At 36.8% G+C, this 105,393-nt stretch overlaps 5 protein-coding genes across 7 annotated transcripts in view; 2 read left to right on the forward strand and 3 right to left on the reverse strand.

The window, feature by feature from the left end:
• Positions 1 to 1,117, forward strand: part of xrcc3 (X-ray repair complementing defective repair in Chinese hamster cells 3) — a 3,581-nt gene extending 2,464 nt beyond the window's left edge. Inside the window, exons 6-7 of the mRNA XM_026291230.1 lie at positions 75 to 121; positions 553 to 1,117. Coding sequence (XP_026147015.1) covers positions 75 to 121; positions 553 to 799 — 294 coding nt within the window. The 3' untranslated portion in view covers positions 800 to 1,117. The remainder of the gene's footprint in view (positions 1 to 74; positions 122 to 552) is intronic.
• A 30,688-nt stretch (positions 1,118 to 31,805) lies between these two features.
• Positions 31,806 to 36,431, forward strand: ckbb (creatine kinase, brain b). Its single transcript, XM_026291235.1, has 8 exons — positions 31,806 to 31,917; positions 32,686 to 32,890; positions 33,771 to 33,925; positions 34,006 to 34,138; positions 34,270 to 34,441; positions 35,550 to 35,673; positions 35,763 to 35,952; positions 36,026 to 36,431. The coding sequence occupies exons 2-8, from the start codon at positions 32,698 to 32,700 to the stop codon at positions 36,202 to 36,204; spliced, it is 1,146 nt and encodes a 381-aa protein (XP_026147020.1). The 5' UTR covers positions 31,806 to 31,917; positions 32,686 to 32,697; the 3' UTR covers positions 36,205 to 36,431.
• A 1,600-nt stretch (positions 36,432 to 38,031) lies between these two features.
• Positions 38,032 to 88,946, reverse strand: ppp1r13bb (protein phosphatase 1, regulatory subunit 13Bb). 3 transcript variants are annotated; one of them, XM_026291232.1, is made up of 19 exons: positions 88,610 to 88,946; positions 87,997 to 88,092; positions 72,120 to 72,267; positions 68,435 to 68,554; positions 67,143 to 67,213; positions 57,222 to 57,323; positions 53,079 to 53,253; positions 52,351 to 52,547; positions 51,918 to 52,082; positions 51,178 to 51,367; positions 49,539 to 49,688; positions 46,664 to 46,788; positions 46,106 to 46,586; positions 42,637 to 43,373; positions 41,363 to 41,500; positions 41,141 to 41,274; positions 40,870 to 41,036; positions 39,644 to 39,843; positions 38,032 to 39,306 (listed from the first exon to the last, which is right to left on the reverse strand). In XM_026291232.1, exons 2-19 carry the CDS (start codon positions 88,003 to 88,005, stop codon positions 39,265 to 39,267), a joined length of 3,351 nt encoding a protein of 1,116 aa, XP_026147017.1. In that variant the 5' UTR covers positions 88,006 to 88,092; positions 88,610 to 88,946; the 3' UTR covers positions 38,032 to 39,264. The 3 variants fall into 3 exon arrangements, with proteins under 3 accessions (XP_026147017.1, XP_026147018.1, XP_026147019.1); XM_026291233.1 differs by lacking the exon at positions 49,539 to 49,688 and having other exon boundaries at positions 88,610 to 88,945; XM_026291234.1 differs by lacking the exons at positions 87,997 to 88,092; positions 88,610 to 88,946 and adding an exon at positions 77,401 to 77,556.
• Positions 88,947 to 94,715: 5,769 nt separating this feature from the next.
• On the reverse strand, positions 94,716 to 96,558 carry atp5mj (ATP synthase membrane subunit j). The gene is made up of 4 exons (XM_026291236.1): positions 96,506 to 96,558; positions 95,804 to 95,927; positions 95,496 to 95,519; positions 94,716 to 94,971 (listed from the first exon to the last, which is right to left on the reverse strand). Exons 2-4 carry the CDS (start codon positions 95,925 to 95,927, stop codon positions 94,958 to 94,960), a joined length of 162 nt encoding a protein of 53 aa, XP_026147021.1. The 5' UTR covers positions 96,506 to 96,558; the 3' UTR covers positions 94,716 to 94,957.
• A 1,294-nt stretch (positions 96,559 to 97,852) lies between these two features.
• rd3l (RD3 like) lies at positions 97,853 to 100,744 on the reverse strand. The gene is made up of 3 exons (XM_026195188.1): positions 100,456 to 100,744; positions 99,171 to 99,443; positions 97,853 to 98,681 (listed from the first exon to the last, which is right to left on the reverse strand). Exons 1-3 carry the CDS (start codon positions 100,497 to 100,499, stop codon positions 98,315 to 98,317), a joined length of 684 nt encoding a protein of 227 aa, XP_026050973.1. The 5' UTR covers positions 100,500 to 100,744; the 3' UTR covers positions 97,853 to 98,314.
• Positions 100,745 to 105,393: the final 4,649 nt, after the last annotated feature.

The raw sequence follows: 105,393 nt of genomic DNA on the forward strand, positions 1-105,393 counted from the left end.
ATCAGAAAGACTACACAATATGCTCTGAATGTAAATAACATGCAAATTGTTCTTATGCTATTTCTCTGCTCCAGGTTACAGATGTTGTGGATGGACCAAATCCAGGAAGATGTGACTATGGGTGAGTGTGTTTGTGTCAGTTTAGCCGGCAGCAAAACCGACCGTATACAGTGGCGAGAAAAAGTATGTGAACCCATTAGAATTTGGTTGGTTTTCTGCATTATTAATATCATCTGATCTTCATTCAATTCCCAAGCTAACGACACGTGAAGTACAACTAAACTAAAATGTTTCATGTCATTTATTGAATGCATCCCAGTAAATATTCAGCATATTATGCTATATAAACTTGAGAATTTGATAAAGATTAGATAAAAATTTTTTTGCCAATTAATGCATAATACTAACCACTTCCAATGGGTTCACATAATTCTTGCCACTGTATAAAAGCTTAGCTCATTTCAGAAGGTTTGGTGTATTTACAACACTGGGCCAATCATATTTTGAGCTTCTGGTGCTCTATAATGAGTTGTTTTAACTGATTATACACAGGCTGGTGGGGAGTAAGGTGCTTCCTGCATTGGGCATTGCTTGGGCTAACCAGGTGATGGTGAGACTCATGCTCAGGAGACTGCCAGGGCAAGTTCAGTCAGACGGCCGAAGCAGTGCTCCGCGGAAATTAGAAGTGGTTTTTGCTCCACACCTCCCTCGAGCGAGCTGTCTGTGTGGAGTTTGGGAAGAAGGAGTGAGAGGGATCCCTGATGACCACTCAGACCTGCAGCCACAGGGCTCTTCATGATGAACCATCGGCAAAAGGAGCAGATGGACAGGACTACTTAAAACACGTTGTTAAAACATGGCAGTTAAAAGCTGCTAATGGACATAAATGTTTATAAAGGACATTTAAAACAAATGCACATTATTTTTAATACACGATTCTTACAGGTATTACATGCAAATAGTTAATCCTATTTTTATAATCATTTTAATTTTTATTATTATTATTTTGCCTTTGGTACAGAATAAATGTTTTCCTCAGATATGTGTTGTCACAGTTTTCAGACATATAGTTCCAAGCAGCAATAAGTAAAGTGAATAAAGCCCAATTGTTACCTCACACCTGCCTTTGAAAGAGAACCGGTTATTTTGTTCTCTCATATAAGAAAACAAAGCAAAGTAATTCAATTTGCTCTAGAACCATTTGTAGTCCAGTCAGTCTTCGATCGATCTACCGACCTACAACACTCAAAACAAGGACAGATCGCATCAGTTGAGATTAGGCTTTGGTATTTCAAACAGAAAGGCAAATAGACATTTTTCAGAAAAGCTGTTGTTTTCATGCCATGGTGTGCCCCAGTGGTAAACCCTAACTGTGCAGCAAAAATGATCATGTGACAATGTAAAATTCTAATTTATTTAATGTTGCACATGTTCCTTCTTACCATGAAATCAGTTTTTCTGTTTGGGGGAAGTTCAATGTATATTTAGAGAGCTTAAGAGCAAAAGAGAAAAAATACATATTTAGTGATCCCCTGTTTTATAGCAATTATCGTTTTACCTTAATATCTTTTTGGGACATTTTATGAGTCACTATTTAGGATGTGTTGGAAGCCATCTGCTCCAGCAGAGGGAGCTGAGATCCAACAAAACTCATCGCCTACATGCCACATGGGATTGCCCTGTGGATAGAAATCATTGACAGTCTGCTTTGCCACAGAAGTGGAGGGACCATGATATCAATGTCTGATCCACAGCAAATTAAGCTTTCTAGTCTATATAACAGATGGCAAAAAATGAGCTGGTTAAAATTGTTTTAGAAAAAAAAACCTGTAAAGGAATGGCAGTGATCTCTGTGGTTGCTGTGAGACAAGGACGAATGAAGGACATGATGTAAAATTGCATTATTTTACTCAGTGGGCCAAGGTTTAGCTGTTTAGGATAGCCTCGTTAGCTATGCTAACCCGTTAAAATAATTAACACCAATGGCCACTCACAATTTGATCTGTATTCACACTACCTTTCTGAAGTTTTTGAAAGAAGTCTCTTCTGCTCACCACAACAGTGTATACAACAGATATTTTGTTATATTAGATGTTTTAAGTACCCAGTTTGTTTAAAGAGCTCCTAGTTTTTTCCTCTCTGCTGCCTTTCACATCAGATCAATTGATTTATGAGACATGCTGGGTCTACTACTGCGGACCAAACCATATTGCAGATCTGTGAAAAACCCCTGAGTCACTCCACTCTATTTCACACTGTTTTTCACAGTACATTTAAAACAGGATTTTGCGGCGTACATACACTTCAGTTTCACATTTCAAGATGGTCTCTCCAAACAAACGTGCAAACCAGCAGAAAAATGCCTGGCAGCGATTAAAGTCCAGCTACACAGGAAGGGTTTGTGAATAGGCCTATAATCCTGTGGAGCTATACTTACACTGAGCTTGTCTCTTTATCAACATCAAAATATAACGAATGCTAGTGCACGTAAACAAACACACTCGTGTGCAACTCAAATGCTCAAATGTGCCTTTGAGCTCTTACTGTCACCATGGAGACGATCACATTGGCTGTCTGTCCCAGACTGTAAGACCACCCCCACCCTCAGCATCCATCGCACTGCAACCCTTAACTTATCCCCCCCTCCATCCCCTCCTGCAAACACACACACACTGTGCTCCTTCCACTCAGCTGTTTACTGCCGCGCTGATGAAAACCTTGTTATGTAACTCCACCGGTCTTAACGGGCTACACACAGACGGGCTTTCAGAATACATGCATAACCGCCCACATCTGCCACCCTCTTCAAAATGACTGCCGGGCTTTGAGAGCTCCTCACACACCGAGCAGTCACAACCCGGACCCTGGTTAGTCAGGCAGGAGTCTGTTAGTATGCATCCCACGTCTGCTCGTCTCAGTCAGAGCATCAGAGAGACGGATGCAGTGACTGCAGTAGTGATGGGATTTATGGCTCTTTGAGGGGATCCGGATCTTCGCGATCCGTTCCTTTCAAAGAGCCGTTCAAAAGAATGGCTCTTTTGGCTCTTTTTAAATATTTAGTCAGTTTTAAGAAGCCAGCTTGGGAGCATCTCAGTTTATCCTGGAAATAATCACTGGGAGGTATTATGAGGTGAGATTTGTAGTCAAATAATTAAAGCTCAGATATCACACACCAATATCTGAGTTTGAATTATTCTGAAATATTGATTATTACCTAATTTCTCATGTGTCGACTATATTCCATAGGGTTGCACAAATCCCTCTGCTTAGACAGTGACATCATTATTTTGATTTACCTTTAGTACAAAGTGTGTGTGTGTGTGTGTGTGTGTGTGTGTGTGTGTGTAAAACTACGTTGACTTATGTTATTCATACAATACCTACTCACAAATAAACATAAAAAACAAAGCCGGCTGCAATGAATTTCTGTGCAAAACAGCTTTTACTACAAACACTTCCACACAAGAACATTGTTATCACACAAGAACATTTTGATAGAAAACTAATTTTTTTTTAAGCAGATAAAATTAGAATAAATAAAATGGTATCTACATACTACATACTATTACTACTGTAAACTTTGCAAATAAGACATCAGCCCCTTCAAGTCAATGAACAATAACAAAGTGGGCTGCAATGAATGTCTGTGGAAAACAGCTTTTAGTGAAACATTTCTATACAAGTACAGTATCACAAAAGAACATTTTTAATGATTTTAAAATAAGTTTTAAATGAACACAAAATGCAATGTAAATGCATGCACAACTAATAACTAATATCATCACGCTATAAAGGGTTGGCCTGCGCTGGGTGCGCCCCTCCCCTATAACTGTTCTGTCTCCTGGAGGAGCTCATTTGTATGAATCTGTATGAACACGCATAGGAAAAAAGAACGATAGAAAGAACGGCTCCTCTCCAGTCGCGACTCGGCTCCCATCGTTCATGTTTATGAGCCGTTCAAAAGAATCGGTTCGTTCGCGAACGTCACAACTCTAGACTGCAGGCTGCAACACCCTCTCTCTCTCTCGTACAAACATGCATATACGGCCATCTTGGAGAAGAGGAGGAGGAAAATTGATTCTTGTGTTGAGCCCTGAGGAGAAATGTGGAGCATGTGTATGTGGAAATATATTCTGAATATTATATCAAAGAAAGACGAGGAGCACAGCTGTGAAAACATAACAGTTTCACACCATGACATCTTTACAGACACTCACTTACCCACTTTTAGTTTCTATCTTAAATGTTAGACTATACTTTTCCTATCTGTTTATCGATCTATCTATCTATCGGTTTTATGTCATTTTATTTTAATTAAATCTGACTTATTCCTATTGCAGAATATTATCACGTCCCAGCTCCTATCAAATGAGAAACAGCTGCACTCCAATATCTCTCCAAAACACCGAATTGCAAGAATAAAGGCATAAAGTATATATGTGTGATGAATATAAAAAGACAGTGATTTATAATAAAAGTCAAAAGAGAGATGATAGTCTGAATGGCTTTTGTGGCGAGAGACAGGGAGCAGCTGGGCGGTTGCTAAGACAACCAGGATTAGTCCTGCGCCATTGGCCCTCGGCTGCACCGCAGACTCTTTCTCCAGGAGGTCCGAACTCCATCCCACCTGGACTACAACACATCTGGCTCAAATCATCATTTATATCGTAGCAGTTTGGTCCAAATATACACGTTTCACATGATAGTGCACACTATACCTATAACCAGTTTGTTAATAATATTGATCTACAGAAACCAATATCAATGTCTGGCATGAGAAGAAGAAAAAAAGTGATTGTGGTTTAATATATCAATCATTTATGAAAATGTAAAAGGAAAAAGCAAATGTAAACAAACAAGGAGAGGGAGGGACACAAGAGAATGACATCATCAGTACTGATACAGAAGGGTGCAGTAGCAGAACACCACCACAGGGGGAGCAGTGCGTAACGTACAAATAAATAAAGCTTCCAAATAAGTGTCAGATCCTTTTCTAAGAGTGTATTTTCATCCTAAACATATTATGTTACGTGTTAGAGGCTTTTAAAGTGCTGAAAAAAGCAGTCTCTAGTAAACTTACTATTGCCTACATACAGTATCTGTCCTTGAGACAGCATGACTAGCATGGCTAAAACATTTATGACATGACAAACAAGCAATTCCAGCCCACTGTGTCAATCCAGACAAGATTCGAGCGGACTAAAATTGAGCTGTTCTGCTGCTTTCTTTTTTCTTATTAGAAAGCAAACAAATAAACTGGTTCCGGATCAGCTCACATGCCAGCATGTGAACGACTGACTGAGAGTATTGTCCAGCGGCAGATGGAAAAGATTCAGATACACAGTAGTTTTATTCAGAAAAAGCAGGCTGGGTCGACCCATTATGCAGATTTTGTAGAACGGGGGGTCTGCTCTCTCTGAGACCTTCTTTACTGAACTAGGTCACACTTTGTCATGAAAGCAAAGAATTTCATTGAATAGAAAAGAGAATTTAACAAACAATGCTGTCAGCAATTTGTGCATGTTGGAGAAATCATTGATTTAGCTAAAGCTGAGTACCAGCACTGATCGATAGTCCAGAATAGATTGAATACTCTCTGCTTGGTTTAGCATAGCCTTCTATCTTGTTCTCTATCACACACTCACATTGTCAGGAAAGACCAAACATCACTTCCAGGACCTTTGGGAAGAATCCGTAATGAGACAGAGGCATTGTGGCAGGGAGGCGTCTCCATGGTGACAGGAAGCCAAGCTGGAAAAAGCACACAATAGTCAGCAGCAGTGGGAGGTTAATGTGAGAATACGTAGAGAAGGGTTTGTTGGTGTGCTTCAGAATTTCTTACATTATGTAATTATAATAACTGTAAATAGCTTCAAGATTATCATTGCTTCTGGGTCAATTAGGGCCCTATGAAATAAGTTTTATTTTTCCCAAATTCCTTTTTTTATTATTATTATTATTCATTTTCTTTCCATTAGAAGTTTTCTGGATTCCATTTTTTTCCACTTCTGGACTCCTTTATAATGGTTAAGTAAAATGTTATTAAGTAAAAAGAATGTCAGTCAAAATCATAAAACTTATACAATTTCACCTTAATTTTTTTAAGTTTAACAAAAATGTTTAGGGCCCTATGAAATGAAAATTTGTAATTCATCTGAAACCGAAACAGAAAGAGTAATATGCACTCTGCATTAAAGACTAATTCTCAAGTTTCAGATTTAAAATGATTTTAGTTATTTCTGTGGGACATAAAGCTAAATGTGATGGTGATACAACTGTCCTGATAACACACTGAAGACAAAATAAGCCTCATTAAATGATTGAAATTCATGAAAACGAACAATGTTAACGCTCTAACACTTGCGAGAGCAACACATGCTGCTCATCTGTGGAAACTTGACTATGCAGACGACAATTAAAGCAGAGGGTGGAAGTACATTTCAGATCAGTGTCTGTTTTTAGCAACGCCAGCGTTGTCCTAGACTGACTGACTGTTCCCAATAGTGTTATGTAATCCGGCAAAATGGACCGATTTTGCAATTTTATTAGACTCACATATCAAAACGGCATTAGGAGGGAGGGATGTCAGTAATCCTGACATTTAAATATTTGGAGCTACCCAAAGAGTAGCCGTCTGGAGGAATACACCTCAGGACAATGAACACTCACACTCAGCCCATTCAACATGATTAATGCCAAAAGTAAACAGTATGGTTTTGGAATTTAATTATCATATATAATTCCACTGGTTCTACTGCACAGAGGCCATTTCAGGAACACAAAGGTCATTTCATTACTGAAAGACAATCACTTGGGGTGCCATATACTACAACATGATGACTGATGTGCTGCATGAGCTAAAAAGGGCTGCAAATTAAACGGCCAGCATCCTTTATGTTTTTATTGGACTGTCCATGATTGATTATTCTCTGTGGACCCATCATGCTTTATATTCATTTGTCCTGAGGTAACCTTGGAGAATATTTACTCCAGTGTTATGTAATTTCTTCTGACAATTTTTTTTTTTCTTTTTTTTGTACCCACTTTGTCCTTCTTCTGTTCTCTCTTCCTTAGATAATACCTTCTGTTCTAAATGACCTGGGGACGAAGCACAATAACTGCAAACACAACAGAGGCCATCTGGGATGTCTGAGTCCCATGTATATTATTATGCGTGGTGAAGGTTATAGTTAGAGGATAAGGTCCTGTTAAAGGAATAGTTATCTCAAAAATGAAAATTCTAACATCATTTATTCACCCTCATGTCATTTGAAAACCTTTCTTTATTACATTTTTGAAAAATAAAGGTTACAAAGGTTTTTTTTTTTTTCACAGGGATCCCATAATTTGGGTTCCCCAAAAAAGCTTTCAGTGAACAATTCTGAAAAGAACCATTTTTAAAAGGACCCCATTGGCACAAAATCAGCTATTTGGCAGAATGTTCAAGCTGCTCTTTTCCATGCAGTAAAAATGAAAGGTGACCACAGCTCAGACATTCTGCTGAATGTTTCTTTTTTGTCTAATGAAAGAATTGCGTTTGATTACGCAACTCTACGCTAAATCAAAGTGCCACATGCCAGACGAGGAAGAATTACTGCTGCAGTAAAACACTTCCTAACCTAGTCAACACGATTAGACATTGATTCAGGCTTATCCCATCTGCGTAAATGCTTGTCTCAGATCCCCAAATAGAATGACATGCCACCAAACTAACTGCAAAGACTTTAAGTACATCTGACCATCAACCGAATGTATACATGCACTGGTCATCCTCCCCATAATTACGCTATCTTTGAGAGTAAGTGTTTCTCATAATCCTAATTACACACAATTACTATCAGACAACAGACACAATATTTCAGTCTGCTACATCCTGTGAGAGAGAAGGACACAGTGATGACTGCAAGTCCTGACTCAGGAATAAACCACCAATTCTCCCCTAGCAGCATTTCAGATTTGCAGTAATGGGTTAAACTAATGTCAGACTCAGGCTCCGATATTAGCACATGCCAAGCACCCAGTAACAACTGTTTTTAGTGAAAAATTAAGTTACTTGCCATATTTATTAATTAATTAATTTATTTATTTATTTATTTATTATTGCAAAAAATAAATAAATACATAAACTGGTAAACTGTTTCATTTTCTATTGGCTGTAGATATATGCAGTACCGCTGCTCACTATACGCAGACTACGAGAGTAATGTTTAAGTAGGGCACCAACTCCTTTAAAAAAAATAAATAATTAATTAATATTACAATATACATATACATAAATAAAAATATAAACATGAACATATATAATATATTTATAATTATTTAAAAAATGCATTTTATGATGAATGCAGTATAAACACATGTGACACGCAGTTCTGGATCTGCGCTTGCGCCCACTCTTCATGTTTACGGCTGAATACAATTGATCATCAAAATTCATTATTTTAAATTGTAGTAAAATTTCAAATTTTAATGTTTTTACAGTATTTTTCAATCAAATAAATGCAGTCTTGTTGAAGTCATTTAAGTCATTTTTAAAATATAAAACATTCTCACAGACCTTTTGAACAATAGTTTTCAGTCCTAAAACCACAGTGGCCATAATAAATGCATTCTCCCATTTAACTGTGTTAATTAGCCCAGGCAGACAAACCAAACAGAGCAACCAGTCACTCATCAGTCATCCTGGGTGTAATCAATACCAGTCCGGTGGGGATGACAGTGTACCAGTCTACATTATTACGGCCCATTTAGCAGGGGTCAAATGAGGGTGTTTGCTATACAGTGTGTCTGGTTTAGCACTAGTTGCAGGACCAAATGCAGATTAGGGAGACATTAAAGCTATTCATTGACTGAACACTAGGAGTCTTAAGCATAAAGATTCAGGCAAAAAACAAAAAGCTGATTTTATTTCCTATTTTTTTCCATCACATAGTGTTCACACACTCGCAGGCTCAAAATCTGTTCTTCAGCTCACATCTATCAGTTTATTCATGCGTGTGGAGAGGTATCAAAAAGCTGTTAGAAAAAGTGAGAGAAATCCTTTGTGTCTGGAGTGAGAGCCACAGGGGGGAGTGAAGCAGACAGTCTGGACATCACAATCAGGAGCAGACTGGTCTGTATCGTTCTGTGTGATATTATTAAGCATGCACCAATCATCTACAATAGTTTGAAAATAGTAAGAGATTTATTCCACTTCAGGACATTTTGAAAATATTGACTTATAAGACTGACTTATAAGAACAGAGACATGATTGAGTAATATGGTTTTAAAGGGGTCATCAGATGCCCATATCCCATAAGTCTCTATGATTCCTAAGGGTCTTTATAAAAAGTCTATAACATACTTTGGTTAAAAATGTTCAATGCTAGTGTAAAACAACACCCTTTTTACCTTTTAAAAATTAGCTCTGTAGGTCTAAGGTAAAACAGTAGTGTCAGTCAACAATTGTGGGAGGGGCCTGGTTCTGTGATGTCACACAGACAGGCATCTGAATGGCTTGTTATGAGAAAGAGGAAATGATTTAAAGAGATTAAAAAAAAAACACTTGGTGGATCTTTATCATTACACTATTATAGGGAGGTTGTGTACACACACTGCCAACACACATTTATGTTCAAACAACTTGTAAAAGTGCATGTTGCATCCAAAGACCCCTTAAAGGCAAAGATAAAGTCATACACTGCACTTTCCCTGAAGTGCTATAAAGAGTTAATCGAATCAGTGGTTTATTTTTTACCACACTGCACTGGGATTAAGAAATGTTAGAGACATTTAGATGAGGAGAGTAAAAAGGGAAGGGAACTGGAGGAAAAAAAAGTGGATGTTGAGTTACTGTATGTTTATTTTTAACAACAGAGCATTTAGGTCAACATGATATCTCTCTTATGTTTGACTGAAGCGTTGATAAGGGGTATGTGGGTATTGATATTATGCAACTGTGTCTGATTCACTGTTTTGCCTCAAGTGTTTAAAACTCAGCGAAAGCTCTGCTATAGAATACTGAACAAAATACAGATGTATGTTCTTAGATACAATATATAGAAAATATATAAAAAACCAGAAATATATAGAAAACCAGATATATATCTCCAAATATATTTTGAATATATGACCATGGGTTCCTTTCCTGATGCTAGCATCTCACCTCTATCTGTGAGAATGGAGAACTGGGACTCTGTGTACTGACCCCTGAGACTGATAAACACAGTCCAGATGGGGACAGAGGGGCCGACAGAGGGAGCCCAGCAGGACAGGACAGGCCCGCACACCCTCAGTCAAGGATCCATCCTTCCCCCTGCAGATACCTCTCCAGTGTCCTCTATAACCTCTCTCCACTTTCCTCATCCACAGTCTATGGACATAACGGTTTGTGAAGAATAATAAACATTAAAAATATTATATATGTGTTAATTTCTCAAGAGGAGAACGTTTTGGAAGGTTCAGAGAAATGTGTAGATGGAGAGCAGCAGCTATCAGTATTGTCCTGATAAAGGCGAGAATTGATAAGAGCTCTTTAGGAGGAGGATAAAATGCTCTCTTTGTTTGAGAAGTATGTGATGAGTGCCAATTGCAGCCGTCAGAGCATTCAAAGTCAAGTGTGCAGTTTAACATTTCATTTACATTTATTTTCTTAACAATGGTTCTTCCAAACAAGTCAAGTTAGAGATTGGATTAAAAAAATAAATAAAAAAATAAATAAATAAATATATATATATATATATATATATATATATATATATATATATATATATATATTATTGTTATCAATATAAAAATCATGGTCAATAAAATGATGTGCTTTTAATTTTGATCTTGGTTTATGGATATAGGCTTAAGAAACATTACTGATTCTCAAACTAGCTTCAGATTTAATAAAAAGTAGACCATGGTAGTGTCTGCATTGGTGCTTCCCGGTGTGATGATTTATGAATAACCTCATGCCAATTTGACAAACCACCCCACTGCCAGTCCATCTGTACACATAGTATTAAAGCAGTATTCTGTGATCTTTAGACGTACACCGACCATCTGTCCATCATATACAGCCCATTTTCAATCTTTTTCCCCCACTCATGTGAAAGACTGCAAACATCCATTTGATGTGTGGAAGGGAGCTATAGTGTTATATAAGCCCTTGAAGTCTTGAGAAGCGTGTGTAGTATCCATCTGTACCATTAAAGAAGAGTGCTGTCTCTCTGTGGATGAATGTGCTGTTTCAGCTGGCTGGAAACTAAGGCAAGCTTCACAGCGCTGCATCCAGGGAGCTATTTCTGGCATTGCTAACACGCATCGCTGATGACTCTTTAATATGTCCTGTCACTTAGCCCTTTCCAGGAAGCTTTCTGAATCTTAGTCTTTAAAGGAAGAAAAGGCAGGTTTCACTATTCTATTCTATTCTATTCTATAAAGTAGCCTAAAGAAAAGCTCTTAATAGTCATATTTAGACTTTAATAGCTTGATATTATATACATATAGATGGAACATAAGATATCTATAAAAATCATACTGATTTATATTAATTCATACACACACACACACATATATATATATATATAGTTAATATGAACCAGTATGATTTTTTATGATTTTGTTTTAATGCAGCCTATACATTCTATATATATATATATTACCATTATATAGAGAGAGAGATAGACAGATAGACAGAAATCAGTTTCATGCTTCTTATACATGCGTCCAGTTTATAGAGTACATATATTTAATTTAAATGTTAATGTAATTAATTATAATTATGAATAATAAGTGTTTCTCAAATTATGTTTTATATTATGAAGTTTATTTAGGCCATTGTAGCCTATGTTTATGTGTAAGAAATTCTGTTGAATAAAACATTTCTTTCTAAAGCAACTTTTTGTAATGTCTATTTGATGCTATGTCTATTTGATTGATTTTCTCATTTAACACTACAATGGCTGTAAATTACCATCTATCTATCTATACACACACACACACAGTATACTGTGCATAAGTCTTAGGCCACTAGTATTTTCACCATCAAATTCAGTTATTTCTATCTTTTGCTGTAGTGTGTCAATAGTAAATATCAGTTTACATTTCAAACATTATTTTTACCATTAATTGTAATAATCCAGTGAGATTTTTTGTTTGCACAAGTACACAGAGAGATCTGATCCTACATCATCCAGTCTGTCTGGAATAACATGAAGAAACAGAACAAACTGTGACAGACTAAATCCAGAAGAACTGTGGCAATGTCTCCAAAACGCTTCAAAAAACCTGCAAAGCTACAGTACTGTGCAAAGTTTTAGGCACTTGTGTAAAATGCTGTAAAGTGAGGATGCCGTCAAAAATAATGCCATAAATAGATTTGATTAATTAACTTCTATTAACTTAACTAAATTAAACGTAACATTTGGTGTGACTACATTATGCATTAAAAAAGCTTTTGTCCTAGCTGCACTTGCGCATTGTTTTTCAGGTAGCTTTGCGTGTAGGTATCTTGAAGTGTCTTGCAGACATTGCCAAACATGAATAAAACAGACAGAGGCAGAATTTGAATAAAACTAATGCATAATTTAAGATGATATTTCCAGTCACGACATCAGCTCATAGATTAACCTGAACAAAGTGCAGTGTCACCTTTCATCGCGTGCCCGACGGCAAGCCACATTTGTGCCAACAGTTGAATCCCTGCAGCTCCCTCTGCAACCTCCACAAAAGCAGCTTATGGATTACAGCGAAAACTGTGCTGTGTCATGTGACATGGACTCTGTTTGACAAAACACTGTGTCTTAAAACAAAAACACTGTAGGCCAAGAAAATAATCACAGTGGTCATGTCATTACTCAGCGTGCATCTGAAATATATGCAGTTTTCATATATAGTATGTTGTGCTGTTTTAGCGTGTGTGTCTCCACTGATCGTGCAAGGCTTTATATAAGAAGATAAGGAAAGGTGAACGGGTGCAAAGCAGCCTGACAGAACAGTGTTTTGTCTCTTGGCTGCACTGCAGACATCCCGATCCACTTTACTCTCACCTGAACACTACCGTGTCACTTATCAAAGTGACTGAGATCAGGTGTGACCAACTTGCCACACGCTATCCGTCGATTAACCATTATATGTGACTGAGAGGTTGTTTACATCATTGTGAGAGAGTGTGTAGGAAAGAGAAGTGGTGTGAATGCATTCTTTCTAATCCTATGATCCAACAGCTTGATGCAAGCTAATCGGCAATTAAATACTAACGACAATGCCCTGTCCTAAAGTCAAGATTAAATGAAAATCTATTTTCTAAATGCATTTTACAGATTTTTTTTTTTTCACCAAGCCCTCTCTTTGGTAATAATGTACATTCATGACTTTTCCAATCATTTAGTTTGCTTAAACCCTGCTCCATAGCCCCTGAGCTACTTTTTTTGTTTCTTGATAATCCCGTGCACACTATATATAATACGCTTTACAAAAAAAAAAAAAAACAAATAAATAATCATTATATTAAGATAAATCAAGTCACCTCATGGAGGCAGTGTTGTTATCATTGACCTGAACTAAAGTGTTTTTGGTAATTAAAATAATTCTGAAATAAGAATTAAATACTGGTTAGTAGTGCAAAGCGATTTATTGTTAACTGCACGTTGTTATTCCCCTGATTATTTACCTATAGCAGCTAATGAACCGTAAGTCTTCTTACCCATAGGCTTACTTCCACATTGAAGAAAAAGGTGGAAAGTGCATTTCCACACTGTCATTGGTAAAGAAAACTTTTGCGTGGCGCTACATTCACAACTCTAGGTGTCAGTTTATATAGCTCAAGAACACCGTTTTTTTCTGCCAGCTCAATTACACAAACACAGTTGAAGACCCTACGCTATCATGTCCATTTAAGATAGGAAGTATGTCTCAGACAGACAGGGAAGTGAAAAGGGTAGGTGCTGAGTGAGGATAAGAGTCAGAATTAGACTGATGTAACGCATGCATTCCCAGACCCTTAATTCCATTATTGCAACATTAGATCAGTTCTCTGTTCCACTTGTATAAAACATGCATGCCTGAAAGCCCCAATGAATGCCAAGTTCTTTCATGAAACTCTAGATGACGCAAACTGATCAGTTGTTAGCACAAACTGATATTTACAGTGTTAAACTACTTGGCACAAGCTTATTGGTTCATGTTGCATAAGCAGCCAATGAGAGTTTGTCTGAAATCCTCCACCTTCCCCAGCTCCACCTGTATAGATCTGCTAAAGGTTATTATATACTTGTGCAGCAGCAGTATGTCTTAATATTCATAGCACCATATCGGCATATGTATTGGCAGTTGCAAGTTTCTGTAAGTACTTTGCAGCAACAGCAGAAGCAATAATCTATAATAACAGCAATTCAGCAGCAGCGGTGTAACAGATTTACTGAATACATTAAAGTTGTCATATCCATTACATGCTAAAATCTTCAGAGTTGTCATAACAGAGATATGGTAACACATATGTAGAAATAGATATATGATCAAAAGCATACATTCTGTCGCAAACATGCATTTTCATGTATCAGCATATCATATGTCTTGTCCTTTTCTGAGAAAAAATGTTGTTGCATGATGATCGCATGCTATTGATAATCTTTCTGCTCTAAAGGACTGTGTGTCTGTTTAGTGGGAAACACACACACAACATTCGATAAATCAAAGTCTCTAACAAATCACTTTGAAAAACTAGAAAGGAAATGAGTAGGCTGGAAATAAAACAGCAGGGGCCTTGATTGGAGGATGTGAACATGCTGGTGTTTACAGTAATGACATAAAAACATAATTACAGATTTGTCTTTGTTTAAGCTATGTTTACTGCAGGCCTCACCTAGTATGAGGCACATTAACTTTTATTAGATTAATATGAAATATTTCAGGATATTATCTTGTGACTTCTAATTATGTTTTATAGTAAAATGCCCTGGGATAAAACTGTTTTGGTGAGATCAATTTATAGACAAGCAGGTGGAGGGCAGCCAGAGGACTGGGACAGCATCACGCTGCACAGAACAGACATGGAGCATATGTTTAATATGTCCCTTGGTTTTCTGTCATAGTGTTTTCCACTTTTCCATTGTTAAAATCATTTATTCTATCAAAATTAATATGCAAATTAGTCAACCGTAAGTAATTAAGTAGTAGGTTGATTTACCTAAAAAGTGTAAATACCGTGTTGTTTTTAATACATTGCTCTGTTTGAGAATCCCAATCAGGGGCCTGTACTATGATGGTAGTTGAGCAAATTCAGAGTTACAGGATTATTTTCGAGTTTTTGAAACTAAACCACTCCAATCCAGCTTTGTTTGTACCATGATACTGGTCATCAATTTTCTTTTTCAACTCAGGCTTTGACCCTCATGAAAGTGCAACATTAGCGGGCGAACAGCCAATCACATGACTTGTAACACAGAGCAAGTGTGATTCACTTCTCATGAGAGATCCAGCGAGATTCCACTTCCTTCTTTATAAGCTGGGGCTATTTGTTTGACTGATGGCAGGCTAAAGGCTAGATGTTTGGGGAACTTGTTGGAAAACTATCACTGTTTTTGCAATTGATGTGGTAATGACACAAAAAGGACAAACCTTGGTGTTACTTTGCTGATACTCAGCTAAAAAAGAAAAGAAAAAGAAAGTATCTAAATTCAGAGCAAATGCAAGTATAAAAGCAAGATCATGGAAATTCTCAAATTAGTATGCAGAAAAGAGTTCATCTTAAAAGAATAGTTCATATAAAAATTAAAATTTGTTGAAATTTAAGTATTTATATACTTGCTGGAGGAAGCGTTACTATGGATTATGGATTGGATTTTGACCTGAAATGACAGTTTAAAGTCACAATTTCTTTAAGTTATTATTATTATTACAGACAGCTTTTTGCTTCATAAAAACATATTTGATGGACTGAAGTTGTGTGGATTACTTGCAGATTATTGTGATGTTTTTATTGACTGTTTGGACTCTCATTCTGATGGCACCCATTCACTGCAAAATTGATTAGCAAGTGATGTTATGCTACATTTTTCCAAATCTATTCTCATTAAGAAACAAACTCATGTTCATCTTGAATGGGCCTCAAGGTGAGTACATTTTCAAATTTTCAGAACTATTCCCTTAAGAACCTATTTTATACTCAATTCACTGCAAAATACACGCAGAATATCTGTTTATGCTTTAAAAAGTAGTAGCCTATTTGCTGAAAAGATACTAAATGAACTAAACAGAGGAAACCAAGCAGCTTTATCTGAAACACTGGCCCACGAGTCCTCGCAGCACAACACGACCTGTCTGGTGTTAAAGGCTGGAAGATGAGAGATGACGTTGGTGTGGGACCTGCATCTGCCGTTTTCAGTGGCTGTGAAATACTGAATGACAGTGACAGAGACACTGAGCCTGTTGCCGCGGTAACAGGGCAGCTTTGGAAAGGGGCCTGACAGCGTACTCAATGCAGACATAGCCATGGGCTGCAGGTTGCTTTGCAACGGACCCTAAAGTATGAGGAGACCTGATGAGACCCTGTGTTCTCTTCAGATACACCGGCGCCTCAGCAAAGAGACAGCACAGCAAAGCATTTAATAAACAGAAAACCTTCTCTGGGCATTCAGATCAAGACAGAAACTCATTTAATTCATACCAAAAACAAATGAAAACACCAAACCTAGTCTTATTTACACTTATATTTTAAGAAAGAAAATGAGCATTTTGTGGATTTTAGGATATTTTATGTTTACACAGCAACAATTATACTAAAACTGGAAAAGTATTTCCTTTCAAGTTTCAAAGAATTTCTCAAAACAATCCCCATTTACATGGATCCATGAAAACGACTGCTCTATTATGCATGCTATAAATACATTTATTTCATGCTAAGTATACTGCAAATGCATATTTTTTTATGAAATTCATACCTTAATAAAAATGTTTAATAATATGCTTAATAAAAATACCCTGCAACTTTTAGTATACTAAACTGTACTATACTTAAAATCTGCTAAATTGTACTTAATGCACTTTAATTGTGAGAAAGTAGTGCTGAAGTCCAACTAAAGGTATAATTAAATATATTTGATTTTGCTATAGTGGAACTACTGCATTGCTAGTATACTTCAGGTACACTTTAAATATCTTGCAAATTATTATTATATACAATATACTATATTACTCAAGGTTCATACAATCTTAATCAATAGTGACATTATAAATTATAACACATTTTAGGCTTAAAATTAAGAAACGTGCATTGTGCATAAGTAGTACTCCGAATCAATTTTAATTATAATGTTTGTATGCATATGTCAGCATGTTAATACTTTCATCTTGACAGTATTCACTTGTTTCAAGTAAATATTTGAAATGTATAGTCTTTTTCTTCTAGGGGAATAAAAAAACTATTGACTCAATACGCAGATATACAGATTTTTGACCAATCAGATGTTTTCTACGATGAGACTCACTCCCCCAGGACCAGAAAATACAGGAAATATAAAAATAGGAATTTGTACCGTGTACTTTTGTCTTAAATATACAATACACACACACACAAGTATACACAAATTCTGTACTAACAATATTATCACAATCTATTTTTACAAGGCTAAAGGGTAAAGCTCCTCTGAACACAAGCCGTTCCTGTTCAGTTTTTTTTATGTGAGGTAATAATTCAGAGCTGTAGGTGACCCCTCGACTGAGGTGAGGCTGTGTGGAGCACACACCCCTCCCGCTCTGGATGTGCTGCTCCATCCACATGCTTCCATTTTGCTGCTAAGGCTTTTTCTCGTGAATTAATGAGCTTTGCAGTGCGGCAGTGAGGCCACAATGTGCTGCAATGACTCTCAGAGACCTGCCGCAACCGGACAGCAATTCAGTTACACCATAAACTACATAAACTAGCAGCACTACATTCATTTCGATTAACAAGCCTGACTCAACTCCAGCTCCACTGCAAGAACTCACTGAATTTTCACAGGATTGAATCTAACCTTTATCTTTAAATACACTCTGTGTTTCTATTTGAAGATATGTTGAATGAAAGGAAGGCGAAGGAAGATAAAGTCTTGTTAAGATTATTCACAGTGCTGATTTGTGCAACAGAATTAAAAAGTACCTTTTTGAAGCTAAGGATTTAAGCTTTAGGGGTACATTTGCTAACGGTTATGAAGCTTAATGTAATATCAGCCACTGTATAACACCACATGTCAAGTCAATGGGTATCGAAATATTCTTCAAAATACCTTCTTCAGAGAAATCCATACAGATTTGTAATGGCGTGAGGGTGGGTAAATGATGACTGGATTTCCCTTTAAAGGAATAGATCACCTGAAAATGCAAAGAGGGAGAGATTTAAGACAGATCAAAAGATGTAGAGCAGATGTGAGTCGATGAAGAGGATATACTGGAGGAAGGGTTATATGTGTAACGGGATAGTGGCTGCAGCACTTCTCTTGCTTGTCACATTGCTGTTAAACTTTAATGTAATCAGAGTGGCGTGGCTGGCAGTGAATGGCCTTAGACCCAGGCATGCATCGGAGATGAGTCTGATAAAACAGAGTAATACAGGAAAAGGTAGTGCAGAAGAAAAATGACACCATGTCTCCTCTTTCACTCTCTCTGTTCCTCTTTAATGCTGACTTGCGTCCAGTGGCTCTTTCAAATGTGACAAGGTTGTTTTGACCCTGAACTTCTCAGACTGGAAAAAAGCTTTCCACTGCCTATATCATGAGAACTGTGGATCATCTCTCTTTTATTTTAACGTGCAGTCTGTAATTTCTGATGTTTTCAACTAATGTTACCAAATGGAGCTGTTTTCAGGAATATTTTCTGAACACTCCCAACACCTTCATAACATACATCGGCTTTGTATTATAAGATTGAGATGTAATACTTTAATAAATACTCATGCACCAAATTATTTTTGAGTATTAACTGAAATGTTAGCATAACATACATTTTAAGATTATTATATGATCATATATTTTGTAATGTTTTTCCAAAGCATGTTATATTAACCATCTCTGTGTCAAGCTTATATACAGACACCGTACGGCAACAAGCATCTTCCTTCATCTACAGTGAAACAGTGTGTGGAGTGACAGAACAACCGTTTGAAGAAAGGAGAAGAGGGTAAAGGACAGGTGAATAAAAGTCATAACAGGAGCGTGAGATGCCCAGGTGCATCATGGGAGACTGCAGCATTGCAGCAGTAACTGCAGTGACTCCTCCTCCTAGTGTCTTAAACACACACACACACAAAGATTTGCACACACTTATCAGCTTTGCACATTCACAAGGACAGGAAAACATCACAGAAGGAGGAGTCTGAAAGGCACGTGGAAACGGCATGAGTGGACAGCGACACACTCTTAATGTACAAATCCCTCATGCAACATAGTAAATGAGATGTTAAATCATTCATAACTCAAGGCAGACTGCGCCTAATTGCTGTTTCTATCTTCTGCTCTGAAGAAAAAAGCCTGTGTCATGCAGTGCCTCAACCCATTCAGCAAATAGAGCTATCAGACATAAAACTGAATGAAAAAAGAGAGTCTTTAGCTCCTTTCCAAAAATGAATGAAAATTTTAGTACAGCACTGTGACATGCTCAGCGAAAAAAAAAAAAATATATATCCAAGATGATGGACAGAGTGGAAACAGAACTAATAGGGCCTAATTTAATTAATTACTAAAAAGTATTGATAAAAAATATTTCAGTATAATTAGTATGGGCAGTAAAAGTACATGTGTAATGCAATTAGCTTAGCAGCATGCAAATGTCAAACTCTATTGGAAACTGTGCGCTTTGTGCAAAACTGATTTTTTTAAATAAATATTGTGGTCAATATAAATATATGAGAAATAAATAACTAAAAATATCAAAAAATAATTATTTAAATAATAGTTAATATTTCTAACTAAAATGTAAACATTTTTGATTACTGAAACAAAATGAAAATGTTTTAAATGTTGTCTTAAAAACTAAATAAGTTTAAGATACATTAAAACCTAATCTTAACTCCAATTTCTAACCCTAAAATTACAAACTAACTTTATTAAATTTTTTTATATTTCCTACTTGCTGAAGGGTACAGGTAAATATGAAAAGAAAAAGTTATTTGGGAACCCAGTGCTGGGTAAATATTGGGCAGAACACAAGTTGGGTTATTTTGACCGAGCTGGTTGGGATAAATGTACCCAAAATGCTGGGTTGTTTTGTTTAAAGTCAACTTGTTTAAAAAATATTATTAAAGGTGCCATAGAATGCAAAAATCACTATTATACATAAAAACCTATACTTTGTGCTAACATTTTACAACGGACTCCACTGCCTCACAAACAAGGGTCAGTTCAGTGCTGGAGTCGTGCTAAGATTGCTTCCGAGAGAGGGATCGTGCACAAACGTCCAGACACCAGACAAAGTTAGCATCAAGCATCATATTTAGTTTTCCAAAAGAGCTTATTGGCTCTATGTTAGGCTAATGTTGCTACAGTTACCATTGTCTCTGCCTGTTTTCACTAATGCTGCCTTGCGTGCTACCAAAATGATTGTGAATGTGGTATAGTTAAAAATTGCATTTGGAAGCAATGTTTGAGGTCAGTAACATGGTCACAGTAACACCAGTGTGCCCGCGAGCATAAGCTCTTACAGCTCTGCACTGGTCTGAGAATGAAGCAGGGTTGTCAGGTTATCGCAACGGACATGAAAAGCAAACCGCTGTAACAGTGTTAAAGTGTGGGAAAACCGTGGACTTGGCAACACTGAAAGGGAGACGGGAGCACCAGCTCATTCTCATTTAAAAGGGACATAAACTTGTCACTTGTCATGGCTCATTCCCTAAAAGTGGCAATTTCAACAAGCTATAAAAAATTATTTGTGGGGTATTTTGAAAGAAAACTTTGTATACACACTCTTGGGACATCAGAGAACAATTTTAAATATTATAACAAACCATTCTATTGCAACTTTAAGCAAGCACACCCATGAACAATATACAAGACATTATTTGAATTTAATAGATTTTGGGGTTAAATATTACATACATTTAAACTCGTTTAAGAAGCATTTTACTAATAAAAAATTTAACATTTAAAAGTAGCATTTTAGTTTAAGTGTATTCAACTGTTCTCTGTTATTGTTTTTTACCAAAATAGAGCTAATTTTCATGCTGGTGTGTCGCCGAAATCTGAGCCGGTGAAGGGCTGCTGTTCACGGGGGAACTTCAGACTGCGGCCTTGCATTTCACTTATAGCTGAAAGATGCCATAACGGACTCCATAACCTGCCCATAAACAAACAGTACTGAGATTAGAGAACATAATTTAACATCAGATTAAATTAAACCCAGTATTATAAAATCCATTTCTGTTTTGGAAGGCAAAATGCGTTCCAAGCTCGAAACGGCTGCTGCTGAGGCAGCTCACTGACACCTCGTCTTTATGTTGGGTTGTGTAAGATTATACATTTCACAACACAGTAAAGACTTTATAAATTTAATAAAATGTATAGAAAATATATTTTAAAAAACATCTAAAACCTTGCATCTTACATGTATTTTGAATCTCACACTGGATTGCATTGTGTTTTAGAGTTAACAGAAATGTCTGTAAAATGTATGGATATTGTCCAGGTAACTACCAGTACTGTTTCTGTTACCTTACGGATATATTTTTTACAGTGCTGTAATGCACTAAATATAGTCTGTAATGCAGCAAAGCTTACAGCTGAAGCTGTGAGAATGCTTGTAGGTGGAAAATGAGCAAAGACACTCAATCTTTCAGACACAGGTGGGCTGCAACCTCCCCTCCTCTGTCCCAGTTCCCTCCATCCTCATGGCCTGTTATCCAGAGAGAGATAGGTGAGGGTGTGCAGGTTTGAACACAAGCACCAAACGAGACCAAACTATTATGCAAGAGGATAATTACAGTCAGCAGACATGCTCCCCATGTCCCTGAAACACTTTGCAAACCTTTGTGAATGCATCTTGTCAACGGTGCTTTGAAATCCTCTGCATTTCCCATGGCTCGGTGGCAGACACAGGTGTCAGATGAGAGAGGTTTAATGAATATCTTGCTTTGAAAAGAAAACAGGACGACACTGTCACATGGACTTTTGATGTGGGCATGAAAGCCACAGTACCGTGTTCCTGTGTGTTAAGCAATGCCAACAGGGGAAGCGGGAGGTCCAAAGATCTCTGAAAACTAAAGACAGGTGCCAAGCCAAACAATGTTGATCAAGTTTAATAGTTTGGCTAGATGCCCATGGCTTTATTTATTTATAATACCATAAATCATGATCATAACCCAATCAAGATGCTGCATTACAATCAATTAAACCATAGTGATGTTGGCTGGGATGAAAAGTTAAGTATGGATGCAGTTGGAGGGGCTGGAAAAGGGCCAATTGAAACCATCTGAACACATATTATTATTCATTTTTCATTCCATTTAAAGCAGACATAACTCCAACACAAGAAGCTTAGGTCAATATACTACTAACGTTTAAAAAATAAAGTATTTTAAAAGTCTGGGGTCAGTAAAAAAAATTTAAGCAGTAAATCAGCATATTAGAATGATTTCTAAAGGATCATGTGACACTGAAAAAATTCAGACCTCTCTAACTCAAATGTTTCTACTGGCTGATCATATCTAAATGTTTCAATTGGCCAAACTGAATGAATGTGCGTTGATATTTATAAATTCAGTAAGGCCAGTTGAAAATTGTTGAATATTTTGGAATAATGGAATATTTTGGGGTTTTATTTTTTAGTAATGATGCTGAAAATGCTGCTTTGTCATCACAGGAATAAATTAGTTTCAAATATGTTAAAACAGAAAACAGTTATTTTAAGTTAATATTACAGTTTTTAAAGTATTTTTAATATGATTTTTTACTGTATGTTTGAGCATGAGAGACTTACTGACCCCAGACATTTGAACAGTAGTTTAAGTCAACTTGCTTTTAATTTGATTTTCATAGAGACAAGATACATCATTCACACTTGCTGTGAAAAAATAAATGAAGGTACACCGGAGAACCAATCAAAGTTGTGTTTTTTTAATAGAAGGAAGTTTAGGAGGAGGATGCTTCTGACAGTGATGGATTCTTGGTAATGTCCTAGAAGTTGTTAGACAAGTAGAGATTGCTTAAAGACATGAAGGGAATGAAACTATGGAGGTGATAGTGGGGGTTATGACATATAGCCCTGCCCTTCAAAAGATAAACAGAAAAGCATCTTAGAGCATAAAGAATATGGCTTTTTTTTATCTTTTGAACAATTTTCTGAAGATTAATTGATCATGTAATACAGATAAAATGAAACATTTTGAAGCTGTTTGCATGTTATGCAGATTATCTGCTGTTAGCATTTTAGCATTGGGTTGGCAAAGAGCTCTGAGCTCGTTCAGTACCGAGATGAAGGACACTGGCATTAAACATGATTATATAACACTTTAATGGATGTGAAATTCACTGTACGATGGGATTAGAGAGATAATGGGGAGAATGATAGAATAAGTAAAAGATAAACCCAAGCTTCACACTGCACATTCACTGATGTGGAAGAAATGCTCAAAACTGCCCAAACCCCCAGAGATGTGCTGCTTTTGTAAAGCCAGTGTGGCTGTCTTCATTATGGTCTGCTCTCAAGCAGTTTTCTGAAACTATAAACGCACCAATATCAAAATTCTGTCTGATAATTATATTTCAATCCAACATGGTCATTAACCGATAATTGGCCAATATTACATTTAATTAACATTACTCAATCTAAATCAAGGAATCCCAAACTCTCTTTTGTCAGCTAAGCCCTTTAGACATAAAATACGCAACAATTTAGTATAGAGACCAATTCTCACTATTAACTAGTTGCTAATTAGCATGCCTATTATTAACATACTGGCTGTTTACTATGAAGCACATATTCTCCATGACCATATTCATCTCTAATACCCAATACCTAAACTTAACAACTATCTTGCTATTAATAAGCAGCAAATTAGGAGTTTATTGAGGCAAAAGTAATAGTTAATGGTTCGTTAATAGCAAAAAAGTGAAAAGCACCTTTGAGATTATGACATAATGACGACACATTAACGACACATTCAAGGTTCTCTGATGATAGATTATGGCCTTATAATATGCACGTAAACGTTTTTCTTTATTTTTTAAAAGAACTTAAATTATTATTATCATTTCATTTTTTCACAAATTTTAAAAGCTGAAAACAAAAATATTTTAAAAATCATATTTTTACTGGGAAGTAGAAAAAATTATATTAATTTTAACAATAATTTATTTTTCAATTCACAATACTGTTTATCTTAAACTATTTCCTTTCATTCAAACAGTAGAGCTTATGCCAAAACCTTGGAAACTTCTCTCCACAAAAATGTTAGAAATTACGTAAAAATGTATAATGTTTATCTATTTTAATTTTACATTTAATTTGACAGATTATTAGCTTTTCGTCAACTCATAAATGCCTACACAAACCTCCAGGATTTCATGTAAATAAATAAAAATGAAACACTACACTAAAATCTATGGTTTTCACAACATTATTATATACATTATGAAAAATTGATATTCTTTTTGAGATTTGCTAAAAATTACATTTAACAGTGTTATTAGATTGTTCAAATGAGTTAAAGTCTCAAAAATGAGACTCAAGAAGTGTTAGATGATAAAGGTAATCTAAATGTTAAAACAGTTGAAACATACATGAAAAATCAGATTCCAATCACCAATAAAATTTCATTAAATTAGACTAAATAAATTCAGTAAATAGTCCTAAATAAATAAAACAACATTAATACAAACATCTAAATGACATTGAATAACCAATTTGCTTCAAGTACATTACACCAGCATCCCTCATTTGCATAAAGTTGCAACCTCCAAAAGCATTTCAGTCTTGTACAACTGCAAGAAAACTCTATAAAGGAATGAAAACATCTAATCAGGGCAATCAGCAGGGCAACCAAGCCAAAAAGCTTCTATATCACATGCCTTTTCAAGACCTTTTGAACAATGACATGAATCGGTTGAATGTGGCATTTTCCACCATTCTGCTGAACGGTTGGCAGGGAGACTGTGTGGGCATCCAGTCAGTGCAGAGGCTGGGAACCATGCCTTCACTCATAATGAGCCACTCCACACAGCCTGCTGTGTCCTCTCAGCTAATCTTCCAGTGCGGAGAGGTGAAAGGAGCGCCATGACATCATCGCCGCTTTTGTTCTCATAGCAACAATGGAGGCAATGTTTCATTAATACAGTAGCCATGGCGTTCATATGCAAATGAGCCTCTGTGAATGAACGTCCAGCAGGTGGAGAAGGAAGGAGAGCTCTATTCTGCACTGGTCTAATGATAGCTCGTCTGCAGCAGACTGCGAGAACCATGATGACATGTAGGTCCAATTTTGTCTCCTAACTCAAAAATCAATTACAGCGCAGAGAACGGGGGAAAAATAGGCCAACACGGCCACAGGGCAAAACCAAACGAGAAGCAGACAGATGAAGGTTACTGGGTTCTTCCCTCTCCATCATTCTCTCTAATAAGTGGTTTTGGGGAACAGGAGGCTGTACACAGTATTTAAAGATGTATTAAGGGAGAAATGAGCCTTTCCCTTACTCCCACTCCAGATTAGACAAACCCACTGGAGCTGGAGGAGGGGGATAGAGAGAGAGAGAGAGAGAGAGAGAGGAGAGGCCAATGTTAGACCTGCTCCATTCCAATGATGAAATGAGAACATTACACCCATGATAGAATAGAATAAAGAAACAAAAGATAAACTCATCATTATTTAATTATATACTATTTTGTCTAAATGAATTAAATAATAACATCAAATGAAAACTAAAATCAAGTTTTTTTTAATTTAGGCATCACAACATCATAATGTACAGGATGAGCTAATGTGAACTATTAACAAAGATTACAAAAAACTGCAACAAATGCATTGCTCATTGTTAGTTCATGCTAATGCATTGACTAATGTTAACTGATCAGACTTCATTGTAAAGTGTAACTGATTCAGTGTTAGATGACAGCAAAAATGATCTACATGTAAAAATTTACAATATTTACAAAAATGTACAAACATTTTCAATATCTAAATTCAAAATAACTGATTTTTTAAAATAAACAATTAAAAAAGAAAAAAAAGAAAAAAAAAGAAAACAGAACATTGCAAAACAATACAGAAGCAACACTTACTCTACAAACACAGATTTAACTTAAAAGGAAAAAAACAGAAAAAAATCCCACACAAAAAAACAATGTTCCAGAAAACGTCAAGGTATTCATTAGACTTAGATCAAAAAAAAAAAAAAAAAACAATGTCAACCAAAACTGGGGAAAAACAGAACTACAATTAGTTATAAAAATGTAATTTAAAAGTGTACTTGTGTACTTTATGCTTGTTAGAGTTTAGTGTTGTTAGCATAGCCACAACTCAATTGATATTACTCAAGTCTCCTAAAAGGTTTTTTTTTTTTTTTTTTTGTGATGGACACAGTCACACACAAAATGCAGATTGTTCCAAAACAGTCACAGCTTGAGATTTCTGCTGTATATAATGCCAGCACTAAATGCTACACAGTAGAGCAAGTCAGCTGAGCTGTCATGTAGCATCATGTGCATGCCTCCACACGTGACCAGCTAAGACACCAGCAGAAGAAAGAGAGAAAGAGAAAGAAAGACCCCACCCACTCCACTCCTTATGAAATTCAAAACACGATTAGAGTGATCCATATAGATTTTGTGGAGAGCGGTTGTTCCATATCATATAAACCTGCTACAGAAATGATATTCTCTGATACAAACACCAAGCCCTCTGCACAGCCCATGCACATCACTGTGACGTCGCATGCTGTGTGAGAAACAGTGTGTGTGTAATGTAAGTGAATTAGACAATATGTGAGTGTGTTATGTAATGCAGTGTGTTTGTTGCAGCTCCATCCCATCTGCAGCTGAGAGCTGTTTTTCTGTGAGTCAGCTAAGTGCACTACATTAAGCAAAATATGTCTTACTCTAAACAACGTACATGTTATGGACCTTGAAACAAGGAATCATAACCGCAGCATGACACAGAAAGGCTGAAAGTCTTACTTTCACTTGAGATCCATTATAAGAGTGCTTCTGAGTGCTTAATGGTTTAATATGCGAGTCTGGTACTAAAGAGACCAACACCCAGCAAAGCATGTTGTTACACTGTGCTTTAATCAATCCCATCTTTAAGGAATATTCCAGGTTTTTCATCTTTAAAAGTTGTATCTCTAAAGAAACTAATAGTTTTTAAAGGGGTCATATGATGTTACTAAAAAGAACATTATTTTGTGTAATGAAATGTGTTTATATAGTTTAAAGAGGTCATCTATGATGCTTTTTTTAAAGATCATTATTTTGTGTGTTTAGTGTAAAAGAATATGCTGACATGCTTTAATGTTTAAAAAAAACATTATTTTTCAAATACTATACATTATTGTAGGCCCTCTTTGCCCTGCCTCTTTCAAACATGAGGTTTTCCACGAAGTCCCTCCTTCCGACAAGAGCAGTCTGTTCTGATTGGCCAGCTGAACCAGTGCATTGTGATTGGCCAAACACCGCAACCACTAGTCAGAAATGTAACGGCCCTTTCAGCTCGGTCGCTGTGATTTTGCCAAGTAACACATGTTCCGGGATCAACATTATTGTCCAAAAATATAGACTTAACTAAACGTCTACCCCTAAACCTAACCTTCCCCATAATTTGTTATAAAATCAGTGGGAAATGATTAACAAGGGTGTAGAAGCACCTAACCCAGATTGGATACAGAATAATAAATTGTTAAAGATGTGCAGAACTAGTGCATGGTGTAATGTAATACTAGAAAACAACTGTACAACCATGACAGATTGCCCAAATCTTTCAAGCAAAATGGCAGGCGCTATTGTACCCAACAGCTTGATGCAACCAATTTTCCAGCTCCTCCATTCAATGCTCAGTAAGGATTGGCTTTGCCCTTGCTCCCGACCTATTGTGGTCACAGAGGCTGGCAATGGTAGAGGCCATTTAAATTTTAACCAGTCAAATGAATGTAGGTCAGCATCGGCTTTCATAAGAGCTCAATTATCTTGAATAATAAATCTAGACTGCTGTCCCTCCTGCAGTGACAGAGCCCAATCATGAGTGGAGAGCCTGCCCTTCAGACGCTGCACCAAACAACAGTGTATTCAGCTGAGAGACTGAAGCTGGACAAGAACACACTGTAGAGTGCAGCACTCAACTGTATATGGGGCTGCTTTAAACTTTCATGGGTTTTGGTTCAGGACTGTATATATGGTATGGCTGTTCAAAGGCTTTGCATGATTGTTAACACTTGCTGGTGTGATCTTGAATGAATATTTATGTTTATTAAATTATGATAATTTTATCATAATTTGTATATTTGTCATTTGTTTGTAGTCATATTGTAGTCATACTTATTTAATAATTATGATTTTTTTTTAAATCATAATTTGTACTTTATCAAATAATTGTTTTAATATCTGATAATTTTTTTTACTTAGTTATTTTTTTTCCATAATTTGTACTTTTGATCTCATAATTAGGACTTAGTATTTCGTAATTTTCACTGTAATTATTACGATTTTGTTTTCATAGTGTTTTAATCTTTTATGTCCTAAATATGAATTATGAGTATTTCATAATTTTGACTTTTTTTCATAATTTTGACTTTTTTATAATTTTGACTTTTATGTATTTTAGTATCTCATAATTTTATTTTGGCATAACTTTGACTTTATCATAATTTTTACCTTTCTTATGTAATTATGTCACCACTGGATGCAACAAATGCCTCGTTTGTAATAGGTTTTATTTGGTTTTGTTTGGTCATGCTGGGAAACGGCATCACAGTATAGTAAGGGGCGTAACATTTCCGTCTCACACTTGAGGTATTCAGCCAATCACAACACACTGGATAGCTGGCCAATCAGAGCACACCTTGCTCTTCAGAACGATGAGTTTTGTAAAAATTATGCATTTCAGAAAGGTGGGGCATTGAGGAGCAACAATATACTATAATTTGTTTTTTTAAACCGCATAAAAACATAGCATTACACCAAATACACAGCAAAATGTTCTTTTTAGCAACATCATATGACCCCGTTAACATTTTTGTGGAAACCATGATAAAAAAAAATCAGGATTTGTTACATAATAAATGTCTTCAATATGTTCTTGCTAAATAAAAGTATTAATTTCCTTTTAAAATCTTACTGACCTCAGAGTTTTGAATGGTGGTCATAAGCTTAGCACTGAGGTGCGGTTATATTAAAATCACCTTCCAAAGGAGTTTTGAATAAGTAATAGATTTAAATACATTTGAATAATTTTTGGTTTCCTGTGTGCAGTTATTAAATAGTGCTGATTTGTTCTTTACACAGAGCTTCAGAGACGTGACTGATGAAGAGGAGGAGGGGAGAAAAAAGGATTAAACGCGCTCAAGAGCAATGCAAATGAGACATTTCAAAAGAAGGACAGGGTGATCTTGACAGCTCCCTGTCAGGAGGGCTTGACAGACAATGCGGATGGGGAGAAACTTTGTAGGCTGTTAGCCTTCTGTATAATAAAAAAAATGATCTGAGAAAAGGATTTCATTATTCTAGTAGTGCTTTGTGAGCTTCTCAAGGTGACAATTAGCATGACATGCTGTTCTAGCTGCTCTTTTGTTCTGCATTAGCATGCATGCGGTGTTGTTTTTCAACCATCAGTATTCTGCCCAATGCTTTGCAACTATAAAACCAGCAAGCTAAAGGCAAAATATCCTGCCCTAGACCCTCCATGACATCAGCGTTTGTCTCACCCTGTCAAAATGTGATTGCTGCACACTACGGTGCACTCCCTGAACCGGGAAGAAAAAAAACAGTCCACAGGGTTGACGGGGTAAAACACTGCCATCATGAATACTCATCAGATGCAGACTTAGGCTTCATTCGGAGACATGTTCTCTCTTTCTCAAATCAAACTTTCTTCGTAAAAGAATTCGAAGAAAATTTCACAGTGCCTTCATTTGCAAGCATACCAGTTGTTATGCTAATGCTAATGCTAAATTGAAATCTAGTCATCATGGGACGTGTGTCATACCTTCAGTGAAGCTGAAAAAATGGGTGTGGTCGGGCTTGGCCTTCTGGGATAGACTACTACAAACAAACAGAAAGATACAGGTTAACATGACACAAACAGCAGTACGTTGTGTGATTTCTGACAAAGCATCTAACAGCATTGAACTACACTAGAAATCAAGCACTATGGAGATGGCAGTATCTACTCAGCATGGATGTCTCTCCGTGAGCCCACGGTTAAGCTCCTCGGTGAGCTTACTGTGCGCAGGACACTATAGTTAAAGCTGTGTCTCTAGTAAAAATACACAGCTCAGACTTACAATGGCAACAACCTCACACTTACAGGAGCAGTATATTATTTCCTTCACAGCAGGTGGTCCCTTAAATCCAGGAAATCCAGAAGGTTCTCATTAGCAATATACAGAGACAGAGACAAAACAAGGAGCAACATCCAAATTATAGCAACATATTCATGCAAAATCCTTACAGGTTTGGCTACTATAAATATATGGTAGATAACACACTATTGTTTAAATGTGTGGTGTCAGTAAGATTTTTTACTAAAAAATGTAAAGTATCTTATGCTGAGACACACTTTTATTTATTTGATTAAAAATACAGTAAAACAGTACTACTGTAAAATATCATTACAATTCACATTTTAAAAAGCTATTTATTGAAGGCAACGCTTCATTTTCAGCAGCCATTACTTCAATGTAAATAACAAATATAACACATTATAAATCTCTTTACTGTCACTACTGATCAATTTAAATGGTCCTTGCTGAATAAAAGTTGATTTAACCAAAAAAGTGTGTATATACAATATACCAATGATACAATGAACTGAACTGAATATTGGGTTACTGAAAGATTTGATTTAGGGTTGAGTTACACTGAAATCTAAAGCACAGCAGACTGATGACTTTGTTTAGAGACTAAAGCATTTTGTTAATTCATATTCATTTGTATACATATACTGCCAAATGTATCATGTAACGGAGCAAAATTGGAGAATGCTTCAAATGAGACGGAAGCATATAAACACTGATCTGCTTCAGAAGGTAATTTACAAGACGACAATATGAAACCAGCAATAAACTCGAACCAAAATTAATTTCCTGGGAAAACAAAACCACTTCAACACTACATCAAAGTAATGGTGCATTATGGTGATATATAGCTAAACAAACACAAACAGACAGACAGTTATAAAGACTTGGTGTGGCATAATTATTCAGCCAGAACAATAAAGCAGAATATGGGGTCCCTCAAAGTTTTCCAGGGGATCTGTGAAGAAGACTACAGCAATAAATAAATAAATACTCACACAATCTGATAAGCATTTTATAATGTAACCTACTAATATAAGTTGGTTTTCTTAATACAAATAAATAAAATAAAAATAGGCTTAATAAATCTAACTGAATTTATAAACACCTAGCTAATATTGGGAACTCGGTTCATAGTAGGTCCAGGTTAGACATTTTTATGATCACGCAGTTGTTTAGATGCTAGACAAGAGAGTCTGATAAATACATGCGATCGAATTCCACATTGTTCAGTTTTGTTGTCAATCATGACAAGAGCCGTCAAGGAAAAACATCATGTGACCAATGTAAGCAAATACTGGATGCTGTGCATGTGATTGTCCAATAGAATGAATGGACTCAAATAGCGTCCAATCAGAGGAGAGCTCGGGCTTGATATAAAAACCCCACAAAGCTGCTTATTTCTGGACACCATTATCAGTCTTTGTGTGGGTTCTGGTGGATTTTAGGAAGGATTAATAACGCTTTCCCAAAGAAAATCAGTATAAGGTATGGATTTTGTTTGAGATCACTAAATCAAGCCTTTATTGATATTATAATATTCAGAAAATATGACGTGATAACGCTGCCAGATAAATTTACAAAAACATGATAAATTTGTTAGTTGTATTAATCATTCAAGTATAAGGAGTAACGCATCAATATTAAAAGAGAAATCGTGTGTTTAAGCTCTGTTGGCAATTTTGCAATGCGCTGTTTATGTTTTCCTAAATTATTTAAACGTGTTGAGAGCATAGTAATGTCAATTTAAACGCTTTAAATGGTATGCTGGCCAAAAGAATGCGGATACATGCATGACAAGGTGCTTTTGTCCCAAACATCAGCAACGACCTTGCAGTCAGCCTCCTTCTCTGCAAGGTCTTTGGAGACGTTGCGCATTACGCATGCTTCAAATAATAAATGATTCCCATACAAGACCTTCGTAATGCATAGGAGGCCTTACATAACGTGCCATATCTGCATGCATTTGAATGCACTTTGTAATGATGCGTCACTTATCGGTCGCGCGCTCTACATTCCATCATATTTTCTGCGCTGCATGATATAACACGTCACCGGGCACATTTGTCGTCATCCCACGACCGTTTGATGCTGTAACCGTTCAAGCGAATTTAAACGAATTCCTCCGTTTCAGAAAATGCGCTTTAATGCTGTTACGTCACTGTTAATTCAGCTGAGGGGCTGGCTTTGTGCTTGTGCTCGAATCGGATTTGAATTCGCCTTTAACGCGTCCTTGTTTCCAAATATCTGCACCAGGTAGACGCAACCATGCCTTTCGGTAACACTCACAATCAGCTGAAGATGAACTACACCGCGGAGCAGGAGTATCCCGACCTCAGCCAGCACAACAACCACATGGCGAAGGTGCTGACGCTCGAGATGTACGAAAGCCTTCGGGACAAACAGACCCCCAGCGGATTTACCGTGGATGACGTCATTCAAACCGGGGTGGACAACCCAGGTAAACGACACGTCTTCAAAATGCCAGATTAGCTTCGTATCAACCGGTGCTTGGGTGCAGGGTGACCAAATGTCGAAGGATTTGTTTTGCTGCTAATAATCCATAGGTTTTAACGTGTCCAAAAATGTGGTGACTCATCGGGCACTAATGTATTTGACCAATCATGTTCTCTAGAATGAGAATGTCCCTCCCCCTAATAGCACCTGCAGCCAACTGGCAAGTAAAAAAAAAAAAAAAAAAAAAAAAAAAAAAATCAATCTATCTCACGAATAACGAACAAATGCAATTTTCAGAAAAAATCATGATTCCTGGCTGCGCTGTAATGAAGTCGTTTGCTACTAATAGGCATAATTCAGTGGGTCTCTAAATACTTTACTAATGCATTTAACAAATTGTGTAATGGAATTTACAATATTCATTGTCATGTGGTAATTGCATAGCTTAATGAGTCCAGGGACTCTTGCCCTTTTAGGCTTGGTGCTTTCAAAACGCATGCACGTAATAGTCCTATTCAAAGCTTTCTTGGGCCTGATGTGTCAAATGAAGAGCCACTGAACCTAGCTGTGGTCTACTGTACTAACATTCTGATTGGCACCCTTTGCTGCTTCCTCATGCCTCCTGATGACTAGTGCAAAGGTTTTTTTTTTTTTTTTTAACCCCCCATGCATTTGACTAAAAGGAAGTGAGAAAGCTAGGGTGAGTGTCTTAGGTGTTATATTTGAAGTCCAACAAAAAAGGAATTGTCTCCAATCTCATGATTGCTGCAAGACCAACCATGTGAGAAGCATGATGTGTGGTTACATTAAGCCTTTGTGTGTGACGATCCGTTTTATGTGAAAGTTTCCGAAAATGGTCACCATGCTGATCTTTTGTGTTCCAGGTCATCCTTTCATCATGACTGTGGGCTGTGTTGCTGGGGATGAGGAGACGTATGAAGTGTTCAAAGATCTCCTGGACCCCATCATTGAGGACCGCCATGGGGGATACAAACCCACAGACAAACACAAGACTGATCTGAACCCAGACAACCTCCAGGTACACCACGACTGTCTGGTGCATCTAATTGGGTTTAACGTTTTAAAATGGTCGCCTGTTAATTTGGTGCTTTTTAATAGGGTGGAGATGACCTTGACCCCAACTACGTCCTGAGCTCCAGAGTGCGAACTGGCAGGAGCATCCGTGGCTTCTGCCTCCCTCCTCACTGCAGCCGTGGGGAGAGACGGGCCATCGAGGGTCTGTCCGTTGAGGGTGAGCTCGTCTAGGCATCTGTTTTCACAGGATGCACGTGATTCATAATTAGTGGTTTGAGAGCAGTGGGCAGAAATGGATGACTGAAGCATCCACTCTGTATGATGCAGTTGTATTGTGGTTTTTCACAGCTCTGGGAGCCCTTGATGGCGATCTTAAAGGAAAGTACTATGCCCTCAAGGACATGACAGAGGAGGAGCAGCAGCAGCTGATTGATGACCACTTCCTGTTTGATAAGCCGGTGTCCCCACTGCTGCTGGCCTCTGGGATGGCCCGTGACTGGCCCGATGCCAGAGGGATCTGGTGAGTAAGACCGAGCTTTTGGGCCCATTACTCTTCTCGTTATTTTTTAAAAGGATTGTTTTCCTTCCTTACTAAATGGATACATTTAGGTGTCATCATATAATATTTATTACGGTATATAAATTAAGTATTTACCGTATTTTCCGGACTACTTTTTTTTTTTTTTTTTTTTTTTTTTTTTTTAAATTGTTTGGCTGGTCCTGCGACTTCTAGTCAGGTGCGACTTATTTATCAAAATTAATTTGAAATGAACTAAAAATGAATCAAGAGAAAACATAACCTTCTACAGCCGCGAGAGGGCGCCCTATACTGCTCATTGCTCCTGTAGCCTACACTAAGCAGCATAGGGCGCCCTCTGGCGGCTGTAGACGTTAATGTTTTCTCTTGGTTCTAAATAAATGCGACTTATACTAGAGTGCGTTTTTTGTATTTTTTTTTTTTTTTTTTTTTTTTTTTTCTCCATTACGTATTTTTGGATTGCGACTTATACTCAGGTGTGATTTATAGTCCAAAAAATACGGTACTAACGTTTTTAATGGGTAATTCCAGCTTGATATGAAAAGTTATGTTGGCCTTTTTTATGCATTTTAGGTTATCTTTTAATATTATAAAGTTATAAATTTTTCTCTTACCTATTAAGATTGTTTTTTTTTTATTTTTTTTTTTATAATGCATTAGAATTTTCATTTAATGTTTAAGTGAGAGGTCTAAGAAAACATCCATGTTGGTGCTAATATTATAGTTAATATTTTGTGTATTTTGTTAAATAAATGTGTATTAGAAAATGGATGCGTTTGGGTGCCATCTTAATATAATAAAACATTTTTAAAGAATTGATTTATTGCAGTATAAAGATTATTTGGTTTTTCCTTTTTATTACGAACAACAATTTAATGAGTGACTTCAACTGAACATGAACATTTTGGTGCTTTAAAAAAAAAAAAAAAACTAGATCTGATCGTACAGATTCAACATTGTAAGTGTATCAAAAGTTCAAAGTTGTCTTAAGACAAGAACACATTTGTTTAGGGACAACGCTGAACGGTTTTGATCCACTTCAAAAGTTTGTTTTTAAATGACTAAAGTGATTCTTCATAATGCTGTATAGGCACAATGACAACAAGACATTCCTGGTCTGGGTGAATGAGGAAGACCACCTTCGTGTTATTTCCATGCAGAAAGGTGGCAACATGAAGGAAGTCTTTAATCGCTTCTGCACAGGCCTCACGAAGGTTGGGTTTTTAATCAATCTGAGCTCTTCGGCATTACCAGCATCTCCAGTGTTGGCACACTGTTAAATCCTAACTGGTTTGTCCTGCAGATCGAGGAGCTGTTCAAAGAGAAGGGCCATGAGTTCATGTGGAACGAGCACTTGGGCTACGTCCTAACCTGCCCCTCCAACCTGGGCACAGGGTTGCGTGGCGGCGTTCATGTCAAACTTCCTAACCTTAGCAAGCATGAGAAGTTTGGTGAGGTCCTCAAGCGACTGAGGCTCCAAAAGCGTGGAACAGGTACATGTTCACCTGCGGTTCTGTTACCTGTACAGCATGTAATCTCCAGTACTAAACTTGTTCTCATCTCCAGGTGGAGTTGACACTGCTGCAGTAGGTGGTGTCTTTGACATCTCCAACGCAGACCGTCTGGGCTTCTCTGAGGTTGAGCTGGTTCAGATGGTAGTGGATGGAGTTAAGCTGCTTGTAGAGATGGAGAAACGCTTGGAGGCAGGCCAGTCGATTGATGACCTTATGCCTGAGCAGAAGTGAACACTTCGTGACTCCTAACTTAACTCCTTCCCTGCCTCCACCAGTCCTCCCTTTTCCTCCAGTACCAATAATCTTAACTACGTCAAGGAACATACACTCCACCCAAACGGTAGTGGCACTAAAGTTAGACGAGTCTTCCATCAGTGTGAAGGATTTTGTATCTCAAACGTCCTGCAATGTTGAAGATGGAGCTTAACACCAGAAATAAAGTCTCTTTGGCCCATGGAGTTTGTGTGCATGTGTCATTGCTAAAAGATCAGATAAATCTTTATTTTAATGTAGTCTAATACTTTGATTCTGCTTGTGTCCAGTTGCCAGAAACAAAGGCACTGTTTAGGTGGTGTTCTAGGTTGTGGGGTTTTTTTGTGGGGGGGGGGGGGGGGGGGCTGTTTGTATTTACAGACTTGTTAAATGTGGTTTTTAATTTGGTGTTTTTGTAACCTGTAGGATAATCCCTACACTAAGGTTATTTCATAGGTGGACGAAGATCCTTATTTGCTCTAGAGAACCCATAATCTCAATTATTTTGCATTTTATAAAGTAATCTAGGCTTTTTTTCATTTTGAATGACTTCTTCGCTTTTATAAATGGCGTAGGCTTGAAGAAAAATACCACCCTTTTAAGAAGTTGCTGTCAAAACGGTCTTGCACTGCCATCTAGTGTCTGAGAGATGCATCCAAAATAACAATGCAGGTACGCATCTTTTAAGTTGAAACAATTTTGCAGAAACCATTAATGCAGCCTACCATACAAACATTCATTAACATTCTTCCCGACACGTTTAGTCAACGCTGGAAGAAAGTGTAATTTTTTTTTCTGAGACGTTTAAACCACGAAGGTAAACTTCGATATTTTAATTGTGTATATACTATTTTGGGTTGTTGGGTAACCCCAACATTGAATAACGGCTCAATCTCTATGAAATTAGCCTTGACCAGTAAAAAATTAAAAAGAAACTTCTGTGATTGGCCAGACTAAGTAACACGCACCATGTGACCTAAATACAACTTCAGCAACCAATATATATATATTAGCTGAATGATAAAATTTAGCTATTTAATTTAAAATACACAAAGTTAATTGCCAGATTATTAGTTCGAACCTATTACGGCTAATGTAAGAACATCCGGGCCAAATAATTTCGAACTTTGTATGCATTCTATGCATTTTCTTCAATGCACATTAGCTCAGATTCTTCCGGATTGGATAGATGATTAAATCGAGGGGTTTTGTCATTCAAGTAAATTAATCTTTGCTCTAAATGCATCTCAATTTGTATTCTCTATTAGGGATTTTCAGTATTTTACTCGTGACCCATCATAACAACCTACAGCAGTTGTGTCCAATTCTGTTCCTGGAGATCTACCTTCCTACAAAGTTCAGCTCCTAGCTAATTAACATATTCAGGAACACTTGATAATTGCAGAAGGATAAGCATTGAAACGGAACTCTTCAGTTGGTAGATCTACAGCATGATGTTCCTCAGTATGAGATCTGGGGTGCAGGTGCGTTTCCCCTAAGCATTGGTTCCACTGAACTCTAAAGTAATGATGGTACTAGTGTCCATAGTTGCATTTGAGTACAGGGCTGAATTTGTTGTGCCCCAAATACTGTGCTTTGGTTTTAGCTAAAAAACTTTCTATCTGATGATCTTACCTCAATATATACTTTCCATCAACTGTCAATTGCTTCTTGCAACCAGATACGACTACAACGTTGGCTGTTTTAGGCCACTGAAAAAGCATAAAACTGGATTCTAAAATCGATTTCCAAAGCAAAAGCAGAGAGGGAGAGACTGAGCAATAAGCACAACACAAAGTGACACAATTTCTTGCTACGACTCATGTCTTTTTATTGTGTTGTCATGTATAGAACACAAGGTGCGAGTCACTGTATTTCACAGAAGCCCACACAGACAGTTTAATCAAACAGCATTGAGTCAAGCATGTCTCCTCTCCTGTCCTCATCAGTATTTACAAGGTTAAACTACACAATAAAGCTCTTCACTGCCTTAACGGCAGAATATAAAAATCATTTCACATGACTAAAAACTGGAGTGGAGTGGAATGGGCTGGTATAACATAAAGAAACATTTAAAAACAAAACAAGTTTAAAATAAATGTAAATGCAGAGAAAATGTTCAGCTTAATTCATCGGAGCTGTGACACTAGCCAAAGCGTCTACAGCCAACAAACTGAAAAAACGAACAGTGTAAGACACCGTAAGCTAAATAAATACTTACTGTTTTTTTTTTTTTTATATAAATGATGGTTATGATTGTTCATCTCAGTCTTTCTAACACTTTACACACTCTTATACTGTGAAAAACTCTTCTCAGCACTTCACACTTCTTTATGATGCTCACTGCAGTTGGAAAAAAAATAACACTCATACATAAATCCCTCACACAACACATCCACTCTCACTTATATGCACCTTTATGAATCATATATATGCCCATCAGTTTATGGGATTCCTCAGTCATCGATCAGAATAATCGCACACTATTTATATTTTGTTCTCTGCTCTCATATACTTCCAGTTTATACACTCGTTTTTTTGTAAATGAGCTATAAAATCACATACAAGTCCTTTGTTTTAAGCTTACATGACCTCAGCTCTCATTCATCCAGTTCAATTCCAAGTATACAGAATCTCTCTCTGACAAAGAGCACTGCCCGCCCTGGTCTTCTCAGCAAAGCATGATGGGTAAGGAACTACAAATAAAGAAAAGCTCTTGTCAAAGTGATTAATGCTTGATCCCCAAGGTGTGACGTACAGCTATAATACATATTACATGGATACAAGAGAGTATGTGAGGAGTGGAGTAGGAGATACGGAGGCCTGGAGGCTGAGCTGATGGGGGCAGACCGAGAAACCTGAGGCTGCTTGTTTGGCCTGGTGTTCGCTGTAGAGTGTGTTTGAGGAGTGCGGTTAATAGTGCCTCCTGGTTCAGGGTTTAGCAGCTTCACCCCTTCTGTGGTCCAAGTGGCACATAGAGGTGAAAGACGGAGGTTCAACACCTAGAGACATCAGTCCGGTCGGTCACCCACGAGACAGTTACGCCAGAGACCTCTGACATGGTTTTATTCTGGGGTAAAGCTACAGAGAATCAAATAATAAAAAATCATTAAAAAAACAAATTCAAGAAGGATTCATTAAATTAATCAAAAGTGTAAAATTCTTATATTGTTACAAAAGATTTCTATTTCAGATAAATGCTGTTCTTTTCAACTTCATAAAAAAAAAACTTTATGGTTTCCACTAAAATATTTAGCAGCACAAATGTTAATACGAAGAAATGTTTCTTGAGCAGCAAATAATCATATAAGAATAATTTCTGAAGGATTATGTGACAGTGAAAATAAAGTAATGGCTGTTGAACATTCAGGTTTGCATTAAAGGACTACTCTAAAGCTATATCCGTGTGTGCACCTACCCCTAATAGGTTCCGTGGCACATAGCCCTCTTTGTCATTGAGTTTACTCCACCACCAATCGGTCTCGGTATCGTCCTTCCTGCGCAGGACAGTAATGGCATCACCCTCCTGAAAGGAAAGCTCATCTGCGCTCTGAGCCTCATACTCCCACAGCGCGTACACAACTCCCTTATTCATCACTCCCAGCTTCTCCTGCACACCTATAAACACAGAGGAAAAGGACTTAATAAAGCAAGAAAAATCTCATTCAGTATGATATCACAGCATTAACATATGCACTACACAAAAAAACAATGACATCTAATTATATTGGTGAGAACGGAGTAATACTATTTATCAATTTACATTACTCTTTAAAAGAAAATGTCGGTCATTTTTTTTATATTTATAAAAGAATCTCACCATGTCTGTATTTATCAGATCAAAATAGTGTCACATTTTTGAAATATGAATATATTTTTAAATGGAATGTATTCCTGCGACGGTAAAGCTGAATTTTAAACTCCAGTCTTCAGTGTCACGTGCTCCTGCAGAAATCATTCTAATACAGTGATTTGATGCTCAATGAATTTCCTATGAGTGAAAAGAGCTTTGCTGCTTGATATTTATATAGAAAATCTGATACTTTTTTCCAGAACAGGAAGTTCAAAAGAACAGGATTTATTTGATATAGAAATCTTTTGTAAAATTGTCTCTAATGTCACTTTTTATAAATGTAATTGTGTCCTTGTTGAATAAAAGTATGTATTTCTTATATATACACTGACTCAAAACATTTGAGTGAATGGTAGTGAATGTGATATGTTAATGGGATTTCTGGAGAATTCTTACATTAATTATGCCTCAAAGCTGAACAATTGGCAAGTAGTGATGAAAAAAGAGGCTTTTTACATTTTTGAATCAGGTGATTTCAATTTCTAAGCGCTCTAAACTCTGTACTCTGAGGACATCTAGTGGTTAAAGCAGTGTAAATACAATGAGAACTTTCAATGACATTTATACAAAATAGATCTATAATATCAGTAAATATCAAAGTGAAGTTTATTTGTGTTTGCATTTTAGTTTCTTTTTTTGGTTTGACATTGTCATCTTATACAGAGATTTTCATAAACAGAGTTAAGTCTCTCAAACTTATGTAGAGTAACCAGCATTTATATTTAATCCTAAAAACATTAGATTCAACAGAGATCTCAATATGAGCCCCAGAGCGGTAAAGGCACTCTTACCATAGAGAAACTGTGAGCACTGTATGTAACCCTCCTCCATCTCCTCACATTTGTCTGCTGCCGTCTCCACATCACTGATAGTGGTGGCAAAGATGGCAGAACCAGACTCCACCAGCAGCTTACACAGGTGCACGCTGTTACAAGAGGCGGCACAATGCAAGGGCGTCCTACACACACAAACACACGTCAGTGGGTGTCTACTCAACACCTGTTAGTTTGAACAGACCGATCAAGCTCTTTCACACTGAGAGACCCATCAAAGTGTCCTCACCAGCCATCACTGTCAGCTGCATTCACATTAACACCAAAGTCCAGCAGGAACTTGACGATGTGGTGGTGCCCGGCACACACTGCGTTATGGAGGGGTGTGATGCCCTCATCATTAGGGGTGCTGGGATTGTCAACCTTTAAAATGAGAGGAATTCAATAAGAATTTGTTAATTAAACATGGGCAAAATGAAGCAGCGTGTAAAGTGTGTTCAACATGGCATACCTCATAGATAATCCTTTGGACAAGGTCAAACTCGCCCTCCAGTGAGGCATCCAGCAGCAGAGCGAGTGGGTTGAACTTCACTCTAAGGCCGTGACCCGTCCGCTCCGAGTCGGGTTTCTTTAGGTTTGTGCGTTTGCCCTGTTCAGGACATGGATCATTAGGCTTTGTTCACACAGCACAAAATCTGATTTGCTTTTCAAATCTGCTCTTTAGGACTGATCACATCCTCCACACTGTTGCAAGCAATATGATCTCAATGGTTTGTTCAGACACTGCTGTAGATATCTTGTGCATCTAACGTGTATCAACTTAACAAGGCCTTATTGTAAAACTTAATGGGGCTTTCTGATACAGCAAATGAGAGCAATGTCATTGTAAGAGGAGATGGAAACTAGAAAGGGAAATGTGAACATAAGTGATATTTCATATATTTATACTGAGGTCAAAATGAGTGTATTTAGACATAGACGTTGTAGCAAACTTATACCATGTTCAAAAGTGTGGGTTGATTTTTTTCATGTTTTTGAAAGAAAGCTTATGATAACCAAGACCATTTGATCAAAAACAGTAATGTGAATTATTACAATAAATTATTATTTAGTTAACCATGATACATTTTTTCAGGTTTTTTTGATAGAACATTTAAAAGAACAACATTTATTAAAAATAGAAATCTTTTGTAACATTATAAATGTATTTAGAGCCAATGTTCCTCAGCTTAATGCATCCTAGCTGAATAAAAGTATTATTTTCAATTACTGACCCCAAACTTTCGAACAGTAGTGTAGTATGTCTGTAACATTTGCATTGTTACCCAAATGATGCGGAAACAACTAGATGTGGCAAAAATAGGCAAAGTTAACAAAACATTTTTTAATTTGATCAGATACTTTCTCATTTGTAATTTGAAATGGGTTAGTAAATATTTAACTAATGGTTTTAAATGAAGTTTTTACACACAAAAAAGCGATTACAAATAACTGATGATGTAATTGAAGATTTGAGAGATAAGAAAGAGGTGACATTCTGATTTCTATTTTAAGTCACCAAATTTAAAAAGATAAATATACACACATACATATATAAAAATATATGAAATCTTTAGATTGAATAGTTAAATACCATCTTAAAAACAATATATTATTATGCAATAATAATGATTATTATATTTGCCAAAAGGCTAAAACTGCAGTGCAGAAAAGGAAAGGAGATCTAAATGGGTTTAGAACTAAAGACGGTTGAGTTTGTTTGAGGCTGTGTATCAGTAAACTGACCGTGGGCTGGGATGAGGGACAGGTGTCCGCTTCTTCAGGTGTGCTGGCCTCAGCTACAGGACTCGGCAAAATTGCTAATGTTTCTGCAGGATTATTGTTATTGTCTTCTGACGGTTCTGGTGCAGGAGGGTTCAGCGTCTCAGCTGCTTGCTCTGGGGGCTCATTATCGTTGGCATCAGCTTGCGGGACAACATCCTCAGCAACAGCGCCCTCCGAGGGTATGATGGGTGTTTCTGAAGGTTGATTCCCATTGTCTGCATCAAAGAGCATTTCACCTGTGGCCACGGAGGGCTGGTAGAATGGAGGCGCTCCTCCACTTCCACTCACACCATCCATTCCTCCTTCTATCCCTCCAGCCAGGGTGTTGAACCGCTGATAGAGAAGTTTCTGGATGTTGGGCCCATTGGGACCCTCTGGTTCTGTAATCGAGCTGCGTTTCTTAAGCGGTCGTGGAGCATTGGCCAGTTTCTTGCGCAAGGCCTCCAGCTCAGCATCGCTCTGGTAGCGCATAGGGGAGTGCACCATGGGTGTGAGTTTAGTGGGGCTGAGAGGTCGTGGGATGTGGTCCACATTGGGTGGGGGTGGCTCAGGAATACCCAACATTTGACCATCAAGGTCTAGCTCACCATCCAACATGTCTCCTCCTGGACCCTGTAGGGCAGGAAAGGCCCCAGAGCCTCCAAAAAGTAAGGGAGATGGGGGCGTAGAGCTGGGAGGCAGGACTGGCTTACCATATACTGGAGAGAAAAAGAAGAACAAAATAGTCTATTACACTGCACTCACAAATAAAACACACTTAAGAAATAAACCACTTCATTCACATATTGTAGTATACTCTATTGTATCTGTCTGTGCGGTTTTTGAATTATTTTTGCTACAAGGGCATTGTTGACCGCTGCAATGTTTCTAGCTGTTTTTTCTATTTTTCTGCTGTGAGTGGTGCATTTCTAAAGATGTTGTGTCAAGTTAAAATGCGCTGTGAGACACCAGCATTCTGCTCCATTCTGTCGCACTGCATCTAGCCTTTTTTTAAAAACACAAGATGGGTCCAAAATAAACATTGCCTGTGTAAAAACACTGATTTTTTTATTTTATTGTATTTCTGCATGAATAATACTTTCTTAGAATCCCAAGAGCGACCTTTTACTCTAGGCATATTACTTTATAGGTGCATGCAGAACCCTTTCTCTACTATAGTTTTCATGTGTTTATTTTAGTTTTTAATTTTAATTTCATACATTATTATAAACTGTTTTAAACACAATTATAACTGCCTTCATTTGTTATCTGCAGAGCTCTGTTTATGCTGAGGACTTTATCTGTTGAACTGCAGTTCTTTTCTTTCTTTTTTTCTTTCACAATCATATATCTATAATTACATAAATATAGAATTATATATTTTAAATAAATATTATATTAAAAAATAAAAATGTACTGTAAATTAATTTACAATTAAAGTAAAATAAAAAAATATATTTATATAACATTTATAATGTAAATTGTATCATTCATTTAAATGAATTATTTTTTAGATGAGGCAATATTTTAGATTAGGGAACACATATTCACTAATAACTATTAAATGTCAATTAAGTTAAACATTAAACTCCTAATTTACTGCTCATTAATAGTTGGTAACACAATTGTTAAGTTTAGTTTCAAAGTTTTTGTTGGGGCAGAATTAAAGTCTAGAATAAGGTCATACAGAATAAGGCATTAATATAAGCTTTATAATTATTTAAAAACAGCCAAGCATAAGCAACTAGTTAATAGTGAGAATTGGTCTTTAAAACAAAGTGTTATCTAATATTTTTACCAAGTACCAAGTTATAATTTAACATTTACAGGGTTTATACAGAGATTCTTAAAATGAATTTACTACCTTTTTACCACCTATTTTACTACCATCACAATATTTTTACTACCAACACGGCTTCCAACTACAACTGTAGCAGTGTTAAGTGTTAAGTAAAGTGACAAGTAAAGACATGAAATATCTTTCCAAAATTAATTAATAACATATTTAATCACAATTTAATGAGGCAATTATAACTTAATTTCAACACTGGAAGGGAGAGAAAGAGAACCAGAGAGAGCGAGAAAGAGAAAGTCAGGAGAGGTTCTGTAGGTGTATGTGAGTGTGCATGTGTGTTAGGGCAAGTGAGTGAGCTACATTCAAGTAAGAGGGAACTCTACCATAGGATTTGGTTTAATCAAGATATCACAACAGGCCTAGGTCCATAGGATTTACTCAATATGTCAAAGAGTAACAATTACATAAAAATTAGAAGACAGACTGGACCTTTAGAATGAACAGCTACACAATGTGTAATAATAAAGTGCAATTGTACACTATAATAACAGTATTTCATTAATAAACAAATAACTTCAACACTGGACATAAGCCAAGAACTGTCCAACACACAGAGAGAGAGAGAGAGAGAGAGAAAAGAGAGAAAACATCAAACAGAAAACACAAAGCCTCTCTTTGAAACGAATTTCATTTTGTATTAATTTTATCTTAATTTTAATCCATGTTTCATTATGTTTCATCATATCCATGTCTCACAGACCTAAATAAATTAGAAATATCCTATATCTATTATATACAGAAAGCTTGAAATTTCTACTTTTTAAACAGAACCATTCAAAACTAAATAAAAGTAGGCTATAGGCTAATCCGTAAGAAATGCATTTTTCTCCGGCGCGTTCACTACTGCGAAGATCGCGAGTCAGTGTCAACTTCATCTTTGCAGCTGACAAAGAAACACTTGTTTATTAATAAACAATTAAAATGTCATAATATTTTTTTTACAGCGTTTAGGTGCCGTTTATATGAACGCGTCACCACTACATGAGAGAGAGAGAGAGAGACACGCACACACGCAAGGTCTCTCCCTCTCTGCCGTGCGCTTGCTACAAGGTTTGCATGCAAGCTTTGGCTCACTCGCTCTAGATTCGCAGGAGATTTGAACTAATTTTCAGGCATCATAACATTACAAAAGGCAATTGTTATATTTTGTATCAAAATTTTGGTATGATGAACATTCACCCGCCAGTGTGGCGGATAGCCTTTTAAGATTTACTCACCAAGCGGAAAATCTAACCGCACTTGGCGCTTGGCGGGTGTTAATTTCGTACCCTGGCAGCGGGCCAATAAGCAGTTGGCCCGCGGGCCGTAGTTTGGACACCCATGATATAGACCCAGTTAGATGGGGCTTCAAAAACTCACTACCTCATCAGATGACGTTTACTACTTTTTACTGGCCTTAATTTGGCATAATTTAATTTACTACCTTTTACAACCCCGCATAAACCCTAATTTAAGATCTGTATCAATACCCAATCCTGATGTGATCTCCCTGAAACAAAAGACTGAAGGTTCTTTTAACTTCTTTTTAACTGAGCATATACTGTCAGGATAAGTAGAAATGTGAAGTTTAATATTAAATCATTTTCTGATATGTACCTGCTTTGACTGCGGGCTTGATGTTCAGAGGGTAGTTCTTGGGGGCTGCTTGTTGTAGGTACATATGATAGATGGAGCTTGAGTTCATAGTAGCTGGGCCTTTTCTGGGTGACTGCGGTCTGGAGCCCTTATCGGGGATGAACGGCCTTACTGCTACAGCCAGAGGAGGGTCTGGCCTCTCACTGGGGGGAAAAAAGGGTGGGCTGGGCTGGAAGGTGGGACTGGGGGGCACAGAAATGCGCTGCTGGATCTGCTGAGAGGAAGAGCCGGTGGGTGCAGGGGGAACGCGGGGCCAGGCCGGCTGCTGCAGTGGGTTGGTGGGTAGGCTGGGCACCGGTCTGAGAGGGACATCCTTGCGTCGGTCCAAAGAGCTGGTGGAACCAGAGTTGGCAGACGAGAGGGGATGGTTGATGGTATGGGCTCCGTAAGGGGGAGGCTGGGGCTTATTGAGAGGAGGAGCCAAGCCCATTTTACTGGAATCCTGAAATTAAAACATTAAAATCACATTTAATTTGTAAGACATCGACTTATTTGTGTTTGGTTTTAAGTTAGACGTACTTTATCTCCAGGAGTGCCTGCAGGTGATGCTGTTTTACTGATCGTGTCTGTTCCAGACTCCTTCCAGTCAGGTGCTTTGACTGATGTGTTGCTCTTGTTGAGGGTGGGCCAACCGGCATCATTCGCTGAAAATGGAAAGAAAGGAAGCATTGATACGAGATCAAACATGACCGAACCCCTAACAAGACCATTTACTAGTAGAACAATGACAAACTGGATTGCTAATATACTAGACATGACTTCTAAAGATGTCTAGGTATGTTCTTGAGTTAGGAGACAAAGTATAACAGTCTTGCATATGAAAAACAAGTTTGTCTGGAATTTGTCTCACATCTACAACAACAGCTCAAATTACTTCTATTTTTTTTTTTTTATATTCTAAGCTCAGTCAACTGCATGATTTCTTGACTTCAACAGAGCATAAAAAAGTCAGTTCAAATAAAACTCAAGCCAAACAAAGAGAAAAACTGATTAAAGTAAACTGACTGAGCCATCACTCTACAGACTTAACTTCTCTGTCTACTATGTGTGTGCATTTTGTGTTAAGACAACAAGTTAGCTCAATGTTAGAGAATGATGAAATGGAGCTAGTAATTTAGTGAGTTTAAATGTACAGAGGAAGAGGTAGAGAGCCCAGTGAACCTTATCAGGGTAGAGGAGTTTCTCATCCCAGCACACAGATTCACTCTCACTCATGAGACCTCACACAATCTACCTCATTACATTCTTACACACACAATCATATACACGCATGCTTCCAAAAGACAGGATCAGCAGCTTTTGACTCGTATTGAATTGCAGTAAAGAGCAAATACACAAGGGTGAATGTAATTGATCAAACAGAGGGATCTAGTACAGTGGGGAAAATATTTATTTGACCCCCTGCTGATTTTGTTAGTTTGCCTACTAAGAAAGGGCCTGTAATATTTATGGTAGGATTATTTTAATGGACAGACACAGAATACAAACCAAAAAAATCTAGAAAACACAATATATAAAAGGTTAGAAATTGATTTGCATTTCAGTGAGTGAAATAAGTATTTGATCCTCAAGCAAAACATGACTTAGTACTTGGTGCAGAAACCCTTTTTTCGTAGTTGGTCACCAGGTTTGCACACATCTCAGGAGGGATTTTGGTCCACTCGTCTTCACAGATCCTCTCTAAATCCTAAAGGTTTCTTGGCTTTTGTTTGGCAACTCAAAGTTTCAGGTCCCTCCACAGATTTTCTATAGGATTGACCTCCATGACCTTAATGTGATTCTTCCTGAGCCACTCCTTTGTTGTCTATGTTTTAGGTCTTTGTAATCCTTATCAATGACCCATCTTCAGTGTTCTGGCTGAGGAAAGGAGGTCCTCATCCCTCAATACAGTGAAGTCATCCTGTACCCTTTAGCAAAAAACAGCCCCAAAGCATAATGTTTCCACCTCTGTGCTTGACTGTAGGGATGGTGTTCTTGGGGTCAGAGTCAGCATTTCTCTCCCTCCAAACACGTCGAGTGGAGTTAATGCCAGAGAGCTCAATTTTGGTCTCATCTGACCACAGCACATTCTCCCAAGCCTTCTCTGAATCATTCAGATGTTCTTTGGCAAACTTTAAACGGGCCTGTACATGTGCCTTCTTGAGCAGACCTCACAGGTACTGAAGAATTTCAGTCCATAGTGGCACAGTGTGTTAACAGTGTTTTGCTTGGTGACTGTCGTCCCGACTTTAGATCTTAAGTGCACATCTACAATCTTGTCTCTGACATCCTTTGACAGCTCTTTGGTCTTGCCCAGGTGGTGGGAGAGGTTGGAATGGAAGATACAGATTGTGTCTTATACTGTACACCTAACCAGCTGAAATCTTGCTGGTTGTTAGAGGATACAATGCTTCTTTCAATCACTGAAATTCAAATACATATCTAACCTTTATATAATGTGTTTTTTCTGGATTTTTTGGTTGATATTCTGTGTCTATCCGTTAAAATAAACCTACCATAAAATTACAGATCCTTAATTTCTTTGTGAGTGGGCAAACTTACAAAATCAGCAGGGGATCAAATAAATATTTCCAACACTGTATAAGGCTCCACTGCTCATGAAAAACATATAATTTTGACTTCTGCCTTAAGCCATGTTTTGTCTGGAAAACTGACACTGTGCAATTTAAAAAAAGTGGATAGGAACTTTAACAGAATTACTCCAACTGCTCAGTTAAAGTTAATTAAATAACCTCTGTAAGAGTCCCACAACTAATTTCCATTTCAGAAACAAGCTGCTTTTTTGAATATTAAATCAACTATTGAAAACTGAAAAACATGGCATGGTTTCCACAAAAAAGTGGTATAATTATTTTTTAATAATAATTATAATAATAATGTTTCTTAGTGCCAAATCAGCATATAAGAATTATTTCTAAAGAATCATGTGAAACTGAAAACTTTAAATATATAACAGTTTTTATGTTGTAATATTAACAATATTACTGGTTTTGTTGATTAAATAAATGCAGCATGGTAATGAGCAAAAAAAAAAAAAATCTTGCCAACCCAAATTTCTGAACGGTACTGCATATTATCCACATAACAATAGAGTAAAATAAAAAAATGAACTTTTTCATTCAAATGAAAAAAACAAACAAACATGAATTTCAAAATGTCTTAGTATTTGGATTGCTTTAATGACAGCAGCAATCCAGCTGCATGAACTTTACAATTTTGTGTTAAACCTGATAATCATGTTCTCCAGCATGATTTGAGATGATCGAAGGAGCATATTGAACTCCAATGGGTGACAGTAACAAGCCACACTAAGACTGCTTTGATCCTTCTCAATACACTGATTAAGGTTCATAGGCGGTTCCTCCTGCCCTCTATCAGACACCTTCCCACTCACGAGAGGCGCCGTCCGACCCTGCCGCAGAGCCGGTGACTGGGGGTGGAGCCCCAGGGCCTGGGCGGGGCTCTGAAGGGGGTGGAGCAATCGGGTCCACTATGATGTCTAAATCAGATACCTTCCAGGGGCCGGGAGGCTTTCTCACTCCATCTAATCCCCCCACAAATCCCACAACATCAAAGTACAGGGACAGGAAAGAGAAAAGAGATACACACACATACACGTATGCACAGCACAGAGCAGAAACAACACAAGAGGTTAGAAGTGAAGAAAATGAGAAATCAACTTCATAAACAAACAGCAGTTGAAGAGAAGGAACTCACGCAGGAAGTGATAGGATACATGCTGTGGTCTTTAAGAGAAGTACCAAACCACTTTATTTACATTTATGTATTCAGCAGATGCTTTTTTCCTATGTGACTTTCTTTCTAGGTATATATTTAATTAGATTATGCATTCCTTGGGAATATAGTCCATGACCCTGGAGTTGTTAGCAAAATTCTCTGCTGTTTGAGCAATAGAAATGCTGTAGCACTCAACAGAACATCATTGTAGGAGCTAGTCTCAGTCTTATTAAGCCCAAATTATACTTTGGTTTTAACTCAAACACTAGTTAGCATGCATGACGTAAATTTGATCATCAGCATAGTATGTATGTGCATACACTCTTTTTTAGTTGGTCCACAAGGTGGCAACACTAGCAATGGCCATTGTTTCAGTCAAAACAGAAATGAAAGAGTCAGTACAACAACAAACTATTTAAGACTACAACAACAGATGCCCGTGTTGATGAACGCTTGTCTGAAGGAGCAAAGAGAGACCTGCAATTTTAGTACAAAGACATTTATTCAGTCATAACTCCTTGAGAGAAACGGGGCAGACAAAGTACCTATGTTCATATAAGGATACTAAACGCAGTATATGCCGTTCAGATTTACGCAGACATTAAGTGTTTATGTCAAAACTTAAGTAAACTTTGGGCTTTAGACATGCTTTCAAACTGAATACTGCCAGTCCATCACAAAATTACTGACATGAGACTAGTGGATGGATTATTTTTGTATTTATATATATATATATATATATATATATATATATATATATATATATATATATATATATATATATATATATATATATATAGATCATCAGATCCTTCAAAACGTTTTTTTTTTTGTTTGAGGCAAGCTATGGCAAGCATAACTATTGCTTTATAAGTTGTGTCTGTCAAATAACTGGTGCTTGTTACTTTTGGGTGATCAAACGCTCTAAGATCATTGCAGCATTATCTGAATACACTTCATTGCTTGCTGGTCTATTAACAATTAATTGAACAAACATCAAGTGAGAAAAAAAAAAAGTGGTTGTTTACTTTAAATGGCTAAGTGAGCATTATTGGCAGAAATCAGCTGACTTGGCTGATAAGTCTGGATGTGCAAGACTAAATGTAGACCTAAATAAAGACTGATCAAAGCAGCGATATTTGCAAATAAAGTGTTACTATACTGCAGATTTTGTATGATGACTCACAATGTAGGATTGAAATACATAGGCAAAGAGTGTACCATTTATTTGGTACAATCTCATTCCAAATAAATGTATGACGTTATCATGTAGACATCAGTGTTTATGGACTGACCTGATTTGGAGCGGGCATGGTTGGGTGGGGTGTTAACACCCAGTGACTGAGGTTTGAGAGGTTCAGGGGGCACTACATAACCCTCCTGCCTGCCTGGCATCGGGACTTGGATGTAAGGTCCCACAGCAGCCACACGGCCGGTGTTTCCGGGAGCCGGCTGGGGAGAGGGAGGACCATTTACTCTGTTCAGCTACAGGAAGTGGGGAAAGGAAAAATGGGAAAAAATTAAACAAATGGAAAAAAGGAAATTAGCTTATCTGAAATGTAAAATCTTTCCGAAGCTCCAGGTTTGGTCTCCAGATGTCTGGTTTCTGAACAAGATTCTAAGCAAATTAACCCTTTAACTGCCTGCTCAACCAAATGGTTGATTTGTCACTTTATGGTAAACGTAGAAAAGCTAAGCTAATGTTTTCAGATAATCCTTTTTGCTGTCAGAATGTACTATTTGCTGATAAATATAACTTTCTGATCATTATATATATAGTTCATATTTTCTGATTTCCATAGTATGTGTATGAATTCCGATAATTTTGCCATAAAGTGACATATCAACCATTTGGTAGAGGCCGATATTTTAAAAATTATGGGACGTGTTGAAAAAAAATACATTGAGTGTGGTATCTAATGACATAAGGAGATAAGAAATGCAAACAAAAAAAATTTCAAATGCTTTTTTCTTGGTGGGGCAGTTAAAGGGTTACTAGGAAGCGTGAATGAGTGATCCAATCTCTTGGCCTTACTGGAAGGTTTTCTTTTTGACGTGCATCAGCTTTTCTCTTGTAAAGTCGATCTCTGAGCTCATTGATACGCTTGTCCATCAGTGTCACCTCCATGTTTCTCTTATTCAACAGCTCTTTCTGCTGCTGAAGTTTACTATTCTGCTCCTGATTCAGCTTATTGCGTATCTGATTGGGAAAAAAACAGCAAAGTAATGACCAGTATTATAATTGATAGAAATGACAGGCACATAGTAGTAACACAGACATACACAGAATAATAAATGACCATTTATACATTTCACTCCCTATTTGCAGAAAACTTTGTTGCAAAAAAAAAGAAAAGAAAATGCATTATTAAAAGTGGTCTAGGTTCTTTGAATATTTTATGGTGAAAAATCACCACAACAAATCTCTTGAATGAAATTAAACTCTTGATTTGAGTGTGTGGTCATACCTGCAGCTCCTGGTACAGTTTGCGGAGCTCCAGGGCAGCGGTGCCGGTGACCTGACCCCCGAGGGTCTGCAGGCCATTTAGTTTGCCTTTCCTCAGATCCTCCAGCTGCTGGCTGAGCTGATCCACCCTCAAGACGGCTGCCTGCAGCTCTGCCTGCTTGTCCTGGAACAGCCCGCTGATGTGCTCGATCTCTGCGGCTAACAGACCACAGCTGAGTTACACACATGTACACTTGCATGCAAACACAGGCATACATGAGCCGACATACTTTCTCCATTACTATGGGGTTACTATTTAATGTTCAATAAATATGCAATGTGTGACTGCACATGTTGTACAGGAGCTCTTGCATAATGCAAAACTAGCAGGCTAAACAGATATATTCTATACAGTAAAACTGACTTTTATTGTCTTCATTTGTCAACAACATAATATAGCCTAAATGCTGGCACAACATGAATAAACAACCCAGCTGTGGGTTAAAACTAAAAAAAAAAGTAGAAAATCTATACCATACAGCAATAAAAGACTCATCCCATCCCATCTGGAGCTGTGTATGTGGGAGAATTTGGCATTATGCGAGATCATTACAATTCACAAACTAGCAAAGACCTAATCCTGACCCTACATGTGATTGCAGTTGCAATTGGAAGCTTAGTGCTCTCTCACATGCAGAAGCTAACATGAAGCAATCTGTCAGTCAGTTGTCAAGCAAGTACTGCACATACACAGGTTGCCATTGATGACTTTGCTGTAGTCCACTTGGCCCCTCATGGCACGGATCTTCTTGAGTTTGGCTTCCTGACTCTCCACCCTCTCCTTTAACCGCTGTAGTTTCTCGGTCTCAGACACCGCCTGCTGTTGCCGTCTTTCCTGCTGCTTCAAATAGCGCAACCGTTGCTCCTATGGGCAGAATACATACAGAACATGAGCAAACAAAAAAGATCAGTGGAAAATGTAAATAAAACATTGCCAGGGACATTTAAACAATCTATAGTATCTCTTTATTTTACACCTCCGTGATGTTTTCTTCATTAAATGCAAAAACGACGTTTCCATTACACATTTTTCCTTTGTTAGTATTTATGATATGTTGATTGTGTCACTTGGGTAGATGTGTTGTGTGTGGTTAAGTAATTTTTGTCATAAGGTTGATGCCATTGGACTTTCTACAGGGATGCAAACTCATCGTGAGTGAAAAAGGCGACAAAGACCCGCAACCACGCCAACACCTCTGACTGGCCATTGCTTTCAACTGAAATGCCTGTGATTGGCTACAATACTCAATGCTGCAAAAACGCATAAATAAACTTGTGGTTTTGTAATTCGAAACCAGAGCATGCAAAAACACACAGGACTGTTTAAAAGTGGTTGACTACAAGTACTGGTACTAATGGTACTGTAAAAAGACCCTACACCCACTACCGCCAAAAACACTTTCTCATTGGATCTACACAAATCTTATAGGTGACATATATGGATCTCAGAATGGTGAGTTTTCACTGATAAGTGAGGAGTTTGCATCTTTGCATCTTATTGGGCTTACATATAAAGAGCCTGTAAGGTCAGTGCCATTAGTTGAGCACAGCTTGTTTAAGCCCGGGGCATCAGCAGTTCCCTAACTGAGTAAAGTGCATTCAGGACCACATGATACGATCCTGTCTTTTTGTCGAAATACAGCACAAGATAGACAACCTAGTGATTTACTGTCAATGTCAAGCATGGAGACATTTGCTACAAAGAGCAACAGTAGTCCTTCAGGAAAAGATGCTGCTTACAACGCTGACTTAAGTGAAACTAAGTGAAAATAATAGCAATTAGGCTTTTTTTGTTTTGTTTGAATCATTAAAAAAAAAAAAAAGGCATCTTCAGGGAACACAAACAGATGCAGTGAAATGGAAACAGTGTCTCAGAGTGAGTGAGAAAACTAAAAATAGCACATGGTGGACTTTCAATGACTGGAGGCTCAGAGTCATCACAGCACATCGACTCACAGCAATATTAATCCAAACAGCTCTGAGATCTGCGTTCTCATTGGGGCTGATCCCAGAACAGTCTGTAAGTGTGACTAGTTCTAGATTCCACACGTTGTTTTTTGTTGAATGAAGAAACAAAGCAATTTAGTGCTAGAATGGAGGGAAAATGCCTGCCACGGCATACAAAGCATGTCAGAGTAGTCTGCTACATAATTGCCATTTTTTGGTTCAGCTTCCCACCTCAGCCTGTGGTTGGCATAACTAACGCCCCTATAATGGTCAGAACAACCTGCTGTAATGACCTATAAATGGCACTGAGGAAAACAAAGATGAGGTCAGTAACTTAAAACATCTAATAACACTGCACAATGATATAAACAAAGTTAGAGGTTTACCCAACAAGCAGCTGTTTTGAATAATTACAGGGATACTTAACCCATTAATACACTTTGTTTTTTCTCAGAAAAAATGACCTAATTAGTTATTTGCATATCACAAATATGAACAAACATTTCACTTTTAAAATATATTTAAGTGTAACAAAAACGGTTAATAAACAGAACTGCTTGCGTCTTGCGGAAGAACATCGTAGCCGGAACTACTTCTCTCTGTTTATGTCTATGAAGAATCACAAAGGTACTGGGTTACTCCGCCGAGGTACCCCCGAAGCAATCTAAAATAGTCCGAATATAAACACTTATTATAGGTGCACCCTAGTGATTCAGGACAAGCTAAAAACACGGTTTGGAAAATGGATTCATGGTGTACTCGCTTATTATATACATTTTTCTACATTTTGAACACAAACAAAGTTACGGACCACAGCTCTGATTGGTTGTTTCTTAACGGGAGCGATATATTTCTGCAAATGGCAAAAGGACCACTGGGAGGAGCCAGAGGAGCTTGATTATTTATTATTACCTGGACGGAAGACCTCCTGGGAAAAACTAGGTTGCTGTTTGAGGAGGTGTTAGTGAGGCCAGCAGGAGGTGCTCACCCTGTGGTCTGTGTGGGTTCTAATGCCCCAGTGTCTAACTACACTGTAAAAAAGCACCGTCTTTTGGATGAGACGTTTAACTGTGTTTTGATTTCTTTAATTGTTCGGTCAATTTACATTAGGCTTCATTAGTTAACATGAGTTAATTCATTAGTTAACAAATTGCCAATTAAAAAATCTTCTAAACATTTATTAATATTAGATAATTCCGATATTTAATAACACATTCTTAAAATCAAAAGTTGCAGCTGTGTTATGAGCTGACATGAACTAAGAGTATATATATATATATATATATATATATATATATATATATATATATATATATATATATATAAAAAGGATTAGTAACTTCTGTTACAAATGTAGGTATTGCTCATTGTGAATGCTGATCCATTAACTAAGGTTAACTAATGAGACTTTATTGTAAAGGGATACCTATTAGTTTTTATAATTATTTTTGACTTTAATATGTATAACATTTTTAATTTATCCAATACATTTGTTGTGTATAGCTTTATTTTAGGCCTATTTAAATGTTCAGTTATTTTTGTTTTGAAAAAAAATCATTAAACCTGTTATACTGTATTATGATAACACTTTTTTTTTTTTTTCTTGCAACTAAAATTTCAATATCATGATAATATCTTATATCATGATAAAAGCATTAGCAATTAATCACAACATGAAAATTTGTTATCGGCATATCCCTAGAATGAATAGTGGAAGACCCTCTGGCAATTTTAGTTGCCTGCTGGCTCAAATTAATAAAAGTAGGTTTACGCTTCACCCTTTAATGGTTACGGACTTAAACCATTTTTTAAGTGAAAAGAATTAATAATTACATTCTATCTGAAAAATAACACCAACACATACATATATATATATATATAGTACTCAAGCACCTTTCCCAAAGATATAACCCTACTATTTACCTGCTAGCTATTCTGACATCACACAAGTGAAGCATGGTTCTAGAGAGGACAAATTTACAGTAGATTGATAATGATTTGCCAATTTCTGGTAAAAGCAACCATGTAATCAAAATAAATGATCACTATGCTTAAAGGCTAAATAAATTATGCTGAACATCCACAATACCCAAAATAGAAACATACAATGTCAATGTATTAACACCAATGTTTGATTTGATAACAACCGGAGAAAATATTCATATCTATAGTTGGAGTCAAACTTTCTAAGCAAAAAATATTAATTGCATTATGCTAAAAACACAACTGACAAAAGAGTGGGCTACAAAAGCCTGAAACCACTAGTGAAAATGATTTCACATTTTCTAACAGTAATAACAGTAAATAATAAATAAAGTTATACATTAACTGACAATTGATTTACAACCTAGACTCTTACATACTACACTATATCTGAAAAATAAAAATAAAGTGTACAATGATCCTAACGTTCACCTCCTAACACTAAATAATAAAGTTATACATTAACTGACAATTGATTTACAACATAGACTCTCACATACTACACACTATCTGAAAAATAACACCCAAAGTGTACAATGATCCTAACGTTCACCTCCTAGCTACTTGTGCATTTCACAACTGCCAGTTCAGTTCTATCTAGGACAAATGCAGACCAATAAACAATGAAAAAACTCAAAATGATTTGCCAATTACTGGTAAATCCCACAATACAGTCAAAACAAAGTCAATCTGCTTAAGGGCTATACAAAAATATAAAAAGCATAAAAGCATTCAAATCAAAATAGCAACCATGCCATATCAACGACAGTAAGTAAATGAATGTCACTGTTTAATTCAACTGCAAATTCTAACTGAAAGAAATATTTGCATCTAGTCCCCACACAGATGAAAACAATGATCTATAAAAAGATGCCCATCAAAGGACACATCTGAGCATGTTACCTTAGCGACAAGCATCTGTTGCTGGGCCTCAATTTGCTGCTGCTGACGAGTGGCCATCTCCTGCAGCTCTGAAAGAGTGAGCTCCACGCGAGGGTTTCCCACCTACACAGAGAGAGAGAGAGAGAGAGAGAGCGAGGGAGAGCGAGAGAGCGCGAGAGAGAGAGGAGGGGCAGTCAGGACAATAACAAAGTATATGCACACAAACAAGGATTCAAAGATGACTGGTTTAATTCCACAGCCATAAATGACACAGAAGACTGTGAGAAACAGACACAAGCATGTATCTGCAGGGTTCATTGTAGTGAGAGCTGGGTGTGAAATGACCTGTGGCCAAGTAAACACTCAGAGCTTAATTATAGCAGGAGTGCTAATGTTAGTGTAGACCTGCTAAGCTCATCATGAAGAGGAATAAGGTCTAAAACAGGCCTGTGTCGGAGATGCATCCCAGAATCCCACTCTGTCACTCTGCATTCTGGAAGATAAGAGCAAGTTGTCCTTTACCGCAGCTGTCGCCAGAGTGTCACCATGGCAGCTGAGCAGAACTGCCGTGTAGCAAAGATTAAAGGAAACAAAATACTCAGATAGCAACTGCCGTGATAGACTGGCATTTAGAGCAATCAAGCAGTACTGAGGATGATTCAACGCGGCACGGTACATGATGTGAACATGGAATATAAAACATAGTTATGAAATAAAATGAAGGCATTTAGAATGGCTCAGTCAAATCTGAAGCAGAACACCATTTAAAACCTGGTTCATGCTGTGCAAAAGTTCCCATGAAATTCAAATCTTCTATTGTCTGTGGCAATATAGCAATTCTTCCATTTCCTAAAAAGCCGGCAGTCTGTTTTGTTTCTGGGCTATCCTAAGCAAAAGCCATACAAGTGCACTCACACACGGTTTAAGGTTGAAGCTGGGTCAGTCATTAAGGTCATCTGTATGGACTAGGAGAAATCAGGCACATAAGTTGGAGTCAAATAAGTTCATCAATTTTGCCAGTGTTAACTACAACATGTCAAAATTAAACATCTTCTGGTATTTAATTAGCAACCCAGAAACTTAAATATTTCAAGTTTTAGAATTCCACATTTTCAAAATAATTTAAATGCCAATAATTTATTTTCAACTGAAAAAAAACAACAACAAACACTATGCACTACTTTTCAGAAGTTTAGGGTTCTGTAATTTTTTTTGATATTTTCTTATGCTCACCACGGCTGAATTTATTCGATCAAAAATACAAAACAGTGAGATTGTGATTTTTTGTTTTTCTATGTAAATTATTCCTGTAATGCAAAGCTGAATTATCAGTAATATGACTCTAGTCTCTATTGTCACATGATCCTTCAGATATCATTCTAATATTCTGATTTGGTCATTTTTTTCTTTACATTTACATTACATTACATTTATTCATTTAGCAGACACTTTTATCCAAATCGACTTACAGATGAAGACAGTGGAAGCAATCAAAAACAACAAAAAGAGCAATGATATATAAGTGCTATAACAAGTCTCAGTTAGGTTAACACAGTACACGTAGCATGGGATTTTAACTAATATAATAAATAAAAAGAAAACAGATAGAATAAAAAATAAAAGAATTGAGCAAGCTAGTTATAGGTCTTTACACACACACATACATATACAATTGCATAATAAATGAAAAGAAAATAAAATACAAAAAGAAGAAAGGTAGTTAGATTTTTTTAAAGAATAGAATTAGAATAGTGAGTGTTAAAGTTAGAGGTTCTTTAACAACATTAACAGTTGCGCTGCCTAATATTTTTGTTGGAAACCATGCTAGATTTTTTTTCTGGATTCTTTGATGAACAAAGTTCAACAGAAGAGCAGCTTTTCTGACAAAGATTGCCACCCACATCAATGCATCATGGAACAGAATTCAATGGCAATCTATCAGCATTAACATTAACATGCATGAGCGCACAGCATGAGAAAGATACTGTTGTGATGTTTGTGGACGTGGTATTGCCAGGTCACCTACAGCCAATGGCTAAATCTATTATTATCCAAGTTAATCCCATGATCTATTTCCATAATTCATGGGTAGTATTTTTTCCACAATGATGTGATGGTGGAAAACATGTAATTGTAATTATCTCTAATTATCTCATAGTCAATGCTCATGTCTCACAATTTCTTTTTTTCTTTTTTTTTTTTTTTTCTTTTTTGTTGTTGATCTCTATGCTTTAAAAATCACTACATGTGAAAATTGCCTCCTAAATCACCCATGTTTTTACAGTCCAATATAATTACAAAATCTATTAAGATAAGAGTGGTTTTAGCTACTGGAGGTTAGAAAAATAAGGTGTACACAGAGTAATATGTGACATCATAGAAAACAGTTTTCTTTGTCAAGCTCACCTGCTTTTTTGTACAAAAAAAAACATGTTACTACATAATAGAACTAACAGCATGTACAAACAACAGAAATTATTATATTAATAACAATACCAATAATAATATAACATTTGAAAGAAATTAACGCTTTTTTTCAGCAAGGACGTAAATGTTTCAAAATAGACAATAAAGACATTTATAATGTTACAATTAATAAAAAATAAAAAATAAAAACTTTTGAACTTTGTATTCATTGAAGAATCCTGATGAAATTACAATGTTTGCATAAAAATATAAGATAATATAAGTTCAACTGTTTTCAACATTGATAACATTAAATGTTTCAGATTTCTGAAGGACTAAAGATCGTGTGACAGAAGACTAAAATATGTTGAAAATTCAGCTTTGCTACTAGAGGTATAAATTACATTTTAATGTATTAATTAAATAGAAAACTTTTTAAAAAAGTCATTTTAAATTGTAATATTTTATAATAATATTGTTTTTATTCTTTTGACCAAATAAAAATGCTTACATATAAACAAAAAAACATTTGAATGGTAGAAAATATATTTGCATTTGCCTAATTACTTTGCCACATTTACCTTTGGCTTTCTAATTACATGTGTGTAATCTCATAAGCAAGTGAGTCAAGTGAAAAAAAAAAATTACCAGTCAAACAACAATCAAATAGAGCTGAAGAGGTCGCTTGAAGTGTAATACAAGTCCAAAGAGATTGTGCTTGTGCTCTGTCGATACAAAACTGTCCCTTCAATTCAATTAATTATTAGCGACTGCTGAGGAAAAAAAAGTGGCCTTTGCCTGGAGCAGAAAGACCAATCAGGTCTGGATCAAATCAACTGTCATTTCAAATCAGGGTGAGGGATTGAACTTTTTCTCCACTACCATGGCTTTTCTTGAGACTAAAACAGGCTATATATATCAGATAGACCAAACAACATTACAAACGCCGGTTACGCCTATTAGCTCAAATGTGTATGAAGACACCAGTTTAGAAACAACATTTCAGTAAATGATCAACTTTGAAACAACTTTGTAAGACCAACACTTACCTGTTTTTTTTAGTTCAGCTTTCCTCAGCACAAAATACTCAAGGCTTGATCAATAACGATTTGTGTGCAGTTCCCATAAGCACAAGCTCCATGGCAGATCTCCAAATTTCATTAAAGTCAAAATGACTTGACTCAGTTTGCTAGGGAATGATTCATGGCTTAAAGGCCAGTTGTGTCAGGCTCTGTTTACCCACACAGGCAACTCTGTATGGACACATCACATGGGTTGTAAAGAGCCCATCTCCATGGCAATGTGGCACAAGGAGCAACATACAACAGACTGATCTGATTATCCATTTCTGAGGTGGTTCTGCGGAGGAAAAAAACTCCTCGGTCTCTTCTGATATTCTGTGGAGAATACCCTTCAGTCGGACTGCATGGCATGATCTTGCCTGCTCTCACACTTTTGTATCCTTTTTTACCAAGCACGGTTGTACAAATATGGCCGTGGATCTCTAGGGAAGGTGTAAGAGATCATTCAACTGTGGGAGAAACTCAATGCTTGTTAAAACAATAATCAGCCCTATGAGGTCAAATAAAGAAGAAATATTCAGGACTTTTTTTCAAAAGGAATTGAAAATTGTATTTTCAATTGCATTTTCCAAATGTGGGCGCATAAACTGTGACATAATCCAAATGCAATTGCAAAGCTTCCATTACTGTTAGCATTTTCGCATTCCAAATGAAAAAGCAAAGTCAATTTGCAACTGTATTTCCCATGTCTTACGAGTTATGAGCCTGTCATATTTAAAGGGGTCATATGATGCTGCTAAAAAGAACATTTTATGGTGTATTTTGTGAAATGTCTTTGTAGTTAAAGGTTCAAAAAACACATTATTTTCTACATACTGTACATTATGGTTTCTCATCTATGCCCCTCCTTCTGAAACGCGTAGATTTTTACAAGGCTCATCAGTCTGAAAAGCGAGGTGTGCTCTAATTGGCCAGCTATCCAGTGCATTATGATTGGCCCAATACCTCAAGTGTGTGACAGAAATGTTATCCCCCTTTAAGGGTTAGTTCATCCAAAAATTAAAATTATGTCATTAACAACTCACCCTCATGTCGTTCCAAACCCGTAAGACCTCCTTTCATCTTCTGAACACAGTTTAAGATATTTTAAATTTAGTCCAAGAGCTTTCTGTCCCTCCATTGAAAATTTATGTAAAACGTCCAGAGCGACAAGACAAACACAAAACCCATTATAAACATGATGTAAACATGATTTCTAGTCGTGTCCTCTTTTGGAAGGCCAAACAAAGTAGTTATGCTTTCTCAACGAAACAGAGTCACACACCGTGGCCTTGAGTGGGCGGAGGCCGTGGCCTAGAGAAATGGAGGCCAGCTTGAGTGAGCACAGGTGGGCTGACTTGAGAATGGCAAGGCCAGTGGATTCTAGAAAGAGCGTCCGTTGGGCTTGTGGCAACCACATGTGATGACGGGGGGAGACATTTAAATTGCCTATAAAATGCGCGCTTGTTTTTTTACTTCTGCTTTCGAGATTCTTGATCACACGTACGCTACAGCACTCAGCAGTACTACTTTTAAAAGATTAGATGTTTGTCAGTGGTGCTCAGGATCTGCAAATCATTCACCATCATTCTATTAGTCTATTAGTTTTTTTTAATGCCACGCAAGTCTACAGTGTACTTCTGTTGTCTTTGACAGCTTTTATGTGCATTATTGGTCACTACCGAAAAGCACTTTATTCAGTAGAGGACAAAGGAAGCAGGTCAGTGGGTAATAACTTGGACTCTAGGGCCATGTACTATAGATATTGTGCTACAGACCTTCCAGAGGCTTCAAATCTGGAGTGATGGAAGCCTGGGACAATCCTATTTCCTAAAAAGCCAATTTAGAGATTTTGTGAACCACATACCAGACTCTCCAAAAGATGGCTGCCTAAATACATCAGCAATCCTGAAAGTAGAGCCTGACCGATATGGGTTTTTTGGGGCTGATGCCGATACCGATAAAAGGAAGTAAATAAAGACTGATACCGATGTAAGCTATATTATAGGACAGTATAGTCAATAGTTTGGGCACACTTCCCATTCGTGTGTTAAAACTTTTGACTGGTACTGTATTTAGAATACAATATATAGTCTACATAAACAGAATATATATATATATATATATATATATATATATATATATATATATATATATATATATATATATATATATATACGCACACATTTTTTGTAATGATTTTGAACTGAAATGTGGTGCTCAAACACTTATAATGATGGGACAAACATAAGCCTATGTAGTGGAGGCCGGGTATTAAACAATCTAACAATACACCTTTATTATTCAAAATGAGTCTGACATCAATGTACTTAAGACTAAACTTCACTTATTATAAATAAATTGATCACAAATAGAACAAAAAATATAGAACTTGAATTAAGAAATTAAACAAGGTAACTGTGTAGGGCAAGCAAGCTACTGCCAAACCAACAGGGTTTATGCAGGAAGCACAGCTTTTCCAAATGTAAACTTATAAAATGAATAAATAATAATAAATAATATTTTTTTCACAAACTTTGTGTTTTGTATTTTCTGGCAATCAAATGAACATGCAGAACATTCGTATTTAAATCGTCTTCAAAATTAAAAAAATAAATTGCGGGACAAACTCTGGCATTAAATACTGCATCTCTGCAGGGCAGTGTTTCTCAATCAAAGCTGCTTAGGATGCAATGTTACATTTTACCAAAGAACATTAATCAAAGCTGGCTGGTGAAATATCAGATAAAAGTTAATCTCATCTTTTGACAGAAATATGATTTTGATGATATGATGCACAACCAAGGAGTTTTATAACAAGTCAAGCGATTTAAGTATCCATCCTTCATCACTTCACAGACTGCACCCACATGGACAGCATGTTCAGCTGTGACTCTTGGCATGGAGGAAGCAAACACATAATCCGCTTTCCACATTAAGAATTAGACCGGCACACATTTATCGGCACTGGACTGAAAGCTGTACAAATCTTAAGAGAGGATGTAAAAGACATTAAATCAATGTTATGATAAGCTATACTTTAGAACAGGGGTTCCCAAACTTTTCCATTCGACGACTCAAAATATTTGAGATAAAAAAAACTATTTAATATTACAATTATTTTAAGCCTAATCTTAGAAATTATTTAAGAAAAATAATTTTATTTTAGAGTACAACTGTAAAATTTCACTACTAATATTTAAGTTTTAATTTCTTTGTTTTCAGACGTTAAAATATGAAAAATCTATAAAAAGTGAAACTGCACTTTGCAGTGAACTGTAATCTGCGCTGCAAATGTTGTTAAACTCATCACGGGGGTTCAGCATAGAAAATGCATTCATGGTCCTTCTGTGTGTGTAGGGGAGAGTGGAAAAGCATAAGAAAAGAAAGAAAAGAAAGTGACGTTACATTCAGCCAAGTATGGTGACCCATAGGTAAAAATAGGTAAAAATAATAAACAGATGTGGTGTACCAGCATAACAACAACAATAACACGCTACATGTTTCTTTTCCCCTCATTTTTTCCAATTGACGGAAATCCATTGTTGCGACTGAAAACTTTAATCCCTGTGTACATACATAATGGATAACTCATTAGAAACACCAAAAACTAACAAGCAATCAACAAAAAACCTGAAATCATAAAGTTGCGTTAAAGCTCACACCTTAATGCATAATTGTTTCCGTGGAGAAAATAAGGTAGAAACTAAAAGAATAAAAGATCAAGAGACATTTTAAATACTTAAAATTAATGATGAAAAGAATGAAGATGAGTGAAGAAACAGCAAATCCTGGAACATGTAAAGCCCTGGAGAGAGTATCTGCCCACACAGAGGAACAGCTTCAACTTTATAAAACATGATCTGCCCACACAGTTCAGTGTTCTGGAGCTCATAACTCTGTATGTGTGATGGACGGACATGGTCTTCCTATATAAGCAGTGGCTCTAGCTCAATTACACACCACAGACCAACCTATTACCCACTTAATCTATCACAAAGACTCAACAGAAGAGAAAGACTGAAAGTTCTTATTACTTGCCAAGTACAATGGACCACACACAGATTCAACCATAGCAATGCATTAGGAGCCTGAGCTGTTCAGAAATGTATTATTGAAAAGAGATCTTGAGCAGGACGGTCTCTTTATGCATTGAGAGCATAGGCGTCCTTACCTTTTGGACTGTCCCTGGGGCACAAAGTCAGCCCTAGCTGTGTAGATGAGTGAAGTGTGCAGGGATGGAGTGATGGAACGAAAAAGGAGACAAAATGAACAAGTAGAGGGGAATGACAAAGATGACTGAAGGTCCCAGTACGCACCGCCACGCTCCACTGCAGACAGGGCCACGGTGACCCTCTGACACTGCACGCGGTTAGAAAGGAGACTCTTGCTAAAGAAAACAGATGGAGTGACAACGAGAGGAAATGAGAGAAATGGGGCCACCCACTATTTCATAAGGAGAAAAATGTTCCCATTTACAGGCTGGCCAGTGGCCACACATTCATGGATTTACCCTACTGTGAAAGCTGTGTGTGTGTGTGTGTGTGAGTGTGTGTGTGTGTGTAAGAGAGAGATAAACATCTTCAGAAAGACAGAGAAGTTAGAACAGAAAAAACAGCCCTGCTGTAAAACCACGAGGATGATCCTCTGTTATATCACGAAACGAATAACAACACAAGAGAAGGTGTTATGAGGTTGTAAAGAATTTTACTATATCTCATACACACACACACACACACACACACACACACACACACACACACACACACACAGAATCAGCACAGTGTTTGTGTGCCAGTGATGACTTGCCTTGAATGCTGGCTAGGGAGGTAAGGATATTACTTTAAGTACAGGGATGGGCTTCTTCTTTGGGACTGTTCATGTTTAGAAGTAGACAGACTAAGATGAGGCCAGAGAAATCCGATTAAACAACCCCCCCCCCCCCAAAAAAAAAAAAACCAGCTGTTGCGAAATATGACAGGAGTGTGTCTTAAGGCCCGTTCACACCAAGAACGATAACTATCAAGATAACTATAAAGATAACAATATTAGTGTCCACACCAGCGAACAATATTGTCTGTGTATTCTAAGCGGATTCGCGTCTGCTGCTTTAAATTCTCAACCTCGTTACAGCAGGATTGATTTTGATTGGTTGCCAATGTTTTTATCGTTCATCAGGAAAAAAAAATCGTTCTGAAAGTGATTCCAACGATATCGTTTCTCTTTGCATTTATCGTTATAGTTGTGGTGTGGACTCCGCTGTTTAATATTGAGAACGATTTTTAGAACTATATCTTTATCGTGCTTGGTGTGAACGGCCCTTTATCTGTACTCTGAGGCTCAGAATCAGTCAGGGGACAACAGCACGTCATCACAATCAAGGAGAATTATTTGACGTTAGCGAAGGTAAAATTTTGTCCAGTAACGATAAAACAGTATATTATATTTACTGCTGTTATGTTGATATACTCCAAAATATCTCGGAACAGAAATGATAATGTGACGCAAGCATTCTTAGCTTCATTATCATTATCTTATACAATCCGCTATCTCTTTCAGGTCAACTATTATAATGGCAGAGCAATTATCATTCTGTCTCACCCTCTGTTTCTTCAGTACAGATGGCAAATTAATCCTCGGTTGTCAAACTAAACCATTTAATCAAATTATATCAAGAATGTTCAGAGTCATTGGCGAGTCTAGCCAAAATGCCACAGCAATACAAGTTAACCCCTCTTGATTCACAAACAGAGTCAAAATGAGAGCCATATGGGTACCTGAAAAAACAGGCAGACAGGTGTGTTGTGTAACAGTCCCTACAGGAAGGCAGCACCTGTCAGAAATAAGTGTGTGCTAAGCACTGAGAGACTGAAGAGACTTCATGCCTGGGTGGCAACAGCATCACTAATCAGCTCCCACACGGACCAACTACCTGTGCCTTCACTCCATCTCTGAAGACTAAGACAGCTGTACAAAAGAAAAAAAGCATAAATGCATTTATCCCTCAAATGCATGTATCTTCTTGTTCCATACGCTGGTGGTCTACAGTCATCTTTCTCCCTAAAGGTGGAATTAGTTCCGCTTTCTGGAGCCTGGCTTTCCCCCTGTTGAAATCTGCTCCAGATGGTCGGAGGAGACGAGCTCAGTGGACCAATCTTTGCAGGAAGCCGATCACAAAAAGAATGAGTGATGTGACAAATGCTTATATGAAAGAAAATGGGGAGTGATTCTGGGACGTGACAGATCTGGCTGCGTTTGGCTCGGGTTAAGAGAGAAGAACTGAATAACGTGACGTGATCGAAACGCTTCGGTACTTAAGAGTGTCAATTTCAGCCAGAACTTTGCAGCTGCTATTAAGCATTAGATAATATAAGCAAGTGGAATTCAACCCCCTAGGCTGCATTTGGAATAACCACAATGCTAAGATTAGAAAAAAGAAGGCCCAGATTTTGATGAGGATGTGATATGAACTAACCCCGTTCTCGTTGTTCGTGTCTGAGCTGCTTCCTCCTCTCCTGCTGGGCTGCTCCTGAGACTGCTGGCTCCCTAAGAGTGGATAAATAAAATACAATGATTCTAGCAACAAAAAAACACTTTCAGTTGTGAAATATAATCATGAATGAACACAAAAAGCATCTATGTACATCCTCACAAGACTGGAGGAGAAGTTTAAAAGCCCGTCTGTTATTGCCATGTGACACTGGGAAAGGAGCTTGTGCTTTTAGTGGATTATTTCCACTTTTTTCCCCTCCCACACACGGGGCTTCAGGTTTATGCCTTAATCCGTGTAGACACTCACTACAAGCTAATCCTGCCTACAATGATAGGAAAAATCTCACAGAATGATGGGATAAAGAAATGGAGAAAACACCCCTAAAAAGAATCACATACATATAGCAGCATTAAGCCCGTGTTATACTTTCCACACATAAGCAATCTGGACGCATACACAGACAGCACAGATGAATCAGTGATTTAATCTGTCCCTTCTGATTTAAAACAATGAATAAACTTTTTTTTGTAATATAAGATGTAACTATATTTTAAATGTATTCATTTATTTAGATTTTAAACATTGAACAATAGTATAACCAGGATTCATCTACCTTAGGTTATTTTTATCCAATTAATCAAATAAATTCACAGATTATGAAAAATAAGCCTGAAATATTGCGCAATTAACATTTTCTAAATTTCCATTTTGCAATAGTTTCATTATGTTATAATAGTCTCAATTTGAAAGTAATTAGTTACACATAAGCTGTCTGAATGTGTTTGTACATGTCCAGTAAAGGTGAGTGTGGACAGAGGCGAAGCAAGGTGTTTGATTATATAACCAGTAACACATTACTTAAATCACAACAGCAGTGCTGAAAAAGTTGTGCATTTTTTAAGCTTAATTAATTCTCAGTTTGAGATATGCTTGGAGTTCATTTCAACTATATCACTTAAATATGGTATCTGATATGATTTAACTGTGGTACTATTTTCCCAGTTGACAATGCCTTGCTCACTGTAATTTGAAGGCAAAGACACTTTCAAAGCTACTTTGAGATCATATGTTTTGTAAAAAAAAAAAAAGCACAACATAAAGGAATCGGGAACAGAACTCTGCATTGTTCAGCCAGGATGTGCTTGTCTCTTTCTTTCTCATTTTGAAGGCCACTGAAAAGGGAATGAAACACATTCAGCCACTTTCAGCCAATGAGAGGAGAGCTGTAGTGGGCGAGACGTGGCCTGTAGCCAGCCAAGTGGGAGTGTTCTCACCCTGATCGCTGCTTTCAGTGGGCGAGTCTTCGTGGCGTAGGTAAAACTTCACCTCCTGCTTTCTGGGGCCCCATTTCTGCAAGTGCTCATACATCATGTGGTCAAAGGGTACGGCTCGCTCTGGAGAGGGGAAAACATAAGACATGGCATTAAAACAACAAGCCACTCTAATTTTAGAAAGGTCAGAAACATAATTTTTGTTCCTCTGGAAAAAAAAAATTGTAAAAAGATGAGGAGATAGTGTGTTCACAGAGCGAGCAGGAAAGAGATCATCTCCTGCTGAGAAGTGTTACACACTTAAAGCCACACCTGAAGAGAAAGAACAGAGGAACAAGATCAAGAGAACAAAGAAGACATGAAACTGAATCAAACGTGGCGTCCAGCCAGAAGACTGTGGTGGGGCTGGGTGGGCAACAAAGACATAGAGGGGGAAAAACAAAATTTGGATATTGCTAACAGGTGACGGGACATCTGGAACCCTGGCAACCATCCAAAGGGGAATCGGATAAAAAGACAGAAAAACAGAAGAAAGTATGAAAGTGGAGAATATCAGAAAAACACACAGGCTCTGCGACATTAATGAAGAAAGAAAGAGCAGCCAAATTTAACCTAAAAACCTGGAGCCAGATGTTTCAGCTAAATGTAAAAAAGGTTGACAATCTTTTACTCATGTAAAAGTCACAGCCATGATGCTACGATGTTGTGGGTGGTTGTTTCAAAATAGTTGCTAAGGTGGTTGCTAGGTGGATGCTTAACCAAAATTAAGAAGCATCAAATTATTTCATAAAGACATTGTGTAAGTAATCCATATGAATAGATGTTAGTTAAAATCCAAGTTTTCTGAAGATACACGCTTGCTTTATTGATAAACAGATTTCATTTATGTTTTATTCACATAAATAGAGCAAACGAAATATGCTAAATGGAAACTTAGCCATACTTGATTGACCCGTGACAACCAACGAGGTTGAGTTTCCGTTTGCCAGTGTTGGGAAGGTTACTTTGGAAATGTAATAGGTTACAGATTACAAGTTACCCTGTTTAAAATGTAATAGTAGTGTAACTTTTTCAATTACTTTATTAAAGTAATGTAACTAATTACTTTTGAGTACTTTTTGATTACTTTTCTAAATTTGTGAACATTATAATAAATAAAAGCATATATATCAACTCAAATACAGTTATCTAATAAGCATGTGTCATATGCTGTTTAATAAACTCCTGAAACATTGTTTTTTTTTTTTTTAAACTGCTGTCTCTTTATATATGATATGATGATAGTTTTCTCAAAATAAGTAAAATGCATGAAGTGACAGAGCAGTTCTAGAAATTATGTGTATGTGCTCGTGTACTCATATATTGAGACGGCAGAGGTTGAAAACACTGCGAGCTTCAGTAGGCCTATGTGTAGTAAATGAAACTGCATGTCTTTGCCATTAATTTACAGGAGGGGCAGACTGGAAAAAAAAAAAATCAGAATGGAAAATTCAAACTCATACAAACAAATTCATGGACAATACTATTTTTTGTATGGACCTGACATAAAAAAGGTTTAAATCTCTAATATGGGGACATGTCAAATAATTAAAAGTTCTCTCCTGAACAGCACCTTCACTTCCATTTTTCTCTTCAGTCTCTTTATTTTGCCCCGTTATCCATCTTAATACTCAAGATTGAACAAAACTGTACTTTACAATACAATACTCTACAATACTACAATATATTTATAGAAAAATCCTAATACTGTACACGAGTCATGTTTTTCCCTTACAAAAATTTACCATGCTTTTATTAGCCTATATAAAAGTACAATAACCTTGTATGGTTTATTGTTTTGCAAATCGATTCGTATTTATTTTTAAATAAATAAATTTATAAAATAATTTTACATTTTTGGTTACCACAGTTAAACAATAGTAACCATTTAAATTACTAAATTACTTCTGTAACATTACAACAGATAATAATGATGTCCTTTATATATTTTGAGTGATGACTGATGAACAACGTGCTGCTGCTTGATAAAAAAAAAAAAAAAAAAAAAAAAAAGACAAAAAAGCATCTTTACAGATTAAACTGACCTGAAACCCTGAACAGTAGTTCTGCTTCTCTGTTCCAGCTGTGCGCTTCCACAGTCCACTCTTTGGCCACCGTTTGGCGGAGGCGCGGAGAGCGCCCGAGTCACGACTAACAGATTTATTAGAGATTTAATTATCAAATGGCGGATTCGCAAATGATCGCTTTAGTACATTCGGCAGGCAATTATACAATAATGATATTAAAATATTGGGATAAGTTGAGGAAGACTCAGGAAGCTGGCAGGCCACCGGGAATTGTCCGGTTCTCCCGGTGTGCAGTCCGCGCGTGATTTCAACTGACACGCAGAACGTGCAGGAGTCATATATTGCATTTTGGGGGCTTGATATTCACAGACACCCGTCCATGTCATGTTTTGATTCAAGTGTACTGACCTACTTTTGATTTAGTCATCCAAAATGTGGCATATTCCGTCCGCGTTAGGCATTCCGTTTTTATGACTGGATTCTAGGAACCAGACTATATTTCCGCATCCCGGAAATTATTAGGGCATATGTCTTAGAACAGTCAGTGCAATTTGGGAAAGAAATCAGTTAAATCTGTATGTGGATGTGTGTAAATATTCAAATGTAATCCCCTTTGTAATCGTTAAAAAATTCATAAGTAACTGTAATTTAATTACTCATTTTTTCTTAGTAACTGTAACTAATTACAGTTACATTAATTTTGTAATTAAATTACGTAACGCCGTTACATGTAATTAGTTACTCCCCAACACTGCCGTTTGCCATATGGATTACTTTTACAAACTATTGTTTTTTTACTTTTTGAAGCATCAAAGCTTAGGTTGTGTGGAATTTGAGTTGAACAGATTTGAAATGACATGAGGATGTGTAATTAATAACTGAATTATGATTTTTGAATGAACTGCTCAATAAAGTTGTGAATGTTTTAATGATCAATTAAATAATAGATATTTTGAGAGTCTCAGAGAAAAGCCTAAACCACTAAAAAAACACAATAAAAGATTTGGTGAGGCAAAATATCCACTTAGTAACTAAACACTAAGGTCGAATCTTGTGTGATCCATCACCTGCTGTAAAATAACTTGGCTCATCACAATTTCAATGACAGATGCACTTCAAGATGAAAGGACACAGTGCTGATGGAAGGCCTTGTGAAAGGAGGCTCCCTGAGTAAAGATAACATTTCTGGCACACAGCTGTTTATACAAATCACTATCATCAAGGGAAATGGAAAAATGAAGGGGAAAAAAATGGACCCATCTGTCAGAACAGAAGTAGCAGTTATGTCTGAAAGGACTAAGTGAGCGTGTTTTTCTTTGCAGCCAGATTTGGGAGCATCTTTGAAAGAATAAAAGCACTGAATGTTTTTTACTGAAAGAAACCGCCAGAGTGGGAAGGTGAGAAAATCAGAGGATACTGGAGTCTGTACAAATGATTTCAAGAAAGGCTGAGTGCTTTAAAAAGTGTAAAATATTGACGATGTGAGTTTAAGAACTGCAGTCAATAAAAGACTAATTCATATCCTGCAACAGTCATTACCTACAATTACTGTGTTCACTTGTTATAAACTGATAAAGACAAGAGGGATGAGATTACAAACATTGTTATAATGGGGAACTCACCATTTCCACGCCAAACCTCGGCCAGGTGGCAGCCGCTTTCTCCAGGCTCCTTACAGAACTCCACCACATCACGACACGTCGTCTCTGGAGTGATGGGAACCTCTGTCAGCGCCTGCTCCCCATCACTCAAATACACCGTTAAAATCATCTGGGAGACAAAAAGAGACAATGGTTTTTATATTTCATACCAAAGACTGAAGAGCAGGCATTCACAGTCACCCATAAGTACACAAGGGGGCAGTGTCATTGCTCAAAACAACTCAAACGGCATCAGTCATGGATTAATTAGCAATTTAGTTATTATAACTTTACATCTTAAGTTGTTGGATACAGGAAGCACAACTATACAACACATTATGGTTGTTGATGAGATTTCTAGACCCTCCCCTCAATTATAACAGACTCTAACAGAGGGAGGAGCCTGGGCCTGTCAGATTGATAGTGACTGACAGGTGTGGTGAGCTGTTAGTGCTGCTCTAAGTGCAGTGTGACAGAGAAGAGATGGATGGTTTGATGCAAAAATGAAGAGAGAAAGAGCAAGAAAGGCAGAGAGGAAGATCAAGAAGAGGAGTGACGTAAACATTAGCTCCCTAATGAAAAGAGGAGAGCATGATCGTCTACTGTCTGCTATATGGTACTGTACTGCCACTTTCACGCAAGTATTTCAACAAACACACTATTCCAAACAATGTACCTTTACCATTCTTGATATTATGTGTATGGAGTAAAAAAAGGACACTTCATGAAATGTGTCACTGCGCAGCTTAGCAGAGAGTAAAAGACAGATTCATTACATCAACATCACACAATCATCTCAACCAGTCACAACAGAGGTCTGTGATACGGCCTGTATGACACGTGACATCTTTCAAGACAGACAGAAGCACATCAGGATCACGTGGCTGAAGAAACCTTTTTTATGTGTTACACATTGAGGGATATATTTATTTATTTGACACCCTGCTGATCTTGAAGAAATGAAGGGTCTGTAATTTTATGGTAGGTATATTTTCACGGATAGAGACAGAATACCAACCAAAAACTCCAGAAAAAGCACATTATATAAAGGTTCAAAATTTACCTGACATAATTCCAAATAAGAAGTAAGCCTGACCTTTGTGTGGTGCTGAGTCTTAAGAGAAAAGCAAGTATGTCCAAGACAACTTGATAAATGGGTGTTTTTAAGCTATGGGTGCTTTTTGCCTGAGGTAGAAAAGTGTTTTTGAAAAGAGTTTAATATGAGTAATATATTACTGGTTACCAAGTCAGATACCATTTCCATCACATCACAAATGATGTAGTGTTTTTAATAATATTCTGTAATGGAAATTACATTTTAAATATGTGGACTAATCTGTCTAGTCAGGGCTTATTTTTTATAGCTAGCTAGATAGCATGTATCCTAAATATACACATTCGTGCATGACAAATATTTACAGCTAGAAAACACCACAAATATTCTGCTCACATATATTTACCTCGTCTTTTCATTTTCTTCACAAGTCGCGTGAGATAAAGTACTTAAATTACTTTATAAAGAATTTTCACACACTAAGCTGTCAAGTTGATTGTTTTCAGGTCATTTAGAAACAGAAAACATTACTAAAATAATGTTACAAAAGATTTATACTCTTACAAAACCCATCCAAATGCTCTCTTCCTCCAAAGCATCCAGATATTTTCTGTTGAAATGAATGGAGGGCAGTTCAAAACACAGGTGTGTAGGAGAAGAAAGGGCTCTTGCGCTGAAGCAGACCTGTCAAATGTAGAAACACCATAATGACATTCTTTTGTGCATAGAGTTGAAAGAAACAATTGGATCAGGTCAGTTTCACTGAACTCTGTGTGGAGAAATACTAGGACCGAAATATTTAGGCCATACAAGGTTTTTCAAAACACCGAAATGACTCTTGTGTATTCACGCAACAATAGATTTTGTGTGCCGCAACACTAGAATGGAAATATGTAGGCCGTGCACAAAGAATGTGTGTGAAGGGCAAAGAAAAGGTGAAAACTAAAACTGCAGGGAGAACAAAACACTCAAGTGCAAAAGGGTCCAGGAGACCTGCGGAGAAGCTGGATAATCTGAGGAAAGCCCCTCAGAGAAGATTTAAAACACTGCAAACACAAACATGGAACATGGATATTGGGTTCACAAGAAAAAAATCAAACAGGACTACTACCCTTAAACACTAACTAAAAACAATTTAACCTACAAATCTACAAAAGAAAATACCTAGCTTGGTCTAAAAGATTATTCCGTGCACCTTTACTCAGTGAATATGCTGTGTTGCTGCTGAATACAGCACAACAAGAATTTATTTTGAGTGGAGTCTGTTGTCTAGACTCAATATGAAATGACTGTTTGTCACAAAATGGAACAAAGACAATAAATACATGAATATTGCATTTGCCTCACTGACTTCATACAAACAACAATAGCGTCTGATTCACAAACAAATTGTGCTTATGTTCTGCCTTTAATAAATTGACCAGGAATTCAAACAAAAGCATTTTTTGATCTGAATCAGAATGAATGACTCACTCATTTGAGTGGTTAATGATTTAATATCTGACTCACTTACTGCCCAGATTTAACTCAATTTAATTAAATATTCCTATTCCCAAAAGAGTTTGTAGAATAAAATAAAATAATTAAAATATACTAACATATACAGAAAAATAAAGTATATAGTAAGGACCAATATGAGAGAGAGGTTGCAGGTGCTGCAAAAACAATACTGTAGAAAACACCTGTCAGCAAGGAGTTGGCATTGTGAGAGAGAAATGCACTTTGGTTCAGCTTGTTGAAAAATTCCCCATGCCTGACAGATAGGTTTGTCATTGTTGTCAAGGTCTCAAGCAGTGCAGAGTAGTGCAAGAGAAAAATATTTTGCATTCGGCACACGCACTGTTACTGCATCAAACAGAATGACACGTTTATCTGAGCACCGGCACCAACCGCAGCCAACTTCTGCAGAAGTCACGCACACAGAGTGCTAGATAAAGTCCCAATGAGTTATGCTGTCAAAAGGGATTTCAGTAAACAACAAAAGCGCACATCATTCATCAGGAGTGTTCTGGGGTTTATTGTTTGTTCTTCTAATTTATACACTCTACTGATCTAAAGTAACGCCATTAAGATCAAGTTTAGTTTTAAAACATAATTTGTAATGAGGATGAAGACAATTAAAGTGGTTTATAAAAAGAAATGAGTCTGCTTTATTGGATGAAATGGATCGGATTCAGGAAGCTATATGGCAAGAGAAACACACAAGAAGGCTTGGTAGAACGCTGCAGCCCAGAATTCTACATAACACACATCAGATTTCCACAGAATTTAAAAGGACTTTCTTTACAATGTCATACAAATACCCTGTTCCACTATCTATTAAATATTTATTTAGTAAAATACAGACAATTGGCAGTGCATGGAACACATTTAACCGAAAATTTAAATTAACATGCACAGAATGTGAAAATAAGACATGGGAGAGAGATCTGAATTTCCGGATACGGAGCACAAAACAGGCAAAATGAGGAAGGACTAGGGTAGAATGGGAATGTGAAGTGTAGAGGTATGAAAACTTTTGTATAGCCAAGTTTGAATTAATGAACAGATGTCCAATTTGAATAAGACCGCAGATTAAAAAATGGCCTTATTTTCTAGTGAAAATAATCAGTTGATTTCTGAAGTCTGATCTTTCCAGCTAGTTGACAGGAGGTGCAGAAATCCCCATCTCAGTTAGCGTGAAGAGCATCAGTTCATGGCTGGTGACTGTATGACACGCATTTTGTCCTCACTCCAGCTCAGGTTCCTGCTTTCATCAGAGGAGAAACACTGTTGTGTACTTCTCGATCTCTTACTGCTTTTACAGGATTACGTCCGCTCTGAATTCTGTGCCCATTCACACCGGATTAAAAATAAATGGTGTTTTAGAAGGTAACTTTTACAGAGCTAGTCGCAGCAATATACCTCTTTAGAGCATCACAATAGAAACAGGAAAACTGTTAATACCAAGTCAGAGAATTACAACCAAATGTTTTGCCACACAACATACCATTTTAAAGGAAGATGTTTTGGTTTTGTTTTTTTCCAAAAAAGCATCAGTTTGCAGCATCTAAATTTAAAAATCCTCTTTGTGGCACTAAATGACCAAAACTTTAAATCAGAGAAATGCGACGAGAGATGCACCAAGGTACATTTGAGGTTATTTTAGTTAAAAATATAAATATGGATCCTCAAAACCACTAAACATAAGCCTAAACATTTTATTAAAAAGCTACACATAGCACATCAATTTTTAAGCTCTAGGCTACATCTAAACCATTCATCTGCGAGTATCTGTAAGAACCAGGTCCTGCAACATTATCACCAGCCGCCTTCTTGCATTTGTGTAATGGAGAGATCTGCTCGAGTAAACATCCAGCCTACTGGTTTCAAATCTCATAAAAAATGTCTTCAAATGCTGAATGCTAAAGCTGATTTCGCTTGAAATACTCAAACGGGTCAAAAATACCACAACACTGCAGCACTCCAGAAAATAAAGCGGAAACGAAAAAACCTGCATGTCACAGTTTACAATCTTATTCTCTTGAAAAGTGCATAAATGTTACCTAGGAAAACCGAATTCTTCTTTTCAGCATGAGAAGCAATGTATAATTCAGATGTCCAGACAGTCAACTCTTACTTGATTAATCTGAACAATGAAAATGAATAATCACCAATTCTGCCAGCAGAGACGAGAACATCTAGACCCCCAAATTTGTGCAGGCCCCACTACTCCCCTCCCCTGTCGCTATATTAATATGTCCAATCAGATCCATAATGCTATAGCATTTATATTAAGGGCAATATGACAAATCCAAGCAGAAATAGATGGAAAAAAGAAACCAATGACTGTCTTAGTAAATGGTGTTTGAAACCTTGCAAGATATTGGTTACTTTTAGACAGGAGAACTATACATTTTTATGATTAAAGTTATAGTCTGATTGAAAGGCTGTACTATTCTGTATGTACTATTCAATAACATCAGCAACAATTTTGGATCAAAAAATAAAGCAGCTCATATGGTGAGGTCGCCACTTCTGAGAATATTTAACATAAAATTCTCACTAAATTAAAATAAAGAATGTTTCTAGCACTGACTGACTGACTCCCTGAACTACTTATTTCAAGAAAAAAACCTAAATAATTTTGCTGTCCAGCCGTATCTGAGAGGCACAGATTAGTAACACTTTCCCCCTTTCATCTCTAAGCAGGACATCTATTTGCATCACCTTTCCCCACTTAGATGCAGTCCGTCTTCTCCTGGCCTCTCTCTTCAACTGCCGGGCATGCTCCTTACTCCAGGTTTTATCTCCAGGTTTGATAGACAAGCTGACCAGGCCTCGAAGAACAATAGTCACAAACTTCTTCATGTCGCAGGAATCGCTCGTAGCACTACAGCAAACACATCCTTTGAATGGGTCTCGTTCAAACCCACTCAGCAACAGTAGCAGGCAAGGGTTCCCTGCAGTGAAAAGCCTTCAGTAGTCACGCTAGCTGTGTGACTGCTGAGAGCAAGAGAGCGTGTGAGTGAGAGAAAAGGAAAATCAGAGGAAGACGACGGAGGGAGGGTGCTTCTCTCATCAGAATTGTGAAGGGTGCATCATCAGGTCCCCTCCAGAATAAGGCTCCCTTGAGAAAGCAGATGGTGCACCACTGACCGGAAGAGGCTGATGGGTGCATGCCGTAAAGGATGGGACATAGATCAGACAAGGATATCATGACCTGTAAAAACTGTGAGTGTGAGATGTTACAAATCAACTAAACCGCACAGCACACTGATAATCCCATGATCAAACTATACAGGTTTACTAACATAAACATATGTGGGAGATTTTCCCAATCTTTTGAGATTATAATTGCCCTGATAAAGTATAAGTGAATCATAAAATTTTTGCAGTACTCAATTATACTCCAAGAAAATTTAATACCAACAATTCGTGATTCTTAAACCGGAACCTAGACCGAAACAATCTTCTACTTTCAAATATGAAAAAAGATGTGTTTATGTATTACTGATGCTGCCATGTTAAAAGGTTTAAAGTCATCAGACGTTGTTTAAACTTAATAAGATTGGCTTAACTTTATATTTATACAGGCAGATAACGCTGTGAAATTAATATAATTAAATTCAATCTGCTTTAAAGGAATAGTTTTCATTGTTTAGTCCATAGAATAAATAATAGAGTTTTGGGGCTTCATTGACTTTAATTGCATGGACAAAAAATTGTTAAAACATTCTTCAAAATGTCTTCTTGTGTTCAGAAAAATGTGGAACTACTGAGATGACAATGTTCAATTTTGGGTGAACTGCTCCCTCAAGAACCATCCGCTCTTAAGGTTTATTCAAAAATTCATTTGTCTGCATGTGCATGTTTAATATGACCTTTACAATGTTCAGTAATCTGAATGCCTCCTCAAAAGAAAAAGTGGACAATGCATAATGTATGATGACATCATGCATTCAATGTCACTGGCGGCATGAACAGGACGTACGGCTACAAATTTAATTTATGCCATAAAATCATAAATGTAGATCATTTCTCTTTATGTTGTAGTTGTGTTTATACATTTTAATCAGCAGACCTTCACTATGACATCACAGTTACATGTTCACTCACTGCAAAAAATATTACCGTAAATAGAAAATTGTGTAACTTGAGATCTAAATGGAGTGCTGTAATCAGCCCATTATAGAGAGGGTTGTGTGGACTAAAATCTTGGATGTTTGTTGACATCAGTGACGTAATGCTATGAGACTCTGGGTAAGTCCATTAATCAGTGTTAATATGACCTAAAACTGATTAAACAACTGTTTTGATTCCAGTTCCAGTAAAAACTCACTACAATTATGATGTTCTTCAAAGACAGCTCTGTCCCAAAGCTGAAATACCAAGTGCTTCCATGAAAACAGTTAGTTACTTAACATAAGGTCCAAATCATGCTTGTTGGCCTCATTATACTTAAATAATTCACTTTAATTAATAAAAACCCAAGTACCCAGCTCCTCAGTCCTTCCAGATTCAAACCCCTTGTGACGGTCACCATTCATATTTGAGAAGCTCCTCCATGCAAAGGATGACAGTTAAGCAGGAAGCAGGAAAATGAATTTGTAATGATCTCAATGGCAAGAAATGAAGGAGTAGGAAGAGAGGCAAAAATGGATGACATGAAACGGCAACAACAGCTTTTGAATAATTACAGACTGATTGTTTTATCTTGTTTTTTAGGCCAGACCTTTGTCAAGTTCCACAATGCATGTCAGAAATGTATTAGATATTAATCAAATCCAGTCATAAATAAATGTAATCCGTGCAAGCTGTCTGTACCTATAATCTTTGAAATATCTGCACTTCAATGCAATGCAAAATCAAACGTGATAACATATTCCAACAGGCTTAGGCACCTGTAGCCAGATATCACTGAAATATGAGCATTTAATTTCTACGCATACCATAGATATTTTACACTGTCCAGGTGATATCGATATTATATTGTGATGAGAAAAATAAAATTACAGGCAAAATATTTTAACCTTATACGACTAGACAAAGAGAGGGATTGGACACAGACCTGAAGATACTTTTTTTATTGTTCCACTGTTTTTCTCAAAAAGTGCAAACTTGTAACATGAGGTAGACCTGTATGAATTAAATGTTGTGCGTTTGAGTAGGTCAGTGTAACACTAAATCTTTCAGCCAGGCCCTTCTTTTGTATTGAAAAAAATTTCAAGCACACCCACACCCCCTCTCTTTTTTTGTTGAAAGTCTCTTAAAGGGTTAGTTCATCCAAAAATGAAAATGATGTCATTAAAAACTCACCCTCATGTCGTTCCAAACCTGTAAGACCTCCGTTCATCTTCTAAACACAGTTTAAGATATTTTAGATTTAGTCCGAGAGCTTTCTGTCCCTCCATTGAAAATCTATGTACGGTATAATGTCCATGTCCAGAAAGGTAAGAAAAACATCATCAAAGTAGTCCATGTGACATCAGAGGGTCAGCATCGAAAATACATTTTGGTCCGAAAATAACAAAGAGTATGACTTTATTCAGCATTGTCGTCTCTTCAGGGTCTGTTGTGAGCGCGTTCATGACCCTGCTGACCTATAATGCTGCTGACGTGTTTTCTGGTGCGCCCAATAACAGAGATAACACGTCAGCAGCGTCGTACGTCAGCAGTGTCACTGAAGTCTTGTGAACACGCTCACAACAGACCCTGAAGAGAAGACAATGCTGATTCCATTGATTCCAGGCTGGGGACCTATTAACATTGCTGGGTTCAGTCCCGGAACAAGCTCTGTGTAAACAAAAGCCAGAACCTATGGCTGGACAATGTATCGAACGATATGATGATGTGCATCTCACTAAAGCCGGTTCCATGATTAGCGGTAAATCCCCATCACCTGCTTTCAAATGGAGTGGCAGTTAATACACAGAGCCGTAGTTCACTGACAAGCTATGCAAAATCTCGTTCAAAATCACAGGCGATTCATTATATGAAGCGAAAATCGCAGGTATAGCAAAATCAATTTCAGGAAACAACATAATACTTGTAGTCACGTTCATACCGGTGTAACGCCGACCCCTAGCATATCAGCATTGTTACTATTAACTAAATAAGTAGAAATTCTTCGCTGGCAACTATCTGAAATGAAAAGGGTTTAAGGTAGAAGCATCAAAATGACTTAACCTTAAAGTGAAATAAAAAAGGCTTAACAGCAATATTTGAAACTAAATAATAAAAATGACAAAAAGCATTAAAATAATTTAAAAATTTAAATTAAAAAAAATTAAAATCCAAAAAAAAGGCCAATTCAAAAATCAAAATCAATAATTACTACATTAGCATATAAATAAACTAAAACATCATTGACTGCATGTAACTGCAACTGATAAGTCCACCAATGAGAAGAAACAAAGACATTTCTGGAAACCAGAAGTTGATTGTAAACTAGAGGTGCTCCGATCACGATCGGCCGATCGTTATGCGTATCTCCTCAGTAAAGCCGGTTTTCTAATCAGCGATTAATTCCATCAGGTGCGTGATTTCACATAGAGCAGCTGTTACTACACAGAGCCGTTGTTAATAGAGAAGATGCGCAAATCACGTTAATTTTCAGCGTTTATTGGCCCATCTTCTCAGTTAACAACGGCTCTGTGTAGTAACAGCTGCTCTATGTGAAATCACGCACCTGATGGAATTAATCGCTGATTAGAAAACCGGCTTTACTGACGAGATGCGCATTAACGATCGGCCGATCGTGATCGGAGCACCTCTATTGTAAACACCAGGCTAAAAGAAAACAGAAGGCCAAGTACAATTTAATGAATTTAAATCAATCAGTTAATTTTTCTTACATGGACTGAAACTGAAAAGTATTTTTGTATGCCGGTTTCCTTTAAATAAATTAAATCGCTCCATAAAATGATTAAAAACTTCAGAGACTATGAAACAGCATTGTGAAACAGGACAAATTCTTTATAGTCAACTCAAGAAAGAAAGGATCATTTGACAGACATTTCATAACTCATAACATTAGGTGCCCAGTTTCTAGGATTTCTAAAACATTCAACATGATTCTGGGGGTCATTTATGTTTTTAGCTTTCACAAAATAAAGGGAGAAGCTACAGCCACAAGAGGGAGAGGAAGATGAGGTTTTGTCTAGTTAAAATCGCCCCAACAACAGCGTGTTAGCAACTCAATACACTGGACTTCATTGGCTGCCTGAGTCACACGCACAGAGGATGAGATGAGACGAGAAGGGCCCGCTCTCTCGCTGACTGAGGCTGTGACACTGATGCCATTACAGAGCTGTGGGGCAACCCGCCATGCAGGGTAACCTCAAATTTCTGACAGCACATTCATGTGCCACTAACATGAAAGCTCATTGGTTGAGGACGGTTCCTCTGTTTGATCAGCATTGGTTAGTCCAGCTCAAGGAAACAAATGCGTCCTCATGTCCCAACAGAAATTGTCAAAACAATTCGAAGAGCTTCTTAAAACACCTAAAATGGCTGTGGGCGAGACCAGATTTAATAAGACACAATATATCAGACCGCATCAGAATGAATTACTGTTCTTGGAAACTACCAGAACACAAAACCACATTTCAAAAAGTAAATAGTTGGAGAAAATCTGGGTGACAAGTTAACCGACCATTCAAATCCTTGATTCTGTAACTTGCATGCAGGCCACATGACCAAACGGCACAATATTCGTAATCATTATAATGACCCAGAATTCATTTTATAGCTTGGAAACTATCAGTACAAAATTAAAAGAAAATGAACAGCTGCATCGGAGAACAGTAAATGAGAATGCAGAGGGGCAGGTCCGGCACAATGATCAATATGCCCTAATTAAAGCAGACACCTACTGTGTGAAACACTCCAGATTAGATGTCCAGCCCTCAGTAAACACAAGTCCTGGACATGTGCATACACACACGTGCAGCGAGAGCCACAAAGCAGAACGGCAGATGCAGATGAGGAACTGTCCAATGCTTTGAATTCATAGTGAATAGAGCAGTTATGAAGTGACACGTTATGAATCTTTCTCCTAATAGGAATGCTATCTAGCACACACAGTGGGTTCAGCTGAGGTTTGGCCATGGACTACAAGGCTGTCAATTCAAATAGAAAAATTAGCCTAACCTCTAGAAGGATGCATGGACCGTTTTCAGCTGGCAATAGTTGTAGTTTTAACTTTACAGAACATGTCTTGAGATGCCTGTTCTGTTGCATAACATTAACAAACATAGTGACATAATGCTGATTATTATGTAAAAAAGATAATTAGTTAAAACACATATGTGAGTTTAGGCATGAAAGTCATGTGGTTTAAATTCTATTTTATTTTAAAATAAAAGTGAATATTAAATACAAATACAATCATTTTATAGTAAACTTAATACAATTCTAATATTTTTGTTATTTTGATTTTACATTTCATAATTTTCAAACTAAAAATCTGCAAGCTTTTTTTTTGGCGGGTTGCCAGCAGTATGCGCTTCTGGGTTTAGCGTTGCCGACTGTAGGGCGTCAGTGAATGAAATGTCACAGTTTTGTATTGTGCTTTGTAAACAGTAGGGGGTAGCCTAGATTTATCATGCGATCACTGTGATCGGATCATCAGTCAATCAGGACATGGCACATCTACACTTGGCAACATAAACTGACTTTTCTATCTGGATAACTGATCGGATCGGTCTTTCCCGCGCAATATTTAAATAAGTCTGCAGAGAATGGCCCATTGCAAGGTCAACCTGATGTGGTTTGTGTTCTTTTGAAAAGCATTTTCAGTGGAGGGACATTTGACAAAATCAAAGATAAATGAAGGAGTCTCATTAGCACCACACACGGGTGTTTTCAGTCTTTTTTTCTGACAGTTCGCGAAAGAGGGGACGGCGTTTTCAGTGATGTTGACCTGTGAATGCAGACACGATGGCTGGATTTCATTTACATTACACTGAGATCTGATCACAATGCGTCCTCGACTATGTCTGGACCAGGACACGCTGATCTGATAACATTCCGATCAGAAGTGTGTTTGTCTTTTCAATGTGTAATTGGACAACATGTGGATACAGGTCGCATGTTAATGCCAAGTGTAAACGAAGCCTTAAGCCGCCTTTCCACTGTACATGACATTCAGACACGACTGTCACTTTTCTCCCTCTATTTCAAATATTTTTGTTGTTGAGTAGTCGTCTGATATAATTTGACCTTATTTAGAGCATGCAATAAAGGCGGATTGACAAGTGTGGTTTTGTAGCGCAAGACTGTAATTCAGCCCTCCTTGATGCAATTCAAGAGAAGAGATACAGTGCTCAGCACTGCTTCAGAGAAACACACCCAAGCCGAACCAAATGGCATTTGGATATAAAAATATATGACGCACACTTTCCTCTCAATAACGATTACTCTACTAGTCAAAAGTTTTTGAATGGTAACGTTAAGATTTTTTTTAATTTATTTTTTTAAGAAGTCTCTTCTGCTCACCAAGCCTGCATTTATTTAATCCAAAATACAGCAAAAGCAGTAATATTGTGCAATATTTTAACGATTTTAAATAATTGCTTTCTATTTGAATAGATTTTAAAATATAATTTATTCTTGTGATCACAGCTGAATTTTCAGCAGTCTTCAGTGTCACAGGATCCTTCAGAAATCATTCTAATATGCTGATTTGCTGCTCAAGAAACATTTATTATTATCATTTTTTTTTTCAGGATTCTTTGATGAATTTAAAGATCCAGAAATCTGAATTTATCTGAAATAAAAAGCTTTTGTAACATTATATGCAATACCATTCAAAAGCTTGGAGTCAATAACATTTATTATTACATTTTTAATATTATTAAAATAAATATAAAAATAATATTATTTCCCAAAGCTGAAGTGATTAGACTATTGTTATTGTTTATTTGTTATGTATAACAGTATTTTAACTAATTGCAAGAGCTGAATAATCAAATTCTATTAATCACTGAAATAATCGACGATTAGTCGATTAATCGTTCTAATAATCATTAGATTAATTGATCATCAAAATAATCGTTTGCTAATAAAAAAAGGTTATAAAAAGAGTCAATAATTATCGATACCAAACGATATGAAACATTATATGATTTATGAATTTTTTTCAGCTATATCGCCCAGCCCTATATCAGAGCTTGCTAAATTTACCCACAGGAGCTAACTGGTGTGGCAGGCAAAGGGAGTAAACAAACTCATCACTTATCCACAGGGCCAACCAGCACTCTGCCTGCTCTCTTAGACTATCCATAGAGACTGTGGTGCAGGTTCTGAATGCATCAGTGACCCTGTTTTCAGCTCACTACTAGCATATGGCGCGCATTAGTAAACAGTAGATGAATTAAGCGCTTCATTATATACATCACAGGAGCGTTTGGGGATGTGTCTCTCGAGTCTGTGTGTCTTTGACCTCTACTGAGGTTTGATGAAGTATGCTCTTAGATCTTCTCATCTACTCAGATTTGTGGCTTACACATTGCTCTAGTTCTCTAGATACAAATAGCCACTAGACAGTACATATGTAGGCATTTCCCATCATGCATCTGCTTTCCCAGCATAATAGAGCAATCTAGGTCATGGAGGAAGTCTCAGAATGTAGGCTCTTCACCACAGTCTTAAACTAATACTCCTATGCAGGCTGACTATGGAAAAAACAGCTCTCACAGTTCATTTACACAGACTGAGGATGTCTTCAGTATTGCAGAGAAACCAAAGAAATACATCCCATTCTTTATCACTCACTCTGTGTAGCAGTTATATGCACACATGTGTAGCCCCTGAGGTGCAATCTAGATGGTTTTACATACAAAGAGCCAATAAGGCAAGAAGTCAATTTGCAAAATATAGGACCATAATGTAATCTACAGCTCTAACCTTATGATGAACTCAACCACACCCTGCTGTGAGTTTGCCATTTACCCCTCGTTTGGCTGTTTCCATGGCTTTCAGCCAATTGCAGCACAGGCAGCTTAGAGGCTGTAGCTACACTTGAACAATGCCAACATCAGCACAGGGAGAAAGTGTAGGGGCTTCAGCAAGCAGGAAACTGAACCTAACATCCTTTGTTTGAAAGCTGCTGCAGATAATCATGCTTTCAACAGTACACAATTAAGGCTATAGTTTGAATCAATAAGTAAAAAATGAATGGTGTGGTACCTAAAAGCAATTTTGCAATGAAGATAAAAGCAAACAAATCAAACATTCTATTAACTAAACAGTAAAAAAAAAAAAGAAAAAAAAGTAAATTTAAGACCACCAACAGTAGACACTCCATGTTCTATTGTTAAGGCAGAGTCACATTGTCATGTGAACTCACTGTGCTGCTTGGTTTGAAAGTGACGTCTTTGTGTTTCTTGCATCACTACAGTTGTGAAAACAGACCTTTCGCATCCCAAATTTCATTAATGCAACCTCACCTTTTTACTGTTGCATGTTTCCCCTTTAAACATCTTGGAAAAGATCTGTGACAATGTGTGCAGTTTACGGCCACCACAAAAATGCAAAAACTAAACTTCGGGCTAAAACAATGTTATAATGATAAACCACCCACAAAAGCACAATGCTGCTGTACCTAAAGCCTAAAGTCTTTCCCACATTATGCTCCAGCTTTCAGACCGTCCAAGTTTCACATACAGCCCAATTTCCGTTAGCGATTAGAACATTGAAAAAAAAGGTCTTAGTTCTAGAACAGAACATCCATATGTTCTCACAATCACTGAGAACAAATGTGTGTGCTCTTTTCACTTTATAGACAGGTACTACTGAGATCAAGCTACCACCCAACATCAATGACAACATTGCATCAAAAATTCATTTAAACCTACAAGACAGACTGAAACACACCTTTTTCCTCCATAATCCATATCAGTACAATCACATTTTACTTTGTTTAGTCACAACCAATCAGATCCCTTCCACACTACAGCAAAACAGGATATTATTCAGATGTCATCAAAGGATGGTTATCATGACTAGCAATCTGCTCTCTGCTGAAAAACTCAGTTTGGGGACACATTAGTGTAGCATTAAAGAGGAAAACGGAAATAGGAGCATACATTTCACGTGGTGCATGAGTTACTAGGTACATGTTATGATTGTATATTGATTTGTCAGTGAATAAAAAAATAATAATAATAAAATAAAAAAACAGGTGGAGGATATTAAAGCCATTTAAAACCTGACAAAGATTTGATTGGTGCCCGACTACCATGAAAATTATTCTAGATAAGAAGCGTGGTTAGGCTGCGATAACCTAATAATTACTCAGATGATCCACAGCTGTAGAGGAGGCAGTAAAATACTATTTTGTTGATAAATGTAAAAAGTTGTGGGATAAATGTCCTCAACAAGGTTATGTTTAATACGAAGCTTCCTTTGGAGTTAATGTGTGACCTCAGTAATTCACCTGCAGGGTCTAAGTAAAAAAAAAACACAATGATTTTCTGTGAAACTATTTTGAAATAAAACAGATTATGAATACTAAATGTCTTGGTAAACATTTATTAATTCAAAAATGTTGGCTAAAGAAATCCTCACATATTTAAATGGATGTGCATGCTTCACTATTTTAGTTCCTGCACATATGAAAAAGTTCACAACGGAAATTAAAAAACAGCTCCAAGCACCAAAGACCCTTTGAGAACTGAGGGAGGGACACACAACTGTCAATAATGATTTAACATTAATGAAACTATTAAGCCATTAGTCTGAAAAAAAAAAGCTAAAGCATTCTCCTAACGAGCAACAGCACATCAGCATCATAAAACTAATAGCTGCCATTAGTGCACAGAGAAAAAAGGAGATTGACTAAAGCCCTGTCACACAATAAAGTTCCGTACTGAAACTGTTCTGTAATGAAAACTCATTGTGTCCCATCTCAAATAGAGGTATTGTACTTAAAAAGCTAAATGATCAGTGAAACAGCAAACAGCACAGCATGAGGTAAAGATAGTGTTTTTTCACTGTGGATATTCCCATCCACAGCCCATTAACAGCTTTCTGAAAATAAACCCCATTACGGATCCCCTCCAGGCAGCCCACAATGCCATTCTCAGCAATGATAAAAAGTCAAACTAAGACTTTCACGCTAGAGTAACAAACCAACATACTGTACACACTTTCCAAAATGTAGTAACATTAGGTCATAAAAAACACTAACGTTACATAAACACAGAAGCTTAAATAATCAAACTGATGCCTCACTATCTAAACCATAAAAATAATCTGACAGATACAACATTGTTTGTTATAACTCACTGGCTGAGAAAATAAATGAAAATTAATACTTACAGGCATCATTTTTGCTTGTGTCAGAGGAACATCTGGTCTTCAGCTTCACTGTGCCTTTCACAACATCCACAAGGTCCAACCCGAGATCACAGCCCTCTGTACATCAGGAAAACAACTTCATTCGCACTATCATTGACACATGGATGTCCACAACACCAACAAATACAGGCCAAACAGGCCACGGCTCTGTACATCGTGTTATTTTACTTTAAATAATGTTTTACCGTAACAAGCAACTGGTCACAGGCAACATCTCCTTCAGATGACCAGAATTAAAGAGAAGCTTTCATAGATTCGCTAAACTGAAGAACAGCGGACTGTGAAATGGCAGATGTTTCTATGCGAGCCCGTTAACTCATTCTCTCCTCACAATGAATGAGTTCTATATATCGTGTTTTGAATAGAAACTAAGAAGTCTGAAAAACGTTCGTCATATTTAAAGACGTTTATTCCGCGGAGTTGTACTCTATCCGCCCTGTCCGTTTAAACATGGTCCTCACATCTGTTAGCCAGTTAGCACGAATAGGAAAAACATCTGACGTTAGCTGTGCAGTAAATCTTAATAAACATCAGGAATATACACCGACAGTGGATAAAACTACGTTATACTTACTTGTCACGTGTAGATATATGCCATAATCTTAAAAAAAAGATACCAGAGGTGTTCCTCGTATCCTTGCGGAGTGAAAGCAGCAGAGTATCGATTAACTCGCGAGATAACGTTAGCTAAAGTAGTTAACCTGCTAACCGAAGTCGGGTAAAACACTGCGTTACTCGAGGCGACTGGGAGTAAACCAAACCAGAACTCGGGTATTCCTCTAAATGTAGTCGTCTATTGGTTTAATATATTTTAAAGCACCAAAATAAAAGTAATACAAGTAAAGCAAACCAGCTAGAACCCTCCTGCCCGTTTATGTTTCGCATTCCAGTCCAGATGGTGGCGCTGTTGTGTTAAATGAGGGCACTCGCAGACCTGGAATGACGGGAATGTGACTTATGGATGGATGGTTGTACAGCGGGTAAAATATTTATTTGCTTATTTATTATATTATTTATGATATTACTTACAAATAAATAAAGGGTCTGTAATGTTTATGGTTAGATTTATTTTAATGGATAGAGTCAGAACACCCCCCCCCCCCCCAAAAAAAAATAAATAAATAAATAAATAAAATAAAATAAAAATATTATAGGTTAGAGCAATATTTGCATTTCAATGAGTGAAATAAGTATTTGACCATCAACAAACCAGCAAGAATTCTGGCTTCCACAGATTGGTTGTGTGCAGAGTTGGTACGCGTTACTGTAATTTGGCTACTTTTCCCGGTAACGCAGTAAATCCGATTCATTTTAAATTTAAATATGAATAAAGTAATTTAAAATACACAGAGTCTGACATTTAACCTCAAACCTCTTTGCTGGTTCATAGAACCACATTTCTATGTATCTTTTACTTTCATGAAATAATATTTGGATACACTATTAAATCAAATTCAAATTTATTAACATATTTTTCTAAACATATAGCATTTTATCTCAGCTGCAAAGGCTGTGTCTTGTTATTTGTTTATAGAATAACAGTTAGATTATCGAATTTGCATAACTATAGCACACATGCTATTGAAATGTAAGCACATAAATCAATTAAATGCACAATAAGTTTTTATATATTTTGCTGACTTGTGTACTTATATTATCACAAATCTTTCAAATAATGTTTAAATCCAGAGAAATGAGCAATTAAAAAAAAAAGGGCTGTGACCATAGTGTCATTGTGTCGCCTGCCAATTATGTCATACACATTTGATTTCCGGTTTTGTTTTGTAGAACATGAAAACACCAAAGCCACTTTAATATTGACGACTGCACAGAGTAGCATTATAACATAGCATTATAAAGTGTGGCATAATAAAAGCTCCACTGCTTTCAAGCCGTGTGTCATGCTTGTCTATTATTAATTGCTTCAACAGCCTCGTGACCCTATATACAATGATGTTAATAAATCTTTAATACAGCTCATCCATGAACATGATTTCCACTGGATTGCTTCAGCTGTGGGGATGAAGACGACCACTCCCATGATCCCACACCCAGTCACGGCATCATCTAACTACCGTATTTTCCGGACTATATGTCGCACTTTTTTTCAAAGTTTGGGTGGTCCTGCGACTTATAGTCAGGTGCGACTTATTTATCAAAATTAATTTGACATGAACCGAGAGAAATGAACCAAGAGAAAACATTACCATCTACAGCCGTGAGAGGGCGCTCTAATGCTGCTCAGTGCTCCTGTAGTCTACACCTGAAAACACAAAGCGCCCTCTCGCGGCTGGAGACCGTAATGTTTTCTCTTGGTTCTTGGTTCTAAATAAATGCGACTTATAGTCCAGTGCGACTTATATATGTTTTTTTCCTCATCATGACGTATCTTTGGACTGATGCGACTTATACTCAGGTGCGACTTATATTCCGAAAAAGATGGTACACCTTTGTTTCTTTAATTGTTTTAAATAGGCACCCTTTAGCGGCAAAAAATACTATTCACAAAAACTCTTTTATTTAAGCTTTATGGGTTGTGTCTTGTAATTGTTTCCTATAATGAAATTTAGATGTTGGTTTTATACACAAAAGTGTAACACAACAAAAGTTATTGAGAAAGAGCTCTGGAAGCTTCCCAAATAGAGTGCAGTACACTGTACGCAGTACAGAGAATTACATAGCAGTTGCTTTGACTAAACTTCATGTTCAGAAATGTGAATAAATAAATTACAATTTCAAAGTGTGTCTTGTTACTAGTTGATAGAACAACATTTACATGCTGGTATCATGCACAGAACTACAGCACAATGCACAATGTTGAAATGGCAACAAATACATCTATTCATGTCTAAATACACTCTTCTGTCCCAATTCTAAAAGGTGTGTGGTGTTACTGGTTCAGAACAACATTTACATGATGGTTTTAGTTATGAAACTGCAACACAGCAAAATCGATTTAAATTTAAGGACTGAGCAAAAATCTCACAAAGCCTTTCATAGATTGTGAGATACACCGCCCCCTAGAGGAACATGTTGAATTTGTTAACATTCAAACTTTTAATAAATTAATTTAAAATGCATACAGTTTTCCATCTCAACTTCAAAAGGTTTGTATTGTTACTGATTCCTTGAAGAACATTTTGATGGTGGTTTTAGCCACATAACTAATTGAAGACATACTTTAGAAAATGAAACTAATACATAATTTAGTTAAATAAATAAATACAATCTTCTATCTCTGCTTCAAAGGATGTATCTTGATACAGATTTCTAAAAGAAAAATTTTCCTGTTGTTTTCATTGTCAAAGAGATGCAGAAGTCACACTATTGATATTCAAGAATAGATTGCGAAACTTTTCAATGAGTCTCCAGTATTACTGCCCCCTAGAGGAAGATACTGCAGTTTTTGACTGAGTTTGACATTTAAACCTTTAATGAATTAATTTAAAATCTAAATGATCTTCCATTTCAACTTCAAATGGTGTGTCTTTGTTTCTAAATGAACATTTCAATTCAGGCTTTACTCTCATATGTAAATCAAGACATGTGCCATTGAATTTGATAAAAAGTTCACGAGTCCCTTATTTGTCCTGAGCAGTTAAACTGTCCATTATTCTTCAGAAAAACTCTCCAGGTTACATGGGAAACATATAGGTTTCTGTCAGGACAGTACTAAACAAATAACATGCATTTTGTGTGATCCTTCTTACAAAACAAAACATTAAAGTTAGGGCTGTGAATATTTGGGAAGGCAGCAATTCGATTCATGATTCATGGGTTTTCGATTCGATTCAAGAACGATTTTTGCAAATTTAGAATGATTCAATTCGATTCGATTCACAATTAAATTAAATTAAATTTGATTATAATGATTCGATTCTGCATTCTTTAAGTGCATTCAGAGGATTTAAATGTTTCCCCCTTTCTGTAAATGCTTAGTCAGGGGGCAAATTACAGTAGCCTTTATGGTTAGAGAACCATATGTTAGATAGGAAAAAAAAAACTTTTGTCCATTGTTAAATGCTAGTTTAATAATGCAACATATTTTTTTCCTAATGACAATTTCATTGTTGACAATTTGATAATGATTGTTTTATAACTACTTTTCATTATCTATTATTTAAATTTTCTGCACAGAGTAAGGTAGAAAATATATTTTATAGTTTCTGTACTGTAATAAATGATGTCAATTAGCACTGCATCATTCATAAATTGTATATATTGTGGGGGTTTTCAACATTTCTTCAGTTCATTCTGCTTTTATTCAGCTGTAGTAGTAATTTAGTGTGTATATATTTTGAAAGCATTGAATCGCTATAGAAATCGCGATTCATTCAATTCTCAGCGTTTTGAATCGATTACTGTCCGAGATCGGTGATTCACGATTCAAAAACCATGTTTCAAGATCGATTCATATGAATCGTCAGGGTTTGTAAGAAAACAAGTGAATCGTTACACCCCTAATTAAAGTGTTTTTAAAGAAACAAAACTCACTCTTTGAAAATGAGCTAGAAATTAGATTTTTTTAACTAGTTTATGTTTTGGTTTATCAGTTTAATAAACAATTTAATTGGCTATTCAGTTTCAACTGCATGTGTTTTCTCATAATCCTGTGACTAAAACCAACATTAAAATAAACCAGTAACAATACACAGCTTAAGTTGTGATGGAAAACTGAATACATTTAAATTGATTTAATAACAGATTTAAATTTCATTCAATAGCATGTGACCTGAATTACACATGAGAGTAAAACCTGAATTTAATTCAATTTAACCTGAATCAGAAACAAGACACAGCTTTAGAAGTTGAAATAGAAGACTGTAGGCTATTCATTTTAAATAAATGAATTAACCAATTTGAATTAAATTCAATAACATGCCTCCTGATTTACAAATGAAACTGCATAGAAATGATCTTTTAGGCCAAATTAACAAGACACAACTTTTGAAGTCGAGATGGAAAACTGTATGCATTTTAAATTAATTTATTAAAGGTTTGAATGTCAAACTCAGTCAAAACAACTGCAGTATCTCCCTCTATAGGGGGCAGTAATACTAGAGACTCTTTGGAAGGTTTCGAAAGTGATTTCTGAATGTCAGTAGCGTGACTTCTGCATCTCTTTTGACAGTGAAAACTACTGCAAAAAAACATTTTTTTTTTAAAGAAATCTGTAACAAGATACAGCTTTTGAAGCTGAGGTAGAAGATTGTATTTATTTAAAACTAAATTATGAATTGGTTTAATTTTCTGTAATATGTGTTTATTAATTACAGTTCTGTAGCTAAAACCACCATTAAAATGTTTGTCTAATCTATAACAAGACACAGCCATTGAGATGTGTAATAAAACTGTGTGTTATACATTAACTTAATAAAAATTTGATTTTCAAATTCAAGTCAGAACAACTGTAAAACAACACTTTGCCAGACTTATCTTAATTGTTGAATTTCAATAGCATGCTTTATGTTATAGTTCTGTGACTAAAACAAATATATAAAAAAAAATTATTATAAAAAATAGTAACAAGACACACACCGTGAGGTTGATACAGAAGAGTGCATTTATTTTAAATGAACTTATTTATTGGTTTTAATGTCAATACCTTTTACTTTTTTTGGTCTCATACTTCTGTGAAACCACAAGCATTAAACTGTTCTCACAACGATCCGGAATCATCCTACTTCATAACCACTGGATTATGAAATGATAATAATTTTTTATATTGTTTTTCTTTTATTAATATATTTATTAATAATTATAATATAATAATAACCATTATCGCATTTTGTTTATAATATTTATTATTTAAATTCAAGTGAGCGTTATAAGTGTTTGTTTTTATATCTTCCAAAGACCTTGCTGCACAAATTTCTCTTTTTTTGTTAATTGTAAATATAAATAAATAAATAAATAAAATAAAAAAATCTGATGGGAAAACATTAATCGTTTTATCCTTTACATGTACTTTGTAGACGGTCCCTAGCTAGCGTAAGCGCTTGCTCACTGCCCATAGTATGTATTAAAAAAGGGTCGCTGCTGTTAGAGACTTTAAGGGTTGCAATATATCGAGGAGGTGTAAAACAAATAAACTGCGATGTGTGTTCAGTTCTACGTTCAAATGCTTTTCAGATAAGCCATTTTTTAAGAATGGGTGATGGATGGGTCTTCCAGCATGACAATAACCCAAAACATACCACCAAGGCAACGAAGGAGTGGCTCAAGAAGAATCACTTCATAATTTTTTTATAAGTGGGCAAACTTACAAAATCAGCAGGCGATCAAAAAAATATGTTCCCCACTGTATGTGTAGTCATTAAATCTGGAGGAAACATATTAGTTTGTTGAGGAGTCACATTAATTGTTAGGAAGCTTGAAACTAAATGGTTATTTTAGGAATGGCTTTACTTGCAGATGTTCAACCTGGCATCATGAAATATAATCGCTTATATTGCAGATATATTTGGGAAACAGTTACAGGACTTCTCATTTGTGTTGAAGCTGATGTGCTGGACATTCATTCAACACTACATATCATTAACTAATCGACATAAAATGTCTAAATTGCAAAAACAAAAACTGTGCTCTTATAAAACATGAAAGTCGTTAAAATCACTATTTGTGAAAACTAGGTGTCCTTCAAACAAATGCAAGCTATTCATGTACTAAAGCCATTAAAACACTTTTTGCAGGACTTCTTTTATTGTTTTATTCCATAAATTAACAATCAAACAGTTTCATGTTTGCCGATATTAATTTCCTGCAAGACAGAGTGAAAGACTACAAAGCAGTGAATTGTCCATAGTGGGATCCAAATCAAGCGGTTTATTGTTTACATAAAACAAAATAGGAATATCCAGGGGAAGTTCTTCAGGGGAAGATTTACAGTGAGGACATGGGGAATGACGAGCCGGTGGTCCAATCAGTGGGCAGGCTCTGGGAGACAAGGAAAGTCACATTAGATACAGAAAGTTTTTTTTTATATATCCCATAAATAAGCATTTTTAGCAAAGCCTCAAACTATCCTTTAGACCAGCGGTTCTCAATTCAAGTCCTCGGATACGTTTGCTTCGAGCTGGTATCATGGCGGAATATCCTGTCCACTTCTCAGGGCACTTACGTTCGAAATGTGCAGAGCAGTGGGTCGCGAGGACTGGAATTGAGAACCGCTGCTTTAGACCACGGTTTGTGCAAGAGAACCCCATCCTAAAATTTTAAACACAGCTATATACTTTCATGTATAAAGACCCAATGGGGTATGTGTCGAACACCACCTGACCAAACTGAAAAACAGGTCTCATTGCATCTACTTGTTAGAAAGTATAACAGCATTATGAACAGATGGTAATGTCTATGGACATTTAAGGCAATCAGTTAACACATCTAGTTTTTTTATTGTTGCTATTTTATTCAATCTTTATATCAGAATGTTAGTGAGAAGAAAAGAACTTCAGACTTACTTGACTGCACTGCTTTCTTCTTTCCTGTAAAACAGCAATATTGTTGTTTATATTTAATAAGAAAATTAACAAGCTCTAAACTCGAGTCTGTTACAGAAAACTAGAAACTTCCAAAAAAAAACAAAAACTGTCTATGAACATGGGCTGTGCTTAGAAGACACATAAGATAACATACAAATTAATAATTTACTGACAAGAACAATCTTTATGAAGTTCATTGATATAATGTACCACAAAATAAATAAGGGTTTATGACATTTTGACAATGCACACTATTAAAGAGCTCTTCAACAAACTTGACCTCTCACCTCCATATGAAAGTTTGTAGTACATGAAAGTCATGATTCCTACACCGACCCACATCTCCTGGTATGCTTTGGTGTAGTAGGGGGCCACTTTAGTCCACCAGCCACTGAATGCAGCACCTGCCATCTAGTGATTAAAACAAGGATAAATGAGCATTTGTCTAAAAGGCTTCAAAATCATGTAACATTGCCATTCATATGTTCGAACGTGCAAATGTTATAAGGACGCCCCATAGAGTGACAACACAAACAGCACTTTTAAGGACATTAATCATTTATTCACAGACCAGCTCGAGAAAAATTCACAGGGGGTGCATGACGAGGTCATTAAGATGGTGACAAAAAAAATCCCATTATTTGACTGTCAATAAAGCGAGTTCATGCCAATCTCAGTTCAGTTTAAAGATAGCGCGTCACTTAAAAGGCAAATAAGTTAAGCTCTTTTTACCGTCCAATATAAAAACAAAACTACCGCAGAGATTATGAAAATCATTCCGAGGTTCATGTGTGCCATTCAAGTGTCAAGCCTGAGCTATTAACCAATGTTGATTCATTTAAGGCGCTCAGCAAGGCCTTGAAATATACAGTCCAATAACCGAAACAAATAATGTTTTAAACGACAGGGGATCTTCTTGAAATGGTCAGTGTTTATTTTAAACCTGCAAACTGAAAACATTTACATTTATTATAAGAAAACATACTCACCTCTAGTATATAAGTACTGCACTGGACCACTCGAAGAAGGTCACTGTTCAGCGAGAGCTCTGTAGAGGAGACAGCGGAAGATCTTTGTAGATTTCCGCTGTGTAATTAAAAGCACCGGCACCAAAATAAAAGTCCATGTGTGATTTTTTTTTTTTTTTTGTAACGCTTTGATTTTTCATTGTCAACATTGGATTTTCAACTGGATGAAAATGTAATTAAATTAAATTATAAAAATATTAGCACCACACAATCGATAGTTGGATCTAAAAAAATATATATTTTTGGTCTAAAAAAAGAAAACAGTGTCTTGTTAAAGCTGACTTTGCAACACTGGTGTAAGAAATAATAACTATAAAAATACAAATTAAGTTTTGTTTACATTTAATTGTGCAGGCATTTCAGTGACAATGGACATGAGGATAACAATAAAACAGCGTCCACAGAAGCAAATAAATAAAATGAAGCATGTTACAGAAACGTATCAGTATCTTTTCTTTTTCTTTCTATAGTAGAGACAACAACAATAGAATATGCAGAAAATGTGATAAGACAATACTTATACAATATACTATATTTGTTTTAGCATTTGCAGGCTATTGACTATTGTAGTAATAAACGCATTGTCCACTCTGTGATTGAACTTCATTTTGTCTAACCTAGTACTTATACAGCAGTCAAAAGTAATTGTCATGTTTGCATTGCTTATGAACATTCCTCACTGTGAACAACTACCAAAACTGTACTTTGTCTGCCACCTCTAGTCCATGCTACATGACGAACACATCTGTCACTATATGAAAAAGGCAAGAATAGATTGCAAATAGCATGGGAGACGTGAAAGTGCTACTGTAGGTAGTTCATGGGTATATGCAAGCAAGCAGGATCAGTGATGCGGAAAGGCAGTGGTGCAGTCCTCTCCCCTCAGGCTAATCTCTGCTCTGTAATTCAGAAATATAACTCTGAAAAATATGTTTGAATATCTGGGTTGATTGTTCTGGGTGTATGTGCTAATATGCGAGTGCTACTGTCAGTTTGATCATTCACTGTAGTCCCTGGAAAGCTACAGCACAAAGAAAATGTGTAAATGTAATTAGAAACAAATGCACACAAATACAAAGGCAGTTATAAAGTTAGACAACATTAAAGCAATTGTTCAAAGAACATTAAATGATCAGAATGAAAATTCTGTAATAATTTATTCAGCCTCATGTCATACCTATATGCTTTTATTTTGTCCATAAAACACCAGGGGTTTTTTTTATTTATTTTTTTACTTTTTTTAAAAAAGAATTATGATGTTATTTACATTTTATGGATTGAAAAAGTAACTACCCCCCCCCCCACACACACACCTTATTGATTGAGTACAAATAGATTATGGCTCATCTTCCAAATTTTTTCATCACATACATCATCCTGTTAATCACTTTTGATCAGTCTAATTTACTTAAACTTAAGAACAGGATTTGATTTTCCAGTGCAAGTGTAGATCTGAGACCTAGGGAATTTGCAAGCAGGAAAGACACAGAAAATGGCAGCATAGACTTTTCTCATGAGGAAACAATTATTTAAGAGGTGGCGATTTCATATGAATTTGTAAGAAGTGATTTGTATGAAAATGTATGCTTTTTAGTCAATTTAAAAGGCTTTAAGTTAAGGTCCACCCCTAAACCTAACAATCAGCCTGATGCAAGGAGATCATACAAAAACACAAATGAGAAATGAGACTACAAATTCATACAAATTAGCCATCAATTTGCCAAAAATAAAATCGTTATGAATTGCCATGAGAACGTTAAACTTCTAAAATCACAATGTGGTGCTGTAGGCCTCATAAGCAAAAGGATGGCAAAAAGGCAGATTCCAATCTCTGTGAATGGAATAAGGGCAGGCAGCACGCAAATGTTTATCCACATAACTAGAAATAGTAGGAATTTCCTCCCTGTGCTTCCCTGACTCCTCTGATAAAGAACTAGATACATTTCCAACAATACGATTTCTGTCATCACTCTCTGTAGGTGGACTCGGAGCAGAAAGAATTGTTGATGGAGCTGAAGTGGGTGGACGTCTCTGCATGCCGTCTTCCTGTCTCCTCAGGAAGTCTTTAAGAACTTTCTTGAAGACACCCACCAGTTCCCAAGGAGGGATGTCATTGTGGGCCAAAAGATCATGGAGCCTGGGAGCAAAAAATAAAACAATATTCAAGTAATATCACAGGAGCATAATAATCACAGTTGTGCTGATATTTAGATCAACTTCATAATTGCGAGTACTGCTTTTGTTCAGAGATGACAAGGAACAAAAAAAGATGCCGTGGCCATGGATTAAGAATTTGGTCCCTTATCTTATTAATTTGTAATTTTGTTTTAGTTAAAGCATGGCCAAAATTTCACCAAATTAAAACTAGGGAACGAATAAGTACAGTGTGGCCACAATTTACTTAAAATAAGAGAATGAATTAGTAAAATGTGGCATTCATAGTTTGTGGACATATAATATACTTTTTTTTCCACATGTTGCATGCAGCACTCCATGATTTTATAAACCAGTTTATTTATTAATAAACAAGTGTTTAATATTGAGTAACTTTAATTTGAGTCTGTTTTGTCTATTTTTTGCTCTGGCACTTCAAAAGTGAGAAATCTTTTTTTATTTCGAGTCTTACCTGGAAAGTACAATGGTAGTGTGTGAGGGTGGGATGCGGCCACAGAGGCGCTCTAGCTGGCGGTGGTCAGAGGCAGGTATAAGGGCTAGCAGGCTTGGGTATGCTGGGGGGTGATGGTATCCCATAGTGCCATGGGAAATGCAGTACTGGAACTCCTCCTCTTGAACCTGAAGTACTCTTTGCTCCAGCTGCCAAAGCATCTCACGTAGCAACATCCGACCTGGGCCTCCACATACATTTGTGTTGGGCCAACCTATGAAAGGCATAGCTGGACTGCAGTGTAGGGGTAATAAGAAAAACATTGTTGGTGTAACATGTGGCTAAAACACTGTATACCCAAGTGAATTTCTTCTTAACTATCATCATCCTCCGTAAATGAACTGTGACTGTTCATAAAGAGCTTGGTCTTCAGTAGACAGTCTTTCACACTGTATTACATCAAGCTGTGTAGTCCATCCTGAACTGGCAGTTAAGTTAATTCATCAATGTACACTTCTCCCATTCAAGCAAATTAGCATCTGCAGGACAGTTTTATTTTATTTTTATTTGTCAACCAACACATATAACTATGATAAGTAATGATGTAAGTAAGCAATGATAAACAATGAGAATGAGTCATGTTGAGAAAGCCTCAGAGCGCACTTCTGTTTGAAAAGCCATGCTAAAAACAAGCTAGCCTATTGGACGGTCAGGCATAAAATGCACTTCACTTTAATTTAGCATAGTTGTACAAAGCACTTGACATTGCTGGCAAATTTCAAACTATACCATGCTGAAATTAAAAAATGAACTAAGCTGCTGGTTGTGTTTTGGAATATGGTAGCTGGTTTCAAGCTGGTAAGGCTAGAAAAAAGTAGGTTAGCTGACTGACTAGTCATCTTGTTTCGAAAAACAAGCTTAACCAAGCTGGTTTGACCAACTGTAGATGGTTTGCTGGTGGTCCAAGATGGTCTGCCTAGATAATGACCAGCTAACCACCATCTCGGCAAGCAACCAGCTTTAACAAGTAGAAATGTTTCAAAACATTAGACCTAATTTAAACGAGAAAAGTTCAAATGGACAGAGATATATAGAAATGGTGCTTTGAGAAAGACTTTAGATTGAATGGAGAGGTAGAGAAGAGGACAAAAATCAAGGCAAAATGAAAATAGAAACAGAAGGAGACAGACAGAAAGGCGATGGATGGTGCAGAATTTAAATGAAATGATTCACCACAATTGATATGGGTTAAGTTTAGCAACAGAGGTGAAGAATACAGTAAAAATACAAAAAATAACATTTTTACCTTGTGGGTCTTAGAGGTTGAAGTCCATGATGCTTTGACTCCATCTGGTACCACCAAATTGCATTAGATAAAGCAACAGAAAGAATTAAAAAAGATAGTAAAATAAATTAAGTGTTTAAACAAGAAGAAGGACAGTCAAGCTGAATCAGAGCAAAAGCAAGGAAAGAAAGAAGAGAAAGTGTGTGCCAGTGACACGCAGCAATGTGCAGATGACTGCGACGGGCAAAGTTGAGATGAAGAATGTGAAATTGTCCCGTCCACTGCAAACTGCCTTCTGTCTCTCTGATCTGATAACCCAGCCCACTCTGACTCGCATGCCTTCAAACATGCATTAACACACACACCATTTCAGCTCATATAACAGAAATAACACTCAACACAAACACTGACAGATATGGTTTGAAGTATGCATACTGCTTTCCATCTTTCAATACACTGTCATGCATCCTACAGTCTTATATTAAGCTTGAATATCATGCCTCAAAACCTGCCTAGGGTAAATCAGTCTGGGGTTCTTGTTTTCCACAGTAAGATGCTTAATGCAGTGTGGCAGTCAGAGTAAAATTATCTGAAAAAACTGAACAAAATGCACTCTGTGTCAGCATGTAATGTGACCCAGTGCCAAGGGGAATAATGTCAGAATACAAGGGAACAAAATGAGAGTTCCTGGTCCACTCAACAATGTGACACGCAGGTGAATAAGCCTGTATTCTTGGGTGGAAGATGATGGTTCTCACATCATGGATTCTAAATAATGGATTTATCGAATTAATACAGATATATATTCAGTCTGAGAAGGTAATTTTAAATTAATCACTGTTTATGGTCTTTAGAGATCCTTTGTATCCTTTGATCCTTTGTATACTAAAAACAAAGTTGTGTGTGTGTGTTACACTTCACATTTGACTGGAACAGCCAACATGATAGTATATGATTTGTTTGCAACTGTAATGTATCCAGCACCATGAAAATCTTAATAAGGCAATTAAATATACACATTAACCAGCACTCTATTAACTATATTTGGTACAAGCATGGTATGCTCATGTTTGTGGATGAAAAGCGATTATGCTCATAAGCATTCATCACAGATTGCAGTTGGTGTCCATATGGAAGCCTCTGGGAAGGCTGCAGGCTGGATGGTCTTCTGAGACTCATAATCTCAGCCTAACACCTGGTTCTGGTTCTGGGTCAGGTCAGGGTAAAGCACCAGACTGCTGGCCATGCCACCTGCCCAGTGAACATGCCATAATCCCAAATCACATCTAGATTACATGTGTAATAATAAAGTAGTGCAAACTGAAATGGAAAACATAAAAATATTAGCAACATGGTTGGCAGCATGCACAAGCACATAAAATTGGGGGTAAGTGTTCATATAAATGCATCTCTGAGGGTAATTGACTGTCTTAGTTTAGATAGAATTTGGAAGATAAATCCTCATCATAACAACAACAATAATAATAATAATAAAGTATGTCAGATATAATTATGCAATTAAATTTATTATTAATTAATTAATCAATTTTAATGATCATATTTAATGCAGGCTACTGACACACATAACCAACCAATTGTAACTGGACAGACATGAACTTAAATACACAGACCAAATGAGGATAATTAACAAGACACACCTGAACAGAATGACAAAATCAAATCGATAACCATAACAACTAACAAGAATGAAGACAGTACAAACAGTAAGTTCATAAATAGTGTGACCATATATTATTATTTTTTTTTATTTATCTATTTTTTTTTTTTTTTTGTAGGGGAATATAGCAGAGAAAATTGTCCCTAAAACACTTTTTGAGGTCATCCTACATTGCTACAAATGGTGTTGCCTGTTGTACTTCCTTTCCCATTCCTAAGATGTGTGCATGTGTGCATATGTGTGAGTTACAATGCAATTTGTATCTCTTCCTAACATCCTGAGTATGAAAAGGTAGACCATGTCCGCAAAACCCTTCACATCAGATCATTGTCCAGTTATTTCTCTACTGCAGACTCAGACGTTAAGACATGACATCACCTGATGTCCAAATATTTCTGTCTACTGTGTCATGTTGTATTATTTTCAAGGAGTGTAGGACCCACAGTCTTTCTACAGTTCATTTTGTTCCTCTGACTTGGAATAGCTGGGAACTTGCTGTACAGGAACACAAAACTAATTCAAGACATATCTGTGGGACTTTTTAAACAATTCCCATATTTAAATGTGAGCTGTGTATCTCCCTTTTGTTCAAAGGCAGAAAGAAAAATGAGCTGGAAATGGCACAGGACCTTTCACTGCCCTCTCTAAAAACCCTCTGTACCCAGAGGAGATTCAGGCCGTCACTGCAGTCAGTCTCAAGTGAATGTAGCAGCCCTGTCACACATACCCACACAGAACGAGGCTAATTGTGAGTGTCAGTCTGTGTTTTGAGGTGGGTGATGTCATTGCCACTGGCAGGGCGCCTGTTCATGGACAGTGATGATTTGAGACGTGGCTGGTGTGCACACATCGATACATCAGAGGGCAGTGTGCATGCTTACATAAAGAGGGGCTATTTATTCTTTTAGAAATTTTATGAAATGTTGTTTCCTTCATAATTTGCAAGTATTATTGCAGCAAAAACACCTCAAACATGCATCTACAAACCACAATGTACCATAAATATTAATTATAACTATTTAACATGTGAACGATAGTTGAATATTTGACACTGAAGACTGATGACTAATGACTAAACTGAAAATTCAGCTTTTCCTCACAGGAGTAAATTACATTTTAAAATCTATTCCGATGGAAAACAGCTATTGAAATTGTTGTACAACATTACTGTTTCTACTATATTTTCAATCAAATAAATTGCATCCTCTGTGAGTGTAGGAGAATTCGTTCAAAGCCATTAAAATTTTACTGATGCCAACAGCGGCAAAATGTAGTAATAACGGGCCCCAGTGCAGGCTGTTACGAGTCCGACGAGCCCCTTGACCTGCACAGTTATAAAGCACAATGCGCGTGTCTAGAAGGGAACCCATATAAGCGAATTTGTGACTAACCTATTTAATTTAGACAAATTAAAATCCGTATTTTATCTGTTTCTTATATTAAACTGAAAAGTTATCTTTTCATGCGACACATCAAACATATTCTTGCTCTTGATATACAATCATCGATGAACACTGCTTTGGTTTTAATGAGGAAAAAACAAACAAACCAAAAAAAAACTATACGAGGGTGGATTAGAACCAAAAAAGCCCAGAAATGTTTGATTGAAGTTCTACCCCTAGACTATTAAAACACACAAGAAAGAGTGCCAACTGATATATTCATTCACTGCTGTAAAGACTATTGGCATTAATTGTATTGTATTATTAATATTTCTATTTCTATTTATATTAATATAGCAACTTCGTCTCACTGCAGCTGCACTGTCTAGTTACGCCACTGGATGCCAAACCTTTGAATGCTAGTGTAGGCTACTCATTGCTCTTTTGTAGACTCAGCCGTCTTGTTAAAAGCCAGCGAGTCTCTTCTTTCATCACAATTTAATCAGTGTTTAGACAGTGATGGAGTTTGGTTTAAGCTGTCATCCACCAAACAAAAGTTGGATGTGATCACTGGCTACACTCTCTGTTGCATGATAACTGTATCATCAAAACGTATTTCTGTCACTGCTGTAATAGTGTCTGCCCTGCATCTGTCTCTCTCTCTCAGGATCAGTGATGCCGCAACTCATTAGATCAAGCTTAGATGCTGTAACTGAGTCATTCCTCTTATGCAGTATACCTTTTGAACTCAATGACATAAAAAATATGCTGCAATCTAAGAAAAAAAAAGGTACAAAAGCTGTCACTGGGGTCTCGGATCTTTTCAAAAGGTACACATTTGTACCTAAAGTGTACATACAGTATTGGCACCTTAAAGGTACATATTAGTACTGAAAGTGTACGTGTTAGTACCTAAAAGCTACAAAAGTATACCTTTGAAAAGGTACCGCCCCAGTGACAGCTTTTGTACATTTGAGTGTGTGGTCAGATACTTAAAATGGAATAGTTATAGCTTGACTTTCACAAACTGCTTAGTGTGGGGTTGAGAGAAAGGGAGAAAGAATATTTTATCAAACAGACAATACAAATGAATGCCATAATATATCACATAATGAATTAAACCCATTGCTAATGCTTACTAATGTTTGTGCTCTTGTTTTCCCACCAAAATGATGCCATTTCCTGAAGGATGAAATTATGAAAGACCTTGCTTTTGTTAGTTGATTAGGATATTAGGTAAAAGTCGGATGGATATCGAAAACATGTCTTTCTTGAAAATGATGTCTTATTGAAGTAGGAATCTAAACTCACCTCTACTGTTCTTCTAAAGTGCTTTAGATGTTAGTAAAGGTTACTGTGCTTCACAGCTCCTCTGACTCCTACTCTTCACACATACTGTACTACAAATTCTAATTACTAAAAAACCTTTAAAGCCTGACATATGAAATAATAGTCCGAAAAAAGTAATCTTTAAAAAAATGTTTTTACAAATATGATTTTTTTTTATATCATATTTTATAAATCAATCTTTTATGGCCGATATGATATGAAAGGGAGAAGGGAAAAAGCATGTAGTACATTGTGTAAAACAGATTTTGTTCTGCCTTAGACATTTGTGTATCAAATATGATAAGGCTTTAAGCCTATAGATGGTCCACATCCAGCTGATTTATTGTATTCTTAAACATTTTGAAATCTTTTGGTTTGTGAAAGTCACAAAAGAAGCCAAATCTATTCTAATTGCTACTGGAATGGGCAGAGAGAGCCAGAGGGAGTGTGTGTGTGTGTGTGTGTGTATATGTGTGTGCGTGTGTGTGTGTGAGGGAGACAGAGTGAATCCATTAGGCCTTTCTGACTGACTGTCAGCCGCGTGTCCTCAGGTAAACAGAGAGGTAAGAG

Source organism: Carassius auratus, chromosome 20 (assembly GCF_003368295.1).
Source record: "Carassius auratus strain Wakin chromosome 20, ASM336829v1, whole genome shotgun sequence".
NCBI lineage: Eukaryota > Metazoa > Chordata > Actinopteri > Cypriniformes > Cyprinidae > Carassius > Carassius auratus.

Excerpts from the sequence above, each read along its gene's own strand:
- rd3l (XM_026195188.1), bottom strand. The coding sequence starts at position 100,499 with ATGGAGTCAAAGCATCATGGACTTCAACCTCTAAGACCCACAAG. Across the intron at positions 99,444-100,455 it reads CAACCTCTAAGACCCACAAG|TCCAGCTATGCCTTTCATAG; the intron begins GTAAAAATGTTA and ends CCTACACTGCAG. Across the intron at positions 98,682-99,170 it reads ACTACCATTGTACTTTCCAG|GCTCCATGATCTTTTGGCCC; the intron begins GTAAGACTCGAA and ends TTTTGCTCCCAG.
- atp5mj (XM_026291236.1), bottom strand. The coding sequence starts at position 95,927 with ATGGCAGGTGCTGCATTCAGTGGCTGGTGGACTAAAGTGGCCCCCTAC. Across the intron at positions 95,520-95,803 it reads CTACAAACTTTCATATGGAG|GAAAGAAGAAAGCAGTGCAG; the intron begins GTGAGAGGTCAA and ends GCTGTTTTACAG.
- ckbb (XM_026291235.1), top strand. The coding sequence starts at position 32,698 with ATGCCTTTCGGTAACACTCACAATCAGCTGAAGATGAACTACACCGCG. Across the intron at positions 33,926-34,005 it reads TGAACCCAGACAACCTCCAG|GGTGGAGATGACCTTGACCC; the intron begins GTACACCACGAC and ends GCTTTTTAATAG. Across the intron at positions 34,139-34,269 it reads CGAGGGTCTGTCCGTTGAGG|CTCTGGGAGCCCTTGATGGC; the intron begins GTGAGCTCGTCT and ends GGTTTTTCACAG.
- ppp1r13bb (XM_026291234.1), bottom strand. The coding sequence starts at position 77,541 with ATGAAGAAGTTTGTGACTATTGTTCTTCGAGGCCTGGTCAGCTTGTCT. Across the intron at positions 46,789-49,538 it reads AGGGTCGGACGGCGCCTCTC|CGAATGATGCCGGTTGGCCC; the intron begins GTGAGTGGGAAG and ends TTCCATTTTCAG. Across the intron at positions 41,501-42,636 it reads GTCCCTCATCCCAGCCCACG|GGCAAACGCACAAACCTAAA; the intron begins GTCAGTTTACTG and ends TGTCCTGAACAG.